This window comes from Solanum dulcamara, chromosome 9 (genome assembly GCF_947179165.1).
Source record: "Solanum dulcamara chromosome 9, daSolDulc1.2, whole genome shotgun sequence".
Taxonomy (NCBI): domain Eukaryota; kingdom Viridiplantae; phylum Streptophyta; class Magnoliopsida; order Solanales; family Solanaceae; genus Solanum; species Solanum dulcamara.
The window spans coordinates 71355755-71483054 of NC_077245.1; the positions used below are offsets into that span (position 1 = coordinate 71355755).

General features: G+C 32.2%; 7 protein-coding genes and 1 pseudogene across 23 annotated transcripts; 6 read left to right on the forward strand and 2 right to left on the reverse strand.

The window, feature by feature from the left end:
- Positions 1–9892: 9892 nt before the first annotated feature.
- On the forward strand, positions 9893–20425 carry LOC129904308 (putative disease resistance RPP13-like protein 1). 12 transcript variants are annotated; one of them, XM_055979864.1, is made up of 9 exons: positions 9898–9997; positions 10083–14171; positions 14250–14331; positions 18320–18405; positions 18817–18878; positions 19239–19383; positions 19638–19721; positions 19886–19996; positions 20086–20425. In XM_055979864.1, the coding sequence occupies exon 2, from the start codon at positions 10092–10094 to the stop codon at positions 14139–14141; it is 4050 nt and encodes a 1349-aa protein (XP_055835839.1). In that variant the 5' UTR covers positions 9898–9997; positions 10083–10091; the 3' UTR covers positions 14142–14171; positions 14250–14331; positions 18320–18405; positions 18817–18878; positions 19239–19383; positions 19638–19721; positions 19886–19996; positions 20086–20425. The 12 variants fall into 12 exon arrangements, with proteins under 12 accessions (XP_055835836.1, XP_055835839.1, XP_055835838.1 ...); XM_055979863.1 differs by having other exon boundaries at positions 18320–18878; XM_055979859.1 differs by having other exon boundaries at positions 18817–19383.
- A 20905-nt stretch (positions 20426–41330) lies between these two features.
- LOC129902881 (LOB domain-containing protein 1) lies at positions 41331–44001 on the forward strand. Its single transcript, XM_055978316.1, has 2 exons — positions 41331–41652; positions 43346–44001. The coding sequence occupies exons 1-2, from the start codon at positions 41410–41412 to the stop codon at positions 43688–43690; spliced, it is 588 nt and encodes a 195-aa protein (XP_055834291.1). The 5' UTR covers positions 41331–41409; the 3' UTR covers positions 43691–44001.
- A 10753-nt stretch (positions 44002–54754) lies between these two features.
- On the reverse strand, positions 54755–72916 carry LOC129902070 (NEDD8-activating enzyme E1 regulatory subunit AXR1-like). 5 transcript variants are annotated; one of them, XM_055977100.1, is made up of 16 exons: positions 68369–68547; positions 66783–66942; positions 64910–65082; positions 64671–64834; positions 63752–63862; positions 63384–63463; positions 61406–61556; positions 61218–61311; positions 59789–59877; positions 58883–58956; positions 58624–58786; positions 57755–57840; positions 57540–57581; positions 55615–55698; positions 55346–55526; positions 54755–55209 (listed from the first exon to the last, which is right to left on the reverse strand). In XM_055977100.1, the coding sequence occupies exons 3-16, from the start codon at positions 64911–64913 to the stop codon at positions 55126–55128; spliced, it is 1407 nt and encodes a 468-aa protein (XP_055833075.1). In that variant the 5' UTR covers positions 64914–65082; positions 66783–66942; positions 68369–68547; the 3' UTR covers positions 54755–55125. The 5 variants fall into 5 exon arrangements, with proteins under 5 accessions (XP_055833075.1, XP_055833076.1, XP_055833074.1 ...); XM_055977101.1 differs by having other exon boundaries at positions 66783–66945; XM_055977099.1 differs by lacking the exons at positions 66783–66942; positions 68369–68547 and adding an exon at positions 72586–72916.
- Positions 72917–83292: 10376 nt separating this feature from the next.
- LOC129904000 (E3 ubiquitin-protein ligase RSL1) lies at positions 83293–87904 on the forward strand. The gene is made up of 3 exons (XM_055979531.1): positions 83293–84075; positions 85105–85874; positions 87400–87904. The coding sequence occupies exons 1-3, from the start codon at positions 83368–83370 to the stop codon at positions 87572–87574; spliced, it is 1653 nt and encodes a 550-aa protein (XP_055835506.1). The 5' UTR covers positions 83293–83367; the 3' UTR covers positions 87575–87904.
- A 1722-nt stretch (positions 87905–89626) lies between these two features.
- Positions 89627–95396, forward strand: LOC129902275 (ATP synthase subunit d, mitochondrial-like). The gene is made up of 5 exons (XM_055977430.1): positions 89627–89910; positions 90822–90903; positions 93707–93771; positions 94804–94890; positions 95000–95396. Exons 1-5 carry the CDS (start codon positions 89740–89742, stop codon positions 95099–95101), a joined length of 507 nt encoding a protein of 168 aa, XP_055833405.1. The 5' UTR covers positions 89627–89739; the 3' UTR covers positions 95102–95396.
- A 5436-nt stretch (positions 95397–100832) lies between these two features.
- LOC129903771 (receptor-like protein EIX1) lies at positions 100833–107890 on the forward strand (annotated as a pseudogene).
- A 628-nt stretch (positions 107891–108518) lies between these two features.
- Positions 108519–114908, reverse strand: LOC129902570 (ABC transporter F family member 4-like). Of its 2 annotated transcripts, XM_055977887.1 has the most exons (3): positions 114617–114908; positions 113379–113495; positions 108519–110937 (listed from the first exon to the last, which is right to left on the reverse strand). In XM_055977887.1, the coding sequence occupies exons 2-3, from the start codon at positions 113448–113450 to the stop codon at positions 108736–108738; spliced, it is 2274 nt and encodes a 757-aa protein (XP_055833862.1). In that variant the 5' UTR covers positions 113451–113495; positions 114617–114908; the 3' UTR covers positions 108519–108735. The 2 variants fall into 2 exon arrangements, with proteins under 2 accessions (XP_055833862.1, XP_055833863.1); XM_055977888.1 differs by lacking the exon at positions 113379–113495 and having other exon boundaries at positions 114617–114907.
- Positions 114909–119046: 4138 nt separating this feature from the next.
- On the forward strand, positions 119047–123828 carry LOC129902571 (uncharacterized). Its single transcript, XM_055977889.1, has 6 exons — positions 119047–119734; positions 121197–121388; positions 121562–121801; positions 122340–122557; positions 122811–123065; positions 123214–123828. Exons 1-6 carry the CDS (start codon positions 119323–119325, stop codon positions 123532–123534), a joined length of 1638 nt encoding a protein of 545 aa, XP_055833864.1. The 5' UTR covers positions 119047–119322; the 3' UTR covers positions 123535–123828.
- The last annotated feature ends 3472 nt before the right edge of the window (positions 123829–127300 follow it).

The following is a 127300-nucleotide window of genomic DNA, read 5'->3' on the forward strand; positions in this document are numbered from 1 at the left end:
AGGGTTCAAACTTGCATTTCTACGGTGGTAAACCTGAGTTTTAACCACTGACACCACAAGACTCATTATTTCTAAGGGTGTCACGTTTAATATTTATACTTATATATATATATATATATATATATATATATATATATATATATATATATATATATATATATACAAATATACATGTATATACAGATTTTCAACCGAGATCAAGGAGTGGCGTAACACCCCATCCAAGCTACGTAAATTCGCCCCTGATTTGACCCCAAATAGTTTTTGGGGAAAACTTGGGAACTAATTGAGACTTTATAACCTTCTACTTCAACATTAGTCCATTGATCAAGTTTAAATTTGATTCATAAATTTATATTGCAAAAAAATAATTATAATTTCAAATTTTATTTAAAAAAAGACTCATATGAGAGAATTATATTAAAGAGTAATTAGTTATTACTATTGTTGATTTATTAAATCAATGAATTTTTGTAAAATTATGTGTATTTGAAAGTTTTTAGTAGCATGTAATCGCAAGCAATTTATATATAAAAGGAGCATGAAAATATGTTTTTTTTTATTGCGACATAGAATATTCCAATACCATGTTTAAGAAATATGATTTGTTCATTTGATAAGATTGTAAGAATTGAGCAAGTTCTTATAATTTTCATAAATTATGAAGTTTTCATATTTATTAAAAAAAATAGATCCAAACTAAATAAAACTTCAACTTAAGTCAATAATTCTAAATTATGATTTATAGTTAGACCATTAAAAATTTGAGCACAATGTTTTCATGGATCATAGAAACTCAGTATTTAGACATGCTACATTTCGGTTCATTAAACCGTGCCCACTGATTACGGTTGCTCTAATCTTCTGATCTAATAATAATTAAGAAATGATCAAAATTGTGTTAGCTTTTATATACATATTTATTATGTTTGACTCAAAAAAGTAATTTGGGAAATGAATTGAGGTTTTGAATAAAGATATTGATTTTTTTTTAAAAAAAAACTACATTATCATCGCAATTTAATATGATATTACAAGCAGATTGAACATAAATGAGTTATAAATCGAATCATAATTCAAATTGTCCAATTCTTATTAAGTTTTAAATTTATAATTAATTTTTTTATAATTTGTTCAAAAACTTAATAAAATGTTTTTTCTTATATTATGCTTTTAATCAATATATCAAATAAAAAAAATTAACTATTTAAATAAAATTTCTCATGGATTATAATTTTATCGGCTGAATTTGACATCCTACTTGTATTTGATGTCAAGTACAATAATGATTAATGAGGAGAACTTTAGACAATTGCACATGTATTTGATATGAAAGAAAACTCTAGAAACCAATATATAGAAATGAATATTAGTTATTTCTTGAATGTTCGTATGACTAGCTAGCACTTCTTCGTCTCATTTTAATTATTGTTTTAGTTTTAAATGCTGATTATGAAAATCATAAATATCAACTATATTTTATCAAGTTAATTATATTTAATAAAAATTGATTGATTTTTCCTATTAAATATTATGTATACCACTATAATGTTAAAGATATAATTAGAAATAATTATCAATTTTTAGCTTTGAATTCGAGAAATTTATTTTTTTGTGATAAATTTTTGAGCTAAAACGATAATTGAAAATGAAGGGAATAGCTACTAGTATTATTCTAGTATAATGATGATATAGTATTTATTGGTCACTCTATACAGCATTAATTAGGTACACAACTTAGGTTGAGATAATTGATGGTGATAATAATAATAATAACTATATAGTCAAGAATGTTTGGTCTTAGCCCAATGTCCTACACAAAATTCTTATCCTTTTTCCACGTTTAATATACTTCCAAGATAATTCAGCTAGGAATACACTAATTATAGTATATAGTACATGCGACTATTAAAGCAAGAGAATTGAATTCATTTAATTTGGTCAATGCAGGAAAATATTGGAGGAATTTAAACCATATGCTAGCTAGTGCTATATTAATTGAGTCTGCAATCTATTTAATTCGGTGTGCGATACTCCTTTCAAGACTCAATGATCATAAGACAATCAACCCTAATCAACCAATGAACAAATCTCATATGGACTTTTACCAGTTCATCGGTTCTATCCAATCAGTCCTTTCAGACAAAATCTGACAATCAAACCAATCAACAAGTCTCATATGGACTTTTATCAGTTCATCAGTTTTATCCCATCAATCTTTCAATCATTCCCAAATCATTCATTTATGAGTAGTTGGGACAATCATTTATGACAACATTTAGTTGATACCATTCAATTGAGTTCAATAATGAAGATGCAAAGATTATCAAGTTTCATCAAGACTATCATCTTATCCACATCCTAATCACAATCATAAATTCACAAGTTCAAGGCTCTAGACTCAATCCTTAATCATATTCATCCAATATTAGTCAAAATATCATGAGGATTTATGAAGTAAATAATCAAAAATCATTTGTTCGAGAACAAATTCATAGAAATCATCCATTATGCAATACAACAACAACAGACCCAGTATAATCCCACAATGTGGGGTCTGGGGAGGGTAGAGTGTACGCAGACCTAACCCCCACCTTGAAAGGTAGGGCGGCTGTTTTCGAAAGACCCTCGACTTTAAGAGAGGACAAGATAAAAGGTCAGATAGAAATCATCCATTATGCAATATTATGTAAAAATATGTTAAGTTTAAGAAAAATTCTCAAGAAACACAATCATAGGGACTCAATTCATTCACAATTCAACCTATCACAATCTTGGGGACTCAATTCATTCACAAATCAACCTATTACAATCATGGGGCATATGGAAGAACAAATTTCATGCTGTAGTTTAGCCTTACATACCTGGGATGAGTACAGGACAATCAATCTGGTAAGAAATCGTTTCAATCTCCTGAACCCTAGCCTTTTCTCCACTCCTTAGCTCTAGGTCTCTACTTAGAATGCATAGAATGGGCTTAGGAATGTTTAGAAAGTTTTGTAAGGTCGAAAATGACCTATATCAGTCGTACATTAAATATAGGAGGGTGAGGAAAAGACCGGAATTCCCCTCCTTAAAGATAAAACGGGAAGAAAAATTTGGCCTGTGGGGGAACAAGTGCGCGACGCGGACTTGTTCCCTCATAGTTCATTTTTTTCAGAAAATTTTCAACGGTGATTTTTGAATCAAGATTGGTCACGGACTTGGCGCGCACTTCTTTGGAATTGCATTTTTGCCTCAAAAAATTATCTTTTGATTCGGTTGGCCTAAAATTCAACCGAGATCACTTTCCAGAGGATTTTTCCCCTTGATTGATTTTTCGACCTCGAATTGCCGAAAAAGTTAAGGATGATGCATTGTGCGAACGTTCTTTCGTCTAGGGATATTTTAGTAATTTTACGAGGTGTAACAAACAGAAAGTAAAAGTGCATGCTTAAAATAAAGATCATGCGGATATTTACGTGGAAACCTCCTTGTAATTCCTTTATTACAAGACACAAAGCTATAATAGCTTCAAGTAACTGATAAATACAGACTCGAGTGTTTACCAAGGATTAAACTCATAATCATATATAACTTGTAACTCCTCTATTACAAGAAACAAAGCAATAACCCTAGTATTGTCCACTATATCAACTACCTCTAGTTAATATAGAGCTCGACTAATTCTAGCCGCAGAATTAAACCACAAAATGAAATAAACTGAAATGATCGATAATTCTTCAAGGCATAAGAATAGATCTACAACATGAGAGCACAAGACACTAAACTCAAATAACAACTTAAGACACTACAACACTAGATCAGGTCCCTCGCTGCCTATGAGAGTAATTTTTCCTTGAAAATGACTTTTGCTTTTTAAATATTTTTTATTACAAAAACTAGGTTGTTTCTTGTCAATATATCCAATGTATAAGAGAGAAAAAAACAACCTAGTAGCATACTATTGATCGAGGACTGTTGTCCTTTTCGCGCCTCTACTGCAGTGCCCACCAACCACAACAATTTTTGCAGCTTTAGAACTCCACTCCATTAACTTGTCCTGTACCGCAAAAACTCTAAGGACCAAGTCCTTTGATTAGGTCTCTTTGCTCCGTAATTTATTAAATCATCAAAATTAAAAAAACAACATAGCAAAATAAATTGTTTGAACATAAATGATCAAATTAATGGTGATGATCAGGGCCTATTGACCATTTTAGTTAGGGGAGAGGGTAATTTGTTCCTTTACTATCCAAAGAAGTTTAATATTGTCTTTCGTTATATTATTGATTTATATATGTCCTTCATATTATATTATCAGTCCATATATATTCTTAATATTATAAAAGTGACTTAAATTTGTTTTTCTTTTGTTAACCCATCAATTTTGGCCACTTTTCAAAAAGTGATCGTTGGGCCAACGGCTACTGAAAAGTGGCTCAACGGATATCTTTGGAAATTAATTTTTTTTATACCGAGCCGATTGTAATGACCCGTTAGGTCATTTTGAGAACGAATCCTCCTCCTTTTATACGAGACTCTTTCCGTAAAATTTTAATGGGTTATTTGGACTATTCGGTAACTTTGGTTAATTAGTTGAGGGATAATTTTAGAGAATTAATTTAATTGATGGGCTAAAGTGTTAATTTATTTAATATCTTATACCACTTTTCTTATATTTAATAAAATAGGTTAGTAGGGTTTATCACTTTTAGTACATGATTAATTTAGAAAACAAAAAGAAGGAAATAAATAATAATAAAAGAATAATAATAATAATAATAATAATAATAATAATAATAATAATATATATATATATATATATATATATATATATGGCATTAAGCCATCAGGTGACGGCGGCGTAAACAGAAAAAAAAAACACAACGCAGAAATTGAAAAAAAACATACGGAGGAAGAAAGAAAAGAAAGGGGAAAAGAAAAATAAAGGAGAAGAGAAAAATAGGGATTTTCATTCCAAAGAGTCAAGGTAATTATTTTCATCCTTTCCATTAAATTTTTATGCGATTATGAACATATTTTTAGGGTATATTGGTGGAGGAATAATGCTAAGATAAGAAAATATGACCCTAGGGTTCTTCATATAAAATCTTGATTTGGGGGTCGAATAACGATCCGTTTTAGCTAAAATTTGACATGTGAGTTTATTTTATCATGAGTGAACATAATCGGAAAGAAAATTTCAGATTTGACTTCAATGACATAGAATGAGTTAGTTCCTGAATTTTGATATATTAAAATAGATAATTAAATATTAGGTATATTATATTTTATGAATTACATTAAATTTATAATATTGGGGAAATTAGAACCTAACCCTAGGCTTAAAATTTGGAAATATGAGAGTTGACATGTTATTTGACGTCAACATTAAGAACTTGATTATAGATTTGAGTAGGTTTTGGGTCTAGGCTAGACATATAATAATATGGGTGTTGTTAGTTTTAAAATCTTATTGTGGTTATTTATTTGACTAGATTACATTGATTTGGAGACCCAACGAAAAGGGAAGGCTCAAGTACCGGTGTAATTGCTTGATTAATTAAGGCAAGTGAATTTCTAAACCTCAGTTTAAGCTTGTAGATGCTTGTATTTCCGTGTTATGTGTACTAGGGAGTAATGAGAATTAGACTGGGTTATTGACTATATGATTGACCTTAAAAATGGAGATGAGGGGTAGAAAATTGTGATCTAATGACATGTATTGGTGGAATTGATATGTTGTGATTATGGATTGATTATGGGCATGTGAAGTGGCTATGTTGATGTGAGATAGGAAAAATTATGGTTGTTGTCATATTATTATCGTGAATTATATGAACATGAATTGATTGCATTGGTTCTGACATATTGTGTTGAGATTGAAAATGATATGAAACAAAAGGGGTCGGGCCACACGCTCCGTGGCAGGTATATGAAACAAAGGGGTCGGGCCACACGCTCCGTGGCAAGTATTATGAAATAAAGGGGTCGGGCCACACGCTCCGTGGCATGATATATATGTTGAGGGGACGGGCCACACGTTCCGTGGCAGGTTACATGGACAGAAATGTCCCCCATGGGTTCCGAACTGTGATTCAGCGGATGTGTACCGATAGGACAGACATGCATCATTTCATTGCACCTTTCTGACATTTGTGAATTTGTGTTTACCCCTATATTGCTCTGTGTATGTTGAACTTGACTTGGTATGATTCATTGATGAGAATTTGTGGACTGTATTACTGTTGTTATCGCACAAGTGTAGAGTTGGACTGGTTTTATGCAGGTTGTAATTAAGGAGGTTCGGTTGGGAGGACAGGAGTACTTGTATCTATTAAGCTTTGCTTAGTTTTAGTTATCCACTTGCTGAGTACCGTGTTGTTTGGTACTCACCCCTTGCTTCCACACTTGTGTAGGTTGTGAGGCCGGACTTGTTTGATCTCCTAGTGTTTCCACCACATCTGAGGCTATCATTTCGAGTGTTGAGGTAGCTGTTACATCCATCTAGCGGACACCTCTTACTCTTTTATTATGTTTTAGTCCTACTCTAGTGACAAAGACATTGTGACTGTATTTTCTTTCGTACTTCGGTAATTTATTAGTGGCTTGTATACGTGACAACCAGTCTTGAGGGATTTTGGAGATTATTTATTTGTTTTTGACTAATTTAAACCTTATTTTATCTCAATTACTTCCGCATTTACTTTTCATTGAGTTTTAGGCTGACTTGTCTCGGTGGGTTGAGATGAGTGTCATCACACCCGAATTTGGATCGTGACACCGATGGACTGGTAGGTCGATGGACCGGTAGGCCGGCTATCGGGCCAGGCCAAAAAAAGGACCGTACTCGCCTACTACATTAAAAACATGAGCCGGCTACCAGTCCGGGCTAATTGGTGCCAGACCCTTAATGGGACGGTGTTAATAGGCCGGCTGTCGGGCCTACCGGCTCAGGCTTAACATGAACCCAAATAAAGATCATGATGATAATGTTTTGGAGAAGACTTGTTGGCGTTGTCCTGAGTCAGTGGCAAACTCAGAATTTTAAATAAGGGGACTCAAAATTTAAATAACTAGACACACGAACTAGTCGAAGGGGGTTCGATATCTATTTTATATACATAAAATTATTTTAACCATATATAAATAGTATAATTTTTCGCCGAATGGGGTTCGAATGAACCCCCTCGGCATAAGGTGGGTCCGCCCCTGGTCCTGACTTTGCAAGTAACATTAATGTGTCTCAATTATTGAGAAAGAAATTAAAAGAAAAAAATAAAACATCAAGCAGTTAATTGAAATGACAATATTATATCATCAAAAATAACTTTTCTATCTTCACATAATAAGAGTAAGATCTGCGCACACATCACCCTCTTCAAATCTCACTTGTGGAATTACGGAATATGTTGTTGTTGCCAAAATCACTTGTCTCGCTTTAATAAAAAAGAACTCATTTGACTAGTGTTCCTATGGAATAGCCAATTAATGGAGCGTAATTTCAGCACCTAAGGTATGGATATTTTTTTTTTATTTTTTTTTGCTTTTTATCGGTTAAAACTTAAAGCACTCAAAGATTCCTTAAATATTCGAATTCGAAATTTTTAATTAAAAATTAATAAAGGTTGGTTGTAATGTTATTTCACTTTCTTTATAAAAGTATGCCCCACTATGAAGTATGAATTGTCTGGACCATAATCATCCATCACCCACCATGCCCCACAAAAAAATAATTCAAATCCTACTTTCGTAAAATTATATTACTCATTGTCTTTATATAATGGTGGTGTCCACCAATAATTTATTATTATTGTATGGAATTTGATACTCAAGTCAAAAGTTAAACGTTTGATTCAATCAAAATATAACATATTTTGTAATTTTTATTTTTATTTTCTCTATATATGCCTCAAAGTGAAGAAGGGGACATCTAATCTGTGGAAAATAAGAGAGAAAAGTCATTCTCCAAAATAGGTTGTTAAAACTTGAACAGGGAAAAATAATAATAAGAAAAAGTGGGTCTATTAATTCTTGAAGATTATGTTAGATTGGATCATTGAAAATTATTAGGACTGATTTTCAGAAGGTTTTATAGCAAATTTGAATTGATTTAGATTAATTTTGAAGCAAACACATGAGAAAATATGTTGATGAAATTTTTACACAACAAATTATGGTGATCCATCAAAATGTGTGGTTATAATTTTGCCGGCCATTAGAATGACTATAAATACTAGGAGTTTATTAATTTCTTAGATGGTCACTCAACTAACAATTTTTTTCAAGGTTTATCGATTCTGGAAAATACTTTTTTTTTACCCCCCATTTTGGAGGATTTATAGTGTTTCCACACTTTCCCTTCAGTGTGACTCGAACCCAGGACCTACCGGTCGTGGGTGGAGGTGCTTAACCAACTGAGCAAACCTCACTTGTCATTCTGGAAAATACTTTGATATTCAATATATGATTTTAAAATTTTCTTCTGGTATACAAAATTAGAGCTTGTTTGTATCCCATTTTAATTTTGTTTATGAACAATTTCAAGTAATCATATTATACTAAAATGATTTTACCCTACATTAAATTTAAATGTTATAAGCTATTTAATAAATTTAATAGTAAATAGTAAATTATCATATTAGTACATGAATCAACCAATATAAAGTCTCTTGAATATGAATTCTTTATATTAATTTCATGCTAGAGTAAATTCGTGAATTTTTTATTTTGTTCATCTTTCAAGTGAAAATATGAACGGTTATGTTTGTCCTTCGCAAAAAGAAAAAAACCATACAATAACTCCTCAATCATTTATAATATAACACAATTCAGCTAATGTAGTCTATTTTTTTATACCATTTGTTGAATTTACATCTATGTTCCATACATTAATGATGATGCAATAATTTGGAAGGGATGTTTGTTGTATTGTGGTTTAAAATATTAGGAGTAGTATTGTTTAAATAGATATATACCATGAATATATTATTGTATTATTTATCATTTAATTAGATGTTTAATTATATTTAGATTTACTATTTGTATTAATGTGAAGTAAATACAGAAATTTTATTTTTACTAACTCTCCATTATGTAAATATACGTAACTCCCACTAATTATATTCATTATGATCTTTACTCTCACCTCTCATCCATGATCTCAAATGTATTAATGTCATATTTATGACAACTCTTTGTGTTCCTCAATTATATCCTATAAATAGTGACATTTGACACAATATTATGCACACATCAAAAAATTTTAAAAATATATGAGAAAATCTCTATGCTCTCTTCTCTTTTGCTTAATGTTTATGTTTCTTGTTTGTTGTTATTGTACAACTTTCTATTGTTTTGTTATTATTATTGAGAACTTACGGTGATCTGTTGTTTTGTATACATTAGTCTAGCATGTAGTATTTTAGTATTCTCATTTGACTATTGTATTTGTACAATAGTTAGTTATTTTTACTTTATGCACTTTTAGTCATTTTTATAATTAAGAATGTATTTTTTTATTAAAAAAATATATGTACTTTCTATTGTAAAAAATAATGGATTTTTTTAGTTAATATCAATAGATTTGAAAGTAATAAAATATGACATTTATAATATAAAATTTATATGAAGTATTTAGGAATATACGTGTTTCAGAACTAGTAAATTAACTATGGAAAGGGAACAAATTTCAGAACCTTGTTATAAAGTAAGCGCCCTAAACGTATTTACTTGTAGGTGTAATGACAATCACTGAGTAATTTTTGTGTTACAAAATAAAATTAAGTGACCGTTTGTGATAAGAATCATTAATCGACTGGTTATTTGAGAAATTAATTAGTGATTCATCTAATTATTTGTGATGAGACAAGTTTCATGATATGATAGCACACCTACCACTTTATTTAAAAGTTGAAATCATTTTGAAAAGAGAATAAAGTTGGTTTATCTTTTCTCTCTTTCACCAAAGAGATAAGATAGTTATTGGTATAGTATTTGCAAACTTAAGCAGACTGTCAGTATATTGCTCTATCATTCAATCTCTTACTAGTAAATTCCATCTTGTCCATTTTGTGATTCCTCTTTGTTTTGTTTTTCAGGTTTCAGAAATGGAAATTGGCTTAGCAGTTGGTGGTGCATTTCTCTCTTCATCTTTGAATGTTCTCTTTGATAGGCTTGCTCCTCAGGGTGATCTGCTCAACATGTTTCATAGGGACAAGCGTGATGTTCGGCTCTTAAGGAGGTTGAAGATGACTTTGCTTGGCCTTCAGGCCGTGCTAAGTGATGCAGAGAATAAGCAAGCATCAAATCCATACGTGAGCCAGTGGCTTAATGAACTTCAAGATGCTGTGGACAGCGCTGAAAACTTAATAGAAGAAGTCAATTATGAAGTTATGAGACTAAAGGTGGAAGATCAGCATCAAAATCTTGGAGAAACAAGCAACTCGCAGGTAAGTGACCACAACCTGTGCTTGAGTGATGATTTTTTTCGTAACATAAAGGAGAAGTTGGAAGAAAATATTGAAACATTGGAGGAGTTGGAAAAGCAAATTGGTCGCCTTGATCTAACAAAGTATCTTGATTCGGGTAAACAAGAAAAAAGGGAATTTTCAACTTCTGTGGTTGATGAATCTGATATCTTAGGTAGGCAGAGTGAAATAGAGGAATTGTTGGGGAGTTTAGTATCTGATGATGCGATTAGTAAAAATTTGACAGTAATTCCTATTGTTGGACTGCCTGGGATCGGAAAGACAACACTTGCTAAAGCTGTTTACAATGATGAGAGTGTGAAAAAACATTTTGATTTGAAAGCTTGGACTTGTGTGTCTGAACCATATGATATTCTCAGAATAACAAAGGAGTTACTTCAGGAAATTGGTTTCTTAAACGTTGATAACAATCTGAATCAACTTCAAGTCAAATTGAAGGAAAGCTTAAAGGGAAAAAAATTTCTTATTGTCCTAGATGATGTGTGGAATGTCATCTATAAAGAGTGGGATGATTTGAGAAATCTTTTTGTACAAGGAGATATAGGAAGTAAGATCATTGTGACGACACGTAAGGAGAGCGTTGCCTTGATGATGGGTAGTGGGGCAATCAATGTGGGGACTCTGTCTAGTGAAGTCTCTTGGGCTCTATTCAAGCGACATTCATTAGAAAATAGGGATCCTGAGGAACATCCAAAACTTGAAGAAGTTGGAAAACAAATTGCACACAAGTGCAAAGGATTGCCATTAGCTCTAAAGGCACTTGCTGGCATTTTACGCTCCAAATCAGAGGTGGATGAGTGGAGAGACATTTTAAGAAGTAAAATATGGGAGCTGCCACCTCATTCAAATGGAATCTTACCAGCGTTGATGTTGAGCTACAATGATCTTCCTGTACATTTGAAGCGGTGTTTTGCTTTTTGTGCAATATATCCGAAAGATTATCTATTTTGCAAAGAGCAAGTTATTCACCTGTGGATTGCTAATGGTCTCGTACAGCAGTTGGATTCAGCTAAGCAATACTTTCTCGAGTTGAGATCGAGATCATTGTTTGAAAGGGTCCAAGAGTCTTCTGGATGGAATCCAGGGGAATTCTTAATGCATGACCTTGTCAATGATTTGGCCCAAATTGCATCTTCAAATCTGTGTATCAGGTTGGAAGACATTGATGCATCTCATATGTTGGAACGAACTCGACACTTGTCATATTCAATGGGTTATGGTGATTTTGGTAAACTGAAAACCCTCAACAAATTGGAGCAATTGAGGACATTGCTTCCCATCAGTATCCAGCGCGGTATTTTTACTCTAAGCAAGAGGGTGATGCACAACATATTACCAAGACTAACGTCTTTGAGGGCACTATCATTGTCTCATTATCATCACATAAAGGAGTTGCCAGATGACTTGTTTATCAAGTTAAAGCACCTAAGATTTTTGGACCTGTCTTGGACACGGATAAAAAAGTTGCCAGATTCAATTTGTGTACTGTACAACTTAGAGACACTTATCCTGTCAAATTGTCGTTGTCTTGAGGAGCTACCGCTACAGATGGAAAAGCTAATAAATTTGTGTCGCCTTGACATAAGCGACACTTCTCTCTTGAAGACACCGCTACATCCAAGCAAGTTGAAAAGCCTTCATATGCTAGTTGGAGCTAAGTTTCATCTTACTGGTTGCAGTAGTTTGAGAATCGAAGATATGGGTGAAGTACATGACTTGTATGGATCTCTATCAATTACAGAGTTGCAAAATGTGGTTGATAAAAGGGAAGCTCTGAAGGCAAACATGAGGGAAAAGGAACATGTTGAAAGGTTATATTTGGAGTGGAGCGGAAGTATTGCTGACAATTCACAAACTGAAAGAGACATACTTGATGAGCTACAACCAAATCTCAACATAAAAGGACTCCGAATCGCCGGATATAGAGGGACAAAATTTCCAAATTGGCTAGCTGATCATTCATTTCATAAGCTAATAGAATTGTCTCTTAGCAACTGCAAGGATTGTGATTCCTTGCCAGCACTGGGACGGCTTCCTTCTTTGAAATTCCTTACTATTAGAGGGATGCATCGAATAACAGAGGTGACTGAAGAGTTCTATGGTAGTTCGTCCTCCAAAAAGCCATTTAACTCCCTTGAGAAGCTTGGCTTTGCAGAGATGCCGGAGTGGAAGCAGTGGCATGTACTGGGGAAGGGAGAATTCCCGATACTTGAGGAGCTTTCAATTGAAGATTGCCCCAAGTTGATTGGAAAGTTGCCTCAAAATCTTTCTTCTCTGATGGGATTGAGAATTTTAAAATGCCCTGAACTCAGTTTGGAGACACCTATCCAACTTTCAAATTTGAAAAGGTTTGACGTTGTTGGTTGTCCTAAGGTTGGAGTTGTTTTTGATGATGCTCAACTGTTTACATCTCAACTTGAGGGAATGAAGCAGATTGTTGAATTATCTATTACTGATTGTAAGTTTCTTACCTCCTTACCTATTAGCAGACTGTCAAATACTTTGAAGAATCTACGTATATATGGTTGTGGGAAATTGAAATTGGAGACGCCAGTCAGTGAGATCATTTCTAACATGTTTCTGGAGCATTTAGAACTGCGTAAATGTGATTCTATAGATGATATATCACCTGAGTTGTTTCCAAGAGCACGCGTTTTGAGGGTAGAGCGGTGCCGCAGCCCAAGGCTTTTGATTCGTACTGGGACTGAAAAACTCTCTATTCGTGATTGTGGGAATCTTGAAATGCTTTCAGTGGCATGTGGGACTCAGATGACGTCATTGCAAATTCACGAATGCAAGAAGCTGAAGTCTCTGCCAGAGCATATGCATGAACTCCTTCCATCTCTTAAGGAACTGACACTGAATAACTGTCCAGAAATAGAGTCCTTTCCTGAAGGAGGATTGCCCTTCAATTTACAAGTCCTTGATATCTGCGATTGCAAGAAACTGGTGAATGGCCTAAAGCAGTGGCGTTTACAGAGACTCCCCCGTCTCGAAGAGTTAATCATCTTCCATGATGGCAGTGATCTTGCTGGTGAAAACTGGGAGTTGCCTTGCTCTATTCAAAGGCTTAGCATATCTAATATGAATACATTAAGCAGCCAACTTCTCAAAAAACTCACCTCTCTTGAATATCTATATACTCGTAAGATACCTCAAATTCAGTCACTGCTGGAAGAAGGGCTTCCCTCCTCTCTTTCTGAGCTAACATTGCATAACCTTCCTGACCTCCATTCACTACCAGCAGAAGGTCTTCAGCGTCTCACATGGCTTCGACGTCTAGACATCCAGAATTGCCCTAATCTCCAATCTCTTTCCGAATCGGGGATGCCCTCCTCTCTCTCTCTGCTGAGAATTTTTGAGTGTCCTAATCTCCAATCTCTTCCCGAATCGGGGATGCCCTCCTCTCTCTCTGAGCTGTACATATTTTTTTGTCCTAATCTCCAATCTCTTCCCGAATCGGGGATGCCCTCCTCTCTCTCTGAGCTGTACATATTTTTTTGTCCTAATCTCCAATCTCTTCCAGTAAAAGGGATGCCTCCTTCCATCTCTAAACTATTTATTTCCGAGTGTCCATTGCTCAAACCACTCCTAAAATTTGACAAGGGTGATTACTGGCCAAAAATTGCAAATATTCCCACCATTCATATTGATGGGGAATCCCACTAATGATTAAAAGAAATGATGCTCCTATAAATTGTAAGTTAATTCTTTACTTTTTGTTCACTTCCCTTTTCTTGCTTGTTAATTCTTTTCCTTTGTTAAATCCTTAAGCAGCACAAAGCGTCTATTGCTACTGTGAAGCTGAGGAATCATCTTTGGATCGGAATGAATTTAATTTTAGATGACAGCGAAAAAGGTAATAAAACGAAAGCTGGTTGTATATGTAGGAATTGAAATTATTTGCTTCGGAATACCAAATAGCTCAATGTAATATAATGAACTAGTAATCTTTAAGGGCATCTCCAACACAAACATGAATTTAGGATAAATGGAACTTGCTATCCTCTTGCCTAGCAGGCAAAGATTTACCTCCGTGGAAAGGATGATTCATTCGGATCTCAATTCTAACCCACTATACCAAATTTTATACCAAAAAAAAATATTTTTCTTTTTTTTTATTATTATATTATTATTACTTATTTGTCCACCAATTTATATTTTTGCATATTTAACTTTTATGAAGATTAATTGTACTTATATCCAATTAAAATTTATAGTAGAATTAAAATAAATTTAATTTTAAAAAAATTAATTAGTCTCTTTGCCTACTATGGCTATTCATTTTCTTGCAAATTAAATTGTAATCATATCATAATATTGTTATATTAATTACTATATTATATTAAATTACGTTAAAATTTAAAAGAGAAAGATGTTAAGTTAAAAAATGAAAGATAAAAATATCCGTAAAGAGATTTCTATCCTTTTAAAAACTAAATTAATTACATTTTTAATTTTTTTATATAATTATTTTTCAACTAATGTACAGTCCCCTAATTAATTGTCATTTCCCTTATTATTTTGATTAATTCATCAACTTAATATTTAGAAGGCAAAAAACCATCACTAAACCGTTCTATGCCTCAAATAAAACAACTCAAAATCCTCATAAAATTGGTTGTTATTAGTTCTACTCTTTTTTCCCTTTATTTATTTATTTATTATTTTTTCTTTAGATATTCATATTCATAGCTCATATCTAATTACATATAGCTACTCTTAATACCATATTCATATTCATAGCTCATATCTAATTACTTATAGCTACTCTTAATACCTATTGTTATGTCGGAAATAGACGGTTTAAAATTAATTTCAACTTTTTAGAGAAAAATCAATTTTAGAAAAGAGGAGTCGCCACTTAATTTTCTTAAAGAAATTAAGAAAACTTAATTTAAAAGACCCTAAAAGATTTAAGTCTTAAAAATTCAGAGAAAAAGGTACGAGGTTCTTATTTCCACTTTGAGAAGGTGTTAAGCATTCAAAGTGGCCGCTAACGCGCGGTTATTCGACGATTTGAAAATTTATTTGACTAACTTTTGAAAATATTAATTTAAAAGGAAGCGAAGACTCTAAAATTATTTTTTTTCTTTTTTTTTAAGAAAAATGATCAAATTTAAACCTTTGAAAATAATATACATGCGTATAAAAAAGAAAACATAAAAAGTTTATTAAATGACTAAGCAAAGGTAGAAAATCATTTAAAGAGTAAATTAACATGAATTGGTTTATCTTTAGGGGAATCTAATTAAGTTAAAACAAGTTAAAATTAATATCTAAGCAAACATAAATAACATAAGTAAATAAATTATTACAACCCAAATCGATACAAATAAACAATAAATAACACATGAAAATATTGTCCGACACTTAGTTTCTGTACGCCTGGACTAAGCTGTTGGGTCATCTGCGTTTTGGGTCTTAAGCACAATTTCACAGTATATCGCAGCTGTATATACACTGTATATCGGACTGCATATACACTATATATAGTGTATACAATATTATTTCTGTATATCAAACTATATACACACTGTATACCACCTGTTTGTTCCCTGTATCTACTGTATATCACTGTGCATCACTGTATATCAGACTGTTATACACTGTATACCATGTTTATTCCCTGTATCTACTGTATATACATTGTATATAGTGTTTTTTCTCTGTATCTGTTGTATATCACTGTATATCACTATATATAAGACTGTATATACACTGTATACTGTGTATACAACATTATTTTCCGTATGTATTCCGTGTATATAACCCAATATCAATATTAAAATCATGAATATTACCTTCCTTTCCATGTATCAACTTTTCAACAATTTGAGCAAGATGATGAGAGACTCAAAACTCAACAATATGCAAGGATGGAGTCCAAAGATGGACTCAAATCGATATCACATGCACCAAAATAAAATTACATAAGCATCTACTCATTTTAAACTAAACCAAAGAATATATCATGATATGTTAAATTATTAAATTGATGGTCATCCTATAAGTGACTAATAACATGCTAACTAGCTCAATTTTAAAGAAAGAATTAAATCAATTAGGCCATGAAAGTTCTAATTACATAACAACTTTAAGCATATTTTGTTATCTAAATCATGTTAAAAGAAAAAAAATAAAAACATGAAAATCTATATTGTCAAAGAAAGCTACTTGAAAAAATAATTGACAAAACTAAGAGCTTTCATGAAATAATCCTAACAAATGATAGCTAATTAATCCTAACACATGCTAACTATAAGAAATTTCTATCATTAATCTAATTATTTTTAATAAATGCTAACTAAAAAGAAACGAGACTACAAATCAACTAAACATAAAACATGAAATAATTAAATAAAATAAAGCTAAAAAAAGATTTTACCTCTTTTCGGGCCGAGACTGAAGACGATGAGCGGAAGACAACTTCACCACCACCCAAAAGCTTGATGGAACTCCAATCTACAAAAAAAAAAGATAAAAAATTTAGACTCAAACCTTCGTGGGTTCGATGTTATAAGAACACTGTTCTTAGCCTAAATTTTGACTTTAATCTTCTACTTTCCTTGAAGAAAAATATAGATTGAAAGCTAAATTTTTTTTACAACTTTTAGGCTAGGACAAGAGTCCAAAATCCTAGCCAAGTTAAGAAAATTTCTAACTTTGGAGTGGTTAAAGAACCTCCCTCTTCTTCTCTTCTTAATAAGAATATGAACCTTTATATAGGCTCCAAAAATTTTAAATTTTCATACAATTTTCGATGTGGGAGTTTGAGATTTTTTTATTTTTTTTTAGAAAAAACTAAAATTTTCAAAAATGCAAACTATAATTAAACTAACCTAACTAACATTGTATTTAGTAAAAAATAAAATCTTTTGAAGTGATTTTCGAATAACCACATAAATATTAATCAAATATATAGAAATATGTATATTATACTAAAATTTATAAAAAGATAAAAATAGTTAAGAATAATATGAAAATATTTTTGTTTTTTATAAAAGCTAATTATTTCAAAATGTTCGAATTCAAAGAAACTCGATAGCTAATTTGCGTTGTGGATGGTCAAAATTGGGTGTCAACAACTATTACTCTCATCTTTTTCATAATCATAACCTCCAAATATTTAATTTATAACCTTAAGATATCTTTTGGTATTCCTCCATTTTTATCTATATAAATTCATATTTTTTGTTTCAAGATAACCATACTCAAGGTTAACCTTTTTCATTCTAAAGTTAAAGTGGTAAAACACTCATATCATTATTCTGCTGTTTGATTTGAATCGATGAGGAGGGCTCTTGAATTTTGATTGGTTGTGTGATAAGGTGTCGACAAAAACTTGAAAAATTATGTATTGATTTTGTATTTTTTTTTCCATCAATATTATTATGATTAGAGTCTTAAGAAAGACGTGTATCATATTTTTTTCCTCTATTTATTTATGTGTTTTATCTTTATTAGACCTCTTTGATTTAATTTTCTATGAATTTCTAATTGTAGTAAGTCTGTATTTTTATTTTGGCTCAAATTAGCCACTTGTGACTTTATTGGTTCCGTAAAACAAACTTATTTTAAACATTAAAATACGTCACTCATTTGGTGTATGTTTCTTATCAAACTTTTATAGATTAATTTTGTAATTGTTGCATTTTATTACTTATTACACGTATATTTTTATAGAAGTGGCTTCTAACAGATCTATAAAAAATTATATAGGACACACGAGCAACACACGTATCTAGAAACAAGTTCTTGTTATATCACTCACCATTTAGTTCTTGTATTGTTTGAACTTTCATCTGAATAGAACTTCATGTATTCTTGTTCTTTCCCTTTTTCAGTGAGTTGATCAAGGACTAAGGAGAAAGGAGGTTTTAGAGTAATTCACATGCTCACTCATGAATGCATCCTCTAATAGAATTCAAAGGTATACAAGACACAAAGTTTGTTTTCTATCTATCAAAGATATAAAAAGTTTGATCCCCAACAATTAACAACTAAAAGCATCAGCAAAATACAGGTTATGATTTTTGGATATCAACTTAACAATTTTTTTCCCTATACTTGAGAAACTTTGCAATTGAAGATTTCCCCAAGTTGATTGGGAAGTTGCCTGAAAATCTTTCTTTTCTGACAAGATTGACAATTTTCAAAATGGCCTGAACTCAGTTTGGAGGCACCTATCCAACTTTCAAATTTGAAAGAGTGTGAAGTTGTTGGTTCTCCTAAGGCTGGAGCTCTTTTTTTTTATCATGCTCAACTGTCTACATCTCAACTTTTTGGTATCTGTTTACATTCCTTCTCCTTGTTTGTTAATTCATCTTGTTTTTTTTATTAGTGTTGAACAGTGTGGATCATCTATTGCCACTGTGTGGAGCTTAGCATCTTCTTGCAACTAATGTAATCTTTAAACTTGCTCTAAGACATTGTACAAGAAACCTAGTGTAGGTTAGAATTGATAATTTGCTCTAGAAGGTTGATAGCACAAAAAAAGGGCAGCCCGGTGCACTAAGCTCTCGCTATGCGCAAGGTACGAGAAAGGGTCTGACCACAAGGGTCCATTGTACGCAGCCTTACCTTGCATTTCTGTCAGAGGCTGTTTCTGTACTACAAATCTTTTACCATTTACATTGGTAAATATGTCACCCGGGTGTTCATAGTATTTGGATCTTAATCACAATAGCTAAAACATTACTTTTGTCAGTATTTGGATTTTTAGCACAATTGTTAAAACATCAGTTTCTTGTTTTGGATATTCAGAAATTTGCCGAAGATATAAACAGTAAGCTGATAACTTTGGAGATTATGAAGTTTCCTTCAAATTATTTCCACTACTCAACCTCAAGTGGGACCTCAAAACTAGGGGAAAGGCCAGGAAGTGTATCCTACTCGGAACAAATTCAAGGTTTGATAACAAAAATGATTTACTCATGTTTCAGTTGCCTAGATGCTTATATTGCAGTAGTAGCTGACAGCATAACCAAGAAAGAATCATCTTTTATTAATTCTTCTAGTTTTAGCTGATGCATATAATCTGTTCAAAATATGATGTAGTCTTAACGCGTTTGTTGCAATTTACTGTCCATATAATTTAATTCTGTGGAATTCTCCTTTCTTGTCTGTTAACTTGACTTGTTCGTTGATCCGTTGTCATTGTAGGAGTTGTTCAACCTTTTCTTCGTTGTTCAACCTGGACGTATTGCTTCGTGGATTGAAGTAGGAGGAGATGGTTTAGACTTTAGAGTAATGCACATATTAACTCTTGATCTTTGATATTTCTACTGAGAGAGTTCAAAGGCACACGAGACAGAAAGTTTGTCTTACCATCACTTAACATCTAAAAGCCTAAGCACAATCTTAACTTTATTAGTTGATCTCAACTTAATCATCTTTTTTCTATCTGTCAGGTTTTTGGCAACATTTTGTAAGCTATTCCAGCTTCTTTCTGTCAATATTGCCGAAATTCTCTATTGAATAGACAAATATCAGCTCAACTGTGATCTGTCCACAGAGTGTAGGTGAAGAATAGTACTTTCTCTTTTCTCTGGAATTTCACTTTTCTTTTATTTTGTGTTTTGAGTAATTTAACTGCTGTGGTTTGTATCAGGTCAAAAAATGATTGCTTTAAACGTTTGGCTTGAAATGCTGAACCTGCATTTAGACCAGCAGTGTTACAAGGTCAAGTTGGTATGTCCAGATGGTGCGTCCACGAGTTTGATAATACTTCCATCCTCCTTATTACTCTGTTGTGCACGAGTTTGAAACACCAGATGGAATTTTATTTTGTATGTATATATAGTAAGTGATATTATTTCCAAGTTCTGCATATGATCTTAGTTAAGGTGAAGCAACAAATATTGTTATGTAGTCCTTAAGAATGTTCAGGATTTAGATTACAAGTGAAATTAGTTTAAGTGTAATTACGAAAGACAAGTTGGACCTCTTTATTGTGATTGTTATTGTTACACACCATAACAATAGTTGATGTTTAGATCTTATTTGACAGTAGTTATTGACAAAAGAAATACACATCATTTTCCTCTTAACTTCTTATGTTACAAAAGAAAGCAAAATAGTTGTATTACTTAAAACTAGTTGTATTGTACTTACAAAGAATTAAACTATCTAAACCACATAGTACTTCTTTTAAAACTAATTAAAATTAGGGATAATGATTATTATATCCCAAAAAGGAAAATTATTTATCATTAGGTGTTCCATTACTTTCTTACCCCAAAAAGGAATTCACGCACGTCATAAAGAAAAATCAACTAGTTTGCGTGCGTCATTAAAGAAAAAACACTGCAGTGAATGACACTGCTCAATTACTGTTTGATACAATCAGAGTATATATATATACTCTAATAGTATTATGAAGGGAAAAACATTGCAGTGAAAAACTGCTCAATTATTTCTTGATACTATCATGGTATATATATATATACTTTGACAGTATCATGAAGGTATCAAAGTCTTAATAACACTACAGTGAAAATGTTTAACTGTCCTTGATACTTTCAGAGTATATATATACTCTGTTGTTATCAAGGAGAAAAAAACAACTAATCACTAGATAAACTGTCAAATTACTTTTTGATACTATCAGAGTATATATGAGTGTATATATACTCTGATAGTATCATAAAGGAAAAAACATTGAAGCAAAAACACTACTCAATTATTTTTTGATACCATCATAGTATATATATATATATATATACTCTAACAGTATCATGAAGGTCACGTGAAGACAGAAATGAGTATGGTCACGCGAAGAAGGGGCGAGGCACTGTTGTAATTACTTTGGGCCTTTGGTCCAATCAAGATAAATAAGTTGGGGTTGGTCCAATTTAAGTAAATAGTTTACTTCCTTGATCTATTTTGTGTAGTATTCCTTTAAAATTAAAAATTTTATAGAAGCTTAGACAAACTATAATATCAAAGGAAAATATACAAGCTTATATATACAGTGCGACCAAGGGTAAAATTGTCTTGTTTTTGTGCGATTATGAATACACGATGAATAATTCCTACCCCAAAATTTGATTAATTTTTGGACATGGTGCTATCTTACTTGACGAATTGATGAAGTTTGTACAAACTGGTCTGTATTCCACTATTGTATTTAAAAAAAGAAAAAAGTTATATATTATTTTGAAATCTATTTTTTTTTATTAGCGTATCTGTGTATAAAGTTTGATATTAATGTTGTTGTGGTCTTTATATATAAGTACCATGCTTTGAAAGGTCATGATATAGCTAATGATGGATGTGGCTGTTTCTTTTTCTTTTTTTCTTTTTTCGAGAAAGGTAATATGTATATTTATCGACACCAATTAACTCCGTCTATGTGAGTTTCATAAGTATAATCAATTCAAACTAGAATGAATAACAATTTCAATAAAATTTACTTGTGGGTTTGAGGAAGATAGAATATACGCAAATTTTATTCCTTATCTCGTGGAGATAAAAAAGTTATTTTTAAAAGACTCTCAACTCAAGTATCGCATAACAAAATAGTATGAATTGAGATTAGTAGTTGATGATTGTGTATTTATAGAATTCACAAATACAAGAGAACTTTAATTTGATGGTGAAACAAAGTTCTATTGGTCCAACTCTTTCAAGACTTGCTGTTTTTTCAACTATTTGAGTAGGAGTAATTAGTTGTAGAAAGTCATTTTGTAATTCACAATCATAATTCTGTACCAAACAGTCATAATTGAATCATGTGTAACTAATTAGTATCATAATCCACAAAGTAACTACCTACTATATATATATCATAACACATAATCACATGTGTACTACTAGGTAAAAAATGATTCTTTAACCTTGAAAATCAACTTTTAAACTTTAAAAAATGAAAATTAAGAGGAGTTAATTAGTTTGAATGGGTAAATATTGTATATTTGGGTCAAGCCAAACCTAACTCAACTAGCACATCAAGACTTTTGAGAGACTAAACCAATTGTCTTCTTCTATTTCTTTGCCCTTTTTTGAAGCTTTAGTCCCTAAAATTTCCACTCCCATAGTATATCACTATTTTTATGTTGATAGCGACTGAATTAACTTGCATTGCACTTTAATTATTTCACTGAATATCTACCAGTTTTTTTCTCATTAAGATTTATAAAATATGAAGAAATCACCCCATGTTTTGCACGCCTCGAATTTAAACTCTGAGCTTCCATAATTATCATCCTACTTGATTATTTAATTTCATAAAATTGATTGTGGTAGGGTCACATTCAATTTGGCAAGTCTTTCTTTGGTGTGGATTCTCAAAACAATGCAAAATTTTCTCTTTCTCCTACCCCCCTCCCAACCCCAACCCCATCCCCATCATTTTTTCCTTTATTTTGTTGGTATGAATGTGACACTAACTAGTACTTGACTATATTGTGTTCAACTTAGGCTATCATTCTCAATATTGTCAATAGACCCAATATTCTTTGGAATGACTAGGCTTAAAAAAGGAAAAGGAAAATAAAATAAAATGGCAAAGGCAAATAAAATTGTCCTATAATTCCCACAAAGAAACTTCTAGACTAGCTATAGGCAACTTTCAAGTCACCAATATTTTAGTCAAATATTCTTATAAGGTAGTCTTGTTTTAGGACAAGTTTGAACAAACATTTCATGACCATGTCTTACTTTAAAAGATGTTTCACACAACTTATATTTCTTACTAAAGTACTCATGTTTTAGGACTATTTGGTTACACATTTCACAACTATGCCTATTTTAATTTTGAAAAAGAAGAATTGTGTTTCATGACTTCAAATTAATTTTAATTTTGAATAGTAGATATGTTTCACATGAACCACTAAATAATATTCCCTCCATCTCCATCTCACTTTTATGTGAGACGATTGAGGATACGAAAGTTGAACTATCAATTTTTTGATATGAATTCGAACATAGATTTTTAAAATTTATATAATTAAATATTACATAAAAAATACTATAATTCATAATTCAAAAAGCATATGAAGATATCCCTTTCTGTTGACACTCCATATAATTGTTGCATCTTATAAAATGGGTCTGAGGGAGTTTAAAAAAAAGTTAGAATTTTGTTATTATGTGAGTTTTTAGTTAAAATTGTTCCTTATTTATGAGAGCAAGTCTATTGGCTTTGAATATAATCTTAGACATGTTTAGTCTTTTAAATATTCTAAACTGAAGTATCTTTCCTCCAACTAATTAAAAAATGGACTTAAAAATTAACGGTAATTGCCCAAAAACACTACTAAAAATATGGAAAAAAATATAGACTTTCGAACTGACCAACTCGATTGATTTGATTCCAATTTTTAAAAATAAAACAGAACGAGCTCGTTCGATTTTCCTTTTTTGCCAAAAATGGGAAAATATAAAATTGACTCAGCTCGTTGGTTTAAATATGCCGCAAAAATATTTTTAATATAACTGATCAAGCTTGGTCGATTTTATTTTTGAAAGGTTAGAAATTCAAGAAACAGACCAAAGCTGGTCAATTTTTTTAAATCAGGGAAAAGGGTCAAAAATGTCTTTCGTTTATAATTTAGTCCAAAAATATCTTTATTGTCAATACTTTGGTCCAGAAATGCCCTTATTATTATTTAATGGGTCAAAAATGCCCCTATTATTACAAAATGGGTCAAAAATGCCCTTTTCTGAATTTAAAAAAAAAACAAATATTGTTCCTTATAAAAATATTACTTTTAAGGAACCTCTATTCTTGTTTTCTTTCTTTTTAAACCACTTTAAATAATAAAAATGTAGAAAATTATTTTATTCTTCGTAATCTCATTTTATCAATTAAAATAGAATAATTTCATGTACTCTAAGTTTTAACAAATTATATATGTCATATATATAAGATCATAATAAATCCATCATTAATTTTAATTCAAATAACGGTAAAAAATAATTATAATAAGATAATTATTATATTTTGTAATAATAGGGGCATTTTTGACCCATTAAATAATAATAAGAGCATTTCTGGATCAAAGTATTGACGATAAAGACATTTTTGAACCAAACTATAAATGGAGGACATTTTTGCTCATTTCAAATAGTTTAAGGGCATTTTTGATCATTTTCCCTTAAAAAAAATATTTATTCGGAAAAAGGGCATTCTTGACCCATTTTGTAATAATAGGGGCATTTTTGACCCATCAAATAACAATAAAGGTATTTTTGAAATAAACTATAAACGGAGGGCATTTTTGTTCATTTCAAATATTTAAGGGCATTTTTGACCATTTTTCCTTAAATCAAAATTCGATTAAACTTGTTAAATAAATTGACAAAGAATCGATTGAGGTCAGACAATTTTTTACTTTAGCAAATTTAAGGTCTAAAAATGCTTAAGATTATATTTAAAGGATGAAAATAGACTTATTCCCATTAATAATGGACAATTTTAGCTAAAAACTAAAGATTATGTCCATTACATGAATAAAGTAGCATATGTATTCCACGTGTACAAAGGCAAAATTAAAGGTCGATATTATTTAAATTGGTACTCTTCAAATTTTCATTTATTTTCTTCTATTTCAAACACTTAATAATATTCTAAAAAAAACCAAGTATTTATATGTTATAGTACTCATTTTAGTTTATTTATTATTTAGTTTATACATCAAAAAATGTTTAAAAGCTAAAGAAATAAAAATGGTGTGGATATCCAAATTTTTAGAAAATAATTTTCTCATTCATATAAGAGAACAAGAATAAAATCCATTTTTAGAAAGAAAAAAAAACACATTATGTAAGTGTCGTTTGGCCCAGAGGCGGATCTAGGATTTGAAATCTCTGGTGTGATGCTGCTTTGAATAGTAACCTATGGCAAAAACTCTAGTATAGAGCAAGATAATACTTAATATGTAGTAGCAAATTTACATACAAAATTCTAATTATCTCTGGAAGTCGTCTCTAAAACCCCTTGACTCCTGCGGGCTATGTTCGAATGAAACGAGAGTAAGGCTTTCTCATTCACATATTCCTAAAAAAAACTTCTACCTCGAGCACACGCAATGGAACCCTAGGTTACCGAAAGCTATCAATCTTTCTTCTGGTGGGAGGGAGTCTTGCTCCTTTCTGTCTTTTCATTGTCCGTCTCCGCCTCGAACAAATACGCACTAACCCACCCTATCAGACGAGAGTGCCACCAACACTCTTCCTCAGCCGCAAGTGCATCGTGATCATCCAACGGCTTGCCTATTCTATCCTTGGGCTGATACTGACTTTGGAAGGCTCATAGCTACTTATGGATCAGCTGATTAGAGTGCTACCAAGTTTCTTTTTTGGTTGCAACTCGAATTTTCGAGAGAATGAAATTCAAAATGTTGAGGAACGAAGTAACCTCACCCCTTAGACTAGTTTTGTTGATTTGATTAAGATTTTACTTAGGGTTCTAATCTCCTTATTCATAATTTTTTTTACAATAAATTCGCTACAGATGTCTTGTATGATAAAAAAAGTTTTAAGAAAATATACCGCACCGCAGGGTTCAAATTTGCATTCCTACGGTGGTAAATCTGAATTTTAACCACTGACACCACAAGACTCATTATTTCTAAGGGTGTCACGTTTACTATTTATACTTTTTTTATAAATATATATATACAAATATACATGTATATACCGATTTTCAACCGAGATCAAGGGGTGGCATAACACCTCATCCAAGCTACGTAAATTCGCCTCTGATTTGAACTAATAGAGACTTTATAACCGCAAGCAATTTATATATAAAAGGAGCATGACAATGTGTATTTTTTTTATTGCAACATAGAATATTCTAATACCCTGTTTATGAAATATGATTTGTTCATTTAATAAGATTGTAAGAATTGAGCAAGTTCTTATAATTTTCATAAATTATGAAGTTTTCATATTTATTAAAAAAGATAGATCCAAACTAAATAAAACTTCAACTTAAGTCAATAATTCTAAATTATGATTTATAGTTAGACCATTAAAAATTTGAGCACAATTTTTTCATGGATCATAGAAACTCTGTATTTAGACATGTTATATTTCTGTTCATTAAACCGTGCCCACTGATTACGGTTGCTCTAATCTTCTGATCTAATAATAATTAAGAAATAATCAAAATTGTGTTAGCTTTTATATACATATTTATTATATTTGACTCAAAATAGTAATTTGGGAAATGAATTGAGATTTTGAATAAAGATATTGATTTTAAAAAAAGAACTACACTATTATCACAATTTAATATGATATTACAAGCAAATTGAACATAAATGAGCTAAAAATCGAATCATAATCCAAATTGTCCAATTCTTACTAAGTTTTAAATTTAAAATTTATTTTCTTATAATTTATTCAAAAACCTAATAAATTTGTTTTTTCTTATATTATGCTTGTAATCCATATATCAAATTAAAAAAATATTTTTTTAAAAAATATTTAGATAAAATTTCTAATGAATAATAATTTTATCGGCTGAATTTGACATCCTACTTGTATTTGATGTCAAGTACAATAATGATTAATGAGGAGAACTTTAGACAATTGCACATGTATTTTACATGAAAGAAAACTCTAGAAACCAATATATAGAAATGAATATTAGCTATTTCTTGAATGAACATGTGGGGTATGACTAGCTAGTACTTCTTCGTCAAATTTTAATTATTGCTTTAGTTTTAACGGAAAATGATCTAAAAATATCCTAGAATTGTTGAAAATGACGCAAAAATATCTCTTATCCATTTATTGGGCCTAAAATATTTTTGACATCCACTTTTAGGTACAAAAATTACCTTTTCTTTAACGAAAAATGACATTTGAGGCTCAATAGATGGATAAGGGACATTTTTATACCATTTTCAATAGTTCGAGGCATTTTAGACTCTTTTTCATAATTAAAATTCTGTTAAATAAATTTTGATTTATAATTAATTTTAAATAATTAAAGTATAACCAATAGATGGCCGACACGTGTTTAAAAAAATTATTCAAATCATTTAATTAAAATTATTTTAAATAAATTTTGATTTTAAATTAATTTTACATAATTAAATTGTAACCAATAGATGGCCACCACGTATTTAAAAAAATTATTTAATTAAAATTTTGTTAAATAAATTTTGATTTATAATTAATTTTAAATAATTAAATTGTAACCAATGGATGGACGCCACGTGTTTAAAAAATTTATTCAAATTATTTAATTAAAATTTGTTAAATAAATTTTGATTTTTAAATAATTAAATTGTAACCAATAAATGACCGTCATGTGTTTAAACAAATTATCCATATTAATTAATTAAAATTCAGTTAAATAAATTTTAATTTATAATTAATTTTAAATAATTAAATTTTAACCAATAGATGGCCGCCACGTGTTTAAAAAAATTATTCAAATTATCTAATTAAAATTCTGTTAAATAAATTTTAATTTATAATTAATTTTAAATAATTAAATTGTAACCAATAGATAGCCGTCACGTGTTTTAAAAAATTAACCAATTAAAACTTTGTTAAAAGGGCCTAAAATGCCTTCGAACTATTGGAAATGGTACAAAAATGTCCCTCATTCATCTATTGGGTCTAAAATGTCATGTTCTGTTAAATTAAAGGTTATTTTTGGACCTAAAGGTGGATGTCAAGGGCATTTTAGGCCCAATAGATGAATGAATGACATTTTTGTACCATTTTCAATAGTTCAAGGGCGTTTTAAGCTCTTTTTCGTAGTTTTAAATGCTGATTATGAAAATTATAAACATCAGCTATATTTTACCAAGTTAATTATATTTAATAAAAATTGATTGATTTTTCCTATTAAATATTATGTATACCTCTATAATATTAAAGATATAATTAGAAATAATTATCAATTTTTAGCTTTGAATTCGTGATTTATTTATTTTTGTGATAAATTTTTGAGCTAAAACGATAGTTGAAAATGAAGGGAATAGCTACTAGTATTCTTCTAGTATAATGATGATGTAGTATTTATTGGTCACTCTATACAGCATTAATTAGGTACACAAATTAGGTTGAGCTAATTGATGGTGATAATAATAATAATAATAATAATAATAACTATATAGTCAAGAATGTTTGGTCTTAGCCCAATGTCCTACACAAAATTCTTCTCCTTTTTCCACGTTTAATATACTTCCAAGATAATTCAGCTAGGAATACAATAATTATAGTATATAGTACATACGACTATTACAGGAAGAAAATTGAATTCATTTAATTTGGTCAATGCAGGAATATTGAAGGAATTTAGGCCATATGCTAGCTAGTGCTATATTAATTGAGTCCGCAGCCTATTCATTTTTCAAAAATAAATTTTGAAGTTCTTGTGATAAGAAGAAAAGGTTAGTGTTGGCTTAATCCACCACCAGTCAAGAGATTAGATCCCTGGACAGAACTAGTAACAGTGTCACGTCTCGGAAGGGTATGCGAGACGTGGTCGGTACTTAAAAATTATTACTGGCTCCCAAGAGAACCACTTGGCCTAGTCACACATCTATTCGCTCATTCAATCAGCGGAAGACTTAAAATAACAAGACAATTAGGTGGGCAATCCTAACCAAACAATCTAGCCCATGGAAGAAAGATCATGAGCCATCAAATCAAACTCCAATCTATGTCATAAAAATAGCTTGACAAGAACAATTTAAGAAAATAAAAGTACTCAGTCAACACATCACTGTCTAGTCTATGAAGCCTCTATCAACTATCTAAGTGGTGCCAATGATAGGTTCATGGTTACCTCAAATCAAAATGGAAAAAAAAAGACTAGATTCAAAGCAAAAATAACATAAGTGGTAAACTCTGAATGCAAGGGAGGACTCACCAATCAGCTGAATGTGAACAGATCCTCAACGGTGCGTCTGTTGATGATCTCTACTACTTGTCTCTGCATCATAAAACGATGCAGGCCCAAATGGACGCCAGTACCTAGAATGTACTAGTATGTAATATGGCAGAATGAAACATATATAAGATAGCATAATACCAGTTCGGATATCGCAATCAGAAAGATAAGAAATTCAATCAGAATGTCATAAGTTTAAAGCAAGAGTAAGGTTTAGACAGAGACCAATCATATACAATCTAATCCAATCCAATCCAATCCAATCAGAGTATTATCAAGACCTATATGGAAGTTTATCTTATTCGATAACAATCACTTATGAGTCAGTGATCGTATAACAAGCACGTTGATGTTGCCACAACCATCCAGTACTTTGCTAGGGTAAAGGACGAATCATCCAATCAAGGATCCAATCAAACAATCAAGTCCTATCTTTTCAGGACATTAAAATAAAAGGGACATCCGACTTCAATGGTTCAATCCTCTCATATGCTGGCTACGTAGTTATTGGAATTGAGTTATCACTTACTCTTACCCAATTTGGTGCTCGATACTCCTTTTAAAACTCAATGCTCATAAGATAATCAATCCCAATCAACCAATAAACAAGTCTCATATGGAATTTTACCAGTTTATCGATTCGTTCCAATCAGTCCTTTCGGATAATCAATCTTCCAATCAAACCAATCAACAAGTCTCATATGGACTTTTATCAGTTCATTAGTTTTATCCAATCAATCCTTTCGGACCATCAATCTTTCAATCATTCCCAAATCATTCATTTATGAGCAGTTGGGATAATCATTTATGACAACATATAGTTGAGACCATTCAATTGAGTTCAATAATGAAGATGCAAAGACTATCAAGTTTCATCAAAAATATCATCATGCCCACATCTCAATCACAATCATACATTCACAAGTTCAAGGCTCTAGACTCAATCCTTAATCAAATTCATCCAATATTAGTCAAAATATCATTAGAATTTATGAAGTAAATAGTCAAAAATTATTTGTTCGAGAACAAGTTCATAGAAATCATCCATTATACAATATTATGTAAAAATATGCTAAGTTTAAGGAAAATTCTCAAGAAACACAATCATAGGGACTCAATTCATTCACAATTCAACCTATCACAATCGTGGGGACTCAATTCATTCACAAATCAACCTATCACAATCATGGGGCTCATGGAAGAACAAATTTCATGTTTTAGTTTAGCCTTACATACCTAGGATGAGTATAGGACAATCAATCTGACAAAAAATTGTTTTAATCTCTTGAACCCTAGCCTTTTCTCCACTCCTTAGCCCTAGGTCTTTAGTTAGAATGCGTAGAATGGACTTAGAAATGTTTAGAAAGTCTTTTAAGGTCTAAAATGACCTATATCAGTCGTGGATTAAGTATAAGAGGGTGGGAAAAATACCGGAATACCCCTCCTTAAAATAAATATGGACAGAAAAATTTGGCTTGTGGGGGAACAAGTGCACGACGCGGACTTGTTTCCTCATAGTTTATTTTTTTTCAAAAATTTTCAACGGTGATTTTTGAACCAAGATTCGTAGCGGACTTGGCGCGCACTTCTTTGAAATTGCATTTTTGTCCGAAAAATTATCTTTTGATTCTGTTGGCCTAAAATTCAATCGAGACCACTTTTCTAGAGGAGTTTTTCCCCTGATCAATTTTCCAACCTCAAATTGATCGAAAAAGTTAAGGATGATGTATTGTGCGAGCGTTCTTTCGTTTAGGGGTATTTTGATAATTTTACCAGGTGTAACAAATAGAAAGTAAAAGTGAATGCTTAAAATAAAGATCATGCGGATATTTACGTGAAAACCTCCTTGTAATTCCTCTATTGCAAGACACAAAGCTATAATAGCTTCAAGCAACTGATAAATACAGACTCGAGTATTTACCAAGGATTAAACTTATAATCTTATATACCTTGTAACTCCTTTATTATAAGAAACAAAGCAATAACCCTAGTATTGTTCACTATATCAACTACCTCTAGTTAATATTGACTTCAACAGCCCAGCTCGGCTAATTTTAGCCGCAAAATTAAACCACAATGTGAAATAAATTGAAATGATCGATAATTCTTTACAGCATAGGAATAGATCTACAACATGAGAGCACAAGACACTAAACTCAAATAATAACTTAAGACATTGCAACACTCGATCAGGTCCCTCACTGCCTATGAGAGTAGTTTTTCCTTAAAAATGACTTTTGCTTTTTAAATATTTTTTATTGCGAAAACTAGGTTGTTTCTTGTCAATATATCCAATGTATAACATAGAAAAAACAACCTAGTAGCATACCATTGATCGAGGACTGTTGTCCTTTTCACGCCTCTGCTGCAGTGCCCACCAACCACAACAGTTCTTGCAGCTTTATAACTCCACTCCATTGACTTGTCCTGTACCGCCAAAACTCTAAGGACCAAGTCCTTTGATTAGGTCTTTTTGCTCCGTAATTTATTAAATCATCAAAACTCAAAATACTAGATAGCAAAATAAATTGTTTGAACATAAATGATCAAATTCATGTTGATGAGCAGGGCCTATTGACCATTTTAGTTAGGGTTGAGGGTAATTTGTTCCTTTATTATCCAAAGAAGTTTAATATTGTCTTTCGTTATATTATTGATTTATATATGTCTTTAGTTAGGATTGAGGGTAATTTGTTTCTTTATTATCCAAAGAAGTTTAATATTGTCTTTCGTTATATTATTGATTTTATATATGTCTTTAATATTATATTATCAGTCCATATATATTCTTAATATTATAAAGTGACTTAGATTTATTTTTCTTTCGTTAACCCATCAATTTTAGACAAAATGGCATGTTAACTCATCACACGAACTCTTCCTTTTTCATCACTATTCAAAGTAACCAACACCTTCAGCATATGTATTATGTATATCACCACCAACATAACGTTAAGGACACATATGGATCAATAATAACATAACATAAAAGATATTATATGGACCAATAATATAACAGAGAGGATAACATTCGACCTTTTTTAACAGTGGAGTGACAAATATACCCTTTTCCCTTTCAGTTATATTATGACATTGGTTTTTTGGTCAATAAGACTATAGTATGATGAGTCAAAGTGACAAATATCACTTATAGAGATCATATTATTACTTGAAGAGTATAGGGTAAAAAAATTACTTTTGATAGAGCTTCATTTCAACCAAAAAATAGACATATAGATTAATTTAATATATTTCAAATTATCAAAGAAACCCTTGTACTAATTTCCCTTTTTAGAAATATCACACCATTTAACTTATTATTATCTGAAGTTCTCGTAATTTAGATTTTCTTAGGCTATTTGCACATGCAATCGAGATACTTATTAGATATTAACAATTACTCCATATATTGTCTTTTGATATATTAGTGACTTGTTTGACTATGTGAGATAAAATTATGAATCATATGAGATGAAGTTGAAATTTTATTTGGATATATAATTTGAATTTTTAAATTGTACTTCTTTTGCTCATAGACATAAAAATCCCATGAGTTATGAAAACTATCAAAATTGCCCCAATTCTTTATACAATCTTATTCCAAATAAGCAAAAGTTCATAACAAAAGAATAATAAACAATTACAAAACTATTCTTAAAAAATACAATATTTATTGATCAAACTTTGGTTCAATAAAAAAGTAAAATTGAACATGAGTTGTAGTGTACTATATTTATTGAGCTCTTTGTTGGTTAATATCATTAGTAACTATATCATCATGTTCATATTCCGTGAATATTTCATCACTCTATTTGTATTCTCACATAAAATTATGTAGATATATAATGGTCGATTTTTTATACAGAATATAAATTTATGGATCAATTTTTATATTTGAAAAATGTGAAATCATGATTTGAAAATTTTCAAATCAAAATTTTTGAAGAATTTGGAATTTCTTCTCGTGATTTAAAATCATGATATGAAATTGCATGTCCAAGCAATAATATATCTCATAATTTTAAATTACGAGATGAAATTACATGTTCAGACACATATTAAATACTTATTAGATAATAACAAAGTACTAAATTATCAACCAATGTACATATTGATAATTTAGTAAAATTCGAACTTAACTTATCATCACATGCAAAAACTCACTGATAATAAGAAAATCTTGAATCATTTAATCTATATGTAAATATTTTGTAGTGTCCGCTCTTTGGTGAAGACGGTAAAGTAAAGACTTTAGGTCTCAATTTATTTTGGAATCTTATTTTTCAATAATAGTAGATTTATAAATTAAAAAAATTAATTATTTAATAGATTCAAACAACTCAAAGCATATGAAAAGTATTTTTAATTTTTTATATTTTGTTGTAAAATTTTTAGATTACTGGGCAATAGTAACATGAAAAAAAATTGTTTTAACAATGAAAAAAAATCTCTTATATAAGATCAACAATAATGTTTCAAGAGAAATTTCAAGTCTTATAAAGAGTTTAAGGTTTTTGTCCTGATCCAATGTGGATCATTCTCATTAACACCCCTCTCACGTATAGATGTACAGATCGCTCAAGCCTTATAAGGAGCACAAAGTTTTCTTCTCGAACCGACGTGGGATCATTCTCATGACATTATTCCTCTTACTTTAATCATTGATTTTGAGTTCAAATTTCTAAAACTGAAAATAAAAAACTTTTAAAAGTATTGTCCCTAAAAATTGATTCTACAATGCAAATATATAAATTTAATAAGAATTCAATATATTTAATAAGAATTACAAAATTAATTTAAACACAAAGTGGAGGCCACCATGTCAAAAAAATTAATGGGGATCAAATCAAAGCCTTCACTACACGAATGTCTTCGTTCTTTGTACTTAATTTTTCTTTCAACTATACACGTGTTATTTCATCTTTATAAGAATGACGTGCTTCATTTGGCAGGCGACGCTTAGTAAAATTAGTGGTTCAAAATAAAATTATAATTAAAAATCTTTAAAAATAATTTTAAAAATTATATATATATATATATATATATTATTTTTTATTTTTTTGGAAGTCTATTTTCTTTAACATTTTGTTTCTTGTTCTTAATTAATATATAAATTTCTCTACTGTCATCTATTATATTGTTTTTTCTTTAACAAGGTCCACACGCAATAGACTGATTTTTCTTTTTTTTTTAATTTTCCATCCTACATTTTTTTTACTTTGCTGGAATGACAGGAGTACAACTGCTTCCACTGACAAACTAAGTTTAAAAGGTTTATTTAATTCGTAGATTTATTTTTCTATATCATTGGGCTGAAAAGTTAGATATTAGTAATGTACTTTTGGACGTATTAGCTATGCTGATAAAATGTTTTTTTTTTCAAAGATAACACGTTAAGATATGATTAATGTTTATTCCAAAAGGTTGAGGATTCATAGTACGAGGGTCAAACATATTTGTATAATTTTTTATTGTGAACTCCGACACGGGGATATCTTATTTTTTTTGAAATTTTATGAAGATGGTGTATAAAAGAATTATTTTCGATAAACACTTAACTTAGATAAAATATAACAAACAAGTAGGAAGAGAAAATATAATAAAAGCTATATATATATATATATATATATATATATATATATATAACAACGATTAAAAATACTTTAAAATATATTTGCAAATTTAAAGTTAGGGTGACAAAAATTACTCATATAACTCTTCAAATAATAATAATGATGGAAAATAAATTGGTATTTTCCCATTATCTTAAAACTAGTGAAACTCATTAAATTACTATATATGAGCATTACTACTCCATCCTTCCCATTTTAATTGTCATGGTTTTTTTTAGAGTTAAATTATATGAACTTTGACTAACATTTTAATATATATTTTTTTATCATATTGATATGAAAAAAATTATAACTTATAGTACTTTTCATATAGTTTTTGAATATCTAATTTTTTTACTTTATAATATTGAGTTAAAGTAATATAATTTAACTTTAAAAATTAATCAAATTGACTTTCAAAAAAGGCAACATAACAACTAAAATGGAATGGGGGGAGTATTATCTAACAAGCTGTGTAAATCGTGGGAAATCACTAGTGAATTCACAAAGAAAAATATATCAGTCAAAAGTATTCTTGTTTTTTATTTTATTATTAATTTGTAATTAAATAGTTTAATTCAATTAGTACACCATAAAATATTCGTGCATGAAGCATGGATATTAATGTCATATAATAAAGAAAATCTTGAGCTTAAATCTTGATTTTACGATATGTAGCTTGTTTGGATTGACTTATTTTTAAGCAGCTTATAAGTTGAAAACTGTTTATAAGTTAAAAAGAAAAAATAGGTGCAGGCCAACTTTTTTTTTTATTTATAAGCTATTTTCAACTTATAAACTGTTTAAAATAAGTTCATCCAAATAAACTCAACTATTTATTGGGGCTTATTTTAAGCACAAAATGACTTTAAGTTGACCACCCAAACACTCAAAAAAACTGAAAATAGTTTATAAGTCAATCCAAACGGCCTCATGATCGGTGTCAATCATATCATGGATATAACAACTAATACTGTAACTTTAATTCCGAACAAGTTAAAGATCAGCTATGTGGAATGACAATATCAAAAATTATATTTATTCTGGTAGTATAATTTTCTACACAAAATTACATTAATAGTGAATAAATTATTATGAATTTTAAAAAATATAAATAAAGGTCATAATCACGAAAAAACAAAGAAGCTAAAATTAAGAAGTTTTTTTCTAAGCCATGTGCCAATCGAGCTGACCTTTGTCTTTATTAATAACGTCATATGAATATTATTATGTCATTTTCATTTCTACTTTGATTACACGTAGTGAAATGGTTGTTAGGGTAGTAGGAATTATTGTCTCTGTCACACTAATTATAGAAATCCAAAATGCCAACCACTTATTTTAGGATCCTTTTGGTATACAAAAAATAGAATAACACCTACTCACGAACAACGTATATACAAATCAGAAAAACAGAATGTATGCAGATTTTATTTTAATTTTTTTATAAAATATATAAATTTTTGAAATTTTTTTAACTCAAAATATAATTAAAATACGATCGTAAAAAAATAACGATAGCAAAATAGTAAGATAGCAACCAATTTTTATGTTACATGTGGCTTAATTTAATTGCAAGAGGATAAATTAGTTTCAACACAACTAAGTTTGGTAAGGTCTTTTGTTTTAGGCATATATTTAAAGTCTTGTCAATCAAAAAAAAAAAAAGAGCCAACAAAAAAAAAAGTGATCCTATTTTCTATGTTAAAGATTAATTGTTAGTCACCCTTGACTTTCTTTTAGTTGTGACTTCCAAGTCCAAGAAAGCTGGAAGACCTTTTTTTTTTATTCTTTTTCTAATTAGAGATGGAAGAAAAAAATATTTATATCTAATTTCTTAATTCTAATCGAGTAGAAATTTTTAAAAAATCTTGATTATGTCATAAAAGATTAAGCTATTTACTGTACATTAGTAAACGATGTGAATTTCTCACGGATGTATCGTGAATTTTGCTCGACGTTAAGAGATTTTTGATGAAAAGTCCGTTAAAAAAATTTCTGACAAGCTAATTTCTGATGAAAGTCGTCAGAAATGTTAGTCAAAATTTGCTCTCTTTTTTTTAGTAGTTGTAATGCCCGTTAGGTCATTTTGAAAATGATTTCTCCTCCTTTCATACGAGACCCTTCCCGTAAAATTTTAATGGGTTATTTGGACTATTCGGTAACTTTGGTTAATTAGTTGAGGGATAATTTTAGAGAATTAATTTAATTGATGGGCTAAAGTGTTAATTTATTTAATACCTTATACCACTTTTCTTATATTTATTGAATTAGGTTAGTAGGGTTTGTAAATTTTAATACATAATTAATTTGGAAAAAAAAATTATATATATATAAAATCCGATAGGCCTAATGCCATCAGATGTAACGATAAAAAAACGAGAACAGCGACGCCGACGAAAAAAAAAAATTGGAAAAAAAATACGGAGGAAGAAAGAAAAGAAAGGGGAAAAGAAAAATAAAGGAGAAGAGAAAAATAGGGATGCGTCAAGGTAATTATTCTCATCCTTTTCATTAAATTTTCACGTGATTATGAACATATTTTTAGGGTATATTGGTGGAGAAACAATGCTGAAATAAGAAAATATGACCTTAGGGTTCTTCATTAAAAATCTTGATTTGGGGGTCGAATAACGATCCGTTTTAGTTGAAATTTGACATGTGAGTTTATTTTATCATGAGTGAACATAATCAGAAAGAAAATTTCAGATTTGACTTCAATGACATAGAATGAGTTAGTTTCCGAATTTTGATATATTGAGATAGATAATTAAATATTAGGTATATTATATTTTATGAATTTCATTAAATTTATGATATTGGGGACATTAGAACCTAACCCTAGGCTTAAAATTTGGAAATATGAGAGTTGACATGTTATTTGACATCAACATTAGGAACTTGATTATAGATTTGGATAGGTTTTGGGTCTAGGCGAGACATATAATAATATGGGTGTTGTTAGTTTCAAAATCTTATTGTGGTTATTTATTTGATTAGATTATACTTATTCGGAGGTCCAACGAAAAGGGAAGGCTCAAGTATCGGAGTAATTGCTTGATTAATTAAAGCAAGTAAATTTCTAAACCTCAGTTTAAGCTTGTAGATGCTTGTATTTCCGTGTTATGTGTATTGGGGAGTAATGAAAATTGGATTGGGTTATTGACTGTATGGTTGGCCTTAAAAATGGAGATAAGGGGTATAAAATAGTGATCTAATGACATGTATTGGTGAAATTGATATGTTGTGATTATAGGTTTATTTTGGACATGTGAAATGACTATGTTGATGTGAGATAAGAAAAATTATTATTGTTGTCATGTTATTATCGTGAATTATATGAACATGAATTGATTGCATTGGTTCTGACATATTATGTGAGACTGAAAATGATACAAAACAAAAGGGGTCGGGCCACACGCTCCATGGCAGGTATTATGAAACAAAGGGGTCGGGCCACACGCTCCTTGGCAGATATTATAAAATAAAGGGGTCGGGCCACACGCTCTGTGGCAAGATATATATGTTGAGGGGACGGGCCACACGTTCCGTGGCAGGTTACATGGTTAGAAATGTCCCCCATAGGTTCCGAACTGTAATTCAGCGGATGTGTACCGATAGGACAGACATGCATCATCTCATTGCATTGCATCACATTTTGTTGATATTTGTGAATTTGTGTTTACCCCTTTATTGATCTGTATATGCTGAACTTGACTTGATATGATTCATTGATGAGACTATTGATGAGTATTCGTGGACTGTATTACTGTTATTATTGTACAAGTGTAGAGTTGGGCTGGTTTTATGCAGGTTGTAGTTAAGGAGGTTCGATTGGGAGGACAGGAGTACTTGTATCTATTGAGCTTTGCTTAGTTTTAGTTGTCCACTTGCTGAGTACCGTGTTGTTTGGTACTCACCCCTTGCTTTTACACTTGTGTAGGTTGTGAGCCCGGACCTGCTTGATCTCTTAGTGTTCTCTACCACGTCTGAGGCTATCATCTCGAGTGTTGAGGTAGCTGTTACATCCATCTAGCGGACACCTCTTATTCTTTTAAGATGTTTTAGTCCTATTCTAGAGACAAAGACATTATGACGGTATTTTTTTCCATATTTCAGAAATGTATTAGTGGCTTGTACACATGACAACCAATCTTGAGGGAGTTTGAGTTGTTTTACTTATTTTCGGTTAAGTTAAATTTGGATTTATTTCTTTTTCTTCCGCATCTATTTTTCATTGGGTATTAGGCTGACTTGTCTCGGTGGGTTGAGATGAGTGTCATCACGCCCGAATCCGGGTCGTGACAGTAGTGCAGCGAACGGATGAGGAGGTAGAGTAATTAATACTCTTTTTGTTCATTTTTACTTGTTTAGATTAGAATTTTACATGCCGCTTAAAAGATATTGAATCGACAATATCTTTTGCTCTTTTTTTTTTTAGTAGTGCAGCGAACGGATGAGGAGGTAGAGTAATTAATACTCTTTTTATTCATTTTTACTTGTTTAGATTAGAATTTACACGCCGCTTAAAAGATATTGAATCGATAATAACCACTATATTACCACAATACTTATATTAATTGATTTTTAGTCTTAGATTTTGAGAAATGATTTGGAGAATAAATAATCAATAGTAAAAGCATAACATGAAGAATAAAAAATGTTTTCCTCTAAATATATGTTAAAAGTGATCGACAAGTAAAAGTGAAATATATTTTAATATAGTAGACAAGTAAATAAACAAAAGTAATTGACAAATCATGTACTAGCTAATATCAAAAATGTGAAAAGATTCACGATTTGAAGTTTTACCTTTAAATTATGAGTAAAAAATTGTGTGTAGAATCGAATAGACCCTATATTGTATACCCTCTTAGATGTGCATCCTAAATTAATATAAATATAAAATATTCTGTGTATCGAATTACTATTATTGTATCTGTATTTCGTATCAAAAATATTAAATTCACTTGGATCATCTAGAATGGCAACATATCCAACTTTTGGGTGTGAAACACTTTGGATTGCTTTAGAAAAATATAATAAATGTTAGACTAAAGATGGATAGGTCGTTAGGAAGCACTACCCCACATTTTACTCTCAATTCCTTAATTAATGATGACTTCCCATGCAATAATTTTTCCACACTCTCAACATAATATTTTATGCATAAAAAAATTATTCAAGAAAAAAGAATATGGAAGTCTTTTTTTTCTTCCTTTTCTTGGAAAAAAAATGAGGAATTAAAATATTTTTAGAGTCATATAAAAGATATCAATAAATATTTAAGCAGTTTTTACTAGCATAAAAATCTCTTTGCAGCTTTAAAATAGGTTAATCACCGACTTTATAATCAAGAGAAAAACAACTTGAATTAGCTAAGGCTCCTAAATGATTGTTCAGTATATTACTATTGATTGGCTCATGTAACATTATTACACACACTTGAATTTTAAATTGGCCCCTAAATTATCTCTCAGTGATAACACTTGAATTTTAAATTGTACTTAAACTTACTTCTCAAATATATATTATTTAGAGTCGCAAAAACTTTGGGCTTAATTAATACGAGTAGTTTGCATGAGGTTGGTTTATAACAACTATTTAATTAAAGACTTAATTAAACATCATTGATTGATAAATCAATACTATAATAATTCTGAGAAATCGGCTAAACTATTCAAAGCTAGTTTTGGAGTTTTCACATGCAAAGGCCAAAAAGACAATAAACTCTAGAAGTACTACTTCCCCGTCTCAAATTATCTTTCGTAATTTATAAAAATAATTAACTTAAATTATTTATTATTTTAGAATTTTAAGACAAAGTTAAGTTCTTAATAGACTATAAAAACCTTAATAAAGTAAATATTTATTGAAAAAAATATTATATCTTAATTAAGACATAAATAATGATAAAATAATCAAAAATCCCCTCCTAATTAATACAGTAGTATTTTTTGAAAGATCGTGTAAAAGAGAAACACTATAGATAATTTGAGATGAATGGAATATATACTAGTTAAAATGGAAAATCGCCACAATCAGCGAAATCAAAACTTCATCATTTATATAGCTTATTGAACTACTAAAATTTCCTCTGCAATCAAGAAGTTATAAAAGCAAAAGAAAAACAAACAATAACAATGCCTCAAACTCAAAATAAATAAGGATCGATTACATGAATCTTTACTTTTTCATTAGGCTCAAAAGTTATCCTATCATAAAATATACCAAATAAAATGAAAGAAAGAAAAAAAAAATTTAAAAAGACCAAAAGGGTAGTGACATCATTTTCTTAATTATGACATCATCAAAGCGTCCACTTCTTTTTCTCCTTTGGCCTATAAATATACCCTTTGTTCACTCCATCTTAAAGCACCCCAACTACTCTCCTCTTAAAGACTATTTTCCTTTTATTCACATTTCTACAAATATAAAAAAAAATTGGAAAAAAATAAAAATGGAGTCCACCATATCTTCATCTTCATCTCGCTCGGTCTCGCCTTCGTCTTCGTCTTCTCCTAACTCTTCATCACCACCGTCAGTGACAGTGGTGGTCAGCCCTTGCGCCGCCTGTAAAATATTACGGCGGCGCTGTGCTGACAAATGTGTGTTGGCACCTTATTTTCCTCCAAATGATCCTATCAAGTTCACAACTGCTCATCGTGTGTTTGGTGCTAGCAATATTATTAAGTTCTTGCAGGTATACATCTTTATCCAATAGTATGGTACTCCTATTTTTTTTTAAAGCGGAGAAAGAATATGAAGTTTATTGATTGTATATTGCCACTTAAATATTCATAGTTAGTCTGAATTAGTGGTTTCACAATCGAATATTTATACATATGTGATAAATTTTTAAATATGAATATAAGATTTACTCAAAAATTACTAACTCATTATTAATATACTACCTCCCCTATTCCTCTATTAGGAATAAACAACAACCTAAAAATTTTAAGTATTTTAACTTGTTCTAACAGATATATTTGCCTTATTTGTTGGGTTTTACTTTTTAGTTTCACTTTTTTGTTTAAATGAAGGAATTGAATCTCCTTCACCCTAATATTTACTTTGCAAGTAGTAGGATAAAAATATATTTTAACTATATTAGAATATTAACGGTTGAATCCTTTCAAAATAAAGGAAGTTTCTAAGTATATTATTTTGCATTTTTTTTAATGAATTCTTTTGTTAAAATTTCAAACTTTGTTGCTGACTATATAAAAGTTCTTTCACATTGTCAAGTTTAGTTTTTCAGATTCAAACTTATAAATAGGGTGTTTTTAGCTTGAGAAAAACTTTAATAGTAATTTCTTTTAATTTTATGGTGGTAATTAATTAGGAATATTTCAATATTTAATGTCAACAAATTTGGCATTTAGTAATATTTAGGTAGTTTCTAGTTGCAAATTTGAAAAACAAGGTCTAGGCTAAAAATTGATTATTGAAATAGACATAAGAAGTTGACAAGGAAAATGTCACAATCATATTGATTATAATAATGAGAAACAACCACATCAATCTACTTTATTAGTTATTATTATTATTAGGAGAATGTCTTTTCTTTCTTTTCTGTCCAATATATACTATTACTCCCCTTTTTTCATGTCTCTATACATTTCTTTTTTCTATGTTTTTTTTCTAGCGGTTTAACCTTTCAAAGATTTATACAATATTTAGAAAATATAGAAAACTCTTGATACTTATTATTTGTATTTTCATAACATATAGGCCTGAGATGAGTTTAAATAAAATGATATAGTCGATGACTATTCATATAGACGACCCCCAATATGTTTGTTTGATAGACGATAATCGGTACTAGGGTGATAGTTATTGTCGTATGCATTGATTTCCCTTAATTTTTCAAGTTTACATTGCATACCTATACAAATTAATATATATGCTTTATGAGTTAAAATAATCAAAACCCCTCACTATAATAAAAATAAGAATTAGTTATGAAATTCATCGTTAATCTATCGCTACATACCTCATAGACAATATGATTGTTTGATAATCCGTCACTAATCCATCATCAAATACAATTAGCGACAATTTTTTTTTATTTAGTGTTATATTGTAGTACTTACTATATATTTCTCTCACAATTAACTACTAGTACTGGCTATAGTTGTTTCAACAACTTGATTAATTTAGCAATTATATACACTTATCACATATATTCACATGTTTGAGCTGTGAAAGCGATCAATATAATGCTTACATTAAGGTAAGTTGTCTACAACTCTACATCACACCCCTTGGCGTGCAGTTTTTCCTGTACTCTGTGTGAACACAAAATACTTTATACACCAGACTGCCTTTAATTTATTCACTTATATCATATAATCTAAAAGATCATTAATTTTTTTGAATTTTTTTTTGTTTAGGAATTACCAGAATTTCAAAGGGCAGATGCTGTAAGCAGCATGGTGTATGAAGCAAATGCAAGACTTAGGGATCCTGTATATGGTTGTGCAGGGTCAATTTGCCAATTACAAAAGCAAGTGAGTGATCTCCAAGCACAATTGGCAAAGGCACAAGCTGAAGTTGTCAACATGCAATGCCAACAAGCTAATCTCATGGCACTAATTTGTATGGAAATGGGCCAATCTCCACAAGCAATATCACCACCACAACAATCTTTGGACAATTTCACTAACAATATCTCTATGAGTTTCTTAGATGATAACATTAATAACTTTGGATCAGTGTGGGAGACCTTATGGACATGATGATTAAAGGGGCAAAGCGCTCTCTACCAACAAATTCGTCAATTCTAACTCAGTACCTAGATAATTTCATCGAGCCAGCTAAATTTTGAGTAAAATAGTATGAAAAAAAGAATTTCGAATAAAATTTATGTAATGTTATTTTTCAGTGAAGGAAAATGAATTGTAATATAAATTGATCCAAATCTTTAAAGATTTGTGTCAATGTTTAGTTAGGTAATTTTTTATATATATAATATGATTGTGATGAGAAAAATGGATGGTATTCTTGTACTCCTATGTTTGATGATCATCGATTGTAATACTAATTGAATATTACGTAAAAAATCATTTAATCATTTTATATATATTCAAGATCACTTAATTATTTTATTTTATTGCTACTCCCTCTATTTTAATTTGTCTGTCCTCGTTTCAATTTGGCATGGAGTTTAAAATGTAAAAGAAAAAATTAAAATTTTGTGATCTTAAATTAAAGACATGCAGATTTTGTGCTATTAATTAAATGCGTAATGTGAAAAGGTAAAATTGAAAAATGTTTTTAAAAAAAAGAGAGAAAAAATTATTTTTCTTAAATATTGAATTGATGTGTTCCATGTGAATTCTCAAACCTTTGACTCATTATTGTCTTTGTTTATTGGTGAGTCTTTGCCTTTCAAACGTAATAGTTCTTTTTCCACATTTGATACGTTCACTCGTGTTTTGTCAATTATAAACTAACCATGTCTGGTCATAACTCACAACCAACTTGCAATATTGCTCACTCTTTTATTAAATAGAAAACTTTTGAATTAAGCAATAGAAAAAATAAATAAAATCATTTTTCTTGGTTTTTATTATTATTATTATATATATATATATATATATTATTGAGACCTAACCAAATAGTATTTTATTTTTGGAAAACTTATGTGGCTTAGAAAACTTTTCTATTATATTTACGATTCGTAAATCGTAAATACACTTTCAAAAATTACAGTTTCTACCTATAAGTGAACGTGCTCCGGACTTCGGTGGTGTTCCGGCAAAAAGCCACCGGCTGAGAAAGAGACCACCCAGAACAGTACAATTAGGGCGCATACAGCTTATCGCTATTTTATGTCTTGATACAAAGAAATTAAGTGAACGAGCTCATACAATATAACCTATACAAGTTGGTAACAATTGAACAGTTGCTACGAATGAATACAAGTGAAATTAGAGTTGATGTATGAGCTGGTAACAATTGATACATTAGTGCGAATGCATACAATTGAAATTAGAACAAATGATACAAGCCATTAACAATTTGATATTGTAAAGCCAATGAATATAACTAAAATTAGAGCGAATGAATACAACTGATATAAGCTGGTAATAACTACGACTCTATCCATGGACAGAGTCCTGTGGAGTGAGTATATACAAACTATTAATTAGAGAATAAATACAGTTACTAAACCAAAATAGTAACTACGAATGGTAAATAAGTCAAATATAGCTACTAATGATAATTATACTCTAAATTATAGTTGTTTACAAAAAACAATTCTTTAAATTATAAATATTAATTAGTATCTAGGGTCTGTTTGATATATGAGGGGAGTTTTCTAAAAAAAAATTCTTGTTTGGCTGGTCAAAAATCATTGATTTTTGTATTGGGAAGGAAAAATAATGCAAAGAGCCATCGCATAATTTGTATCACTATTCCAATAAAAATAAATTTTCTACCCTATAAGTAAATAATTATACTCGAGTACGAGTACTATGACATGATTAAATTCTTTAAAGACATAATAAATTATGTGAGATCGAAATTATAGTTTTGTTTATAAATTAACTTTCAAACGTCCATAATATTCACCTCATGGTGGTGAATTTGCACTAGGTTGTAGTCTCTCTGTGAAAGAAGACCTTATATTCGAAACTCTCAAATAAAAGTCATTTCCACAAGAATAATATATTGAGTAAAATTTCATAAATGGGGTATGAAAATAGTATAGTGTACACATTTTAATACTATACCTTGTAAATGTAGAAAGACAGTTTTCGAAATACTCTCAGCTCAAATGCAATAACTCAAGTAAAAGAAGAAGAAAATAGTGAAGTTAAGTATAGCAATTAATAAAAAAAAACAGTGTAGAGCCTACAAGAAAGGAACAATAACAACAACAAAATAATGTGATAATCGAAATACAATAAACAACATATGATAATAGAGATATCAACAGCAAGAACTATAAGAATATGACTAATAATATGACATATACCAATTACAAGCCTAAAACTTCAAAAAGCAAAACAATACTTGTGACGGTCCAGCCCGCTAGTGATATAATCCGCTTTGGGCCTAAGTACGCAGTACTTTAAAATACATCACTAGTGTGTAAGGCATGCTTTCCTATGTTTTGCCGATCTGAACTTCTTATCTTAAGTTGGGGTGTCATATACACCCTCTCTTATGGACTCAGTGTCCTTGCTGAGCTTTGCCCCACTGCATGGGATTTGTCGTACTGAAGTTTGTCCAGCCTTATCAGGATTTGCCTAAACTCAATTGAACTCTAGCCCACATTGACAAGGATGAAACAAGAGTGGCTCTGATACCATTCGTAACAATCCGCCCCACTAGTAATATTGTCCGCTTTGGGCCTAGGCCCCGAACGATTTTAAAACGTGTCACTAGTGTGTAAGGCTTACTTATTTATATATGCAATATCTCACTTGTCTTTTACTGCTGTGGAATTTCGTATCTTAAGTTAGGGTGTCACAAACTCAACTATCTACTAACTTTGCGGAATACGTGATAGATGGCCCTGAAGTCAAACAAGTTATTCCCTACAGTTAGCCAAATTTCAGATTGCGTGGCGGCAATGCATTGGAGCATAATTGAATTGTCCAACACTTAATGTCACATAGCTTTTGGCAATTATACTCACATTTTTGGTATATTTTATCATTTTTTGGCAATTATACTCACATAGCTTAGTGTCAAAATCATCATTTAATATTTATTTATCGATCTTACCATGAAATTTTGACATTTAGCAAGAAATAAGAGTTCTTTAAAACTAGAAAAATTCTATATTCCATTTTTATCCTTATTTTCATTTTGGGACAAATAGATCATTTATGATGAAGAAGTTGAGTTTCAAGAGAATTAATGATTCGGAGTTCTTGCAACATGGAATCAAAGGCCCGTATCAAAAATTCTATTTTAACGTATGGACAATTCCTCAATAGCTTGTTCATTCGCAATAAAAATATTTTTTTTGTGTCAGTAAAAAAAAATATTTTTTGAGAGAGAGATACTATTTCACCAAACTTTAAATATTAAATATGACCTCAAAATAACAGGGGTCAAAATTGATTAGTAAAACACTGGAAATAAACTTCATCGTCGAGAGAGAAACAGTCCGGATTACCATTGCTAAAGACATGTCACACTAGACCTAATCTTTTTTTTGTCATCTTCCTAGACACGTATTATAATTTGTTTACAACTCTATTGATAATTTAAAATCCAAATTTTCTCCAATAACTATCAATGACAAAGATATAGTTTGGACATATCACTTTGGCTAGAAAGAAAAGAAGATTTTGTTGCAATTCCTATATATACTCGATAATACAATTTCACACTTGTTTTCCTTAAATGCCTATTATACCTTTATTTAAATGTGTTTTTGGTTTCTAGAATATAGTAGATTGTTAAGTTACATAAAATATATCCTTTTGCAAAATGTATATATCTAACAATAAAATAGGGAAGGTTGAGTCTTTCCCTTTTCAATGGGAAACTCTCTTATTCTGAACTATTTTATTTTTGTGTTATATATATTGAGAGTGATCGATAAAAAATTAAAGATATTATATCGAATAACTTGTAATAATGTTTATTAAATGGTATCACATGTAGTTATCGCTTAAATAACGTAATTGTATAAAAATATATAGATGATAAAGAATATAGATTGTTATATCACATAAAATTGGTCTTTTGGCAAAATGTACAAGTTGATAATGTGACAAAGGCATGTTGTCTCTTGGGAACGAAATTCACTTATTCTGAACTACTATATTTTAGTGTTATACCTCGGAAAATTAAAGATATTATACTACTTATTGAACATATTGTTATAATATTATTCAATAGTGTCACATGAATGTAATTATCGTTTAATTAACGTAATTGTATAAATATATAAATGACAAATAATATAGATTGTTATGTAACATAAAAAGATCCTTTGACAAAATGTACATGTAGACAATGTGATAGGGCATGTTGTCTCTTAGAAAAATTCACATATTCTAAATTACTCTATTTTTGTGTTATATATATTGATAGCGATATTATACCACTTATGATAAGTTGTACATATTTTAAGTTAATAGTCCGTGTTTATTAAATAGCGTATGTTACGTGTAATTATCATTTGACGTAATTGTATAAATATATAGATGTTCATAAAGAATATAGATTGTTATGTCGCATGAAATTGATCCTTTGGCAAAATGTACATGTCGATAATGTGATAAGGCTTGTGGTCTCTTAGAGACGAAATTCACTTATTTTGAACTATTTTATTTTTGTGTAATACATATTGATACCGATTTTATACTACTTAGAACTATCAGACATATTATAATGTTGTATATATCTTGACTAAGTTACTAGTAATCAGTGTTTATTAAATAAGGTTACGTGTAATTATCATTCAAGTAGTTGTATAAATATTAAAAAGGAAGGATACACCTATAATTTTGAATATATATTTATTCGAAAGCAATTTATTGTAACTCTTGTATGAACATATACCCGCAGTGTTTTAGTGAAATTGATTTAGAAAACAACAATTTGAAAAAGAAAGAAAAGAGTAGGACAGAACTAATGTGTCGTGATCGCTTTCTATCAAGATTTTTTTTCTTTTTCAAGACTCGTACTCGATGATCTGTAGCTAACTCGTACTCGATGATCTGTAGGATGAAGGAATCCTATTTAATAATCAACTATAGTGAGGGCACCTTTGTTCAATGAAAGTCAATTTACACTTACGTAACATTGTGTAGATATGTTATATGTTGAATTTCTCTAACTTCTTCTTATGATAACTTTTTATATTACGATGTCTTCATGAAAATTTTGGTTTTGTAGTGGATGTTGCTTTTTAGAACCCCATAGTCCATTGGCACTTTATGAAAAATCTCAGTGTAGTATTCATGTGAAAATGCTAGTTAGGTGACTTAAAAGGGATTCTTTTTATTGGAAGTGGACCTGAAATAATCACAATTTGTGTCATCGGTTGTGGGACATTCTCACAAAACGAATGAAATTCCTTTGTTCACAACCTAGATATCCTTAAATTTAAGGATGCGTTTTTTTTTCTCTTTTGGATAGTCAACCCTAACTATCATATCATGGTGGAAAAAACTTGTATCTTCTAACACTCGTAATGGTATTTATACATTATAGATAGAGTTCGGAAGGAGGGCAAGCTAATTACCACCCCTTATGAGTTAACCCAATCCAATAGCTATATTTCTAACACCGGTCCACGCCTCGAGTCGATCGACAATCCGACTCATCATTGTTCCACATCATGCCCTGAGTCGATCGATGATCTGGCACATCACTATTCCACATCGAACCCACCGGGGCACATTACCGGCCCCATTAATCGCTTTCTTCCAACAATTTCAAACACTCTTTTCCACCACAACATTGTGAGGTAAAGTAGTTCATTTAACACAGAATGAGAACCAAGACATTATTGTTGAAACTTTGATACTATTATCTAATTAGCCAACCACTTACTACTTTTTATCATTATGCCTCATGTATGGGACCAACACAATATCCTAAAAGGCTAAAACTCTTTCATGATCTCATCTAGACTACGTCTTCTTGTTATACTTTTTTTTATTTTATTTCTTCATGCAAATTAAGAATTGGAATGTACAATAATTTGCGCAGTCTTTAGACAATCCCCATTTACATTTGACACCCAAAAAAGCTCAAAACCCTTTTCATATATAATGCATGTAAAACCAACATCATTGTATAATCTTACGTTGTCCTACAATCGTGACGGAGCCAAAAATTTTATTAAAAAGTGTCATAATATATAAAAGAAATATACTTAAAAAATAAGAAGAGTCAACATATAATATATATATATATATATATATATATAATTGAAATTCTAATCTAACTAAACAATGAAATTTTCTAGCGAAAGCGTGTCATTTAACACCCCTTAGCGTAAATTGGATCCGCCACTTAACGGTCCATATTTTCTTCTTTTTAAAAAATTATGTTATATATATATCGTTAACATAAGAAAAATTTATACATACCATCTGATCATCTTTGATATGTTGTAGCATGTAATTTAAGCTAATTTATTTTCATAATTATAAATATTATATTTCAAGAGGCTAATTTATAGCTATGAATAACTTGATAATGTTAAAAAGGAAACTGAACATATTTTTGTATTTTCATAATTATAAATGTAACTTTTTTGGTTGTTCCTTTTGTGGGACAAGAAATTAAAAAAGGAAGAAAATTTGATGAAAAGTAGTACTACCAGAAAGTTGATTACAGGTTTTGATTACAAAAAACGCGTTATTTAATTACTTGTTCTCCTTCATCATGAGACATTATTTATTGATGAGGGCTCGTTTGGTTTGAATACAAATTATGATAGAGATTAATTATAATGGAATAAGTTATGTTAGATTAGTTATGATAGGATAAGTTATGCATTGCATAAATTTTAAAAATATTCAATATTAATTCTTAAAATAAAACTTTCATTTTCTTTAGCTTAAATATTTTTATGTGTGCATTTTCATTAAGTATTTAAAAATAAAATTTTCTTCTAAAGAATTTCCATTTTAAGTTTGCTAAAGTAAAAGTCGATTTATGAGAAATCAAAATATAAATAAACATAAGAATTAGTCAAATAAATTTATAAATAAAAATTATATTATATAGTGTAATTTTTTTAATAGAAAAAAATATGAAGAATTATCATAAAAATAAGGAGTGAAGGTTGTGAATGTTGTTATATATGGTATTAAAAATAATGTAAATATATATGAATGTGAAAAGTGAGGTATAAAAAGGATGTAAAAAGATATCTTTGTCATTTACCTATTTTATCTCGAGATAAGTTATCCCACAAATTAAGTGTCACTATAATTTAATCTCAACACTATTTAATGTTATCCTTCACACCAAACGACCCATTAGTTTCTTTCAAGTCAACATTCTTTTTTACCTTTTCCACTTTTAGGTTTGACATATAGTGTGTTTCATCGCCGAGTGGATTCAAAATTTAAAGTTTATGAACTTTTATAGTAATTCAAAATTAATATACAACTTAATAATTGAATAAGCAATCAAATATTTATAGCTATTTAATAAAAAAATTAATACATATACAAATACAAGCAAAATCATTAAGTTCACACATGAACCGATAGCTTTCATGTTGCGGTGAGAAAGTCATTTTTGGTAACGACCAAATTTATTTCTCATGGAAAATATGTTTTACCATGAGGAGGAAAATGATTTCTCTTACTTATGGGCGGAGAAGTCATTATGTTTATAACTATCTTAATATTTTAAATTCATATCAATTATTTCAACTAACATTTAAACATCATAATCACTCTAGTACTGAAAATTTTCATCAAAACACTCTCTAATTTATTGATACTATAAATAATTTTAACATATGCTAGTATATTTTTAGACATGTGCAAAAGAGGTGTGTTGACGCCACAGTGAGGAGGTGCGAGAGGCTGATTGTAAGCGAGTGCACCGGAAAAGAACGGAAACTGCTATTTTGGGATTTGCTTTAACCGAAGCTATTGCCTTGTTTTCCTTAATGATGGCCTTCTTAATCCTCCTTGTCTTTTAGAAAGAAAAAAAAAGAAAAGAGTGGAAGCGGGCTAGTCCCCGAAAATGCCCGGTACTTTAGCATTGGGGACAAGTAAGATTATTATCAGGTTTATCCGCCATCGTTATCACAAATTGAATATCCAGCGAAAGAAGTGGCGAGGGCAGAAGAAGCTTTTTTGGTTTCCCAAGGATAGCGGTAGCTGGGGCAAAGCCCGCTAGTAAACCAAAAAAATATTGGGGAGAGGTGATTAGACAGAATTTGACATAGCTTTAAATTTCCAAAGATATGCCTCTACAATATGGATGAGTGAAGGACACGTATTAGGGGCGAAGGTTAGTAGGGATGAAGGTCAGTGGAGGATTAGCGTATTATGTTTTGTATCGTGTTTCGATTATGATGCTATTTTGTTGTTGTCATTGTTTCTTTCTTGTAGACTTTACATTATTTTTTTATTAACGGCTATGCTTTCTTCATTGTTTCTTCTTCTTTTACTTGGGTTTGAGGCAATTGAGCCGAGAGTCTTTCGGAAACATGTCTCTCTACCTTCTCTAGGTAGTGGTAAGGTCAGCGTACACCCTACCCTCCCCAAATCGCACTTAATGAAATTTAAGGGATATGTTGTAGCATCCTTTTGAAAAATATTTCACTTTCTAGAAATAATATCATTATTTTTTAAGAAAAACGACTTCAACGTACCAATTACACATTGAGTGGAAAAAAGTATAGATGTGATCGTTTTTAACATAATCAGATGGTTACATCTTTACATCATTGTAATCCATGCATTATTATGTCTCTAACAACTCTTTTAGATCAGTTGAAAAAAATTATTTTAAAAAGTTGTGGCCATACCAAGTAAATTTTAGTCAAATATAATACAGTTTCGTTTCTCCACCATAATTAGGTAATAACAGTACATATAATTAATTAAGCTTTTCGAGAATATAGTTTATGTACCTTGAATTATTTTTTAAGTAATAGTGATAAGTGATAAATGTATATTCACGTTAGTTCGACTAATCCACCGGAATATTACATATGAAACGAAATTGCATGTGTTTTTTGGACAAAAATTATTTCTTGTTCCTCAATTTTATTATTATTTATTATTTTCTTTACTTTGGTTATCATGTTATGTGTTGTTGTTAATGTTCTTTTCTCCGTTATGTTCATTGTTCAGTATAATTGCTTCACTGTTGTATCTCCGAAATTCTATCGGAATCAGCCCATCTATCTTCCCAAGGTAGGGATAGCCAAGTAAGTCTAGATACACATCATCCTCCCTATACGTCACTTGTTGAATTACACGAAGTATGTTGTTGTTTTGATTGGTTGAGAAAGTGAGCTTTTTCGCACGAGAGTCCCCAATCACTATGACCAATTCGACCAGTCGGTCTCACAATTAATACTCATACAAGCTTATTATATTATTATGCTCACGAGCAGAATACCAGCTTAAAGCTATTTTCACACACATTGCATTACTCTTTAGGAGGCATCAACCTATACATAAACGACCCACCTCGGAGCGTTCTGCCATCTCCTCTCAATAGACATGTCTAACTTTCCACCCTTTTCAAATACTGATAATTCTACCCATCAAAATTTAGATAAATAATTAAGACTTTAATTAACCTAATTATATGGTATACTATTATATACTAACTAGTATAAAATGAGGTCATATCACACCAAGTTTTCAATAGTTCTCTGTTTTTTTCAATTCTCATATCATATTCTAAGTATTTACGTCATTCAAATTGTCGAAGTTTCAATGTTAGCTAGAAAAAAGGAGGTCAAAATGCACTTACTATTGAATGGCATATGATAAATCAGAGATAATCACATAAATTGTCAATTGTTTAAAATGGCAAATTTTTCAGTTTTTTTGACCAATTCTTTATCTTGTCATCTTTTTTTCCTATGATTTTCAACCCTATGAAACTATAAAATCCAGAAAGTAGGCTTGTGTCTTTAGACTTTTAACACACACAATTGTATATTTTTACCCCCAAATACAAAAATGATGTGACATTACCTTTCTCAACTTGCTTACTACTTATGCAATTCAATATTATTTGTTATTTCTTCTATCCAGTTTACTTATAATTGTCTCTGCTATTTGCCGACCTGCATCTTAAAGACATGGAAAGTACAAGAAATTTTGAAAATAGTCCATTAATTTAGAGAAAGTGTCATGTACAATTTCCCATTAATTTAAGCATTTTAGAGTCCAAAACTGAAAGATGGATGGATCCCTCCATCTTTATTTAAAGGTCTCGAGGTCAACTTAAGTATGAAAAAATACTATTAAGGGGCACTTCCTCCTTAAATGAGCCTTAAGAAGCTCGAATTTGAATAATTTTTCAAGTCTCAATGCAAACACCGAACACCAAACCAAGTGTGTTACACCTCCAGTCTCAAATAATTCATTGTTTTATTAAATTAAATTTGTTTAAAAAGATAAATAAGAAATTGTAAAAACAATAAAGTCGTTTATTTTCTTTTTCCTCCTAATTTAACCTAATAGTTTCAATTTGTGGAGTGTTAATTCGCAAGTAATTATGCAATTTATAATTTATTAATTGATTCTAAAATCTCGGGTTATTCACATTTTCAGTGTATAAGCATTACTGTTTATTTAGTTATTTGTTTGTTTTTATGTTTAATATTAATCGTAAGCACCATTATTGACATAATAAACAACACATACATATGTCACTATATCATATGCATTCAACTAATGTACTGTAATGGAACATTTATGCCATGCTACGTGTATATATACAACAAATATACAATGCCACTAAGAAAATTAACATCTTTTTATGAAAGATTAGATTAACTTAATATGCATTATCATGCCAGTATCATTTTAAGTATAAGGCTATATTGTCAGTCCATTGTAAATGTATACAGTAACATGATTTAGCTGTCAAGGTTTTCTAGTATTTTTTAATTACGAAATAACGAAAAAGTAAAGGTGGACCGAGATGCGAGAGGAAAACTTTCGTTTAATATACTGGAAAGACCACCTATTTGTTTATTTACCAGGTTCAACACGAATCATAAATAAGTTCTACGCCTCTACTAAAGATTGCCAAGCATTTAGTACTGAGTTTCCTCTGCCCTTGAGGATAATCAACCAAGAAAATGAAGAAAAGGAAAGTCGATGTGAAATAACCAACTCGGTAGACTCTGTTTTCATTAGTGGGGTGTATCGAAGTAAAACTCTTTACTTACAACTGAGAGTAGCATCTTTCCTCCCTTGGAAACGATATTGTTTGTGTGCAAAACTGGAAATGGTACTTTCTTGTTAAACCTCTTTCATTGATCCTAAATTTACTGCTAATCAAAGAAGTTTCGCAACATCGCTTTTCATATGCAAAGTTGGAGCTCTGAAAAAACCCAAACAACATAAAAACTATGTTCTGTCATACGAAATGCAATCTGCCAAGGGGAGTGAAAGCGGAAAACTATCAGTTCCATCGAACCTAAGAATGCAGCCTAAAGGTGAGAGAAAGGACGTGCCTGTAAATTTGGGGACTAAAGCAACAACAGCTGGGACTTGTTATCAATGCCATTAAAGATGAAAGTCCCGGACATGGGAATGAATTGTCCTGTGATGAGCTGCAGCGAAAACAACATAATAGACCTCAGATTACCGCTTCTATGGCACATAGCTATATGTCCAGTAAACTATAAGTTTTGATGTAAAACAGGATTCAAGGTAAAAAAAAATAAAAAAATTGGAGGAGATCCAAACCTTGATCACTTCTTGTGATGCAACTCCTCCAACGAAGGCAGCCACAGCATGAAGCTCAGAAGCACCATACCGGCACATCTCATTAACAAGGTCCTCTGATAAGACGGAGCTATTGCATCCAAGGTCATTGAGTAGGCCAACAGCCATAGTTTTCAACCGGGATATATCCTCATCCATCTCACTACCAAAATATTTCTTAAGGTCAGACAGCCATAATAAACTTTTCCAAAAAGATAAAATAGTTTGAATGAGAAAACATCCGCTATTACCTGTCGAATTGGCCTGGAAATTTATTATAGTTTACAGCAAACCGGTCAGCTGCTCGAAGAAGAATATAAAGACTCGCAGCAGTACTGCCATAAAGAGGGGTAGAAAAAAGTTCTAAATGAAAGAGTTCTTATGCAAAATTTTAGCAGTTCAGCAAAAAGATAATCTTTGAGCATCCATTCAGTGCACGGAATATCTACTGTCTACAAGAATATCAACTAAAAAGGGCAGCCCGGTGCACTAAAGCTCCCGCTATGCACGGGGTCCGGGGAAGGGCCTGACCACAAGGGTCTATTGTACGCAGCCTTGCCTTGCATTTCTGCCAGAGGCTGTTTCCAAGGCTTGATGAACAAATAAATATAGTGCACAATGAATGCACTTGGAAAGTTTTTCCTGTCAACAACAATCAGCAGAATGAGTAAAGCAGAAGATTAAAAGTTTCTTTGTTACAGGGTTCAAATTAACAGGAGAAAATAAATGAGGAAATATTCCCTTCTGGCCAACATGTATTGCATTCAATATGAAACATAAACTAAGAAAAAGAAGAAAGGTGGGAAAAGAGATTTAAATTCTGAAACTCCTTTATACAACAATTAATATCTCAAGTCAGATTCTTCTTGAACATTTTTGGTCTTCATTTCTTTATTTTTCCCCTTACATTCACAAGCCAAAGGTGGCGCACTCATTAGAAAAGAACTGACAGATACATCAGATACCAGTTTACAGCATCCCAACGGCTATATTGCTTCATAGTCCGAGTGTCTATCATCATTTCCACTCAGCATCAAATACTATAACTGTAGCCAGTTTCTCTGATTCCAAAACCTATTTTTACCTTCATGGTGGGAAGCATTTGAAACAAAGCTTGAACAATATTACATCCCTGATACTTCTCAAGTCTGATACCCAAGTCCAGCAAAAGATTGGACTGTCAAATATCTTTTGGCTGAAAAATATAGTGAGAGCTCCCTGTCATACCTCCTGAATGACCAAGTAGCTGCAGTTCCAGGTCTATCAATAAAAGTATTTCACTCTCTCTATTCTTTTACTTTTTTTCCTAATTAACCATCGATTTGCCATTTCTTAGTACAAGGTACCATGGATATAAATAAGTGGTGCACCAGTGCACTATCAGCATGACTACCACAAGAACTAGAAAATACACAATGACATCTAAGACGAAGTGTAAGGTAACCAACAAAAACAAAGAAAGTACCTCTTCAGAAGCAACTCCATCCCAGGGGCGGAGCTAGGATTTTGAGTTTGTGGGTTCTGAATTCCACAAAAGGCAGTTTACTGGATTCTTGATAACTTATTTATATAATTTATATACACTAAGTGGCTATTTAAACTCATATACAAAGTCTGGACCAAAGTTATAGGGTTCTGCCAAACCCATAAATCAAACTATAGCCCCTGATCCATTCTAATACTTGCTTAACTAAATATGGTCATCTAACCAAAAAAGACTGTAGTATGAATCAGCAACTTCTCATCCACAAGGAAGTGCTTATTTTATTCCTACCAATCTTCCACTTACATTTTGATTAGCATCACTAGGAATTTAGTCATATGACTTCTTATTACCTTTTTGCTCTATATGTCTTGTTTAACAACAGGTGAGGATCATTTGCAAAGTAGTTTTCATTCAAACCCTAGTTGGCTGATAACATAGAGGCATCTAGACTAAATATTGCACTTCATCAAGTCAAGTATGCAGACAACTTGAAGAGAGATTCATTTAAAGAACTTGAAATAATCCTACTTCAACAGAAAGGTCATGATAACCTAAATTATGACTTTAAAATCTATATTTCAACATTTGGAAGTTCATATGTAACTTCATTAGAAGCCCTGGGAAAATGGATCTAGAAGAAAAAAATCTACCACGAAATGGCAGGGGGGGCTTTAGCTTGGATAAACTTACTTTTCAGGAAGTACTTTAAGAGAGTTGGCTTCTTGCAAAGTCCTGTTATTTAGTATCACAAAACAATCAAAGTATCATGAAAGGATCATGTGGGTTCGAAGAGCTTAAATGATCCCAAGAAGCCCTCTCTACTTCAATTTATATCACAGATGATTTTTCCAACTTGAAGTGATTCGACCATGTCAAACCATATTCCTACGGTAAGAATTACATACCCATGATCCTCATCTGTCAGATACTTCTGCAACTCTGGTTGGACAGGAGAGTTGAACTCATCCTCAATGAGGCGATATCTGCAAACCTAACATAAAAAAAAGAGAAGATTCAGTGACTAGAAACTAAAACATCCATCCAGAAATAATGATTTCAAATTTGAAATGGAGTTTGCTGATGTTATCTTTAAGATCAAAGCATGCATCATCATGTCAGCACAGTTTCTTGAAAATTTGGTTCCAACAGTCATCACCTTGATATAAATTATAATAAAGAGTCGTGATTGTAATATCTTATCACTTACATAACAACAAAATCAACTACCAAAATCATACATGTAGAAGGGGGAGATTTTAAGATTCTTCCCCCAACAGAGTAGCTGAAGACACTTAGTGAAGCATATAGTTTTTCTTCTGAGCCATTGAGCCCTTTCAGACAACTGCCTGAATCAATAGGGGGACCAAGACCAGGAAATGTGAGTTTCCAACCTAGTACCCTCTGCCTGACAGGATCCACCCCCTTCATAGCCATAGTGAAGGACCTATAAGGCATGTGCAAAGCAAGGTGACCCATTTAATAATTAGTGCCTTTTCTGGATGGCTCCTCAGAATGAAGCCAAATTATTCCACTTGGAAGAGAGGGTTGGAGAAAAGAAGAGCTTTGAGAAAAGAGAAAAACAGACGGGATCACAAAGTTAAAACCAGAGAAATCCCTCTACAGAGTCAAGCAAATTGATATATGGTGGTTTCTATATCAAGAAGTACAATGTGTTCCGAATTGTCAAACTGGAAGACGATTCACATAGCACAAATAAGTAATTCTAGATGAATGAACATTCAACTAATGAAAGGAGAAAAAGATATGCCCTTACAGCAAGCTTCCTTGCATTTTTAGAGAAGCTCTTTATGTTTTCCTTGGAGATGCTGGCTGGATCCCTACCGATTTTCTTAAGTAAATTCCTGACTCTTTGCTCCATAACAAGAAAATCAACCTCGGCCTTGGCTTGGTAGGTTTTTTGCAGGTTTACATACAATCTGCAATAGAGTCAACAGTATAAGCATCATTAAACGAAGTCCCATAAAAAAAAATTTAAAAAATTGATGTGTTGTGAAGAAACTTAAACCACTAACTCAGTTGATGATGTCATATCTGGTATGGACCCCTCAAGAGGTGTCTCCCCACCACCTTCACTAGCAATGAACTCCTAGAAAGAAAAACACAATAAATCACATTGATCGCCAATTTCAACCAATGCAAAGAAATATCAATAAGGGAACTTAAGTAGGCTGCTTGATAAAGGCTACCAACGATTATTTAGTTGCTGCAAAAGAAAAAGAACAAACTTTTGAAGTAAGATAAAGAGAGACAAGGTGCTAGTTTCCTGTGGATCCTTAAAGAATAATGCATATACAAATTTGCATATAAACAAATTAAAAGAATGACATAGACTATTGGGAAGATTATTTTTCAAGGAAGCTCAAATTAGTTCCCAAAATACGCTACACTTCTCTAGTCAACTTTGCAACTCAAACTTTCTAGTGCAAATGCGGACTAGCAACCAAGACACAGGTCAGACGGGCCATAGCATTATAGAGGACAAGGCCATAGTCTTAGGACTCTAGCATTACTCGGTGAAGAACTTAGCGAAGGCTCTTTCCTCTGTCTCCTGCCCCCTTTTACTTTTTAAAGGAAAAGAAACACAAGGAAAATTTAAATGAAGAAACTATAACATGTACAAGCAGCCTCACCAAGAGAAGTACCAGTTAGAACCAGTGGAACTGGTACTTCGACACTTTACAATCAACTTAAAGCTATCAATTGTATGGACTGATTTAGACATCAGTTTGCTATTTAGAGCTAAAGAAATGGACAAGAATAACAAAAACATCAGCAGGCAAAATCATGTTTAAATAGAGCTTTCAACTCATCAAATCTTCTTTTAATCAGATTAATGCACCTAACTGAGCTGCATTAATTGCATAACTTGTTTTCCCCCTTTCTTCCTATTTATGTTTTTCCAAGAAAATGCAAGTTACCTTCAGTGCTGCTACCATCACCCAAAAATCAGATGAATTTGAATCAACTTCTGCACAGCTATCATCAATAATCTTCTGTAAGTTTGCACCTGGTAGACAAGAGAAAAGTCAATTATACATTTCCAACCTTATCATGCCTGTTCCAAATAAAGATTCTGCCTAACTATATTGACACCGACATAATATCAAATTTCCAGATAAATTCCTTTTTGTGATTATCGTTTTGTTTGATGAATTAAGATATACAGTAACTATGATACCATTACAAATTAGAAACGGAAGCCTTCATCCCAACTCTAGACCCACTTATTCTTTGGGATATTTATCACTCCAAAAGACTTTTATCCCAAAGTTATCCTATTGCATTAAAAGAAAAGAAAAAAGAGAGTGAGTGAAAAGAGAAAAGTTGTGTCAGGAATTAAGTTTCTTTGGAGGGCTTGGAAAAATTAAGTTTTGAAAGAAAATCGTTGGAGGTGAACAAGTTCTAAAACCAGAGTTGTAATTGACTGAAAAGAGTTGAGAGAAAATCATTGTAGGTGAACGAGTTCTAAAACCACAATTCTAGTTGACTGAAAACTGAGAAGGAATTATATAACTGTGGCTCAAGGGGACTGGATGTAGGTACCACATCAGTACGTGAACTAGTATAAAAATCCTCTATGTCGATTTTACTTAACTACTTTACTTTTATATATCTTGGTACATCTAACTACTACTCCGAAGTTATTGAGTTTATCTGCAGATACAGAAAAAGTCCATTCTAGTCGACTAATTTTTAAAAGAACACAATTCATCCCCCACCTCACCCCCTGGTCTTGTGTTATCACATAGAACTCTAGATTCACACACAATTAGGAGACTATATTTATTCAATAGTAAAAGAGAAATATCCCTAATTATTTTTTAAAATGGGAATCAAAAGATGAAAAGTGTCATGCAGCTTCAAAGAGATTTCAGAGATTTCAGTTTAGAAGAACAATAATTGTACTCTCTATAGAATTTTCAAATCATGTATTATTGAAAGGAGTACTGCAAGGTTTGGTTATGGGCTGAATTCAATGCAGCTTCCAAGAGATTTGGGAGATTTTATAGTAGAAAAAATTAATTTTTATCTTCTTACTTCTACTATGAAATCTCTTGGAAACTGCGTAAGATTGTCCTCATGACATCACGTTGACGGCTGCCTAAAGCAATATTCGAAAACATTATTCATCTACGGATGTTAGTAGATAGACTGAAGAAAATTTTTGTTATTAATGTGAGTGCAATGTCAGTGAAAAGAAACCACTATCCACTAAAAAAGGGTTTGAATCATAAAGATTTCATTCCAAAGACTCAACAGACTATAGGAAGTCACCACCAATAACATTAGACGAGATGGAAAAACATTATGAGTTTCTAATATATCACAATTAGACAAAGTACTCACTAATTCCTCGTGGAGAAAAGACCTTGTACGAAGCTTCCATGGCTTCTTTATAGTTTTCTTCATCCATTGTGATCATCTTGGACTTAATTAAATCCTAAGACATTCAAGAAATTGACCAAATCACCTTAGATGGACAAAAACAGAACAATTAAGGATGAAATTTTAGAAGCATATAAAAATTTTATAACCTTGAATTGCCTTTTCTCTTCCCTGGTCGAAGGAAGATTTCCACCATGAGTATTTGCCCATTCCTCTGCTAGCTTAACAAGGATAATAATATATGGTGTGTGCTTATGTACAACAGCATCAGTTGTGTTCAAATCAATCGTTTCTGTGAACCTGGAAGGGGTATGTATGAAATCAGACCCTTCTTTTCTTTATCTTTTGCCTTCTTTTGATGGGGTGAAATGTATTTGTTAATAAGGAGAAAGATGTATGAATAAATGTGAAACTGATCTCATTTTACTTTAAAGAGTCTATTTTTGCGCAATTGAAATCTTGGACAACATTTTAAGCTAGAAATGGAAGCCTTGTTGTCTCAATTCTTTATACTGCCAAATTAGCAGAAAAGGTTTTGTTGATTTCTATTTTATAAGAAATGGAAGATGGGTTGATGGTTTATGTTGGTGGTGATGGTACCTAAACGAAGGTGTTGGTGATTTGAGATAGTGGAGGAAGAAGAAGGATTGTTGTGGTGAGTTGGCATGCCATGTGGCTAAAATGGATGGGGTTAATGGAGGAAGGGCAAATTTGAGCCAATTTTAACACGGTAGGGGCTTATATGGATTGATAGTATAACAGAGGCTAATATTAAATCTCTTTCAATACTAGGGGCAGAGGGGCAGATATGACCCTTTTCACTAAGATATGGGTATGGGAAGAAGAAGAAGAATTCATCAGCAAATAGGGTTTTTTGGAAATGGGTATGGGAAATGGATTTAGTTTTATTTGGGCAAGGTTAGATAGAGGATCCGGCATGGGTTTCAAATGGGAATGGGTTGTTTTTAAAAAATTCAGGTTAATTTGGGTTGATTTGGGGCTTTCTGTCCAAGTAGGGATATGGGTGACAAGTTTCGTAACGGCGAGGGCATGAATAGCCGCTTTGTATAACGAAGGGTAAACCTAACTATTAAATGAAAGTTGAGGGGTATTTTTGACCCTTCTCCCTAGATAAAACATCTCGCCTCACGCCCACGTCTTTTAAAACTCACCTAAAAAGTGTAAAGAACAGTTAAGACATAAAGGAAGTCTTTTTATATCAAGTAATAAGATTTTATACACAGGGTATCAAACAAAAAGATATGATTTTTTTACAAACGACAACCAATATATACCTACATATCTACCAAGAACTCACGGGTGCACCAAAAGGAAATCAGGAAAAGGAGGCTATATCTTAGGTGTACATAGTCCTCCTCTATACTATCAAACACTCTCCTATTTTTCTCTCCAAATAGTCCACATAGTGCTAGTAGAGAAACATCTCATTCCCTGCATCTTCTCTTTCGTCCTCTAAAACTCCAGCTAACCAATACTTCTTTGACCGTGCCTGGCATCATCCATTGAAGACCAAGCCAATGCAGTACTAGACATTACCGGACAATCTAAAATATATATCCTAGGGAGTAGGACTATCGTTTTCTTCCAAGTTATTACCATATTCTTATCAGATCATCAATGAAACCTCGTTGATAATCTGACAAGAATATGGTGATCATCCGCAACTTGGAAGAAAAGGATAATGTTATAGCCTCTACTCCCTAAAAGATCTTTTTTCGACAACGATGATGTCCAGGCCAACTTGTGCATCTCGATTATTTCACCGATACTTGCTACCTCCCACCAACACAAGTATCACGTAAGTTTGCTCATCAAGGCTTAGGCAGATAAAAGAATCACCAAGTAATTTTTTGTCTCTACTGAAATTTGAATCTTGGTCTCGGGGTTTATACCCACTTGTTGACCCCTATACTACACTCTTGGGTGCCCCTACTTCCTGGCATATACTCCTTCCTCACTCCTCAAAATCATCCTAAGAAACATAAGAGTTAAGACACAAGGGTGCATGCATTTTAAAATAAGAGATGGTGCTAAGTGAACAGATCATTATCCATTGTAGAACTCTAACATGTCAAGCATAGAGGAAAGCACAAAGAAAAGGCCGACCTCGTAAGTTCTGGCCATGGGTTATTAAGTCGAAGATCATCTAGAAAATGATCAGGCTTTGATTCAATTACTGTATGTTCCTGCAGATAGAAGATGAAATTCTGGTTAACACACAAAAACGATATCATGTTTGCTGAGAGCTTTATCAAACAAACTCATTGTTAATTCTTTGTTCGTTCATTGTTTCACTCTACTCCTATCACTTGACAGTTGTTTCTCTACAGGTTAGTTCCTCACAATGAAATCGATCCTGACAAGAAATCCATGATGATGGTAGTCACTGGTCTGGACCAGAGTTCTCTATCAATCACTACTGGATTTCAACATTAGATGAGTCCTACAATAGCATGAAACAGCATATAGATTACCTTCACACTGATCCGTACAAGACCCATGAGGCCATAGGAACGTGCAAATATTAAAATAATATTTGCCTCCCGACAGATTCTATCCAATTTCACCATGAAATTTTCGACCAGCTAAAATAGAAAAGACAAAATTGTCAGAAATTCCCTTGTGCTGGTATCTGCTGATAGACAATTAGCCATATTACGCATTTAAATGGCCTAAATGGTGGCAAAGGAAACAGATCAATACTTTGCTTGAATCTTTGTTCTCTTTTTTTTTGTAGGGGGAGAAGGGGGTTGTTCTTGCTTCTACAATTAAAGACTGGATAACCTGATACAATAATTATGCAGATACCAAACTGCTTGTTCGCTTTTTCAAATCAAAATATTCCTACCTCTTTCAAAAAGGAGATAGAAGACAGTTATCATCCTATTCAACATATTTCAGAGTATTGAAAAATTGGAAAGATTGCAACTCGTCAACATACTGCACAGTAGATAAGAAGTGTCTTAAATGATTGTAACTCGCAAAGTCCTAGTCAAGAGGCATAATTCTTGAGACTCTTCAAAATTGACATGCTACACAGTAGACAGAAGTTTCTGGCATTCCTCCGGTCATAAACATAATCAGAATTCAGATTAAGCAGATTCTACTAAACAGTCAAACTGTAACAAAAGTTCTTACAAAAAAAAACACGAAAAGAAATTGATACAGTTGGGTGTTTTTATAAGACTATATGAGAGAGAGAGTGCGTACATCATAGATATACATATAACAACGCGCACACACATATGTGTGTGTATGTGTGTGTGTGTGTATATATATGAAGCAGTATAAGGAATCTTTCCTGATAAATAAATTAAAGTTTTAAAAAAAGTTGGGAACACAGGATCCTGCCAGAATCAAATGTTTTTATGAGTACAAGATGATTCATGTGACCTGTATAGCTATGACCAAGGTAAACTGAGAAAAGAATGATGGATTCGTCTCAATTAGTTCCTCAGGGCAATCTTCTATAAACTTGGCTTTAACAGCATCATTTAACTCTTGAAGAAATGCACACACACACTTTGCCTTCGATTCTCCAACACTTGATTCATCAACTACCAGAAATAGGAGAGAAAAAATAAGTCAGCTTTCTAAAGCTGTAGATGCATACACACAACCATGTAACATACCCATGAAATTATTTCCAAGATCACCCACTTCAACCTTGGAACCATCAACAACAGTGATGCTTCCAACCCCACCAAGAACAAGATTTTTTAAAGTTTCTGAGCCAGTTGGACCGCAGTTAAGTAAGCAGATACTGGCTTTCTCCAGCGCAGCTTGTCCTTGCTCACCCCATATCCTGCAAAAAAGCTTCAATATTATCTCCAATTTCGCATACTTTAAGGGCATACTAGGCCCTTTTTCGCTTATTAATCAGCTAATTAGGTTAATTGTGGGTTCTGGTTAAACAAAGAGCATATCTGAGCTAAACTATTAACAAAGGGCATATCTACTCAATTTCAGATACTTTAAGGGCATAATTTGACCTTTTTCAGTTCTAAATATAGAAAGATATTATTCTTTTTAGGACAGACTAAAAAGGAAAGTGCATCACATAAATTGGGATAGAGGGAGTATCTATTTTTACGAGGAGCGTGGGCAAATAAATTCAAGTCTGTTGTTTGGGATCTTTTGTTAGGTTTGAGCCTGATATTTCTAGTGATGGAAAGTTTTAAAGTCCAATGCACACTTTGTTAACAAAACTACATAATGGCCCCTACATCTGGAACATCAAATCTAAAGCATCATTTATCGGTAAAGCATTCTTTGAATAAGGGAAAAGAGGCTCAAAGTGAACCAATAGATCAAAAAAACTTATTGAGAGAAATTATCATTGGCCATATGTAGTGGCCATATGTAGGCATAATTATGCTTTCAGTTTTGTAGAACATAAAGGCATCAGGGACATTCATTTGTATTTAAATCCAACAGTGAGGCACATATTAAGAAACATAGCCAAGTCGGATATGTATGCAAGGGAAAAGAACTTCTAAAAATTGAGCTTGCAATGATATCTAGTAGACATGTGTTTGACATCAGACATGTGAACTTCATCACTTCATTAGTATATAATGGCTATATGTATGTTACAGCTCATTGTGTGGGCTTAAATTGAGTTTTTCAGAAGAGGGTTTTGATTTTTCGTCATGTTCCTCCTCCACATTCGGGTGCACTTTTTGGCCATTGACTGATTGATTTTCTTAAGAATGGGAAATCGAAAAGAAAATCTTTACCCTTACTTTAGATAATGCTACATGCAATAACGGTGTGGTGGATAATTTGAAGAATCATTTGTCTTTGATGCGTTCACTAGTTTGTATGGGAAAGTTTCTTCGTGTCCGTTGTGGAAATCACATTCTTAACTTAATTGCTAAGGCGGGTTTAGAGAAGGTTGACGCAGCTATTGGGAAAATTAGAGAAGGTATTAAGTATATCAAGAATTCAGAAACAAGATTTGTGGAGTGCCTTAGTAACCTTGGTCTACCATGTTCTAAAAAGCTATGCCAAGATATGCCTATTGGGTGGAATTCCACCTATCAAATGATTGGAAGTAATCTTTTGTATCAGTAAGCGTATATTCATTATGCTTTGGTTGATCCTAATTCTAGACATGGCCTTCTTGAGGATGAATGGAAAAGGGTTGAGATTGTAGCTACATTTTTCAGGCCATTTTATGACATTAAGACTTTGTTTTCTGGATGCAAGTATCCATGGAAAATTTGTGTCTTCATAATGCATGGAGAATTGAAATGTTTTTGGAGGAACACAAAAATAGTGAACATTCAGAGATGAGTGAGATGGTCAGTTCTATGTTAAGAAAGTTTAAAAAATATTGAGAGTCATATAGTGTCATTTTATCTATAGCCATGGTCCTTGACCCTCAATATAAACTAGGTTTTGTTAAGTTTTGTTTTTCAAAGCTTCATTCTGATACCGTTGATGAAAAAGTGAAGGCTATCGAATATAATTTACAACTGTTGTTCAAAGAGTACTTGATACCTTCTACTACAACCTCGTTATCAGTGGAACATGTTTGTGGTAATGATAACAATGAAATGAGGGATCCATTTGATGCTGAATTGGAGCTGCTTTGTGCTGGGGGATTTTTCAAAAGCTGCCTTGTGCTGAATTAAAGCTCTTTTTGCTGAACTGAAGCTTTCTGCTGAATAGAAGCTGTTTCTTACTAAACCATAGCAGTTTTTTTCTGGATTGACGCTGTTTTTACTGAGCAGAAGCAGTTTATGTTGAACAGAAACAGTTTTTTGCCGAACTGAAGCAGTTTTTGCTGAATTATAACAGTTTTTATACTTTTTGTTTGTTCTATATTGTTTGTTGTGGTCATGTATACTATGGAACCCACTTTTTATCCGTGTCAAATATGGGCGGGGCGGATAATTTATCCATTTTTACCTTACCCACTTTCGACCCACTCATATCCGGGTTGCCCGTTTGCCACCTCAAGTTTTGTAGTCTTCATGTTCCTATGATTATCTATGGTGTTTTATAATTCACAAATAAAATGAATGTAGGTTAGATACCATCTCTATGCATATCAAAGTACTCAGTCCTAAGTGCCCTCCAAAAGACCAGCAAAGAATCTAAGTGCCCTCCAGAAGACCAGCAAAGAATTATTGTGTTCAAATCCGCATGAATATGCAAGACTCGACACCCTACCTAACTTTAAGAAAAACGTAGGGAAAAGAAAGCAGGAAAAGTAAATAAAAGCAAGCCAAGAAGGTTCAGTAAGTCATATGTGTTGTCCAGTTAAGAAGTGTGAGAAAAGGTTTGATTGCAATTTCCATTTCGAATCAGAAGACACTTACAAACATGATCAATCTTTATAACCGGTCAATATTAGGTAAATAAGTTCTTTCCCGCAAAATGAACCATAAATAGATATAACAACAGATCTCAGCTTCACGATCTACAAAAAAAAACATGTTTTGCATAATCCAATTGACAATCCAATAACAGCACTAAACATGTATATCTACTTAACACAGTTGAGTATAAACTAAAACTCCAAGCTAGGAGTAACTCCATAATATATATACAATACAACAACTTGACACAAATTTTGTAGTCGGTGTAAAGATAAATGTGTAACTAGATAATCTCAATTCTTTTTCCCTATTCCTTCTTCATTTAAATATCCGAGTTGGTGCACACTTAAAACTGGAAGACCTCCCTCTAGCTTCTTTTTTTTTTTTTGAACAATGTACCTCAAAACTAATTTCACAGGGTACCTGCTACCTCCCACCACCGAAAAACTCTATTCATCAAGGCTTGGACAGATAGAAAGAAATCACCTAATATTTTTGTCTTGTTGAATTTTGAACCTAAGACCCCTTGTTCTCATCCTTCATTTAAAACTATAATTATTTATTATTGGAACAAGATAGACCTCAATCTAGTAGATCAACTAATTTGGGATTGAGTCGTAATCAATTGAAAAAAACCGTAGCATAACCTTAAAAAGGAATTTTAATTTTATTGCAAGAACAGTAAGAGCTACAAGTTCAGTGGGTGAAAAGATATCATAAGGAAATAATGGGCATAAAAAAAAAGTATAGCAAATAACTCACCTGAGCTGTCGATCGTATTTTACTTTGGGTTCCGCCATTCTTGTATATGTGAGGAGAGTGATGGAGCGAGAAAGAGAGTGAAGAACTTGATACTGGAAATTTTCAGATAAAACACCCGCAGGAAAAGGAACCACCGTAGAGTATTGAGACGCAAAACCTTGAGGCGTTTTTTGGTTTGAGATAAATTGCGGTGGATTAATTATGCTGAGAGCAGCTTTTATTGTTTGTTTGGTTCATCATATTTAAAGTTATATTTATTATATAATTTTTAAGAATAATTTATTTATTTATCAAAATATTCTTCATTTTATTTGACTTTTTTTTTATATTTTCTTTGCAAGTGTTAGTTATTCATTTCTAAAAAAAAAAATTCTTATTTAACTTAAATATTTTTATTTATGCATTTTCATGATTGTACCACGTGTTTTTAAAATTAAATTTTAATTTTATTTAACTTAAAAATAAAATTTTTATCTTATTTAGCTTTAAATAAAATTTTCATCCTATTTAACTTAAAAATAAAACTTTCCTCTTATTTAACTTAAAAATTAAATTTCTATATTGTTTAGCTTAAAAATAAACTTTCATTTTAAGTTTATTAAAGTAAAAAAAAATTGTAATTAAAATTATCTACATTTTAATTGATATATAAAATATAATTTTTAAGTTAGTATTAAACTATTTAATTAAAAATATGTAATTTAGTAGTGGAGTGAACATTTTAAGAGAAATCAAAGTATAAATAAACATAAGAATTAGACAAATAAATTCAATTTATAATATATTCATAAATAGAAATTATATTATAAAATATAATTTTTTAATAGAAAAATATATTATCATAAAAACAACAATTAATTAAAGTTATGAATGTTATTATAAATGTATTTAAAATATATATATATATATATATATATATATATATATATATATATATATATATATATATTATATATATATATATATATGAATGTAAAAATGGTGTATAAAAGAGAGTTTAAGGGGGTATTTTTGTTATTTTACATCTTTATCTCAGGATAAGTTATTCTGGATTAGTATTCCACTCCAGTGAGGGATAACTTATCCCAGTATGAATTGTTAATTCTGGATAAGTTATCCATCATTTGCAACCAAACAAGAGATTAAAGGCCACTTAAAAATTATTTTGGGATTAATTTCTCTTATTAATCACACCAAACGACCCCCGAAGGAATTGGAGTATTGCTGCTTAAGGGGGGCAATTTCAGCCCATTCAACTAAAATGAATCTATTTAGTCCATATTTATTTAAATAGATCATCATATTTTTTAAATAAGTAAATATGGATTAACCTATTTCAAAAACTCATATAAATATAAAAAAAATAGGTAAAATATGGGTATCCATATAGACCCTTAGATCACCCAAAAATTTTAATTGCACTAAAAGTATTTTTTTTATTTTTTTAAAAAAGAAAATTTGGGTGGGGGGCAATTTTTTATAAAAAAAAATTATTTGGGGGAGGGGGTGGATAGGGATTCCAGGGGGTGGGCGGGAGGGGGCCAATTTTTTTATTTTTTGATTTTTTATTAAAAAAAATTGGGGGTGGGGGTGGGGGTGGAAGGGGTGATGTGGGGGTTGCAAAAAATTTAAATTTTTAAAATTTATTTAAATTTTTAAAAAAAAATTATGGGATGGGGTGGGGGTAGGGGGCAATAGGGGGATGGGTAGGATGGAGAGAGGGTCAAAAGATTATTTATTTTTTTAGAAATTATTTTAATTTTAAAAAAAAAATTGTGGTGGGGGTGGCGTAGGTCGTCCGAGTGGGGGGGGTGAGCGAGGAGGGGGGTTGGGGTGGGCAAAATTTTTTGTTGATTTCTTTTTTTAAAAAAAAAAAGGAGTAATGGAGATAGGGATTGGGAGAAAAATTTGGTTGATGCGGGGGGGGGGGGGGTTACGAGGGTAGAAGAAAAAATAAATTTCATTTTTGTATGACAAATTAATTATTTAAAAAATAATAATTTATGGGTGGTTGGAGATTGTAGGGGTTAGAACATTAGTAATTTTGTTTTGATTTAATGTCTTTTGGCTTTATGAGATTAAAGTGGGTTAGAACCATTTTATCCAAATCATATTTGATCAAATCCATATTTACCCATATTTTATATGAGTGAATTATAATCCAATCTATTTTGGCTCAATTCATATTCAATTCATCGAAATCTGATCCGATCCAATTCAACCATTTGTCACCCTATTGTTGTTATTAGGGCTGTACAGGGCAAACCGATAAACCACACCAAACCGACAAACCGAATCAAACCGGAAAAAAACCCGACTAGTGGTTTGGCTTGACTTGGTTTGGTGTTTGGAAAAAAACCCGACCATTATAGGATTGATTTGGTTTTAACTAAAAAAAGTCAAACCAAACTCAAACCGACCCGATTATATATATACTACTTTTAAATTATGTTATACATAAAAATATTTATTAAAATATAATTTATAAATATTTTTTAAAATTTTTTCATAATTTTTGTTTTCTTTCTTACATTTAGATTTGGACTTGAGAAGCCTATCTAAATAATATACAAAAAAATCTCATCTTATAAAGTTATATTATAAAGTTAAAACTTCAAACAGTGTTTTGCCTCCATCTTATATGTTGATATTTTGTACTAAAACTCTCTTTAAGAAGCACTGCTCTGTGCTTTTTATTAAATACTATGAAAAATCCGAGAAATCCGAAAAAATCTGGAAAAACCCGAAAAACCCAAAAAAAAATTATATCGAAAAACCCGACTTTTATTGGTTTGGTTTGGTTTATAGATTTAATAACTCGACACAAATGGTTTGGTTTGGTTTGTAAAAAATCCGAACCAACCCGGTCTATATACACCCCTAGTTGTTATACTAGTGAAAAATGAATAGAGATGTCTAGCAAGTCTTGAAATTAATAAAGGTGACAACTTTGACTAGTCAAAGTCAAATCTTCTACAAATTAAGAATTAAGTTAAGTAAGGAGTAAAATGTATATTTTAAAACTTTAATAAAATAGAAAAATAATTCACCCTTTCCCCATTTTAAATTTATTTTCTCTTTCTTCTTTTTTTTTGCAAAATTTGAAACTCTTCGGCTTCGTCCCTCTCTCTCCTTCGAAAACAGAACTTTTCATTTTCTTCTTCGTTTCTTCTTCTTCTTCATTTTTTCTTCTTCTTCTTAGTACTAACGTAGTCGTTCTCGTCGTCTTGCTCCTCTCATTGTTAGGTTTTCAACAGTCTTCAAAGGTAAAGCTCTTTTTCTCTCTCATAGTTAGGGTTTCAATTTTTCTTGTGAAAATGATGATTTAGGTTAAAGAAGATTAAAAAGTATATAGATTTCACAAATTTTATTGTTGTATGCCCTAGTAAATATGTTCTTGGATTATTTTTAAATATATTGTTGTTCTTTGATTTTTGTTGTTGTATTCTTGATGAGAAAATATGTTGTTCTTGAAGTTGTTATACTCTTTGAGAGAAAAATATGTTCTTGTAATTATTGTTGGTGGTTGGTTACTCAAATCTTACTATGAATAAATGAACCAGTTGCTAAAGTACTTATAACAACTCCTGAAGTACTTACAACAACTGTTGAATTTTCTGAAAGAGTTTAGTGAATCAGTTGCTGAAGTTTCTAAAGCAGCAGTTCTGTAGAAATTTTAGCAATTGTTTTACTCAAATGTAGTAAATTAAAGATGCAGAATAACATGAATTTCTTGAGTTGTTCATTTAGTGATGTGTTCTTGAATATGTTGTTCTTGGTTGTTGTTGCACTAATTCTGGGGGAAAAAATATTCTCTTGTAATTGGTGTTGATGTTTGGTTGGTATTCTGATATTGAGCTTGAAAAATGTGCATATGTTATAACAACCTCAGAACTTGATGAGAATAGATGAAGCAGTTGCTAAATGTCACGACACGAATTCGGGGGTGATGGCACTCATCTCAACTCATCGAGACAAGTCAGCCTAATACCCAACAGAAAATAGATGCGGAAGAAAAAGAAATGAATCAAAATTTAACTTAACCGAAAACACGTAAAACAAAATCAACTCCCCCAAGATTGGTTGTCACATGTACAGGCCACTAATATATTATCGAAGTACGAAAAGAAATACAGTCACAATGTCTTGGTCTCTAAAATAGGACTAAAACATAATAATAGAGTAAGAGGTGTCCGCTAGATGGATGTAACAGCTACCTCAACACTCGAAATGATAGCCTTGGATGTGGTGGAAAACACTAGGAGATCAAGCAGGCCCGGGCTCACAACCTACACAAGTGTAGAAGCAAGGGTGAGTACCAAACAACACGGTACTCAGCAAGTGGATAACTAAAACTAAGCAAAGCTCAATAGATACAAGTACTCCTATCATCCCAACCGAACCTCCTTAACTACAACCTGCACAAAATCAGCCCAACTCTACACTCTACACAATAATAATAATACAGTCCACGAATACTCATCAGTAGTCTCATCAAGTGAATCATATCAAGTTAAGTTCAACATATACAGAGCAATAAGTGGTAAACACGAATTCACAAATATCAACAAAATGCGATGCACTGCAATGAGATGACGCATCTCTGTCCTATCGGTACACATTCGCTGAATTACAGTCTGAAATCCATGGGGGACATTTCTATCCATGTTACCTGCCATAGAGCGTGTGGCCCGTCCCCTCAATATACATATCCTGCCACGGAGCGTGTGGCCTGACCCCTTTGTTTCATAATACTTGCCACGGAGCATGTGGCCCGACACTTTTATTTTATATCATTTTCAGTCTCAACAGAGTATGTCATAATCAATGCAATCAATTCATGTTCATATGATTTATGATAATAACATGCTAACAACAATAATTTTTCCTATCTTATATCAACATAGTCATTTCACATGTCTAAAATAAATACATAATCTCATCACATCAATTCTACCAATACATGTCATTAGATCGCCATTTTATACCCCTCATCTCTATTTTTAAGGTCAATCCTACAGCCAATAACCCAGTCTAATTCTCATTACTCCCCATTGCACGTAACAAGAAAATACAAGCATATACAAGCTCAAACTGAGGTTTAGAAATTCACTTGCATTAAATAATCAAGCAATCACTCCGGAACTTGAGCTTTCCCTTTTCGTTGGGCCTCCAAATCAACATATCTAGTCAAATAAATAATCACAATAAGATTTTGAAACTAACAACACCATGTCTATCCTACACCCAAAAACTCACACAAATCTATAATCAAGTTCCCAAATCTTGATGTCAATTAATAAATCAAATCTTATATTTTCTAAATTTCAAACCTAGGGTTAAGTCTCAATTTTCTCCAATATCACAAATTTGATGAAATTCATATAACATAATACACATAATATTTAGTTATCTATCTTAATATACCAAACTTAAATCATAATATGATGATAAAAAAAAATAAGCCAAATTACGAACCTCTCACCAAAAAAACCACAATCTAATAACCTCAAAATTCTACACCATATATCCCTATATCAAATCTAATCATTACCCACTCATAATCAGGGGCGGAACCAGAATATTTGATAAGGGGGTTCAAAAAAATTAAAAAATAAGGAACTGGATGAAAAAAGTAAAAAATATGTGTCATTATTGAGAATCAAACCCACGACCGCAGGCTCAATCACAAGCACCTTATCCACTAATCCACAATCTCCATTTGTTAAGGGGATGCAAAAATTATATTTGTACATGAATAAAAAAATTCGCAATATATATATAGTGCAATTTTCCGACGAAGGGGGTTCGGTCGCCACCCCTCGCACCCCTCTAGTTCCGCCCCTGCTCATAATAAATATCACATATAATTGCTCATTTAAAACAAAAATGAACACAAATTAAAAACCATGTGCACAGCAATTTCCAATTCAATTTTTGTTTCTTCCTTCCTTCAGTTCAACATAATGATACACTATATTTTTAGTGTTTTTTTTCCATTCTTTCCACCATACCTTGCTAACAGTAAGTAATGCTCTCCATTTCTATATAAAATTTACACGCTGCAGCAACAAGAAAATTCCACATAGAATCTTTTCTTTCCCTAAACCCAACTCCCCAAATACTAATCATTAGTCCTCCATTGACTCACCAATTAGCAACAACCATGCATGCAGCAACATTCATTTAAGGATTTCAATTCTTTTCACATCCAAATATAATACCCCTATCCTCTAAGAACATATACCTACTAATTTATTATACCCTCAATGGGTTGAGATTTTAAAACTCACCTGGATGCACTGCTCCTGTGTCACTGCTGCGGTAATTTTCTCGTCCTTTCTTGCTTCTTTTTCTAATTAATTATGTACTAAAGTAACAAATTCTATTATTAATCTATTTTAATAAATATAAGAAAAGTGGTTTAGGATATTAAATAAGTTAACATTTTAGTCCATCAATTAAATTAATTATTTAAAATCACCCATCAACTAATTAATCGAAGTTATCGAATAATTCAAAATTCTCAATTTAAATGTACGGAAAGAGTCTTTTATGAAGGGAAGATGACTATTTCCCAAAATGACCTAACGAATCATTATACTGAAGTTGTTATAGTAGGTCTACTTAATTGCTAAATTAGTTACAGCAGCTGCTGAAATATATATAACAACTATTTAAGTATTTTACAGCAATTCTCGAATTTGCTGCAACAATTGCTTAATCAACTTCAGAAATTGATTAAACTAACAAATTATTTCTATTTTGTCTCAAATGTACAGATTAAATGTCTCGAACTAAAAGAAAAAATTGTAGAATTGATGTTCCTACTAAAAGTTTAAAAAGAAAGCAAAGTAGTACACAAAAAAAGATTGAAGAACAACAAAATAAAGACATTGATGAAACACAATTGACTAATCTTATTGAGATTGTCATTATTGTTCATAATTCAGAGCAGCCTAGAGAAGAAGAAGAAGAATCTAGAAAAAAATGATTCTTCCAAGAATGTACATGATTCTGATGTTGCTGACAATTATAAAAAAAAAGTGAATGGTGAGGAAAAAGAAGATGAGGATAATGTACATGACTCTAATGTTGCTGATAATTCAAAAAAAAAACTGAAGATAATAGTGAGGCTTCAAAAGATGAGGTTGAGGATAAGGAGGAGGATAGAGAGAATGAAATTAGATCAAAAAGGCGTCATGATAAACCTCTACCGAAGTTTCCACCAGCCAGTCCTTCAACTGCTAATCCTTGAGTTGACAATCCTTTAATCGTCAATCCTTCAATTTTCAGTCCTTCAGTCAAGCCTGTCAATTATTTATCTTATGGCTTTGAGACACCTATTGATACCCATCCAGATATAATAGGTGATCTTGTGGTAAGATCAGAATTAAAAAAACTATCTAAAGATTTTAGAGAAATACTACGAAATCAAAATTTGAAAAAAATCTTTAGGTCTATGGTGTTTGAAAAATATTTAGATCTAGATAAAAGTGTGAATGCTCAATTTCAAATTAAGTTGGTGTTTCAACTTCTTCGATGCGGGATTAAAAGTGAGAAAATATGAATTTTGGATAAATTATTGCAGCCTGTTTGCTTTGGCATGAAAGAGTTCACCTTTGTAACTGATTTGAACTGTCATCTACTTTATTTGTATGGACTTATTTTAAACAACTTATAAGTTGAAAACAACTTCTAAGTAAAATAAATAAATTGGGTTGCACCTACTTATTTTTTTTTAACTTATAAGCAATTTTCAATTTATAAGTTGCTAAAAATAAGTCCATCTAAATATACTCGCAATTTTTTGAATTGTAATTTTTGCTATTCTTTATCTATTTCGTATTCAACATAACTTTTCTATGTTGCATATTTAAGAATTTACTGAGACATTTTTGATATTGATGATTAAATTTTTTTTCACTGTTTTTATCAAGTGTAATAGATAGAGTTTAGTAATTATTTAATAGAGATTAAAATATTAATTTTTGACAAACTTAAAAAATAAAAATTGTTCAATGAATATTTAAGAAATTATTTTTAACCCATCCTTAAACATGGAGGACCTTTTTGTTATTTTTTCAATTTTGTGCTATTTTCACGTGTGAACATCGGATAAAGATGTCAAATGACACAATTATAAGCAATTTTTAGGTGAGTCAAAAGTGGTCTAATAAGATATTAATCACAATTCAAGAATGAGTTCATCAATAACTATTTCTAGAGAGCCTATAATTGCAAATTAGGTGCATATTCAAAAGTAACTGAAAAATCTTTTTTTGTTTTTAACTATGAAAGTTAAAAATATTTCACACTTAAATATGATGGATATTAACTTTTTTTGTTTTCTGTTGTTTCAAACTCTGTGATATTATCAAAATGATCCACATGTTTGAAGTTTGAAAATTCGACATTTTTTAACTTCAATGATTTTTTATGAATTCAACATTAGTTTAGATATTTTCTCGTTTCTTCATAATGTAGCTAATGATAATTTTGTCCAAATTTTACCTCCAAAGTAAAAATGATTAATTTATAAATTCTTACTATTTTTAACCACAAATCCAAAAAATGGTTAGTCATTTTCATTTTTATTAATTCAACGGATGCTTGAAGTTTCGAGGCTAAAGCGCACATAATACCTGATATTAACACTATTTAGAATCCGTTTAAATTGGCTTATTTTAAGCTAAAATAGCTATTAAGCACTTTTGGAGTGTTTGAGAAGGTAAAAAAAATGCTTATAAACACTTAATTTTAAGCTAAAATGCTAAAAATAAGCCGAAAGTCATAAGCTATAATTTCTAATTTATGGCTTTTGACTTGTAAGCCAAAAAATAAAAAGCCAATCCAAATATGTTCTTAGTTAACTTATAGTCATTTCATTTTGAATAATTTAAGGGAAACTTACATAAATATACAATATTAAGAAAATATTTACCATTTATAGCAATAAAAAAATAATTTCATTGAACACTTATAATACATTTATAATACAGTTTTAATACATATTGCAGAGAACTATTTATAAAACATATATAATACAAGTTTTATAGATGGATAATACATTTATCACATATTTTAATAGACTTATAATACATTATGTTAGTTTCTTACTACACAAACATAATATATATTTTAAAACACTTATAATACATTTATATTGTATGCATAATTCACTTTTAATACAAGTGTAGATTTATCATAATATTGCTATATATTGCTATAAATGGTAATAAATAAAAAATATCGCTAAAATCAATAATTAATTTTTTAAAAGCACTCAATCAAGTAATTTTTCCATAATTTAATTAGTAGTCATTTGTAGTAAGAGCCCGTTTGGATGGGCTTATGTTGGTCAAAACCAACTTAAAGCCCCCTTTTAGCTTTTGAACGTATTTGCTTAATGCTAACTTTAAGTCATAAAGTTCTTAAAGTTAGTCAAAAATGAAAAGTTAGGATTCCTAACTTTTTTTTTCTAAGTGCGTAAAGTCATTTTCTTTGACCATGAAAATTACTTTTATATCCCTTATATTTTAACTAAATTCCCAAACTACCCTTTTTATTCTTTTAACCCTAAAATTCACATCATTTTCCTCATTTAGGCACTTTTATCCAAACACTCAACTGCTTATTTATAAAAATAACTTTCAGCACTTCAAAGTTCTAAAAACACTTCATACATACAACAACAACAACAACAACCCAGTGAAATCCCACATCGTGAGGACTTCATACATAAAAATTACTTTTTTTAAGTCCATCCAAACAAACGGGCTCTAAGTTCATAATATTTGAATAGTAATACTCTACGGGTGGAGCTACGATGGTGTGAGGTTCGTCAAAATATTATATATCAAATCTTATTTTATATTGGTATTTTAAACACTCTTACAAGTTACAACCAATAGAGCTAGACTTGTAGCGCAATGGCAATGGTATGCTCAAAACTTACATGGTACCCAAGTTTGAATCCCTGTAGAGTAAAAAAATTTTGGAAAAATTACTTAAATACACAACTTATTTTAACATATTTTATAAAATTCACTATCATTTGAAAAAATTATAAAAATTTCTACTCTCTCTTATTCTTTGATACATTATTTTACGCGATGTATCGATCAAATACATCACTTTATGTGATTTATTGGGATGTAGGATACATCACTTTATGTGGTGTATCGGTCGGATACATCACTTTACGTGATGTATCGGGACGTTGAGTGATGTATTCGGAACCGAGGGATGATGTGTCGGAATGTTGAGGGATGTATCCAGAACAGAGACACAACGTATCGGGGCGTTTTTGGGATGTATCCGGATTCCATCAAATTTAAGGATTTTTTGTAATTTGAAAAAAAAGTAGAAATATGATTTATTTAGCTTTTAACACTATGAAATTTGTGTAATCCACCTTCTTTTTTTTTGAATTTACTATCCAAAGTATAGATACCATTCATAAAATTTCTGACTTCTAAACTAAATACTCCTTAACTTATGTTATATAAAAGTTACATTTAACAAGTATCATGCACTATTTTATTCTTCGTCTTTACCATTTTTAATATTGACATTGCATAAATTATTTTTTGAAAAGTTATTATATAATAGTCAAAAAATTCACTAGATTCTTCAAAGAAGTTTTTACAATCTGCATAATCCAATACATAACAATATTGAGGGATATCAACCTTTTTAAAAAAATCTTCTTAACCATATTGGATCAATTATTATTATTTGTTTTGTTATTATTTTTAATAAAAATGTAGATCTTTATATGAATTTATAAATGTATCAAATAATTAAGTAAATTTTATTTTTATAAAAATAAACCTAAAAAATATCAAATCATATAAATTTACACAAAAATTTTAGTCGTTGAAAATTTTGAAGAAGGTATATATGATGGATAGAATCTGTTAGTTATTCAATGTTGTGTGATAATAAAGATTGCTATTACTAGTACAATATACAAACAAAAAGGGTGAAAAAAACCGCTACCCAGAAAAAAAAAGGCGCTAAAGTTAAAGTAGGACATGTAAAAATTCTTTTTGTCGTAAAAATAATAAATCTGATATATTTATTAGTGATAAGAATACTTTCTTTTTGAATTTTTTTACAATTATTTAGTTATATCATGTTCAATTAAAAAATGACAGTAGAAATTTCTGTCATTTTAATTATTTTGTTGAGTGAGTACACTCTCTCAGCCTAATTCAAACAAGTTTAGAGGGGTTATAACATTCTTACAAACTTAAATAGAGCTTTCAAAATGGGTTGGATTAATCCAATCCTAAATAACTAGCAGGTTAAATGATTAGAACGGGTTAATTTTTTTAACTAAATGACTTATAAAATAGCAGTTCAACCTAATTCTAAGCGGATCGAATATTAATGAACACAACACCAATACATCAAAAGTTCACATGTCTATGAGTTGCACACATTTTAGTGAAATACTTACAAAACAACAAAATAGGCAAGATATCATAGTCAACATTCATACGATTCATTAGAACAACATATATTACATGATCAATTTTTTCATAAACTAGATAAAAAAAAGGAGAAATGAAAAATTAGGCATAAACACAAAAGTAAAAGAGGTCAAAGATTCATCGTTATAATAACTTCAATTGCCTGATTGCTGAAGATTTGATAAAATAAAACACTACTTAAAACATATATAATAAATATTTTTAAAATTCATGATCCACAGGGTGGCCTATGAGGCTCGCGGGGTGAGTCTATAAGGCTGGCTGGCCAAATGAGGTTGGACTAAAAAGTCTTGTTTCTAAATGAGCTGAAATTTTTTAATCCAACCCCATTTAATTTAGTAAAAATTATAGGATACTGTAAGGAGCAAATTACATTTTATCTCTACCCTTTTTCTAATTACAATAATCATTTTATTTTTACAACTTTTGGATACATAACTCACACGCCGGATACATTACTGCAGATACATAATGTAACAAGTTACTACGCTAAAAAGGGGGGGAAATGAAAAATCCCATAAATTAAGCAAAACAAATTGATATCAATCTAACTAAAAAATTGTAACAAATTCAAACAATTGAATTTTTAAAAATATCAGAAATTAAGCAAAACAAAAAAGATATCAATCTAACCAAAAATGATAACAGATTCAAACAATTCAACTTTAAAATTTTCTTCTCTCAATTCTCTCTCAAATCATAATAGATTCAAACAACTCAAGTTTTAAATTTTCTTCTCTCAATTCTCTACGAAATCATAATAGATTCAAACAATTCAAAATTCAATTTTTTCTCTCTCAATCCTCTCCCAAATTATAACAGATTCAAAAAAGTCGAAAACAATAGATGATACATGATGAATATATCTATCTTGTTGAGATATTCTGAAATCTGAAAAAGTGAGGTGAGATATGAACGATACAAAAGTGATAAAACAGTTGTTGGACAAATAATTGCTTTTGTGAATCTCAAATAAGTAATTTCAGTTGAATTAGAGATCGTTGAGTCGTGGAAAATTTAGAGATCCGACACATCGCAGAGGTAATTCATCTCCAATGATTATTAGGAATGACATACGAGTAAAATTATATGTTGAAGTGTCGAAACATGAGCCTGGATTTCAATGTATCCTCTATGCATTAGTACAACAGTCAAAAATGCTGAAGAGATACATAACTTTTATGGATCATCCATAACTTTTATAATGTTGTGTAATCATTTTTTGAATTGTGTTCATGTATTTTGTTAAATTGTTAAGTACTGTACTTTTACTAAATACATTAAATAAGTAATTGTTGCTCACAAGATGTTAGGTTTGAGATTGATAAATTACTGTGTGGTAGTTTTTATGTATCAGATACATTTAGTATAAGTTTGAATTTATGTATCATGTCCAAAAAATTAGTGCATGATACATTATTATTTATGTATCTTATTTTGTTTGGGAAATATTGTATTTTATAAAAGGCACATTTATACATGTAATTGTTCTCAGTAGAATTTTTTGTGTGTGATACATAACACAGTAGTGAATTGATATGTATATGATACATGTAATAAAATATAAAAATCGTTGAATTTGATATATATTATGTATCGTGTACATATCAATTAATTTGATTTACAGTGTTGTAGCTATAGAACATTAGGATTTATGTATCAAGTGTATTTATTGGGTAATGCATACATACAAATAGCCTTTTAATTTGAATAAGTCTGAACAAAAATTAAAAACTGCAAATACATAATAACAACTGATACATGGTAAATTATACAAATTGTAATAATTATGTTTCACATTAATAATTAAAGGCATCAGACAAACAAGTTGAGATATGAAAATAGACGAGAACTCATATATATTAGAAAAAGATTCACAATAAAAAATCAAATAAATAAATAAATCAGCCAGTTGCTCTATCAATATTGTGTCATATACATAAATATGAATATGATATAAACTGATATTGTTATAAAACATTAGTGTTTAAGTATCAACAATAATATTTGATAATGTCTATAGATACATAGTTTTCTAGTTGAATAAGTTTGAATGTATGTATCAGTAGTAAAAAGATAACAAAATTTGTAATAGTATAAGTATGAACATGATACATACTAATTTGTATTTTAATAAATTAAGCTGATGTATCAAAACTAATATTTGAACACGATACATTGTGCGTGATAAGATTATAATGTATCATAATATTGAAACGAAGGCATTATACATTAATTTAAGAAACAAAAACAACTAGATACATTAAAAATCTGAACCCATATGTATTAGAAAAAAATAACAACAAAAAATTGAAAGAAAAAAACAACAATTTGATCTATTGAAAAAAAAATGATGAATAAATTCTTCGACACTTTCTCCTTTGCTATGTATCAACTCTCGTAGCTTTTTTTCACTTTCAACAATGGCGTTACCCATGAATCTAGACCTAAAGTCCTTACCGGAAGCCACCAACAACTTGACATTTTTCTCCATTTTGGGGGCGTTTTTCCCACAATCGATTTTGAAGACAAAGATGCATCCTTCTTCGACTAATCATTGAATTCAAATCGTGATACATTACATAATGGTTCTCTTCCTGTATGGGCAATGTATCAGAACATTGAAGCAACTAACATAAACAAAATTAGAAATCAACATAAAGTACCACGAATCAATACCTTAGGTAGTGTATGGCGAGAAATTGCAGATCCAACTTGTCTACTCTTTTTTTTGGAATTATTTTTCACATTCACTTTAGAAGTCGAAGGTACATTCTTTTTCGACTTTGCCTTTTCCACAATCTAATTTTTCATTGATAATGAATCGTGCAATCGTTTGGATCTATTTTCAAGAAAAGCATCGTCGTTAGAATCATATACACGACCAATATTATGTGATGCTAATCGGGTAATTCAAATACTAAAAAAAATGACCTTCATCCATATGTATCAAAACTTTGCAGATGAATTTTTTTTAAAAAACTATAGAACAAAAATCAATGAACTAAAATATAGTGAAGAAGAAAAACTACCTTGAGGAAATTGACATAAATTGACTAGAGAGAGAACAAATTTGAAATTGTGGGAAATAACTACTGAGATTGAGAGAGTGAAAATAGGGAGAGATTGAGATTGAGGGAGTGAAAATAGGAAGAGAAACGTGTAGAATGAAGTTGAGGAGTTATGTATCTAGATCAATGAGATTTTAGAGAAAAAAGAGAGATTTTTATAATATTTTAGAATGATAGAAAATAATAAAAAATATGATAAACAAATAATATGTAGATAAATAATTTCTTTTTTAATTTAAGAATAAGAATTGAATTGGGCCGCCCGCGCGGCCAAGTACATTTTGACAGCTCTAAACTTAAGGTATGTAATTGTAAGAAAGTATGAAGTTGGAAGGGGTGAAATGTATTCTCTATTATCCTAATTAGCGGGAAAGTATAAAGAAGTAACAGTTTCTTTTTGTACAATTCCGTTCCTGAGAAGACAAAAATGGACACGGACTCCGAAGGCCTGAAAACTCTAGCCGCCGAGCAACGCCGGGAACTCATGGCGGCGCGTGACGTCGACGTCGACTTTGACTTCGCTTATCAACTTCAACTCCAAGAAGTTATCAACGCCTCCCTCTCTCTGCAACCCTCCACTTCCACCGCTTCACCACCCAACCCCAACTTACTCCAACCCCAACCGAATTCCTCTTCATCGAAAGACGGAATTTCGAACTTCACCGACTTGCAATCTTCAGAACTCTTGCAACTCGAACGAGAAATCGATGATCGCAAACTCAGCGAATTGGAATTCAGGAAAATGCGTGATGACCTTCAGCGTCGAATTCATGATCATCGCGTTGCTCAGGAGATTCTTCGTATGCCGGAGGATGAGTGGAAGGATAATGGAGACAATTTTGAGCTTCCTTTTGGAGAAGGATCGTCCAAAAGTGAGGATAAAGAGGTTTTTAGGGTTTATTTCAAGGGTTTAGTGGAGAATTTCTCTTCAAAGGTGTTTTTTGGTGGGATTGGAGTTGCCATTTGTGATTCCAGAGATGAATTATTGTTTGAAATGAGGAAACCGTTTTATGGAACTGCAATGAATCGCCAGTGCATTGAGTTTAAGGCCCTGATTGAAGGTTTGAATGCTGCGATCGCCTTGGATTTGAAAAGGGTCGTTTTCTGTTGTGATTACTTTCCTATCTTCCAATTTGTAAGTCCAGCTATTTCATTTAATCAATTAATTTTCTATGGTGTTTTAATATTGGTATTTCATCGCGAGGTTGTTTGGTCCATAGGCTATATATACAAGATTTATGATTAAAGGATTGTTATAAGAAGATTAACGATACCCGTATAGTTCATCACCTAACATTTTTTTGCTTTGCTGGGATCTTTTGTTTCTTTTTTTGTTTATGGACTTTACCAGGCTTACAATTGTTCATTCACATTGATTGGAAGTTGTATACAAATGATGTCAAATAGTATAAAACATTAAAGAGAGTGTCATATAAATTGGGACAGAGTGTCATATACTGTCCAAGTAATTAGGAGTGGTAAGATTTTCCGGGCTTTCAGCAAATCTGTTTTGACTTCTGGGACTCCAGAAGATTAGTCATTAGAGCTCAATCCTAGCTATTTGCAGGTGCATTTGTTCTTCTATTAACAAAAACATATCATGATACATACATGATATAATGTTGGTCCTTGATCATAAAGTAAATCAATACAAGGACATTTTTATTTTCTGGATTGAAGAACTTAAGTTTTTTTTTTTTAGAAATAAGAGTTAAAGGTTTACCTGACTTAAAAATAGTACAGAGTCACTGCATTATATTCCTGGTATAGTGAGCAGAATGAGCTCACATGTGTAAGCCTACACAGATGATATATCTAAGGAGCTATTTAATTGGATGGTATCTCAATTTTATGATTTTCACTAGTCAAAGGTTTCCTTCTGCAGTCGTTTCTTTTAAGCCACCCTATCCAGATAAAGGAAGAGTTTATCTTTCCAAAAGGTTATGGCTCAAATTATTTAGTTGCCTTTGTTAGTTGGATTTTTTTGTCTATCTACAATAAAGGGAAAAGGTAATGCAGACATGGTAGGGTAAGAATTAGCACAAATATTCAACGTCCACTACTTTTTTTTTTTGGTTTTGCTGTCATATATTGAACAGCTGAATATCACTCAAGCTTTCCAAAGGGCTTAATTTGCTGAAGTTATGTGTTTGGGGATCTGTAGGTTATAGGCCGATGGTCAGCCAAACAGCGGAAGGTTGCTGCTTTACTAAATCAAGTGGCTTTGCTTCGACAAAAGTTTTCATTTTGCCAGCCCTCTCTTGTGCCCCGAAATGAAATTAAGTTTGCATTTAAATTTGCAAGAGAGGCAATGACTTCTCAAATTAAGAAAGTCGCAGAGACAGCTGCTTCAACAAATGTGTACGAAACTTGTGCTATTTGTTTTGAAGAGACTGATATTGGTCAGATTTTCTCGGTTGATGATTGTAGACACCGTTATTGTGTCTCTTGTATGAAACAACATGTTGAAGTGAAGCTGCTTCATGGTATAGTGCCCAAGTGTCCTCATGCAGAGTGCAATTCAGATTTGAAACTGGATAGCTGCAGTAACTTTTTGACACCTGAGTTAGTTGATATTATGAAGCAACGTATCAAGGAAGCTTCTATCCCTGTAACTGAAAAAGTTTACTGCCCTTACCCGAAGTGCTCAGCACTAATGTCAAAATCTGAAGTTTTAGAATATACTAAGGGTATCTTTTTGGGAGCTGAAAGACTTGGAATTAGGAAATGTACGAAATGCATTGGTCTGTTTTGTGTCAATTGCAAAGTTCCTTGGCACTACAATATCACGTGTGATGAGTACAGAAGGAGAAATCCTAATCCTCCGGAAGATGTTAAGTTGAAAACTCTGGCAGCAACGAATTTGTGGCGCCAATGTGTAAAGTGCAACCACATGATTGAACTTGCAGCAGGGTGCTACCACATGACTTGCAGGTACAGACATGGATGTTCAAGTTCCATTTGTTTGACTCAAACATGAAATAAGTTGACTCACAAATTTTGGAATCACGTTAGTCAAATGCGTATCTTTTTCCTTGATGCCATTAATATGCTCTGAAAATATATTTATGCTGTCTAAACTATTCTTTACTTTGATATGACCTTACTTTCATACCAGCTTAACCCAGATATAGCTATTTGCTATAATCTCCATGAAATGTAGACTGGATTAAGTGAACACTATTAAGCCATATACTCCCCTCTATTGTTAAAATGAAAGTTTGTCGTTGCCTTGCATCTTGCACCCCCACCCCCACCCTCCAAAAAAAATTTGATATAGAAAACAACAACTTGTTTATGATGTTGGACATGCCTACTGGACCGAACTATATATATGTATTATTCTACAGGTACCTTGATGATATTTTTGGGACACATTTTGATTGCTCTTCTGTTTTGTCATCTTACCCTCAATTGATGTATCATTTCTTTCTTAACATGACTCTTTTTGCACGCAAGGCCTCATCTACAAAAGTGTTTGTTATTGACCGCTTAAAACATATTCCTACTAGCTATTGTTGCACTCCGATTGCTTGTTCCATTTCAGACATTATTTCAGATATATTAGTAGATTTTTTTAACTGAGGGTCTCCTGTTCTGGCCTTATACTGTGTTTCCTTTCTGTTTTGTCCCCCCTCTCTTCTCCACTCTTTTCCTGTCTGTGGAGTGGATGAGTTATAGGTTATCCAGGTTGGTTCGATACATATTGTTAAGTATTTTAGTAAATATGCTTATCAAAAAAAGTATTTCATTGAATATATTTGTGTAACATTTTACTGGAGGTTTACTCTCCAAGTTCAGTGGGGAGGTACATGTTTCCAACGTAAAGAAATTGTGGGTCTGTGCTCTTTGCAGATAATGAAAGAGTGACATTGCTTGTGTAAGCCTTGGTTCTTATACATAATATTGATACCATGATATTGGTTGACCTTGGAAGAAGTATTTCTGCGCTTTTTTTTCTTTTTTTCGTATAACAATTCTGGCCAATATGTCTTGATATTTTTATCATGGTGATCACGTTCCAACTAAAACTTGTATGTTTGAGTTAGTACCTTCACTTTCTGCTTGAGTTGATCATATCAGTACCCACGGATAATAAAAATCTATTAATCCTGCTGTACATTGAGCCATGTATAGGAGGTCCATAGATTAATGCACGAGTTTACTTTTACCACTAAACAGTAAGAAGATTGGAATGTGCTACTTTGCTAGGAGGACAAACAAATGTCAGAGGGGTTGGAAGGAGCGTCTCTATTATCTTTTTTATTTTTTGTTTTTTATTTGTGCGTAATAGAGCCCAAAGATCAACTAGTGATCTGTTTCCTTGAGATGTTTCGTTCTTCCTCAATATTGGTCATACATGATACCTACTGGGCCTAAACTTAATCTTTGCCTCTGTGATTACAGTTGTGTTGTATTGTATGTGTATTAGTAACAACATTTTTACCTGTATGGACAGATGTGGGTATGAATTTTGTTATACATGCGGGGCACCATGGAAGGACAAGAAAGCAACTTGCTCCTGTAAGCTTTGGGATGAGGGCTACATTTTAGATTCTGACGATGATGACGATGATGATGATGATGATGAATTTGATGATTATGATACCGATGCCGATGATTACTACTTCTGAATCTTATAGTGGCGGCCTCAGTGCTGTGTTTCATCATTCTCTATTTTGGTACTTGACTATCTGGAATATTTAGTCAGTTTTGGGTATTTGCTGGAGAAATTAGTACATTTTGTGGTGGTATTATGTGACTCTGTCTTGGTCACTTCATCAGTAAACATTGCCTCCTCTTTTGTTTTTTATATATATTGTGGTGGTGTAGCCCGGGCTAATTGTGTATTTCCAGAGGGAAACTTGGAGGACATATATATGTTCAGAAAGCCAAACCATCCTTTAGATGATAAAAGACAGATTATCTGTTGTTTTTCTGGTACCAAAATTATTTGTTTTCAACATCTTCCCCGTTTATTTCCCAGAATTGTCACCCCTTCACAAAAATGAATATATCATATGATGTTTGTTGCACCTCAGGTATATGTGGCTATTGGTATACTCGGGATGCTTATCGGTCAGTTCGATCCTATTTTGTATGTTATCTATGCTTATTGGTCGGTTTGATCCAATTTTGTATGTTATCAGTTAATCTGTTTGATAACATCCTAAACCGGTTTGGTGTGAAAATTTGAAGGAAAATAAAGACGCCACTCGTTTAGTGATACTACCTAGCCGCCTTTGATAAGGAAAACCAAACCAAACAAAGGAGTTTTAATGGAATAGTTAGAAGGCTAGGCTTTCTCTATTTTTTTTTTATTTTTTTTGTATTTTTCAATTTCCCTCCAGCTCCTTTTTCAAGGAAATGGAAAATAGTATTGAACATTTTTACAAGTTTGTTTCTTTATTAGATCATAAAAGCTCATTTTTCAAAGATCTTTTCCTTCTCTTTGGGTTGAATATCAACCGTAACGATTTAATAGACGGTTCATTAGAATAAATTTAGATGAATAACACTCTCTAGAAACGTATAAAAAGCTTTTTCCTCGTATTACTTGAGAAAATGATTGATTACTTTGTCCATTAGAATAGATTTAGATGAATAACATCCCCTAGAAACGTATAAGAAACTTTTTCCTCGTATGACTCGAGAAAAATAATTAATTATTTTATCATTTTTATGCAACTTTCAACACAAAGAAGAAGATGAAGCCCGCCACAAGAAGATCATCAATTTTTCAAGAAATAATCTTTGAAATATTCTTTTTATTTAGCAGCCTGTCAAGTCTTTAAGGTAAAGACATAGCATTTTTGTCGCTATAATTCGTATTATTAAGAGTAAAATAAGATTCTGTCATTTGTTGTTGCTGTTGTTCTCTTCCTCAGATTTTTAGCATGACTTGGCCATTACTGTATTTCATTTTCATACTTAATTATGAAATGCTTTACTTGAGTTATGGATCTATTAGAAACATTCTATTTACCTTCACAAAATAACGTTAAGTTTGCGTACACCACTCTCTTCATACGAACTTGTGGGATTACATTTTCATACTTAATTATGAAATATTTTACTTAAGTTGAGAGTCTATTGAAAGTTGAGTGCACATCACTTTCGCCTTGGATACAAAGATATGAGTTTTACTTCGAGTAGATATAGGTGTTAAATCGTTGAAATTCGAAGAACAATTTATTTATTTATAGGCAAAGCAGATTAAGACACACATGATTGAGATTTGAAACAATTTTTACATGCACTTTATCGATGAATTTTCAACCTCAGTTGCTTATGTTTGAATTATGCTAGAAAATAGGTATACTTATAATTTTTTTTGTACATCCAACATTAGTTAAATAACAATCGAAAAAGTAGATATTTATACACTTCATCCATTTTAACACAATCCGACTTAAATAAAAAGTGATTAAACTAGCCTCGAGGGCGAAATTTATTTTTATAATTCTATTCTTAAGATTGCAATCAACCAGACAACTTGCCAATAACTCAAACAAACAACTAACAAATAGCTCGTGAAAAACCCGACATCACCTTCTTGTTACTAGAAAATAAAAAAATAAAATAAAAATAAAAGGACTAAAATTAATATTCAATCTTATGCTACCAAAAAAAGAGGTGAAAAAAAGGAAAAAAAACAACCAGAAGTCACAGTTAGAAGTAAAAAAAAAAGGGGTGAAAAAAAAAACAGAGAATAGGGAAAGCCCTTTGGTATCTCATCACAGTCACAGCATATCGAACAGACAGCCGAAAGATTACGAAGAGAGAAGAGATCGAAAAAATGAGCGGAACAGTGAAGAAGATCGCCGATGTGACCTTCAAGGCCGGCCGGACTATTGATTGGGAAGGAATGGCGAAGCTTCTTGTCACCGATGAAGCTCGCAAGGAGTTTTCTAACCTACGTCGTGCCTTCGATGATGTCAACTCCCAACTTCAAACCAAGTTCAGCCAGGTACCTCTCTGTTTTTCTCTTTCATTTCCGATTACGTACTGATTGCATTTTTATGTAGATCTAGGGTTTCATTGTTGGATCTATGATTTAGGTATTTCGTTTTTTTCGAGTTTCATACCTAACTATCAGTTTTGCGAGTTTACTAGCTGAACTATCACCAATTATCAATTGTTGTTCACTTTTCCTACATGAAATATTGACATCTTTTAGGAATAATTGATAGCTGAGGTGTGGTTTGAAAAATAGTTGGTGATAATTTAGACAGGAAACTAGAAACTACGGAACTCGAACGCCTGATAGATAAAGTCAAAAAATGGGGATACTTTAGGTGTGCTTTTGATTAGTAAATCTTTCCTTTTTTGAAAAAACAATTTAGTATTCATTGATGGATCGTTTTGGTGATTGACATCTGCTAGCAGTCATTTTAGTTTGGTTGGAGATTTATCTGTTAGTTTAGGGATTAGTGTGGGCTTTATAGAGCTTTTGGCTTAGAGAACCGTTGTTACATTTTGTATAGGGGAGGACATTGGTGTTGCCAATCTTTCATTACCAATTCAGCGTTTCTCTTACTGTAAAAGAAAAAACTCAATGAGCTTTTTTCTATGTCATTATGTAGAGTCTTGAATGTGTGAAAAGCTTGTAGTCTTTCTTCTATAAGGTTTCACAGCTTGTTTGATTTGACTAGCGGTACTACTGAAATTTAACTACTAGAACCCTAATTAAGGTCAATACATGAAATAGTGTAGTATTACTGATTAATCATGTCGTTTTTTGTTAAATTTTATCGTTGGTTTCTGTTTTTTTGTTACACTTCTGAGTACCAGTCTTTCCTAATATATGTTTAATTTATTGTACTTGGATAAATTTAGAGGCTCTAACGCATAAGGGATCTTCACTTCTTAATGATGCAGGAGCCTGAGCCCATAAACTGGGAATATTACAGGAAAGGAATTGGTTCTCGCTTGGTAGACATGTACAAAGAAGCCTATGAAAGTATGTGGAACATCAGGTTTCTTTTTGGGTTTACGGTCTTTTCTTACTTGTGTATTGTGTAGTCTCTTCGGTGATAGCATCCAGCATTATAAGAGTTTGATTAAGGTATTGACCATAAATTTCTTTTTTAGCACATTCTAGTGACTGTGTAGTCAAAGGCGCGCTTTAAGCGCGCTTAAGCTCTAAAGCAACGCTCAAAATGTGTTCAGCGCTTCGCCTCACTTTATGTGCGCTTTGGTCTCGACATCAAGGTTTAGGCAAACTTTTACTTGCCAATGAGCCTCTTCTGAAGAAGTGACACTAAACAATTGATATTTCACTTTATCATAATTTTTTTTCAATTTCTTTGGTCATATATTTGTCATTCATGTTTATAATTATTAGTCATGGACTAAACATATATATTTGTATTTTTTTCATCCTTTGCGCCTTTTTTCATTAAAGCCCGCCTCTTTATTTTCTCTTTGCACTTAAATCCCCAATGGACCTTAGAGCTTTTTTTGCACTTTTCGCCTTCGATTATACTTCGTAGTGAAGACAAGCACGGGATTTCTTGCTTCTAATCATTGTTTCCTTTCTGTTTGTATAGAAACTAATCAAATCATTGTCGCTAAAAGAAAATGTTTAACTCTTCTAGCATATTTTCCAAACACTTGCCCTGAAATTCTTGTTGAAGGATGGCTCTTTTTGGGAGTGTTGGACTTTAGTGCAGCAATTACGAGTGCATGGTCATCACTAGTAACTACTAAGGATGAAGAGTTTCTGGAATGAGTTATTTGTACAACTTCTTTTGTCAGACAAGATATCATCTTCCATTTTCCTTACGTAATGAAGATTATTAAGAATGATGTGTGCTTGTTTGGTTATATTTGTTGTTTGATGTGGTGCGTAATTTGGAGAATAATACTATCTAGTATTGGAGCAGTTATTTAAGTCTATGCATAGTATTTACTGCTTGCCTGATCCTGTCATGTCATGTTAAATATACTCGAGGTTCCAGAGTTAAGAGGACTTTCTTGATTTTTTAATTAAAAGCTAAATATTCTTGCTGGTGGTTGTTTAGCAAGTTAGGGCGAATGGATGTTTGAGCTTCCACAGTAGAGAAGCTGAGAAGGTTTATAGCAATGAAGGTTAAGTGAGGTGCCTGAAGTTGACGGATCCAGTTCTGCCATAATTTATCTGAAAATAGAACTGTTCCTGTGAACTAACTGGTAATTAATAAATGAAAAAAGAATCAGCCACACAAGAAATTTCTTGTTACATAAAAGTTTAGTGACAGACTCACAACACCAAGTATACTCTTGAAATCTAGACATGGCCTAAGGGCTCCAAGTTAATTACTTTGGTTTGCTTGGCTATGAAAGATTTTATCTTCGGTTTTACCCAGATTCAAGTATGTGAAAGACTTGATATCTTTGTGTAGCTGTCAAGTCCACCAGATACACTAAGTTTTGTATAGCTTGACATGGCTGTGAGGAAACCTGTTTTTTGGCAGTCAGCATGAGGGTGATAGACTTAAAAGATTATGCCTAGCTCTGGGTGAGGGGGAGTTGAAGTTGAGTTTGAATTTGTGGTCTGACATAAAATCCCGAAGAACAAAAGAGCGTGATGTATCTTTGTGGACGGTTATGATGAATTATTTGTTTTGTTTAAACTTTGGTCTCTTTTTTATACGTTCAATTATGTTTTGGACCCAAAGAAATGAGATATTCCCTCTCCAACTGCAAGGCCATGTACAAACCTTTCACACTAGAAATCTTAGTCTTAACTTCGTTATAAGGTGAATGAACCACAAAGCAATAGCTAGTATAATCAACAGCATCTGCAACTTTCCTATCAAGCTAATGTTATGTGCTCTAGAATTCTTGCATTACAACTGGTTCGCTGAACTCTGACCAGATTTACAAAAGATCGTTCGATTCCTTTTTCTTTTCTTCTTTGAACTGCTCGTTGAGTGAAATTTCACTGTGTTTGACTAGGGACTCAGTCCACTGAGATTTTCTAGTCTCAGAATTTTCAGGAAATTCCATAGCTCCTGTTTGAAATATGTATGTTCTCCAGCTTAATAAGAGCCTTAGATTTTCCCTTATTTTCGGGAAACATTGGAAAACAATTTCAATTTATTGTCCTCCTCCCTGTTAGTCTTCTTGGCCTCTTGCTAGGTCTTGTTCATTTCTCCTCAGCTTGTTCAATAACACCGTTTTGGATGCATAAATTTTACCAATCTCTTCTTTGATGTGGTATCATGGTGACTTGAACCCACTGCCGTCAGGTTGGAGGTGGAGGGTGCTTTCCACTTGACCAATTTTTCTTGCATGCAATTTTTCTTGCACTACCAAAATGACCTGCCAATGAATATATGCCCAGCCCAGCCCAGCCCAGCCCAACCCATCCTAATTTGGGCTGGTAAGGTGGGTCCTCTCTTGTCTGAAATTTTTCTTGCACTGCCAAAATGACCTTCCAATGAATATATGTCCAGCCCAGCCCAGCCCAACCCATCCTAATGTGGGCGGGTAAGGTGGGTTGTATTTTCATGGGATAAATCTCACCTACCTGTCTCCTGTCAATTTTCTTTGTAATCAGTTGAAATTTTCGATTGTTTGAAAGCTAGACAACCTTCTTGTTATGCAATTCCTTCGGTCACTGTTGGATCCATGGAGGTCATGCCTATTGCCTAATATTGTTTGGAAGATGCAATTACAATTATCTAAAGTCAGTGATTCAACTTATATTTGTTATGTTGCTCCTTCAGACTAATGTATCCTCATCTGGAGTTGGTGGTTTGAATAATGTTGTCTTGCAGGCATTCAGATCCCCAAGTTTGAGGACACAGTTACTCCTCAATACAAACCCAAATTTGATGCGTTGGTAAGGAAAATCATAATACTCCTCTTCCCTGTTCGTTTAGTGTTGTAACTTCCTTTATGTTTCCTAGTTAATGTATCACTGTTGATATACTAGTGGATAGTTAGTTGTAAGATAGACTTCATTCTAATATATTGGTTAGTAAGAAAGAACAAAACACATTCAAGGATGTGGCGTGACAATCAATGAGGTGAGTGAAAACTTTAGAGACCAGGTTTCAAATCCTAGTGGTGACAAAATAATGCTAAGTGATTTTTTTCCATTTACCTTAGCCTTGATATACTAGTGGATAGTTAGTTGTAAGATAGACTTCATTCTAATATATTGGTTAGTAAGAAAGAACAAAACACATTCAAGGATGTGGCGTGACAATCAATGAGGTGAGTGAAAACTTTAGAGACCAGGTTTCAAATCCTAGTGGTGACAAAATAATGCTAAGTGATTTTTTTCCATTTACCTTAGCCTTGGTAGACATAGTTGCCAGGTACCTGTGCCGGTGGGACATAACAGGTGCCTGTTAGAATTGTCGAAGTGCGCCAAGTTAGCTAAGACACCACTGTTGTAAGATAGAATCCTATCAATTGAACAGTACTCTGAACTCTTACTTTTGTGCTAATTTGAATTCACCACTGTCAATTGAACATTACTCCGAACTGAACTCTTACTTTTGCGCTAATTTGATTCTTTAAGAAGATGGGTAGTCTGTAGTCAGCCACTTACAGAAAGGGATCAACTGCTTCAAATGGAGCAAAAGGCAAAGTAGGTTTAAGCCTTAAGGTATTTAACAAAGTTATAACAATACTATATACATACAAGAATCATCTTGTGAATTACATGTTTCAAATCTAGATTTTTAATTGGCTGTCATCAGATTTCATATACTTACCATAGAGATCTATGTTCTTGTGTCCGCTTATGTTGCGTGCATGCTCTAAAAGTGTTGATGCTAAGTTAAAATTTCATGTTTCAGAAATATAGTTAAAAAGTTTCATGTTCCAGAATTTGTTTAATCAAAACGTTTGTACAAAACTGCAGTTGGTGGAACTGAAAGAAGCTGAGAAGCAGTCTCTCAAGGAATCTGAAAGATTAGAGAAGGAAGTTGCTGAAGTGCAAGAGTTGAAGGTGACACAGAGCTGCCACTTAATTTCCTTATATCCAGATAAACACATCAATTTATTCTTCTCTTTCCCTCAATATAGGTATTTAATCGTAGCTCTGTTTTGATTTACAGAAAAAACTCAGTACCATGACAGCAGAAGAATACTTTGCAAAGCATCCCGAGTTAAAGAAGAAATTTGATGATGAAATTCGAAATGATTACTGGGGCTACTAAATTGGCTTCATGAGCAGTTTTCTGGATCCTCCTGTGGGGTTGGATTCTCTGAGTTCATCTGTTATTTAGGAATAAAAGGAAAGAACCAATTGGTTTGTTGGTGGGGGTATTTTAAAGAATGTGAACTGCTACAATGTGCTTTTTCTCTGATAAGTTTATCATTGAAATTACTGAGGAAATCTTGAATTCCTTGATACTGGAATGCTCACCATTCAGTGTGAATTATCTGTCTTTTTTTCTCACCAAACTGTTATTACTCATATATGCAAAGAAGAGTTGCATTTCTATTTCTCAACATTCTTGCTTGTCAACAGTTTATTTTCTAGCAATAGAGAATTTGACACTGGCATGATGAAATAGACTTTAGTAGGAATGCCATAGATTAGTCAATATCAATACTATTTGGGTAATTATTTACTATCAAATGAGTATTTGTTGTAATTAGTTTAAGTAGGGGCATATTCGGGTAATTATTTTGATGTTCATATAGGTGTTTGATGTAGTTTTCCCTTATTATGTACATGTCTCCAATAAAGTTTAAATATTATTTTTTGATCGACTTTTGTTTCACGTCAACTAGGGTGATCACTTCATTTTTTATATAAATAATTGACTGAATAGATCTACGTGCAACACACATACATACAATATAGTTACCAACATGGATTGAAAAAATCCTGTTTATGGGCCCTGCAGTGCACGATTCGAATTTAGTCGGGCTCCATGGGCTCCGGGAACCGAGTGAGAAATAAAAAAAAAGGAATAATTACGGTGGATAGCCATTCAGACATTTTAATTACCAAAAAAGGGTCATTCGATGTATATTCATATATATATATATATATATATATATATATATATATATATTGTATATTTATGTATACACTATGTATATTTTATGTATAGAATGTATTATAATGTATATCCAGTGTATAGCGTATATATAAATAATCTACATTGTATAGTCAATGTATACTTTCTATAATTTTTCGCAAGTTATATTTTATAGCCACTCTATATTTCCTATGATTTTTGCTATTTATATAAATAAAACATGGTTATATTTATTATAAACTAATTAATTTATTGTATATATTTGAAATTGTCCCCCAAAAAACATAGAATTTAGTTACTTGAAAGTAGGAAGATTCTTAAAAATTTTGATTGAACTTTTTTTCATTCATTAAAATTTTTTATAATAAATAACATTATTATTTATTATTTTTCTCAAATAATTGTCATTTAATATTATCCTAATATTTAGGTTTTTGAAATTAATTAAACTTATAACTATTGAATTTTTACTTATCTGTAAGAGGTAAAAATTTCTAAATATTTAGTATTTTAAAATTAACTAAAATTTTGTTTCTTAAATATTTTCTTGTTTGAAATATATTAAAGTACAAACACATAAAGATTTTACTTTATATAAATTATTGTTTTATTTGAACTATATATAACATAACTAATATTTTGCATGTTTCCATCTTTCAAAACCTTTTCAGAAACGTTTGATACGTTTTGTCCTAATTATAACTTTAAACCAAGTAATTTTAATTAAAATTGGAAAATGTCAAAATATTCTTATTCGTTGGTTATTTTTAGCTTGTAGTATGAAGGTTTAATGCAATAACATATTATATGGAATAAACTAAATCCCAATTGACATAAATAATGTGTTATATAGTTTTATTTATCAGTTATAACACAATTTTTACTCTTATACATATTAGCCTTATTTTTCTTATTAGAAATAGCTAAATACATATATAATACATTTCTAACACAGTTTGATATAATAACACATAAATTAATTTGAATATTTAAAATTCAGGTATAATACATTATAACATTATGAATAAGAGAAATAAATAGGATAAACTACTTAATTACACAAAACATTCCTACCATGCATGTTTACTAATTCTTCGTATAGTATAAAATAATTATAAATTGTCTCACTAATTAATAATTTCATATCAGATATCAGTCCGATACACCTAGATACATATATGCTTGTTACCAGATATACTCTGAAATACAAATACATATAGAGAGAGGCGAGTGAGAGAGGAGAGAGGCAAGCGAGATATGAGGGGGGGCGAGAGAGAGTCAATTTATCACAAATACATGCGAATCACACTAGATACGTATATCTCTAAATGTATTGTGAAATAAAGATCTATATAGAGAGAGGCAACGAGAGAGTCAGTGTAACCCAGACACATGTGAATCCACTTAGATACACTGGATCTGAAATAAATTACACCTAATTTTGACCTCATGTATCCCGAGATACATGTATCTGGATGCGCCAGATTAATCAAAAATCTAACACAAATGATATTTTGAAAACTCACGGGAAAACATGTAATTAGTTCCTAAACTAGTAAAATTGTGTTGTTTGCCCAAAAATAAAATAAACAGTAATATATTTGGAATTCAATATATTATACATATTATAAGCATGTTTTAATGCACGTGGTGAATATATAACTAAAATATTTTTAATACAAATGTATTATAAGTATTATATGCGGATTTCAAACATTTAAGTACTATGTAAATTAACTTATGATGTTAGAAATGTATTGTATTTATTTTGAAATAACAACTACCAAATTCATAACAAGTATAATATTGAATTCGAATTATATTGCAAACTATTATTTATATTTAATATAGTTTTAATATAACTTTTTAAAGTTTCACCTTTTCTCCTCTAGTCAATTATTGTTCTAAAGTCAGTATCAGATCGTGCAAAGTTAAAAAATTCAAATATGTTGAAAACTGAAATATAGGAGAGCATTTACAAGCCGTAAAAGAAACTACACACCATAAATGTAATCCGTAGACCAAACTTCAGAAGCAAAAATTTTAGCTTGAGTTTTACGAGTCTGATCTACGGATTGTAGAACTCTTTACGGGTCATAGATAGGCTCGTGAACTAAAGTCTTGAAACTTAATATTTAGTCTAAGTATACGGATACCATTTACGGTCCGTAGATGACCCTCGTAGATTGCCTCTGGCAGTTTTCTTTCAGGGTTGTTTTGGTCTTTACTCATTTAATTTCTATACTGCATCGTTTTAATCTATTCTAAATGGAACCCTGAAAGTTAGTCAACTAAACCTCCTATTCACACACAATCCTCAGACAAATTCATCTCTTACGCTCAAGGTTCCTCTTAAGGAAGAAACTAGGATTCTTCACCTTCAAGTCTCAGTTCAAGAATTCAAGCTAGGGCTTCCATTCTATGTGTGTAAGATTTCATCAATAGGTATCCTTTCACCCATTGAGTCTCAAAGAAAATCTTAGTTCTTCAGTTATTGATTCCTACAGAAACTAGGTTTCATATCAAAATCATGTTCTTTATTATATCTCAGTCATTCTTCATGTACAATTTTAATTACATGTTTTACTTATATTTCAATACTTTTAAATGATATTTTCATGAACCCTCAGCATATGAATATTTCATGTCCCAAAATCATATTATTTTAGACTGCATGACTCAGATTATCAGTTTTTCATGATTATAGATGTTTTCAAATAAATTGTTTATTAATTATTATCAACATTCATGAGCTATTCAAATTATCAGTTTTATCAACATCATTCAGCATGATAAGATTATTAATATATCAACATGTTTTTCATTGGGAGTATTACTTAGCACCAAGCGGACCAAGGGATGAAGACTCACCTGTCAGTTAGAATTGAAAATCTATCTTTAATAGAAATCTTTAAGTTCCAAAACTACGTGTCACCATATGATTTTAAGGGTTACTCGTCAGATCAGGACTGACGCCTTAGTCCTTTATGGACATTAGCTTAATGGTACCACATTAGCTGAGATCAACCTTTATATCCTGGCTAGGTATATTGGGCCCTTTTCGATGGGGATTATACATCGAACTCCATTTCTATCTTACATGTTTATATGTCGGTTATTAGTATCTCCCACAGTTTAGTCTCAGTTTCATCGCATGACCTTGTAGTTAGTTATTTCAATTCAATATTTATCAATGCATGTTATTACTTGGTCATTGCATCATCTCATGTATTTTAGCTTCATGTTCATCTCAACATCTCAGATTTTTTATGCTTAATTTTATTTAGTTGTGGATTATATCCATCATATTCAGTATATTCAAAGTACTAACTGCACACTCTCTCACTACATTATTTTATCATATAGGTATAGACGCTCAGTATCCAGCTTGCTGTTAGTATGATTCCCAATCAACACAGCAACAACTTTGATGAGTCCTCATCTTTCGAGGACAACCTTTATCTTTATTTCAATTATTTAGTATTTCAATTTTTCAGACAGTTAGAGTGGGGGCTTGTCCTAACAACTCATCTTAGTAGAGGCTTTTAGATAGATAGTCACTCAGATATCAGTCTTTTAACGTTATGATTATGTTAAGATGAACTTATTTTGGCTATTAAGATTTACTATTCAGACTTTTCGCATCTCAATATTAACTTTCGCATCAGTGTTTTAAGTTATTGTCTATGTTAATATTATTTTCATGTCAGACCATGGAATATTAGCTTAGGTCACTTGTGGCTCGAAGCATCGTGTTACGACTAAACTTTTGCAAATCTTTTCTTAATTGAAATATATTAAGGTACTAACACAAAAAGATTTTAATTTATATAAATTATTTTTTTATTTGAATTATACATAGCAATTCAAGTTTAAGTTGGACTAGAATTCTTCTTAACCAATTACTTCAAGGTAAAAACGTGGCAATGTTGAGTTATATTAGGAAAAGGATAGCTTTTTTTTAAGTCCGAAGCCATATCAAATTATGCTATAATTTAGTGGCAAAAATGTAATTCCATTCTGATGGTTTCCAAAAATTGTTATTCCATATTTAGTTTCCAAAAATTGTAATTCCATATTATAAGTTTCCAAAAAAAAATTGTTTCCCAAACCTATTCTAACTAGGATTAATTAATTACTACGCGTATATATTATAATAAGTTCCCTAAAATTGTTTTTCCATAACCTATTCGAACTAGGATTACAACGTGTATATATTATTAGTAACCCTTCAAGCACTACTTTCATCACCTCATATTTCTTATTTTCCAAAGTTTTGCAACAAATATGGCTGATTGCATATCATCATCATTAGGTCATATTGATCATCAATATTCATTCAAGAAAGTTGATGATGATTTTTTCAACATCAACAAATTACCATGCCTAAAAATGGTGGTTGCATCTCTATACATACCCAAAAATAACCCAAAGAAACCGTTAGGCGAAGATGCACACTTCATCTATGAATCATACCAAACTATTGGTGTCGCTGATGACGTTGGTGGTTGGGCTAAACTAGGAATTGATGCTGAAATTTTCGCGAGAAAGCTTATGAGAAATTCATTTATTGCTACAAAGAACGAACCAAAGGGTCATGTGAACCCTTAAAGGGTTCTTCAAGAAGCTTACAAAAATACAAATTTTGAAGGATCGTCTACGGCTTGTATTATAACTTTAGACAAGGAAAAGAATACTTCATGTGTTACTAATGTTGGTGATAGTGGATTTTTTCTAATCAGAAAGGGAAAAATTATATACAACAAAGGGGATTTGGGTGTCCGTATCAATTGGGAAAGTGCAAGGATAATCCTAGTATTGCTCAGGAGATGGAATTAATCGTCAAGAAAGATGATATTTTAATTTGATCGTTGGGACGGATGGGATGCTTGCTAATATGAATGAAAGTGAAATTGAGGCAAATGTTCGAAAAGGGATTGATCGAAAGTTGAAAGCAGAGGAGTTGGTTAGAAAAATTGGAAAGGTTGCACTGTATAACTCATTTGATAGATTTGCAGATACACCATATGCAAGAGCAGCTAAAAGGGAATGCCTTAGTCATATACGCAAAGGAGGAAAAATTGATGACATTACTGTTATTGTAGCTTTATATCAATTAAGGTGAACATTTTGTATAACAAATTAAGATGAAGCACAAAATGCTATGTGCATACACTTTTACTGTAAATTGAAATGTTATATATATTGGAGTTAGATTACACAGTATATTGTAACTACTTTGCTATTGTTACTAATTTCATAAAGTTTTGCAAGATTTATTTAAGATTTATTTCATGGAAAAATTAAAATGCGATGATATTGTTGTCCTTTTATTTTATTTCATAAATAACGTAGTGTTCATCTTAACAATGCGATGATAAGATGGTCATGTAACTGTTCTTGATCTTCACAATGAGTTTAACCTTTTTTTTCAGATGTTTTGAAACACATTTAGTGTATATTGATTACTTTTAGACAATTGATTTAAGTTTTCCTTAAATGTTTGGAATGCTCATCTAGTTTAGCTTCCACAAGTCATATTGAGTTATTTGTTCTATATTCAACTAGGCCAAGGGTTTGCTTGGGACCAACAATGGTTTTCGAATGCCGAACATGTTCAGGGTATAGACTCGGAGCGTGACAACATGGATATTTGATGTGCTTAGTTTCTTAACTTTTTCATACCAAGTACAAAACTTCCTATTATGTCAAATATTTGTGAAAACTAGTGGCGGATTAGGATTATCAATAAGAGAGTTCGAAAAATTAAAAATATAGTACCTAAAATTTGAACTTATAACCTCAAAATAATTTTTGAACCTCCTAAAGCACTGAGTCAATCTTTAATTTTATATTCAGAGGATTCAAAATCTATATATAAAGGGCAGCCCGGTGCACATTCAAAATCTATATATATACATAAAAAATAAAAAATATACCTTATATATATACGGTGTTAATTTTTGCCGAGGGAATTCAGATCAACCCCTCGCGACCCCCTAGATCCCCCCACTAGCAGCTTTCTATAGAAGTCTTTTTTGACTCCGTCTCCATGTACTTGTTTATGCTATTAGCCAAAGTCTCTATAATTTATTCCTAAAGATTCTTTTTTTAATCTTGTATTGTCCAGTATTAAATTTCCTAATATACCATTTAACCACATACATGCAAGTTGTCTAGGAAAAATAGATGTAGAGCCAGTCAATGGTAAATATATATATTTAGAAGTAATAAAGAAAATTAGGTGATATTGTTGGAACTTGGAAGTTTACATTAGGGGTGTTCATGGTTCGGTTTGGGTCGGTTATTGATTAAAACCATAACCAAACCAATTTAATCGGTTATTAAATGTCTAAAACCATAATCAAACCAAGTAAAATAATAACCACGGGTTTGGTTATTGTCGGTTTGGTTTGGTTTGATTCGGTTATTCGGTTTATGACTAGCCGAGATAATTCAAATATTCTCTGTCTACATTCTTCAAATTCTTATGAAGCTCTTTTTTCCTCACGACCCATAGAGGTTCAAAACAGAAAATGAAACAACTTAAACATTCGGAAAAAAAAACAACAACTTAAAATCAATTTAAAATTTGAAAAACTCCTTACAAAACTTCTCAAAATTTGACAATCTTATATTTGGGGTTGAGGAGTTGAGGTTGCTCTTGAGCCTTCACTGTTAGTCTATGACTGTGAGTCTGTGACTTTGTGAGAAACCAACGTGAGAGGAACAAAAATGTAAAAGGAAAACAGATACTAGGGTTTTAAAGTTTTAACTTTTACTTTATGTTGCTGCCTGCTGCTCAAGTGCTTAGTGCTTATTAGAAATTTAGGATTTAGAATTTAGAATTTAGAATTGGGCTTGAGAGTTGGGCTAATGGGCTTGGATTGTTGTACTTGGACCGCTGTTTAGTGTTTATTAGAATTTATAATTGGGCTTGAGAGTTGGTTTGGATTGTTGGGCCTTAAAAATATGTATATTAATATTAAATTAATAATTAAAACGTATAAAATATCTTTAATTATTTATGAAAAACTAATATTATACATATAAATAATTATAAATTTTAAGTATATAATTATCGGTTTGGTTCGGTTATTTATTCGGTTATTTTTTTCTATAACCATAACCAAACCAAATATTATCGGTTATTCAAATTTAAAACCAAACCAAACCAAACTGAATGTCGGTTTTTTTATTCGGTTTGGTTAAATTTTCGGTTTGATTTTGGTTTTAACCAAAACTGTGAACATCCCTAGTTTACATATATATATTTGATGTGGCTAGTTTCTTAGCAGTCCTCTTCTCATTTTGCTTTTCTTAGGGTGTGTTTGGTATAAAGGAAAATGTTTTCGAAAAATATTTTTCAAATCAACTTATTTTCCTTAAATTTAAGAAAAATGACTTCTCTCCAAAAATTAAGAAAAACATTTATCAAAACTTTCCTCCAACCGCAAATTACAATTTGTTTTCTTATCTCACGCGCACCCCGATCCTATCCATCCAAAAAAATTAAAAATTTTAAAATTTCTTTTTTAAAATTTCTAAATTCTTTTACCCCTACCCCGCACCCCTACCCCCAAACTAGCCCCCAGCACCCCCCACCCCCCAAAAAATGAAAATTTTAAAAAATTATTTTTGAAAAATTCTTTAAATTCTAAAAAATTCAATTCCCTCCCCCCTAACCCTGACCCTCCCCCCCCCCACACACACACAAAATAAAAAAAAAATATTTCAAATTATGAAAATTTCATTTTTCTTACTCCCCCCCTACCCCGACCGCTCCCCCCCCCCCCCAAAAAAAAAAAAAAATTATTTTTAAAAAATAATTAAATTTCGATTTGAAAGTTAGGATCGAGGGTTGTATACCAATTCGAATGTCGTTTCTCGGATTAGAAGTCGGGTCAGCTCCGAGGTCGGGGATTGGGGTCGAATTCCAGATCGATCATCATGGTTGGATCCCGAATCGGTTGCCGGGGTCGAATTTCGATTCGGATGTCGGGGTCAGGTCCCGAATCAATTAATGAGGTTGATTTTCATGTCAAAAACTATTTTTCTAAAACATATTTTCTACACTCCAGCCAATAATAAAAGATATTTTCTGGAAAATATTTTTCGTTCACCAATCAAACAATAAAAAATATTTTCTAGTCACCAACCAAACATGAAAAAATAAGTTAGAAACCAACTTATTTTCCAAGAAAACATTCTCCATGGAAAACACTTTCCTTCATACCACCCTTAGCCTTTTTTGTTTAGAAGTTTCCATGTACTTGTTTATGCAACTAGCGAGGGGAGAAAAATCAGACGCAATGAATAACTTCTCCTTTCATTTATTTTTCTTATCAAAGTGGGACACTCGTCTAGGAAAGTACATAGATACATGCAAGAACTAGTCAATGGTAAAGATATATACATATATTAGTTGCTTATTGGTCATAGTTTCAAGCAAAAAACAATGGACAAATGGAAATATGTAAGGTTTAGCTCAGTTCCTTGTTACTTTGTCTCTACTGTTCCTAGAGACATCTTTTGGATTAACAGGTAACAAGACCCTGTGTTTAGATAAGGAGAGAGATGACCTTCTTGAGTTCAAAAGAGGCCTTATTGATTTTTTTGATCATTTATCCACATGGGGTGATGAAGAAGATAAACAAGAATGTTGCAAATGGAAGGGTATTAAATGTGACAGAAGAACAGGTCATGTAACTGTTGTTGATCTACACAATGAGTTTACTTGTTCTACCGGTACCAGTGCTTGTTTTGCTCCATGATTGACAGGTAAGCTTAGCCCTTCTCTGCTTGGGTTGGAGTACTTAAATTTCTTGGACCTCAGTGTGAATGAATTTGAAAGAAGTGAAATACCAAGATTCATAGGCTCCCTTAAGAGACTAGAGTACTTGAACCTCTCATCTTTCTTTTTTTTTCTGGTGTAATTCCAATACAGTTCCAGAATCTAACTTCTTTAAGGACTCTTGATCTTGGAAACAATAATCTCATAGTGAAGGACCTTAGATGGCTTTCTCGTATGTCTTCTCTAGAGTTTTTGAGTCTGAGTTCTAGCAACTTCCAAGTAAACAATTGGCTTCAAGAGATAACTAAGGTCTCTTCATTGAAAGAACTGGACTTGAGTGGTTGTGGACTCTCTAAGTTGGTTCCATCTCAAGCTGATTTAGCCAATTCTTCTTTCATCTCTCTTTCTGTTCTTCATTTATGTTGTAATGAGTTTTCTTCTTCATCTGAATATAGCTGGTTATTCAACTTTAGCACAAGCCTAACTAGCATTGACCTCACTTATAATCAACTCATTGGTCAAATTGATGATCGCTTTGGGAGCTTGATGTATCTTGAACATCTTAATCTTGCTAATAACTTTGAGATTAAAGGTGGGCTTCCCAGTTCATTTGGGAATTTGACATGTTTACGTCATCTGGACATGTCTAACACTTGGACAGACCAATGGCTTCCTGAGTTGTTTTTCAGGTTATCAGGCAGTAGGAAATCACTTGAGGTTTCGGGGTTGAACGACAACTTGTTATTTGGTTCAGTTGTTAATGTCACAAGATTTTCATCCTTGAAGAAATTATTCCTGCAGGAAAATGTGCTGAATGGTTCTTTCATGGAAAGAGCGGGACAAGTTTCTAGGCTCGAGTATCTGGATTTTTCTGATAACCAAATGAGAGGGCATTACCAGATTTAGCATTGTTTCCATCATTGATAGAGTTGCATCTTGGCTCTAATCAATTTCAAGGGAGGATACCACAAGGTATTGGAGAACTTTCACAGCTTAGAATTTTGGATGTCTCATCCAATAGACTGGAAGGATACCAGAAAGTATGGGGAAACTATCGAACCTGGAAAGTTTTGATGCCTCTTATAATGTCCTGAAGGGTATAATCACTGAGTTCCACCTTTCAAACCTCTCCAGTTTAGTGGATTTGGACTTGTCATTCAACTCATTGGCTCTGAAGACGAGCTTCGATTGGCTTCCTCCTTTTCAGCTACAAGTTATACGCCTTCCGTCTTGCAATCTGGGACCTTCTTTCCCAAAATGGCTTCAAAATCAAAATAACTATACTGTTCTTGATATTTCTCTTGCAAGTATTTCAGACACACTTCCAAGTTGGTTCTCTGGTTTCCCCTCCGATCTAAAGATCTTGAATCTCTCAAACAACCAAATCAGTGGAAGAGTGTCTGACTTAATAGAGAATACATATGGTTACAAGGTTATAGATTTAAGCTCTAACAACTTTTCAGGGCCTTTGCCGCTAGTCCCTACCAATGTCCAAATATTTTACCTGCATAAAAATCAGTTTTTCGGATCCATCTCTTCAATTTGTCAAAGTAGAACATCCCCCACTTCTCTTGACTTGTCACGCAACCAATTCTCAGGAGAACTTCCTGATTGTTGGATGAATATGACTAGTCTATCTGTTCTTAATCTAGCCTATAACAATTTCTCTGGAGAAGTTCCACATTCAATGGGTTCCTTGACTAATTTGAGGCGTTATACATACGCAAGAACAGTTTTAGTGGAATGTTGCCTTCTTTTTCACAATGTCAGCAGTTGCAAATCTTGGATCTTGGAGGGAATAAGTTGACAGGAAGTATCCCAGCATGGATAGGGACTGATCTACTCAATTTGCGCATTCTAAGCCTGCGGTTCAACAGATTGTATGGCATCATACCATCAATTATCTGTCAGCTTCAATTTCTTCAGATACTGGACCTTTCAGCAAATGGATTATCGGGGAAAATTCCACATTGCTTCAATAATTTTACCTTATTGTATCAAAGATAATAATACTGGTGAGCCAATGGAATTTATAGTCCAAGGTTTCTATGGTAAATATCCTCGCAGTTACTCATATATTGGCGACCTATTAGTTCAATGGAAAAACCAAGAGTCTGAGTACAAGAATCCTTTATTATATCTGAAGACTATTGATCTTTCAAGTAATGAATTGGTTGGAGGGGTTCCTGAAGAAATCGCCGAGATGAGAGGATTGAAATCTTTGAACCTTTCAAGAAATGATCTGAATGGAAGTGTCATTAAAGGAATTGGTCAAATGAAGATGTTGGAGTCTCTTGACTTGTCAAGAAACCAGCTTTCTGGTATGATCCCTCAGGGTCTTGCTAATTTGACTTTTCTTAGTGTGTTGGACTTGTCGAACAAACACTTAACAGGGAGAATTCCGTCAAGCACTCAATTGCAAAGTTTTGATAGATCATCCTACAGTGGTAATGCTCAACTCTGCGGTCCTCCTCTTCAAGAGTGTCCAGGATATGCTCTTCCTAGCCCCCGTATCGATCCTGGCAGTAAAACCAATCCACAAGAACATGATGATGATGAAGAGTTCCTATCTCTGGAGTTCTATATATCAATGGTGCTAGGTTTCTCTATCGCATTTTGGGGATTCTTGGGATGTTTAATTGTCAACCGTTCTTGGAGGAATGCCTACTTCACATTCTTAACGGACATGACGAGTTGGCTCCATTTGACATCAATACTTTGCTTTGCAAGACTGAAAGGAAAGCTAAGGAACTAATAAATGTAAAGTTCCACCGTACTTGTTTACTTTTAAGAGTTGGCTTGTTTTCTTGATCTTCGTTCTACCTGATAGTTGATTTCCTCTTGTTGTAGTTTCTATGTGCAACTCTTCTCTACAAGTAATCAGTGAATGTTTCATTTCCATAGTGGTGAATGCAAAGACGTAGAAACTTATGAATGAAGACATACAGAAGTTTAATAATTTACAAAAGGAGAAGGCTATGCTAAGTATATAAACCAGAAGGATATAGGAATCACAAACAGTAGGATAGATATTACTTACCTTTCATCATGTCATTATTGGCTACATTTCAAATGAGGACAACTTTTCTTTCAAATTTTGATCACTATGCCATACGCCCATACTGTATTCAGATTGCAGAGGATAACAACTACAGCAAGGAGTCTCAGTTTCAGACATATATATATGAAGATTGGTATGATTCATAGTTTGGTTCCAACTATTGAATAGTCTCAGTTTCTCAGGAATCAGTTATGATTTTAACCTAGAGTCTCAGGAACTAAAACACCTACAGATGATCTTAACCAGTCTACTCACACACTTCTTGTCCTTTGCTCTTTAAAGATTCTAATTGCTTCAAAAGAAACACCAAACTGATTGCTCCACCTGTTTATCAAAATATCTTTGAATGTGATTTTAACGTGAAAAGTGAATCCTAAATGCAAGCCAGTATCAAGATGCCAATGCAACTGGATATTCAAGCTAAACGGAAATATAATATCGAACTAGCCATTCTAGCAACAAAGTCATTTAACAAGAAAAAAACCATTTCCAATGCTCCAAAGATAAAGGAAGAATAAGCTAGTATATTCTAATTTATGAACAGCAGCAGCATACTATGAATCTGTGATACAAGTAGAATTAATTCCGGTAAACCATTCACGTTAAGAACTTATAGAACCTCTCCTCGGATCCACAGAAATGAAACAGTATAGATGTAAATGCTAGTTGATTTTGCAAGTGAGGCAAATTTGACAGAGACCTAAAACGAAGAGGGGAAACAGATAGAATGAGAAGCAAAATTCAATATAGCTTGACATTATTGGCTGTGAGGCAAATCATAATAAAAAGAAATAGATAGAATATGACACAATACATATAACTTTAGTCACTATGTTGTTTTATACCCGCAACTCCCTTCGATGTGAAGTCGAAAAGAAAACCCACCCTCAACAGAAGATTACACTCTCCCACAAGACACTACAATAGAATAAGCCAGTTGCAACATCAATCATCAACTTCTTCCCTGATTTCCCTTACAAGCTCTGCCTTGTACTCATCAAATGTATCTGGGAACTTTTCAACGGTCCCATTCTCAACTATCCAAATTTCACTTCTTTCTTCATCATCACAGACCCTCGATATGAGCCTCGAGTCATGACTTACTAACACAACTCCACCAGTGAACTCATCAAGTGCATCTGCCAAAGCATCGATACTCTGCATATCCAGATGGTTTGTTGGCTCATCTAATAGCAAGATGTGAGGCTTAGACATGGAAATAGATGTAAAAACAACTCTAGCTTTTTGTCCTCCAGACAACTTTAAAATGGGGGTAAGATGGTTATGGCTGGGAAGTCCAAATTTTCCTAGCTTTGCACGAACAGCTTCTTGCTTACTAGGTCCCACTTGATCTGGGTGAAGACGAAGCAGGTACTGGACAGGTGTTTCATCCATTGTGAGAAGATCAACAAAATGCTGTGAGTACCGTCCAATCCTCAACTTTTGACTCCTGCGGGCTTCACCTTCTGTAGGAACTAAATCACCTGCCAAGAGGTTAAGCAAGGTTGATTTGCCTGCTCCATTGGGCCCAACGATAGCAACTCGAGTCCCCATATCAATTCCAACATCAACATCAGAGAGCCTGAAGTCCGGTCGATTAGGATAACTGAAGCTGACCTCAATTAGCTGAAGAAGTGGAGGTGTCAGTTCAGTAGGCTCAGGGAAGTGGAACTCCACACTGTAGTCCCTCCACTTCTGAGGGGCTTCAGGTGGAGTTTCATCTTCATCAACCCTATCCTTTCCCTTTTTCTTTGATTCTTTGGAAGCTACAAATTTGGCTCGGTCTTTTACCTTCTCCTGTTGTGCTCGACTTCCAGATCTCTTGGCAGCTTTTAACTGCTTATCATAAATCTCAAACTTCTTGTTCATCTCTTTGCGACGTTGTTCATATCCACTTTCAAAATCATCAAAGTTACCACGATAGAAGTGTAGTTTCATGTCATGGAGATGAATGATCTCACTGCAAACAGTGTTCAGAAAGTCTCGATCGTGTGAAACAACGACCAGAGTTTTCTTCCATCTGCACAGGTACTCTTCTAACCATAGAACAGCCCGAAGGTCAAGATGATTAGTAGGTTCATCCAAGAGCAATAGAGTAGGCTGAACAAAAAGAGCCCGTGCTAGAGAAATTCTCATCCTCCATCCACCACTAAAAGATCGGGTAGCACGCCCCTGCATTTCCTTGGTGAAACCCAGCCCAGCGAGAATTTTTGATGCTTGGGCCTCAGCAGCATCTGATCCCATCAGCTGCAACCTTTCGTACAATTCAGAAAGTTTTTCTACAATGTTGTCCCCATCAGCATCATCTTCATTCTCACCAACAGATGCAGCAGCATTCTGTAAAGATGCAGCCTCTTCTCGGAGCTTGATGAGTTCCTCGTTAGCTGAAACAACAGCTTCAAGTGCAGTCCTATCATCACCAACTATCTCTTGTTCGACCAAAAGAACATCAATGTTTTTTGGTACAGGAATCTTCCTCCAAGCAAGGAGCTTTAGTAGGGTGGACTTGCCCATTCCATTGGGACCAACTAAACCATATCTCTTCCCATGAGATATCTTAACTGATGTGTTCTTTAACAGGTCTTTTCCACGAGCTGCTACGGAGAAATTCTCTATAGTTATATCCTTAACATTTGCATCAGCATCTTCTTGACCTTCAAGAACAGACGCCCTGCTCCCAATAACAACAGTAAAAGCATCATGATCGTCCCTAAGGGCTTCCTTTTTTGCCACCTCAGCCGCCTGAACAGCAAGCATATCCTTCTTTTCTCGTTTCTTTAGCTCTTTATAACTTACGGAGGTATCAATTGGACCTGCTTCATTCCTTCTATGCCTTCTATGACCATCGATCTGTTCTTCCACTTCTTCGGAGCCAGGAAGATACTCCTCTTCCTCGTCATCAGAGGGAGGAAGATCAATACCATCAGTGTAAGCTGAAGCTTTTGGAGCTGCTTTAGGCTTGGCCTTACTAGCACCAGAGGTTGAAGATCCTTTGTTGGGCTTCTCAGGTTTCTGGTCCATGCTGGCAAGCATGGCAGAGACAGAAAGCTTCTCCTTTTTCCCTTCCTTGGAATCTTTGCTGCTTCCCTTAGCCTTCCCACTTACACCAGCCTCATCTGTTTTTTTCTTCCCCATTGAATTTACAATCTGTTGTAACCAAAGAGAGAAATTAGAAAATTTGAACAAATAGATCGTCAGTACACCAGTCAGCTCAGCCAACTGAACAAGAAACAACACATCCAAAATTGTAATGGAGAGGCTTCGCACAAAAGATTAATCACATTATAGCAAGAAATTAGAATAGGCTGAATAGCAGCATAAATAGAGAAGAAAGCAGCATAAAATCACATTGAAAGAAGTAAGAAGAGGACAGAAGGGCAATAAGAAAATTTATGGCTGAGGCACATTTGAATGAACCAGAGAAATACGAAAAGCTTCAATGACATTATACGGATTTAAACACTGGAACATATGTTACAGGAAAAAAGAGAGAGCAACATGGTGACATATCTAATCATTCCAAAAGCCAAAGGATTGCTGGGACACCCTAACAATAACAACAACAACAACAACAACATACCCAGAGCAATCCCACGGGTAGGTATTAGGTAAGAATTTACGCAAACCTTACCCCTACCTCGTGGAGGTAGATAAGTTGTTTCCCACTGATTTGCACAAACCAGCGAAGAAGACAAAAGAAGGTTCTAGTATAAACTTTCAATTATACCCCTGTTACATTAAATAAAATACTGTAAAACGAATGTTAAAAGCAATTATAAATATTAATCTATTTTAAAATGCCAAGATTCAATTTTTTTCAAACACTAATTCCCTTGTATTGCCCTTGTAGTTCGATCATACCGCATCAGCTCTTTCAGTCACTACTACCTGTGTCGCACCTACAGTGGCAGAGAGTTTGATAAGACTCTCGGATAAGAAAGATCAATCAGGTGATCCAGAAGACCTAATCAATGAGTCCCCACTGTGATACCTCGTGCAAGTTATAGTTAATGACCAGAAAGAAGTCACTAGCTTCTTGCTATCGATTGTCATATGTTGGTTATTGTATTTCGATTATCACACTATTTTGTTGTTGCTATTGCTTCACTCATGTAGACTTTATACTGCTTTTCTTATTAACCATTATGCTTTCTCCACTATTTTTTTCTTCTTTTATTTGGGATTGATGCACCTGAGCTGAGGCTATTTCAGAAACAACCTTTGTACTTCTGCGAGGTAGTGTAAGATCTGCGTACACTCTATCCTCCCCAGACCCTACTTTGTGGGATTTCACTGAGTATGTTGTTGTACTAATTCCTTGTATGCAGATCTTACACAAAGTAGGGTCTGGGGAGGATAGAGTGTACGCAGATCTTACACTACCTCGCAGAGGTAGAGAGGTTGTTGCTTTGAGAAAGAATAAACGAACTTAATATTTATAATTGCTTTTAACATTCGTTTTACAGTATTTTATTTAATGTAACAGGGGTATAATTGAAAGTTTCTACTAGAACCTTCATTTGTCTTATTCGCTGGTTTGTGCAAATCAGTGGGAAACAACTTATCTACCTCCACGAGGTAGGGGTAAGGTTTGCGTACAGTCTTACCTAGCTAGGGCTGTTCAAAATTGTCCGCTACTGATAACCCAACCGCAAAATTGGCATATTGGTATTGGATTATCGGATTAGCGGATGGAGAATGGATTTAAATTTTATAATTAACGGCTTATCGGTGCAGAGGACGGATTACTCAATTTTGTTATTGGATAAACCTTTTAACCCGTTAAGAATTTATTATATTTTATTATAATTTATAAACCTAAAAATAAACCTTAATAGGTCAAGCCCATTTAACTAAATAGGCCAAGCCCATTTAGTTAAATAGGCCAAGCCCAAGACATTAGAGTTTAGACAACAAGTCAGGTCACTTTATTGCTATTACTATACCCTAATTTTATTTACCTAAACCTAAATAAGAGTATAAGATCGCCTCTGTCTCTGTCTCATCTCTCATTCTCTCATCTACTGTCTCCGGCGAAATTTCGTCGTGAAGACAAGCAAGACCACGACGCCGCCTCCACCTCTTCTCGTTCCGTCATCCTCTACTCGCAACGTATCGTTAAGCAAAACTCCGATGAGCCAACATTGATAGCAACAACCAGCTTTGATTATTTCTGTTAATATTATGTCAGTTATACATTTGGAATATTCTCTATGAAGTTTTCTACTGATGGGCGAGAACTTGTTGCTGGCAGCAGCGACAGTTCAATATATGTTTATGATTTTGAAGCAAAATGGCTAAGTCTCCAAATTCCAACTCATACGGTATTGTAATATTCTTCTAGTGATAGAAGATATGGCTAACAATCCATTAAGGTATCATCTTCATACAATGTTATTTTTCCATGTTTATCTTCTCATGAAATCTAAAAAGAATTTGGGTATTCCCCTGAATTAGGTACCTTGAAATAATGTTACTGTCATCAGGTGATTTAAATATTATGTGTGCTATATCTAATTAGATAGGAAGGGGGTGTGGAGGACACGTATTAGGACAACATGTTAGTAGGTAGTGTAGGGTTGTCTTACTGGGTATGTTGTTGTTGTGCTTCCACAAGAAAAGAAAGATAAGCAGAAAGTTATGGACACTGGACGCTGCATTGCTCAAGGTCATCGAAGGAATTCCTGAATTGAAGGCGTATTTGTCTGCAAGGTTTTCATTGAAGTCAGGCATGAAACCATATGAGCTTGTCTTTTAAAGGAAGAACATGAGCTTGTCTGTTGAAACTGATTTTTTGGTAGTACTATTTTTCTGTTTTCATTTCTGTTTTTCTGTTTTCTACGGCTTAAAGGAAGAACATGAGCTTGTATGTTTTCATTTCTGTTTTCATCTCTGTATTGAAGCTACATGTTACCAAGATGAGTGTTAAGTTGTGTTTACTCTTCTAATCTTCTTGACTGCCATGGTGGCTAACTGGTTGTAGCTATATATGTATATACTGTGAAGTTTAAGTGGCGGGTTGTTGACTTCTTGTTAATCTGTTCACATATTGCTTACCTGAAGTAAATGGCAGAAATTTTACATGTTATCACCGATACACCGTCCAATAAACGTACGATAATTACTAATCCAATACCGAACCAACCGATATCTTATAGGTTGGCTAGCGGATTAGTACTTTTAAAAGCCGATAACCGTTAAGTCAAACCGTTAAGCATAATAATCCGTCCGATCCGCAGCCCTTAAGTATAGGTTACCAAGTAAAAGGCATTTCGAATTTATTTGTATCTCCCTGTCAGTCCAGACCATCCTCAAACTGATGAGGTCAGAATATTAAGCAAATAATCCCAAGCTTTTTCTAACTAAAATAGCATTGAAGAACAATTCACTAATAAGAGAATATAATGCTGATGCTCCACAAGTTAGTTAACATTCACAGACACTGACAGATTGACCTACAGGCTACAGGATGTATTCCTAGTTTCCTACCACAGGGAAACTGCATGTACTATCAAATCACCTCGTCAGCACACATATCACCAGCCCCACAAACTTCACAAATGAAAGAAAAACTTGTACCCAGTAGCCATCTCAAATGACCATCTCCATGGGACAATAAAGAGAAACATATTTTGACATATATTATTCATTGCTTAGACACACCAGTACAGCAACAATTGTGTAAGGTATGTTCCAAAGCTTTTTGGACAAGTAAATTAAGAATCAAAGTGAAGAAAGTCACTACAAAGAACGACTCTTGGGTAAATCACACTACTAAAAGCACTCCGGCACATGTCATATATCTTATATTAGGTAGAAACTTTACCGTATTAATAAGATCTCTAGGTGAAGGACAGCTCCAGTATGATAGTAATCAATCCCTAAACCACCACTGATATCATATCACTGAATCTTCGAAACCCCTTTTCGTGTCGAGATTTTGAACTGTTGTTATCCCTTCTCTCCCTCTGTAGTGTTCATACCCAGCTTTTGGAAAGAGAATAGAGGCGGAGGTTCGACGGCCTAAGGGAAAGGAGGGGAGGTCTGGTGGAGGAGAAGAGAAGGCGGCGCGTAGAAGTGTAGAACTCTGTAGAAAATTAGAAGTAGGGTTGCTACTTTAAATGGGCTTGCCTATTTAATTAAATACGTTTGGCCAGTTTAATTAAATAGGTTTGGCCTGTTTAATTAAATGGGCTTGACCATTATTTTAAATTTATAAATTATAATTATTAATATTATACATATTTTATATATTTAGAGATAAAATATATTAAAATATAATAAATTTTTTAACGGATTAACGTAGGGTTGCTACTTTAAATGGGTTTTTCTATTTAATTAAATAGATTTGGCCTGTTTAATTAAATGGTTTGACCCTTATTTTAGATTTATAAATTATAATTATCAATATTATACATATTTTATATGTTTAGGGGTAAAATATATTAAAATATAATAAATTCTTAACCGATTAACGGTTTATCCAATAACAAAATTGAGTAATCTGTCTCCCACACCGATAAGCCGTTAATTATAAAATTTAAATCTATTCCACACTCGCTAATCCGATAATCCAATACCAATAAGCCAATTTTGGTGATGGTTATCGATAGCGGACGGTTTTGAACAACCTTAATCAATAGGACAATAAATGACCTTATTATAAAGAACGAATGATGATCGAGTTAACTTGGATCCTATTGATTTGACATATTTTTTAAGAAATTTTTAATTAAAAATGTATTTTACTAAATTAATTTAGATATACAAATGTATATATGCTATAAAATTGCATACTCCTATTATCTTATGTAATTTTCCTTTTTTTGAAGTATCACTTTAAAAATAATATGTGAATTGAAATCGCTTAGTTCAAATAGTTTTAACTTAATATATTTTTCAAATAGTTATGATGAGTCAGGCTGACTCATTAAGTGATCATCTTAGATTAGGATAGGGACTAGACTTATGTGTTTGGCCAAACCATGCTCGTACGTCTGGGCCCCTTGCCATTTTTATCATTATTGAAAAATCTAGAATTAATGAGCAACATGAAATATCATAAATCTCTCTTAGAAGAAAATATATATATATTCCTGAGTGAGACAAAGACTTCTATAAAATATATAATTGAGATAATAACTTTTTGAAGTTAAAATAGATAATTTAAAGACTATAAACGCTTTATTTATGGGAAATGGCACACAAAAAAAAACCAATAAAGAGAGATCATTTCTTAAAAAGCATTTTTTTAGTTATTGAACATCAGTAAAATTACTTTCTCATACAGCAATAATATTTACAAAATTCATGTGATGTGTGTAAAATTACAAAAAAAAAATTGTTGAAGAGTTCATTGATAAATTCTTCTCCTATAAATTAATTTTTTTAAGGTGGAGTTAGATTCAAAATTTATTTTCTTACTTAGGTATCAAAGCAGAGCACATGTACCTCAATTATTGTTACCAATGTTGTTTCATACTATTAAATTGTCCACCTCTAAAGAATAGCGGAACTAGGATTTTTATTAAAAGGATTCAAAATTTAATAAAATAGAGACACGAACTAGTCGAAGGAGGTTCGACATCTACTATTTATACATAAAAAAAATTAACCATATATAAATATTATAATTTTTTATCGAATGAAGTTCGGATGACCCCCGCCTCTAGATATTCAATTATAGAGATAAGGTGAGATATCGAAGAATATGAATATATGATGTAACATGATCTTTTTTCATCTTCCTCACATATGAATTAACTTTTAAAATTAAATTAAATTCAAAATTCATTTCTTTACTATTTCTCCTTTTATTATTTCACATGATTTGTGTGAGTATTTATTGGTGTCAAAAATGAGTTGTGGGATTTAATGGAAATGGTTACAAACAGTCTGTGTTTGGCATCACTTATGCTGGACCACCACCATCATCACCACCTAATGTCATTTATTTTTGGTCCAATAATATTATTATACAATGGTATAGATTCCACGTGTGCTTTTTTCAATTATTCTCCTTTTTTCAAAAGTGTCCCTTTTTTCAAAAGTGTCCCTTTTTTCCTCATTCTCTAATTATTTCTTATTCCTTACTATTATTATATTTTACTCCCCAAAAGTTAACATTATATACATCCCAAACTTTTCAACATCATCATCATTACATCACTATTCATGTTGATGAGCTTACTTTGATATAGTACTCAGTAGAGGATTAGAGGCGTAAAAATTAGTAATGCATGAAAATCTATCTAGTTTAATTCGTCTAAATTTAAGTTGATTATTGACTTGTTTATCTTTAATAAGTTGATATGTTGTATAAAATTATAATAATAATAAATTTTATTAAGTACTAAAAATTATAAAGATTGAATAAAACAATTAAAAGCTTTATAAAAATTGAGCAAATTGGGTTACGACTACAATTCACATTTATCTAATTTCAGTCAAGTTTATTCAAGACAAGTAATTTTTGGACGAGTCAATAAATCATGTATTTATTAACTTTTATTTTAATCCTCCCAAATAACACCTCCAAATTAGGGATCGTTTGGTTCAAGAAATTAGATGTGTTATCTCAATATAAATTTTTAGATTAAATTTATCGTACAAATGACATTAGGTGTGTAATAATAAAGATTTTCTAAATTTCTCATAGATAAATAATTTCTTTAATAAAATTAAAAAAATAAGTTGAACAGATAACATTTTACATTAATTATGTCTTATCCACTTCATCCCTGCCCCCACCTTTATAGCGATTCCCCTAATCCTTATCTTCTATAACATTTATCTGAATTATATATTTTTAAATTAATATTATTTATTTATATATTAAACAAAAATAAGTAAATAAAAACCTACTTATTTTCAAAAAAATAATAAAAATCACAATAACATTTTCCCTGCAAAACACCCCCATAGCCATTAGTCAAATAAAAATGCAAATCCACATGCCGGAAGGAAGGGTTTTGGTGGGGAAGGAGGGACCATATTATCCTTCTAATGTTAAAATATATATTTTTAAATTATTTTTTAAACGTGTTTTACCTGTTTTTAATATAATTTTAAACTTATGATTAATTCAGAACTGTGCTATATATAATTTATTAAAGAGGAAAGTATTTAAAAATTAAATTTGAAACATCTAATTTTACTAAAAATATTAAACTTTTTAAAATGACTTCATAGTAAAACCTTCTCCCACCCAATATCGTTTATACAAATAGAGTGAAGTAAAAAAAAAAGAAGATAAAAGATGGATAAAGAAAAATGCATAATATTGAATATCAAATTTAAGTATTTTCATTTTAAAGATGTATATCTAGATATCTAAATATGTTAGTTGAATATTGCAATTATTTACAAATAATTATTTACAGACTTTCAAAATTTATACGTCCATGAAATACATTGCATATAAATCACACTTTTAAAGTAGCAGCGCTTACTTGGCAAAGATAGTTAGATCCTCCATCTTTACTCAAATGCATCTAACAGAATTAAGTAATATACTTTATTAAGGCGTGCATACACGAAGAAAATTCCTTTTTTATCCAATATAAAATTAAATATAAGAAAGTATTTTTAGAAAAAACAAACAAAAAAACAATTTATTTTTCTGATTACAGGTTTATGGAACATAACTTATTAGTTTAAAGTTGAAAAATAGATTTCATGCAAATTGCATACTGAATTTTTGATATAGTTATCTCGAAACTAATAATCTACGAAGAAAGGAGGGAGAAGGACAAATCAATCAAAGATTCTACTCTTCCTAAAAAAGCGAATGAATCATTTTTCCTATTTTTCATTTTATTTTAAGGCCTCATCAACAAAAAAATAAATTGAAAAATAATAAATTTAATGAATATTTATACTATATCAAACTTGTTTATTTTCCAAGTCAAAAATAATTTTATTGCATTTAAGTTTCTAGAAAAAAAATTCTCAAAAAATAAGTTTGACAATAAATAAATTTAAATTTAATCAATCCTAATATATATACCGAACTAAAAGAAATAAAATTACCGGCAAATACAGATAACCGTTCGTTACTCTCTCAACTCTCAATGAAAACAACCAAAAACCACACGTCCCCACCACTACTCTCACCACTCCCACTTTCTTCTGACGCCATTCGTCCTTACGTGGCTTAATCTCAGCCCTTCATCCATTACTCTCCTCTACTTACCACCCCCTCTATTTTCCTCTAATTACACTTTGATCCCCACTTAATAAAAAAGCCTCAACTTTTTCATCATCAATGGCGAAAACAAAATCCAAAAAAAGCTTACACCATTTCTCATTAGATAAAGAGAAAAATATATATACATTTTTTGGTTCATTCATACAAGCAAAGGTAGAATTACGTATACATATACGTGTACAAAGTAGATAGACGGATCTATACATATATATATATGTAGTAGTAGTATAGTGAGAGAAAGTGAATAGGAAGAGAGAGAGAGCTTACAGTTTACGTTGTTGAAGTTTTTTTTTATTTTTATTCGGTGTTGGAAGGAATTTTCTATGTCTAAAGTCAACGAGTCGTCGTCATGGAGAGAAGGTATAGGTAGTGTAGTTGGTGATACTGAAATCCGGTATAATTCGAGGTATTCTGCTGTCGGAGGTGGTTACGGAGGCGTACCGGCGGCGGTGGAGGAGGGGGAGGTGAAAGGTCGTGGTGCTGAGAACTGGAAATTTCATGCGGTGGAGTTTGCTAAAGGATTTGCGGAAATGAGTGTGGAGTTTGGTAAGGGAGTGAGGGATGTGTTGAAGCAGAGTGTGATCAGAGAGGATTCGATACTTGTGAGGAAAGTTGGAGTGCCGTGTTATAAAGTTTGCAGGAGATTGAGTTTTTTGAATGAATACTTGCCGGAAGATCGCGATCCGGCTCATGCTTGGAGTGTGATATTTTTCGTCTTATTTCTTGCTTCTGCAGGTACTGTGATTTAGCTTCTATCCTTTGGTTTTTAAGGGAATGTAGGATAAATTTTGATAAACTTTCCGTGCTTTTTAAGAGCTTATAAATTTCAAATAATTTTGATTTTTGAATTAATATAGAGGTAGAGGGCTGGCCTTCTCCTCTCCTATTCTCCTTATTTGTAGTGTTACTTAGTAGTCACGTAGTCTCTTATTCTTCAATGTATACTATATATGTTGTTTCATTTGCCCTGTATATTGCTATTTTGATGTCATAATTTTTCTTGCAATCCAGCTAAAAAATATTTCTTTTGAGCCGTCGGGAGAGGTAAGGCTATAAGGTGTGCGTACAATCTTCCTTCCCCAGAACCCACTTGTGAGATTACACTCTATGTTGTTATTGTTGTATATTATCTTCAACTAGGGAGATTTTTATTTTCGATCACATATTTCTTATAGATGAGGTTGGTTTGAAGTTAGTTAGTATGTGCAACATGGTGTTACTTTGTTTATTTGGTTACTGAGATGTTGTCATTTTGAATCTGAGAATGGTTCTAGGACTTGTTCAATTGGTCTCAAGGGGACAAACTCTGGCCAAAGTTGGAACTGTAATGTTACGGGTTTGAATCTCTAGTGGTTGTGCTTGGACTTTCTTGCTCATTGTTAACTATGTTGATGCAAAAAACAAGACTTACTAAGAGTGCATTTTGAAAACCATGCTGGTTAGAATTTCAGAAATGTCGGTTTGTATTCACATTTTCTCACCTTATAGAATTGATTTATCTCATTTGACTTTTGTTAGTCTTCGCTGGTTAGAATTTCAGAAATGTCGGTTTATATTACTATGTTATTCAGATGGTGAGATGGTTTAGAGGGTAGTTTCTCTGCCGGTAGATTTAGAAGACCATTTCTCTGATTGTAGTCACTGTAGGATTCAAGGACTTAACTCCAATCCACCATGGTTGATCAACAAAGTAGTCTGTTATTAAAGGAATAAAAGATGAAAGATATTGATCGACAATCTGCAGGAATTACGATCACGAGTCTGATATATGTGGATGGAGAAAGGCTTGTCTGCATAAATCAGCCATCCGCAACTTCTCCTTTCAACTTTTAACATTAGAGCTTATGGAGTGGAAAATTGCTAGATTGACGTGCTGCAACCATTAATACATACGATGTGGCTTGAAATAATGTGCATGAATACTGCTTGAGCTTCACAAGGTCATTTTTCAGGAGTAGAATGCTGGCAGTAAAAAATTGAGTTCCTCTCGCCGTTCTACATGAATTTGTGAAAATTTGACCGTTCTACATGAATTTGTGAAAATTTGATTATGGAGTGGGTTGATGATTTGGTACCCTTTAATTGTTGATCAACTCACCTATGTTTGCAAATGTCCTCATTTTCTTCAGACTGGTTGCTCATGTTCTCCCTTTCTACACCTTACTTTATACAATTACTGATAAAGGCTAATCTCCAGTGCTGATTGCAAGTAATGATGATATATATCCAACTACATCGGTCAAGAAAGTGTGCGTACATCCTCCAAGTGCTAGTCGAATTTTGCTCCCAGACGGTAGACATTTGGCTTATCAGCAGCAGGGTGTTCCTGCTGAGCTAGCTAGATTTTCTATGATTGCTCCACATTCTTTTGTCTCGTCCCGGCTTGCAGGTATTGTACTGATTATTAACCGTTAAACCGTTCCAATCAATTTTATGTATCCGTCTTCCTATTTTCTGTTTTCACCTCGAACAAACATAGATCAAAGTGGTTAATTTTGCAAGTCGTTTTAAGAGCTTTTGCATATGCATTAATGTGTGTGTTTGTCTTCCCAAAACAAGCAGGAATACCTGGCATTAAGACTTCTCTACTGCAAGAATATGGTATTCGATTGGTAACATATGATCTTCCAGGATTTGGAGAAAGTGATCCTCATCCTTCCAGGAACCTTGAGTCATCAGCCATGGATATGCTACACTTATCCTATGCTGTCAATGTTACCGACAAATTCTGGGTGGTGGGATTCTCTGGTGGATGCATGCATTCTTGGGCCGCCCTTAGATACATTCCTGACAGGATTGTAGGTAAGATGGTCTTTTTCTTTGTTTTTACAAATTGTATATCATTCCCCTCTCCGGTTCACATGTAAGAAGATTCTTTAGAGAAATCATTCTAGCCACCTAGCTGGCTGCTCTCAGCTTGTCACGTAAAGTCGGAGACTTTACAACTCGATAGCATCTTCTCAGGGGAAAATGGACACAATAAAAATTGCCAAAGAGTAAGAAGTATTGACAAAGTCTATGAATCCTGTCAAATGAGTGATACACTGCAACTAACATAATGCTCATTAAGAGAAGTGCCATGAAGGCCTAAAACATACTTTGGCAGTTGGAAAGGTCACCAGTCTTCTACAGTGGGTGAAAGAAGGCCTCATGATCCTGTTGATGCTCTTTCTTGATTCTGGGTCCTTAGGATTCTTCAAACACTTCATCGATCTGAGATTTATGGTGAAGATTTCAGAAGCCTCATTATACTTTATTCTGTTTCACTCAACATGCAAAACAAAATTTAGGTTCGCTTCATATTCTCTCAGTTGAATCTAATTCCTGAGTGGATTTGCAGGTGCAGTCATGGTTGCTCCAATGGTTAGTCCATATGAACCAAGAATGACCAAGGAGGAGAAGAGTAAAATGTGGAAGAAATGGACAACAAAGAAGAAAGCCATGTATATATTAGCTAGGAAATTTCCAAGACTCCTTCCTTGCTTTTACCGTAGAAGTTTCCTTAGTGGAGTCCATGGCCAGATCGAAACACGGCTTGCCTTGTCGCTTGGATTAAGAGTGAGTTGACCAACAACTATGAAATAGTGTAACAAGATTAACACCACTAAATTGATTGTGCACATCTTATTAAGATAGATTCATGAATGAAATAAAGCTAAAGAGAAATCAAATCACTAAAAAGCTGTTTACCCCTTTCCTTATAGTTAAAAAAACATCATGTATAAGAGATTCTATGGAGGTTGAGTGGCTTTGGCACATTTATTTTCCCAGGTCAACATTGCCTAATCGACAGAATGACTAACCTTTCCAGGATAACGCTTTGCTGGAGCACCCATTGTTTGAAGAGTTCTGGCAGAGAGATCTAGAAGAATCTGTTCGACAAAAGAATGCAAAACCATTTGTGGAGGAAGCTGTCTTACAGGTTTCAAATTGGGGTTTTAGCCCTGCAGACCTCAAAGTGCAGAGGAAACATACTGGAAAGGGTATTCTGCATCGGATTAAATCTCTATTTGGTCAAACAGAAGAAATCTTGACTGGATTCCTTGGTCAAATACATGTATGGCAGGTTGGTTCGTATCTCCTTTACCTGTATATCTTCTTAAGATGAGTCTACTATCCTCTTCATTCCCCTTATTCAAGATGATTCCTCATGATTTATGAACATATTTACAAACAACATGTGTAAAGTAACTAAATTTTCCAAATTTTATCAGGGGATGGAAGATATGGTGGTACCGCCATCCACAAGTGATTTCTTGCAGCGTGTCCTACCAGATGCAATATTACATAGGCTCTTATACGAGGGTCATTTTACTTATTTTTACTTTTGTGATGAATGCCATAGACACATATTTAGCACTGTTTTTGGAAATCCTCAAGGACCTCATGCCCCAGAACCAGAACCAAAACCTGATCAATCTCCCATCCAAAACGATGACGGAGAGACGCAAGATACTATTCTGGGTGATGTTGCCACTGATGAAGAAAATGTATCCACTGTAGTTAGTTCTGATAAAGAGGACTACATTGACTAGCTTGGCCGCGAAGAACACCCAATACGAAGCATAGATTACCTAGGAGGAAATAGTTACAGGAAAGATCAGTTTTTTTTACACAATTTTATATAGTGTAAGATCCATTTATTACAAGATCACAGCTATAAAGATGAGTCTCGTTATATTTTGATTAGGTTGGGTGGATCTGTTTTACAAGATGTCATATTTTTCTCGACTTCTTTTCATTTCCTTCTATTTCTCATTTTAACATTTTTGTATTAAAAGGTCCAAGAAAGTTTGGAATAAAAGGCATGTTATTTCTAGTGTTCCTAATTGTGATGTATTGAATGTTGAAAAAACTTTTTTTTTTAAAAATCTGCAAGTTAAATTTTATCTCTAAGGATAATGAAATATTTTATGAATCAAACACAATAAAGTAGTGTGTAGTGTTGCCGATAAGGCATAAGTTGTTATTCTAAAGTTTCTAAGCTAAATTTATTGGTGAATGGTCAAAACATGCCATATTCACACACAAGAATGAATCAACTAAAATAATGATAAATCCTGATGACACAACCTTCATATAGTTGCAACATAAGCTAAAGAAACACAAACTTCTCATCAGATAAATAATATAGATATATATTCTCTTTTCCTTTGGCAATTATAACAAAAAATTATGAAGAGAATTTTCATAACTCTTTTCATGTGTAAAATTCATCATTTTCTGGTATTATAAATGTGAATCAGAAACATCCAATTATATCGTAATCAACAGAGAAACTTTAAGACTATTAAAATCATTTATTACTTCACATTTTTTCATTTTCCTAGCAAGTAAATCATCAATCTCCAATGAAATTGATTAAAATCATTTGTTCAATTAATTTCATTAAACTTGATAATTATTTTTGTGAAGAAATAATCTCTTATAATCACTTACAAATTAAATAGAAGAAAAAAACTAAAATAAAAAATACAGAAAATTAATTTTTTTTATAAAAGAGTATAAAACCAAAATCAAGTAGATATAATTACCTTTTTGAGTACCTTTTATAAAATATTTATGATTTTTAAATATATATTTTTATTTATTACCTAAATATACTGTATTTAGAAAATATTTATCATCTATATCAATTGTATTATGTATTAAAAGTGAATGATATATGTAATATATATGTATTATAAATGTATTATACTTGTTTTGGTAAAAACATTTGCATTATGTATTAAAAATAAATTTTGCATTTAATATAAATGTATTACACTATGTATAAAAGTAATTTTGCATGCAATATAGATGTAATATAAGTGTCTTAAAATGTATTAGGCTTATTTTGATAAAACAAATCTTCATTATGTATTAAAAGTGAATTATACATATATTAAAGTTATATAGTTATAAATGATAAATGTTTTCTACGTATGGTATATTTAGGTAAGTTTCCAATCAAGTATATACTCCCTCTGCTTCAATTAGTTAGAAAACTTTTGAATCTTATGATTTTAAATTAAGAATATATTAAATATATCAAAATATTCCTTTATCTTATGATGTCAAAAATGCCATTTAGAAAATTAAAATTTAAAAGTTACATATATATATAGATATATAGAGAGAGAGAATTATTTGAAATGCACTAGCTAAAAACAAAGGCCTAGTATCTATTAAGCTTACGGCTGGACACAATTTGATTCAAATTGAAAAAATCAATCAAACCGAACTTTTTAAAACTTCAATTAACATTTTCATCGAATCAAAATTCAAAAAAATCAAACTCAATTTTGCAAATCGAATTGGTTAGTTGTTTCAACAAGTTATAAAAATAAGGACCAAAAAAATTTAAAAAAAAAAGAAGAAGAGTGCGATAAAAAATAATGAACGTTGGGACGAAGACGAAGAAGAAGAAGAAGAAGAAGAGGAAGAGGAAGAGGAAGAGGAAGAGGAAGAGGAAGATGATGATGAAGAAGAAGAAGAAGATGAAGAAGAAGTTGATGATGATGAAGAAGAAGAAGAAGGAGGAGGAAGAGGGAAAGAAAGAAACAAGAAGAAGATGAGGGAGAGAAAATCTGAAAAGAGAAAGAAAGATTAAAAAGATAATGAAGGAGGAAATTTCATGTGAAGTTGGAAAGTCAAAACAAGGAAAATTTTTGTAGAAATGTTGTTGGTGCAGGTTTCTACGAGCCGACCTACAGGGTCGTAGAAAGACTTACGAGCCGTAGGAGGGTATTCATAGGAAGTTCAGACACTTGGAAAATTTGGCTACGTGTTGGTTCAAGATTACAATTGGAGTCTACGAATCGTATAAAGTCCTACGGTCCGTAGATGGGGTTCGTAAGGGAGGGTCCTGAAGTCGACAAATTCTAATAGCTCAATTTATGTTTGACTAGAGGTTCCTAAGGATCGTAGAACGTATTACGAGCTGTAAGATGTTTTGTACTTAGTGGTTCAGAGACTATATTTTCAGGAGTTGGTAGGATGAGGAGTCTCTAGGGGCCATAGAGAGTTTGACGGGTCGCAGGATGACTCGTAGGTGAAGATGTAGGTGAAGATTCAGAAATTCAGAAAGTTGGAAATTTGAAGTTGTACAGAACGATTGATTGATGGCTGGTAGGGTCTTCGATGACCCATTGATCAGGGTCGTCGGGTCAATTCCAATAGCTTGGATTTTTGGTCATAATTTTTCACGAACCCTCTTGACTGATCGTAATAGGACCTATGAATGGTAGATCCTATCTGTAGATCACTATCGGTATAATTAATTTCGGAATATTTTGGACATTCTTCATTTTTTAACGTCAAAACTACGTTATTTTGGACTACATTGCACGACCTATATCTACCTAAACCTTTAAAATTTCCCTCATTCACTCCTATTCTCCTAAAATTCCCTAAGGCTCTCAAGGTTTTCTCCCCCAAAACAATCTTCTTTTCCAAGCTAGGGTTCCAAGAAGTTAAGTCTCCCCTCAAATTTCAAGGCTAGATTTCAGTGAGGTATGTGAGAATTTCATCCATGGATCCTCTTCCATCCATGGAGTCCCAAACATCTCTTTACTTTCTTCATAACTTTCAATCCAAGTTTTTAGGGTTTTGATGATCTTGCATTGGGTTCAATTGATTATGCTTTTATTCAATCTTATTGATCTTATTATACATGAGTTGATCTCAATTACATGTTTTTGATGAAATTTACATGAACCCATGCATTATTCCTATTTTATAATTATGAACTGTGTTTGAGAATTATGCATGCGTCATGAATTTATGAACTATCATTTTAAGGATGCTTTAGATGAAGTATCAACATGAATTTTATGAAACTAAGGTTGGCTTCGAAAGGGATGTAGTCTCATCATGAAAGTTTTCCATAATTTAGCCACTTTGTAAGTGTGATTTTCTATGAAAAAATTATCATGATCTAGATGCTTTGGATAAGTGTCTTTTATGAATATGTTATGAAATCATGATATGTGGAAGGAGCTATTCTTATGATTCAATTATGTTATGATAAATTTGGTATTGCTAGATTTTTATCATTTTCTAAGATTATGATATGGTTATCTTTATGTGCGATATTCAGTTGAGAGCGTTATCTAGCACAGAGTGGACTTTCGGATGGAGGCTCTCCCGCTAGTAAAGGCCGGGTCTCTATAAGCAATTCCTTAGTCCCATAACTACAAGCCACCGTAGGAGAAAGGACCACCCGTTAGTTGAAGATTGATTCATTAGTAACTTAGTGGATCCACTTAAGCGATGTTTAAGGTCCTTACACTGGAAAGTAGGACAACTTCTTTTCGGTGC

Coding starts and splice junctions, on each gene's coding strand:
- LOC129904308 (XM_055979861.1), top strand. CDS start 10,092: ATGGAAATTGGCTTAGCAGTTGGTGGTGCATTTCTCTCTTCATCTTTG.
- LOC129902881 (XM_055978316.1), top strand. CDS start 41,410: ATGGAGTCCACCATATCTTCATCTTCATCTCGCTCGGTCTCGCCTTCG. Junction 41,653..43,345: donor ATATTATTAAGTTCTTGCAG/GTATACATCTTT, acceptor TTTTTTGTTTAG/GAATTACCAGAATTTCAAAG.
- LOC129902070 (XM_055977097.1), bottom strand. CDS start 68,406: ATGGCGGAACCCAAAGTAAAATACGATCGACAGCTCAG. Junction 63,863..64,670: donor CCTTGGTCATAGCTATACAG/GTCACATGAATC, acceptor TTTCTATTTTAG/CTGGTCGAAAATTTCATGGT. Junction 58,787..58,882: donor GATATGACATCATCAACTGA/GTTAGTGGTTTA, acceptor ACTCTATTGCAG/ATTGTATGTAAACCTGCAAA.
- LOC129904000 (XM_055979531.1), top strand. CDS start 83,368: ATGGACACGGACTCCGAAGGCCTGAAAACTCTAGCCGCCGAGCAACGC. Junction 84,076..85,104: donor ACTTTCCTATCTTCCAATTT/GTAAGTCCAGCT, acceptor GGGGATCTGTAG/GTTATAGGCCGATGGTCAGC. Junction 85,875..87,399: donor TGCTACCACATGACTTGCAG/GTACAGACATGG, acceptor CTGTATGGACAG/ATGTGGGTATGAATTTTGTT.
- LOC129902275 (XM_055977430.1), top strand. CDS start 89,740: ATGAGCGGAACAGTGAAGAAGATCGCCGATGTGACCTTCAAGGCCGGC. Junction 93,772..94,803: donor AACCCAAATTTGATGCGTTG/GTAAGGAAAATC, acceptor ACAAAACTGCAG/TTGGTGGAACTGAAAGAAGC. Junction 94,891..94,999: donor CTGAAGTGCAAGAGTTGAAG/GTGACACAGAGC, acceptor TTTGATTTACAG/AAAAAACTCAGTACCATGAC.
- LOC129902570 (XM_055977887.1), bottom strand. CDS start 113,450: ATGCAGCGTCCAGTGTCCATAACTTTCTGCTTATCTTTCTTTTCTTGT. Junction 110,938..113,378: donor GCACAACAACAACATACCCA/GTAAGACAACCC, acceptor TGGTTACAACAG/ATTGTAAATTCAATGGGGAA.
- LOC129902571 (XM_055977889.1), top strand. CDS start 119,323: ATGTCTAAAGTCAACGAGTCGTCGTCATGGAGAGAAGGTATAGGTAGT. Junction 119,735..121,196: donor CTTATTTCTTGCTTCTGCAG/GTACTGTGATTT, acceptor GCTAATCTCCAG/TGCTGATTGCAAGTAATGAT. Junction 123,066..123,213: donor GTCAAATACATGTATGGCAG/GTTGGTTCGTAT, acceptor AAATTTTATCAG/GGGATGGAAGATATGGTGGT.